The following is a 144179-nucleotide window of genomic DNA, read 5'->3' as shown; positions in this document are numbered from 1 at the left end:
ACATCAGAAAATTGGTTGGGTTCTCCCAAAGAACATGCCATTTAACCCAAGAGTGTATTTTAAATCATCGGAGTCAAACAGAGGGTTGCTCAGAAATTGGGGTAATAGAAACTCCATGTCAAATGCCTCTAATGGGGGGTTAGGAATTCTTCTTCATATCTGAAAGGCGGCAGCCTTTGAGAATAAATTCGGGGAATGATCTCTCATAGTGACAGAAAGGAATGAGAAGAATTTAGAGTGATTAGACATGTGATTCTCTTTCCAAAATCACAAATTAAAAGAAAGACCCAGCTTCGTGATGTGAGGAGCTTGATCAGTTAGGACTGAATTTTTCGTGATATAAAATTTAGGATGTCGGCTTGCACATAGTTGCGAAAGCCCTTTCTGGAAGTCTTGGAGAATGTCGGAGGGCTGCCTACCCTGTGAGATCCTGAAGTCTTAACGTTTTGCTCGTTGCAGCCAGAGGAAAACTCAGTGACCCGCCAAAGTCACCTCCAGCTAGCAGACGCTGGAAAGCGGTGAACTACATGGGTCAGAGACGGTCAAATCCATTGCCTTCATCCAGCCTTTAAAGCTCGGACTGCAGGGTGTCCTACTTACGCCAGTCCCTCAGCCTGTTTTGATTCACTTTTCCGTTAGCTAATCAAACTAGTATTTCATGTCTCTCTGTGATTTATGCCCCATATTGTGAGAAATGCTGTTTTAAAATTTATTTTTAAAACTATAAAGGAAAAAGAATACTTTTCCAAGACACACAAAGATCAAGAGGGCAGGTTCTATAAATCTGCAATAAATAACAATTCACTCTAAAAAAAAAAATCCACGACACTTTAACAGTGCAGACAAGTCCAAGTTCATCACTCTGGAACTCTTATGCCCCCCAGAAAATCACAGGGTGTTTCTACACCAGAGTATGCACATTCTTAGGATTCCTTCTGTTATATGATATACTCATGGCCTCAGGGGACAAACATGGGACACTCTAAGAGACTACAGCTGTCTTACTGTCACAATCCCATTGAGAACTATTTTGGCCCTGCCACAGCTGCTGGGAGGGTCCAGATGGGTGTAACCACACACGAGGAGCGTAGTGATACGGACAAGACAGCTGAACTGACAAGATGCCATCATGACATCAAGGTGACAGCCCTCAGTAGTGCTTTTGAAAATTTTAAATATATGTATATGTTAAAAAAACAGATACATGCCCATGGTTGCATCTGTATAAAATATAAAAGCATAAAGAAGATTGATTTTCTTTTCTTTCCCCCCAGCTTTATGGAGATAGAGTTGAGAGACAACATAGTGTAAGTGTAAGGTGTACAACATGACGATCTGATGCAAGTACAGATTGTGAAATGTTTACCACAGTTAGGTTTGTTAGCACATCCTTCATCTCATGCAATTACCTTTTTTGTGGTTGTTATGATGAGAACATGTAAGTTCAACTCTCTTAGCAACTTCCAAGTATATAATAGAGTGTTGCTAACTGTAGTTACCATGCTGTACATTAGATTGCCAGAACTTACCTTATAACCAAAAGTTTGTGCCCTTTGACCAACAGGGCCCCATCTCCGCCACCCCCTGGCAACCACGATTCTGCCCTCTGTTTCTATAAGTTTGGTTTTTTTTTTCAGATTCCACATCTAAGTGAGAACATACAGTATTTGTCTTTCTCTGTCTGACTTATTTCACTCAGCATAATGCCCTCTAGGTCCATCCATGTTGTCATGAAGGGCAGGGTATCCTTCCTCTTTAAGGCAAAATAATATTCTCTTGTGTTATATATGCCATATTTTCTTTATCCATTCATCTATCAGCGGACACTTAGATAGTTTCTATGTCTTGGCTATTGTAAAAAATACTGCAAAGAACATGGGCAGATATCATTTTGAGTTGGTGCTTTCATTCCCCTTGAATAAATACCCAGAAGTGGAATTGCTAGATCACATGGCAGTTCTATTTTTAAAGTTTTGAGGAATTTCCATACTGTTTTTTTATACTGACCGCATCAATTCACATTCATATCAACAGTGCACAAGGTTTGCCTTTTCTCCACATCTTCGCCAACACTTGTTATTTCTTGTTTTTTTTTTTTTTTTTTTGGTGCTAACCATTCTAACAGGTGGGGGGTGATCTCTCATTGTGATTTGAATTTGCATTTCCCTGATGACGAATGACATTGGTTATCTTTTTGGGTACATTTTGGCCACCTGTCTGTCTTCTTTGGAAAAATGTCTATTCAGATCCTCTGCCCATTTCTAAATCAGACTGCTTTTTTTTTTGGCTATTGAATTGTAGGAGTTCTTCATTATTTGGATATTAACTCCCCATCAGATATATAATTTGCAAATATTTTCTCCCATTCCATTGGTTGCCTTTTCATTTTGTTGACAGTTTTTTCCTATGCAGAAGCTTTTTAGATTGATGTAGTCCCCTTTGTTTATTTTCACCTTTGCTTCCTTTGCAAGAGAATTAATTTTGAATGTAATGTCCCACCCTCTAGATATAAACACTACTCACACTTCTGCAACATTTTTTTTCAGACGTGTTCCCGTGTGTTTGTGGGGGGCGGTGGGGAGAGAGAGTGGGAGAAAGAGAAGAAGGGAGGGAGGCCGGGAGGGAGGGAAGGAGAAAGACATTTTTTCTTTTTTCCCCTCACTAGCTGTCCTATTTATTTTGAAACAGTTTCAAGCTTACAGAAAATTTGCAAAAGTAGTATCAAGAATTCCAGGATACTCTTCACCCAGATTCCCTAAATATTAACATTTTATCATATTTGCCTTCTATCTGCCCCCCCCATATGTGTTATATTTTTCTGAGCCATCTGATAGAAAATTGCAAACTGTTCCCTGGCTTCTAAATAATTATGTGTGTATTTCCTAAAAACAAGACCAGTCTTATACATACCCACACGGACTCAACAAAATTGGAAAATTAACAGCGATACCACCGTATTATATAATCTACAGAATTTCACCACGGAATTTCACCTATTGTTCATTGTTCTTTTAGCAGAAAGAAAAAAAAAATCTGGCCCCGGGGCCAGTCCCACATCATTTAACAGAATTTAGTCTCTTTTGGGGTCTAATGTGGGCGGTTCTTTAGCCTTTCTTGCTGGCTCTTGAAGATTTTCTTGCTGGACATTTTTGAAGAGTACAAGCCAGTTACCTTGTAAGAGAGTTTGAAGTTTGTTGCTGTTTCCTCCTAATAGATCCACATATATGCATCTTCAGCAGGAGTGGCACAGAAGCAAGGCCATTTCGTTCTCGGGGCATCAGATCGGGCCACATGCTGGGGTGTTGACGTGTTACTGGTGACGTCAAGTTTGATCAGTCGGTTCAGTCCGTTAAGGTGGGGTCTGCCAACATGTTCTACTGTAAGTGATACTATTTTACCCTTTGTAATAAAAAACTATCTTGTGGGGAGAACTTAATACTATGTAAATATCCTATGACTCTTGCATTGCTTTTACCTACTATTTTTACCATCCTGGCTGATTTTGGCCTGAATCAATCACCATTATGGTGACTATAAATGTTGATAATTCTCTAATTCCATCATTCCTCATTTACTAGCTTACATTATCTGGTGAGGAAATGCTTTCCCTCCTCCTCATTTATTTATTCACTTATTTATTCAATATCAGTACCCACAGATTCTCATTTTAGTCTCTATTTATTCTGAGGCTCACATTGGTTCAGACTTGGTCAGCGGGCACCCCTTCAATCTGGCTCCAATGTCTTTTTGAGATATGCCCAACATCCTTTGTCAACGTCCTTACTTATCTGCACAGTAAGAAGTTCTCACCCTGGAATCAGCCAGTCCTCCAAGTACTCTAGGTCCTTTTCTTGGAGAATGACATTTAAAAACCAGATGTGGGCCCTAAACGCGTTCATCGCTCCTGGGGTGGCCATTGTTATAGACGGTCTCAGCAAACAGATCCAAGAATATGTTTGTGTCCTGAGATTCATGTTCATTTCTGAATCTATATATTTCATAACTGTATTTACACTAACACCTCCAATTCCAATACAGCCCCACAGGGTATATTCTAGGCTTCTCCTTTCGTGTATTTGTAATTTTATTCTCTGATAGTGAAAAACCTGGATCCCATTATTTGCTCAATCTAAGAGTCTCCATAACATAGTTTCAGAATTGCTAACATATACCACTGCGGGGGAGGGGGGAGCCCAACCCCCACTAACTACAATAATTTCAATAGTTTTTGTCTTTAGCCTGAGGGCATAAAATCAAGTTACTGTGTTCAAAAATTCCTTAATTGGTTCCCTATGCACCCTTTCTGTATGGTTGTCGTTTGTCTTAAATACCATTAGGATTATTTGTTTCTGTTCCTGTTCTATTTGCAGCTTTTATCCCACATCCCAATGGATTCTATTTACTAATGTGTTTGTTTATTTATTTATTCTTTCAGGGTGTGAAGAATACACATGTTTCTAAAAATCGAAACTATACAAAAAGCTTACTCAAGAAAAAGCGTGACTTCCCTCACCCATTCTACCTCCCTGAACGTGACCAGTCTCATTTATTTCTGGTCTATCCTTCCTATCATTCTTTTGACACAAATAAACAGACATGTAAATATTTTCTTATTTCCCATTTCTTTGTTACACAAAAGGTAGTAAAACATAGAGACTCCTTTGCACACAGCTTTTTCATGTAACAGTGCATCTTGAAAATTATTCTGTATCAGTCCACTGGGAGATGTTCATTCTTCTTTTATAGCTGCAGAGTACTCCATTGTGTGGATCATGGTTTCTTCAACCCCTCTTGTATACAGCCCTTGGGCTGTTTCCAATATTTTAAACCATGCTACAGGGCATAACCTGGTGCATATGTATTTTCATTTTGCTGGAGTTTATCTGCAGGATAAATTCTTAAGAGTGTAATTGCTGGGTCAAAATGTAGTGTTTTTTTGGTTGTCAGTTTTTTAAAGATTTAGGTATTTGAGAGAGAGAGAGAGCGCGCGCATGAGCGCATGAGCAGGGGGAGGGGCAGAGGGAGAGAAACTCAAGCCGACTCTCCACTGAATGGGGAGCCTGCCCGGGGCTTCATCACAACCCCGAGATCACAACCTGACCTGAGACCAAGAGTCAGGTGCTTAACCGACTGAGCCACCCAGGTACACCCAAAAGGTAGTTTTAATTAGATAATGGGGTTATTACATATTGCCAGAATCCCCTTCAAGGCACTGTACCGGTTTCCATTCTCACCAACAATGTTCAAATTGAGTATATTGTCATACTTTTTAATTTTCACCAATCCGATAGGTGAGAATTGGCATTTCAGTGAAGTTGTAATTTGTATTTCCCTAATTACGGATGGGGTTAAACTTTTTCTTTCGGGGGGAGTGAATATTTTTCACATATTTAGGCTATTTTTGGATCTTTTTTGTGTGTGATCTTTTATCTTTTTTTTTTTCTATGCAGTCTTGGTCTTCTTTCCCTTAATTTTAAACAGTTCTTAATACATTGGGGACATTATCCCTTAATCTGTGATAAATGTTGCAACTATCTCCTCGCAGTTTATCAGGTATATTTTGTTTTGTTCATTTTTTTGGCAAAAGATTTTATTTTATTTATTTTTTTAAAGATTTTATTTATTTATTTGAGAGAGAGAATGAGAGACAGAGAGCATGAGAGGGAGGAGGGTGAGAAGGAGAAGCAGACTCTCTGCTGAGCAGGGAGCCCGATGTGGGACTCGATCCCGGGACTCCGGGATCATGACCTGAGCCGAAGGCAGTCACTTAACCAACTGAGCCACCCAGGCGCCCAAAAGATTTTATTTTAATCAAAAGATTTTTACCATCTTTTTACTTTTTTTGTTTTGTTTTGTTGTTGCCTCTGGCCTTTGAGTCTTAGAAAACCTTTCCTCACATACATGTAATAATAGATTTACCTCCTGCTTTCTTCTAGTACTTCTTATGATTTTATTCTTTAAAAATTCAGATGATGGGTTTTGTACCCCTTTTTACAAAGTTTATATTATATGTGAAGACTTTCTTGTCTTTCTTGATAAAAATTTCTTGTCTTGATAAAAATTATCTGAAGAGGGGCGCCTGGGTGGCTCAGTCATTAAGCGTCTGCCTTCAGCTCAGGTCATGATCCCAGCGTCCTGGGATCGAGCCCCACATCGGGCTCCCTGCTCAGTGGGGAGCCTGCTTCTCCCTCTCCCACGCCCCCTGCTTGTGTTCCTGCTCTCGCTGTCCTCTCTGTCGAATACATAAATAAAATCTTTAAAAAAAAAATTTTATCTGAAGATACGGTTTTTAAATGCTCCATTTTCTTTGAGTGGGATTGATGATAATTGCTTGATTTATCTGTTATTGTTGGACATATCGGTAGCTTCTACTTTTTTGATAATCTAAGTAACACTGTAATATATATGTATTAGGATATATAAGGATATATATACATATACGTAAATCTTTTAACAAGTCTATGATTGTTTCCTTAGAATAAATGTCTAGAAAAGTAAAATGGACAATTTTATGCCAATAGGCAGGCGAATCCATCCACTAGTGATGGTACATCCATACCATGGAATACTACTCAGCAATGAAAAGGAAAAATCAGATGCATGCAACAACATGGATAAATCTCACAATCATTATGTTAGGTGAAAAAAATAGAGACCAAAAGAAAAAAAAAAGGATGAAATGTATTATGTAATTTATATAAAAATCTTAAAGATGTAAATTAATCTATAGCGACAGCAAGTACAGTGGTGGTTTCTTGCGGATGGAGGTGAAAAGAGCACTAGATTATAAAGGAATAGATTATAATAGATTATAAAGGGAATGGATGTTATATAGAAACATTTGGGGGACATTTTCTTGATTGATGATAGTTTCATGGGTGTGTGTGTATGTCAAACTTATCAAATCGTGCCCTTTAAATATGTGCAGTTTACTGCATGCCCATTATACTTCTTTAAAATTGTAAAAAAAAAAAAGATATCAGGCCAAGTGGACCGGGAGAAAACAGATAACAGGCATTTCAAAAGCCCTTAATACTTATGGCCAATTCCTGGCCATCTTACACTTTATGGAGTAGATGTGTATAACCACTTCTCCACAATTATTAGCAGCAATTTGGCATCTTTAAAAATCTTTGTTTTTACCAACAAATATCAAAACAATCTAAGATTGTTCTAAGGGGAATTTCATTAATAATGCAGTCCAATATTTTCATATATATGTGTGACTTATATTTTGTCTTCTGTGAATTATATAGGTTGACCATTTTGCTAAATTTTCATTGATTTTTAAGATTTCTTTTTATAATATACCATACCTTCATTCCTGTATGTTGCAAATATTTCTTTAAATTTGTCTTTTGCAAAAAAAATTAATAATAAAATAGCAAATTTGTCTCTGCTTTCTTATGTTGTCTATGACATTTTTAGATGGACAGAACTTTTTTTTTTAAAGATTTTATTTATTTATTTGACAAGGGGGGATCACAAGTAGGCAGAGCGGCAGGCAGAGGGAGAGGGAGATGCAAGCTCCCTGCTGAGCAGGGAGCCCGATGCGGGGCTCGATCCCAGGACCCTGGGATCATGACCAGAGCCAAAGACAGACGCCTAACTGACTGAGCCACCCAGGCGCCCCAGATGGACAGAACTTTTAAAAGATGCATACAATCAAATGTGGTGATTTCCTTCATGGCTTTTGTTAGAAAATTCAAACACATTCTGAAAGCAATTCATTTTATTTTCCTAATGTTTGTTTAATTTCAATTTTTATACTTAATCTCCTTATTCCCCCCCTGGAATTTACTCAGGTGTATGCTAAGAAAAAAAAAATCTAACTTTTTTTCCCCCACACGTAGTAAAACCTATTTCTGAGGATCATTTTGGTGATATTTCTTTTTTTTTATTGTTATGTTAATCCCCATACATTGCATCATTAGTTCTTGATGTAGTGTTCCAGGATTCATTGTTTGCGTATAACACCCAGTGCTCCACGCAGAACATGCCCTCCTTAATACCCGTCACCAGGCTAACCCATCCCCCCACCCCCTCCCCTCTAGAACCGTCAGTTTGTTTCTCAGAGTCCATCGTCTCTCATGGTTCGTCTCCCCCTCCGATTTACTCCCCTTCCATTTTGGTGATATTTCTAAAGAATAAACGGCCATTAAAAAAAAAAAAAAAAACCCAGGGATTTGTAGTTCTATTGTCCTAGTCGTTCTATGTGTAAAGTATAGTAATTTCCACCCCATCACTGTGTCGCACATAGGAAACATTAGCTTACGCCAAACTGAGCTGGCTCCTGCTTACACTCATGATAAGCATTTTGAGAAAAGGATGTGATCCCCTGATGCCCTGAATTAATGCACCAACAAGGGCTTGAATCAATTACATCTGTAGCCTATCCAGAGCTAAAATGAAGCACTTTGGCAGAAACATGCTCACTGATGACATTCTCAATGTTATCCCTAAGCCTCTTGTTTTTCTCTTTTTCCAAACCCTCGATGGACAATTCATCAGACATAAGGGTGGTAAATCAGATCAACTGCAAGACAAGGTGAGGGAAAGAGGAATGGATAGTAAAATTCACCAGCTTAAAAGAGAATCTACAATTAATTTCACCTGCATGAATTTGACTCCAGAGTTTTCCCTCTATATGCTATCCCTATATTTATTCCTTAAACACCAATGTTTGTTTAAGAAAAAAATGTGATGTACTGACTCTCACCTTTACAGACTTTTTAAGTATTGCAGATATAACTCCTAGCACCTAATATGTGAAACCTCAAATCTATATAAAATATAAATTAGAGGGTCTGTTTGCTGCTACAAAATTAGCAACTTTACGAATCCTTTTAAAGAGTTAGCTGTCCCAGTGCACTTAAACTCTGACTGAACTGACAAAATACAATGTTCACAGGTGGAGAAAATTAAGCTCATGCCACTTCTGTTTGGCTTTTAGTCTATATATAGCTGAATTTCTACCCAGGAAACACTGGAATCATCTTTTTGACCTTCATCTAGAAAGTATTTTGTAAGTGGTCTCACCATTTTAATAATATAGGAACCTTTATAACATTTTATGATCACAGGCTTGGATAAACCATTGGTTACATTATGCACTTATAAAACAGTCACTAAATAAGAACATTGCATCCTTAGCAAAGATTCTGCCAAACATGGTCAGCTTTATTAGCATTTGCAGCCTTGTGGACATTGGTTCTTTTCTTCTCTCCCAGGAAAACCTATGCAAACATTTGGAAGAATCTCTGCAGAGCCTAACAGTGCTAATATGATTGGTGAACCCTTCTTCTTGAAGCGCTTGTATTTTGGTGGTCTGTCCCCCCAGGGGTGGGGTCATGCTCCTCGTGTGTCTACTGGTATACCTAACCCTGTTGGATTTGCTATACCAAAACACCATAGACGGGAACCTTAGGAGTCCAAGATCAAGGTGCTGGTAGATTCCTTGCCTGGTGAAGGCCTGCTTCCTGGTCCATAGATGGCCATCCTGCTGAGCCTTCCCATGGCCAAGGGGCAAGGGAGCTCTCTGAGGTCTCTTTTATAAGGGCACTGATCCCAGACATGAGGCTCTACCCTCATGACCTAATCACCTCCCGAAGACCCCACCACCTAACACCATCACAGTGGGGGTTAGGTTTCAACATAAGAATTTTGGGGGGCCACAGACATTCAGTCTGTAGTGGGGCCTCAGAACAGTTTTAATGCTATGGATTCCTTTTTAGTTTGAGGCCAATTCTTAGCCACCTGCGGGGTGGGGGCCTCTCTTTGGAGAGGTGGAACCTTAGCTTTTTTAGTGCGTGGAGAAAGTTTGGGGAGGAGATAGAAGAGAAGTGGCATTGGGAGAATTCTGTCTCAGAGAGTGGCAGGGAAAGAATTCACGGCTTTTGCCAGATGCTGAAAGAGGAGGCGTGGCGACTCAGACATCTACCTAGTAAGGCTTCAAGGATTCTAGGGACTGATTGCAAATCCTGCCTTGTGGGCCTATCTTCCTCCCTCCTCCCTCTTCCCTCCTCCCCTCCCCACTTCCCTACCTTTCAGCAGGAGTACACAGTCTGATGGAGACAGCTCAGGGTCCCTAGGCACCCCCTGCCTCCAGCATTTATAATACAAGGGTTCTCTGAAGGTGCGACCCGGGCAACACGTGGGATACCCAGACTGAATCAGAAAGTCTTGGGGTGGAGCCCAGCCGTCTAGGGTCTAAGAAGGCCATCGGGTGATTCTGAGCATGCTGAATTTTAAGAATCGTTGCTGTTAGGTAATTGTGTGTTAACTTGTCTCTCCTCTCAAGACCGTGTCTTAAGGGCAGAGACCAGTGTTTTACTCAACGCCTTCAAAGTACAGAATAGCAAAACCGTTTGGGGAATGAATGAACGAAGCCCACGAATTCCTGCCCAGTCTTAACTGTTTAATAAATGCTCGGTAAATACTTTTGACAGCATCAGACTCAAGGTGAATCTCTAAGGACCAGAGCCAATGAGTCGCTGAGAAAAATCCTTCCCCTACCCTGGAAATAAAAGACATCTAGCTGTGAAAACAAACATTTCTCCAGAATCCATTTAGGACTCATTTAAGTAAATGTTTTGTTTTGTTTTTCCTGATGGGAAATGGAACTGGTTTCATTGTAAAACAATTAGAAAAATGCAAAGAAAGTATAAAAATGAAAATTAAAATGGATCTCTTACTCTACCACCTTCTGAGTCTTGTCTATGTACTTTTATATATGTCCCTCCATTGTGATGTTAAAAATAAAAAATAAATCTTTTCTTTATACTGAAATGCAACACCTGCTCAGAAAGTTTGGAAAATACGGGACAGCGTCACAGGGAAAATAACATCACCGATAATTTCATCACTCAGAAATGTTAATGCCTGAGGAATCTCCCTCCAGACTCCGTGTATGCCTTTGTATGTTTTTTTAAAACCTGGATAGGCTCGTAACCTCCTCCTCTGTGATTCTACTCCCCAGCTCCAGCATTTCATACGTGATTTCTTCCTGCGCTGTGTAATATACAAGGCATACTCACAATGAACTTGCAGGAAAGCCTGTGTTCTGGATATGGCCCAAAGACCCAAAGCTTGAATCTACTCTCCGATTTTCCTTAGCACTACCCTGACTTCTTAAAGGATGAGTTACTTTAATGGGCAAAATGCTGGGAACTTCTTAAGTCTTGGGCTCTCACTGAATAAGAAGCCTGTTCTATTCCAAGGAAAAGTATGAAGATTACTGGGCTTTCCGTGGAGGATGAGCTGGGCTGACATCAGTCTGCTCTTTTCTGGCCCTTGGCTGATGCGTAGGATTTCAAGCACAAGCAGTCATCCATAGATGCTCATCTTGCTGTGTTTCTTCCTATTGTCTTCAAGGTAATCATTTGAAAATAGATAGGATATTGCCCCCACCCACCCATCCTGGAACTCTCCACTGAACCTGTCTACATGGACTATGACGTTTGTAATCCTCACCAGCAGAACTGAATTCTGTGGCTTTGATTTTCTCGTTTTCAGTGTATCTGTGGGGAGAAAGGGATAGTGGTGATGAATGGGGAGACAAGGCAATCTCAGATAAGGGTGGGACAGTCATCGGCTTTTTGTAATGATATTGTAATTTCAAGGTAAAGCTTATGGTAGGTGATTTGGAAAGCAGAGTAAAGTGTAAAGAAGGAGGGAAAGTAATCACCTGTCCTCCCAAATCTAAAGTAATCCCCATTAGCATTTTGTTTTTCAGCTTTTTGTCTGTGCATTTATCTTCATAAGCATTGAAAAAATACTGTATATAAAACTTGCAACCCAATTTTTTCACTGAAAATTGTAGGAAAAATTTTGTATATTATTATAAAACATTCAGAAGCATAATTTAAATGTCATTTCCCATCATATACTTTCCTGAATCCTTTCCCTATTTTTGCTTTAAATTTTTTTATAAAGATTTTTATTTATTCACTTGAAAGAGAGAGAGAGCATGAGGGGGAGCAGGGGAAGAGGGACAACCAGACTCCCCACTGAGCGAGAAGCCTGATGCGGGGCTCGATCCCAGGACCCTGAGATCGTGACCTGAGCTGAAGTCAGACCCTCAACTGACTGAGCCACCCAGGTGCCCTGCTTTAAATCATTTTCTAAGTTTTTATTTTAATCCCCTGGTGCTCATCACACAAGTGCACTCCTTAATCCCCATTTCATCCATCCCCTCACCCACCTCTGGTAGCCATCAGTTTGTTCTCTATGGTTGAAAGTCTCTTTCTTGATTTGTCCCTCTATTTTTCCCTTTGCTCATTTGTTTTGTTTTTTGAATTCCACATATGAGTGAAATCATTTGGTATTTGTCTTTCTCTGACTTATTTCACTTAGCATTATACTCTAACTCTATCCATATCATTACAAATGACAAGATTTCATTCCTTTTTATGCCTGAATAATATTCCATTGTATATATATATATGTAGCGTATCTTCTTTATCCATTCATCAGTTAATGGACACTTGGGCTGATTCTTGGCTATTGTAATTAATGCTGCTATAAGCATAGGGGTGCATATATCCCTTTGAATTAGTGTTTTTGTATTCCTTGGGTAAATACCCAGTAGTGTGCTTGTTGGATCACAGGGTGGTATATTTGTTTAAAGATTTTATTTTTTATTTATTTTAGAGAGAGGGAGAATGCACGTATGTATGAGTGGGTTGGGGGTGGGGAGGGCAGAGGGGGAGGGAGGAGAGGGAGAGATTCTCAAGCAGACCCTGTGCTGAGCGCAGAGCCTCATTGGGACTTGATCCCATGACCCTGAGATCATGACCTGAGACAAAACCAAGAGCTGGACACTAAACCAACTGAGCCACCCAGGTGCCCCATAGGGTAGCAATATTTTAACTTTCTGAAGAACCTCCATATTGTTTTCCACAGTGGTTACACCAGTTTGCATTCCCACGAACAGTGCACCGGTGTTCCTTTTTCTCCACATCTTCACCAACATCTGTTGTTTCTTGTGTTTTTGATTTTAGCCATTCTGAGAGGTGTGAGGTAATATCTCATTGTAGTTTTGATTTGCATTTCCCTGATGATCAATGATGCTGAGCATCTTTTCACGTGTCTGTTGGCCATCTGCAAATCTCCTTGGGGAAATATCTATTCATGTCTTCTGCCCATTTTTAAATCAGATTATTTGGTTTCTGACTGTTGAGTTTTATAAGTTCTTTATGTATTTGGATACTAACCCTTTATCTGATATGTCATTTGCAAGTATCTTCTCTCATTCAGTAGGTTGCCTATTAGTTTTGTTGATTGTTCATTTGCTGTGCGGAAGCTTTTTATTTTGGTGGCGTCTCAACAGTTTATTTTTGCTTTTGTTTCCCTTGCCTCAGGAGATATATCTAGAAAGAAGTTGCTATGGCCAATGTCAGAGAAGTTACTGCCTGTGTTCCCTTCTAGGATTTTGATGGTTTCAGGTCTCACATTTAGGTGTTTGTTCCATTTTGAATTTATTTTTGTATATGGTGTATGAAAGTGGTCCAGTTTCATTCTTCTGCATGTTGCTGTCTAGTTTTTCCAACACCATTTGTTGAAGAGACTGTCTTTTTCTCCGTTGGATAATCTTTCCTGCTTTGTCAAAGATTAACTGACCATATAATTGTGGGTTTATTTATGGATTTTCTATTCTGTTCTATTGATCTATGTATCTATTTTTGTGCCAGTACCATACTGTGTTGATCACTACAGCTTTGTAATATAACTTGAAGTCTGGAATTGTGATGCTTCCAGCTTTGCTTTCCTTTTCAAGATTGCTTTGGCTATTCAGGGTCTTTGATGGTTCCACACAAATTTTAGAATTGTTCTAGCTCTGTGAAAAATGCTGTTGGTACTTTGATAGGGATTGCATTAAATCTGTAAATTGCTTTGGATAATATAGACATCTTAACAACATTTTTTCTTCCAATCCATGAACATGGAATGTCTTTCCATCTCGTTGTGTCATCTTCAATTTCTTCCATCAGTGTTTTATAGTTTTCAGAGTAGAGGTCTTTCATCTTTCACCTCTTTGGTTAGATTTATTCCTAGATATCTCATTATTTTGGGGCAATTGTAAATGGGATTATTTTCTTAATTTCTCTTCTTGCTGCCTCATTATTGGTGTATAGAAATGCAACAGATTTCCCGTAGATTGATTTTGTATCTTGCGATTTTACTGAATTTGTTTATCAGTTCCAGAAGTTTTTTGGTGGAGTCTTGGGTTTTCTGGATATAGTATCATGTAATCTGCAAACAGTGAAAGTTTTACTTCTTCCTTACAGATGTGGATGCCTTTTGCTTTAAGTTTTTGCTAAATATTCTTACCTACATAGCTTTGACCATATTTCTGCAAAGCTGGGGTAGACTCCTCAGAGTGGAATAAAATTTGGATACATTGATGTCTTTGGTAGCTATTCCTAATTGCTTTCCAGAATGGTCCAACTTCCACTGCCATGACCTCAGCGTATGAGTGCAAAAGAAGCAAACGTGAAAGGTGCACTGTTTGGGAACCTTCACAGCACTAGATGGCCCAAGATGTCAAAACTCAGGTGGGTTTACTGACATGATCCCTCTTAGCATCTATATTCTACAATCCTAAAAATGCAGCACAAGTCTCTTTTAGATTCCATCTGGGGAGTTTGGCCTCAGAAATGGCTCCTATTATGGTCTGGTCAGCCCATGTTTCGAAAACATGGGTTTCAAGCACAGCATTCTAGACGTGTCCCGGGTGTAAATATTTCTAAAGAATCTAGATTTACTGTTTTCCTTTAACTGTGTTGAATTTTTACAAGACATCACCCTTGCACAGAAAATGTACCACTCATCCAACCTCTCTACTTAAAAACTTGAACATTTAGTTCTTTTCACTTGAGTTTAAAAATAACACCATGATAAAATCCTTGAAGGCCAGTGACCACATGCTTTGGTTCATTAGCTACTAGACTCTGCTACTGAGGAGACATGAGTCTGAGAGGCTGGTTCCTTCATGCCATGTATGGGTAAGAAGAAAAGTGTCACAGCCCAACCAAATCCCATTACCTTAAGCCACCGTGTGACCGATGCAGAGTTAGTCACAAGGAGAACCAGGCCAGAACATGTGTGTGGTTCAGGTCAGTTAGAAAAATGACCTTAATGTTGATGAGTCAGCTCTAGTACTTTTGTAGATGTGGGACAACAGTCTAATGAACTCTCATAGATGTGATGCAAATTGTGCAAAGGACCCTGAGCACTTATTGAGTACACAGATAAGCAGTTAAGAAGTCAGAGACATACCCAAGATCCCATGGCTTGTTAGTGGCTCTCTGGGTCTTTAACTAGGTCTTCCTATCATAAGCTAAGTGCACTTTCTAGTACTACATTCAGTGCCTCTCTGGCCCATGTCCACGGAGTCTTGGCAATGTCAGCTGAGCTTGGCAGAACGGGTTGAGAAAGAAGCCTGGACTCGTGAGAGGACCTCCCTTATTATTTATGTTGCTGTCACCTGCAAATAGTGGAATTTTCTGGTGCAGCCCTGAAGCTGACAGTCATCCACTTAACTTCATATGTGTCTCTCAGGAAGAAATAAAATGCACTTAAGAATTCAGTTCTCTCTCCCCTTATTTATAGCAAACCCCCTCTACAGGAAAGGATAGATTCAAATCAAGATTCCTTTCCAATGAGATGCAACCCGATCTGCAGTGAAACATGTAGTCAGGCGACTGTAATTTCCTGCCCTCAACATCATTAAACCTCAGCAAGGCCATCCCATTAGCTTGTTGTCATGTAATTGTATAAACACAGGTTTGCCGGTTCAAAGCACTTGGAAGTATTTCATTTGCCTTCTTCATAGCTAGGAAATACTGACCACATGCTGAGGCTAAAAAAAATAACTAGCTCGTCCCAGCTAGTGAAGATTTGGATTTGTGGGAAGGCAGCTGGACAAGTCTTCAGATATGTGCCACCATTTTGTGGCCATCTGCTTGGGTGTGGAAACTGGGAATAAGAGAAAGGTGTGAATGTCCTCCTTGCTTTCTCCCTCCCTTGTTCCTCATAGGCTGAATTTAATTCAGTTGAACCAACACGCATTGAAGGGATCCCGGGTGGAAGGTTCAGTGATAGGCGGGAGGAGGAATCAGGCCCATTTTCTATTCTCAAGGAGTTCAAGTTCCTGAAGATGAGATAGGCATATAAACAACTCTAACTCAAGGCGGAACAGCAGGGATGTCGTGATGGCTATGGAAGCGCTATGTAGCACCACAAAGAGGGAAATTAATTTTGCTTGAGAGATTCTGGAAGGCTACAGGGAAAAGTGTAGCATTTAGCAGGTGAAGGGAATTCTCTGAAGAGGAACCACTGTGGACAGTATGAGTCAAAGGCACACGGCCAGGGGAGTGCAAGTGGGGCTAAGGAATTCAGTGGGAGTAATGAACATCATCATCTCTGACCACAAGAAGATCGGGTGTATGCAGAGGCCTGGTGGTGTGCCTCCTCTAGTGCTGAATCCCCAGTGGGGCCAAACAGCACTTAGCGTGTCATGAGTGCCCGGTAACGGAGTGAAGGAATTCCTGGGAAAGAGGTCCTGCTCCAGCCGGGTATTTTTGGTGCATATGCAGAGATCCGTTCAAGTTACTTCTAGCAATGGGTGGTTCCTTTTAATAATATATTTGACTGGAACAATGGAGGCAACTCTAAGGACCCCCAACTCTAGGGACCACAGCAGGTGTGGTCTCTGGAATGCTTTTTGGCACTGGTCAGCTCTCCTCTCTTACAGCCAGCTTCCTCTGCTTCAGCCAGGTCTGGGTATGGAAGTGGTTCCAATCGCCACTCCGACTCCGCTCTCCATGTCACAGCAGTCCCCCTGCTCCTACTGTTGTTTGGCTCAGGCTCTTCCATGTCTAATGCTAGGAGCAGGACACTTGCTGGCCTGGATGATTTTTGCATACCAGGCCACAAGATGCCCCTGCCTACTTCAACCAGCACTGCCAGGCTGGCAGAGGGCCAGCAAGACCTGCGGGCAAATGTGTCTCCCTTAGAATTGGGGTACGGTTGCCTTGAGAGTCTCAAGTACACCTGCAGAGGAAATAGAGTTCAGTTAGGTTTATGCCAGTTGACCAAGGAATCTGAACAGTGTTCAGTAGGCACAGTGTTGTCAAAGGCTTTTATGAGCAGAGCCTGCTGGCTCCATATCCTTTTGAATCCTCAGACTCTATCATGCTGCACGCCAGCAGTCTAACAACTCATTGCCCTATAATATTTTCCTTTATTTCAGTATTGTGTCTTCACTTGCAAACCTTATCACTCCATTCCCAATTTGGCTCCATCACTCCCTTTGTTCTCTGAGTCTTTCTCATAGAATCCTGTGCCCTCGGCAGATGGCGCCCCATGAGTGGGCCTCGTCTAACCAGTTGAAGGCCTGAACAGGACAAAAGGCTGACCCTCCCCTGAGTAAGAGAATTCTCCTGCCAGATGGCCTTCAAACTGAGATCAGCTCTACAGATTTTGGACTTGCCAGCCTCCATAATTGCGTAGGCCAATGCTTTCATTAATCTCTTTCCAATATATGTTATTGATTCTGTTTCTCTGGTGTACCCTGACTACCACACTGCCCTAAAAGAAACCCAGGACTCCGTTAGTCGTCATTCCCTACCTCTCCTCCCTCCAATCCCAACCAACCACTACACAGGCCTATACTGGATTATTTCAAACAAACGGAATCCTACAATGTGGGGTCTTCTGGAACTAGCTTCTTGTACCTAGCATTATATTTTTAAGGTTTCTCCAAGTGATAGCATGTATCAGTACTTAGTTTCCTTTTATTGCCAGATAATGTTTCAGTTGTATGGATATACCACATTTTAGTTTTCCATTCATCAGTAGGTGTCTGTTTGGATGGTTTGTACTTTTTGGCTATAATGAATTGTAGCCATAAACACTTGCTGACAAGTTTTTGGATAGATGTGTGCTTTTTATTTCTCCTGGGTATAAATTTGGAGTGGGGGGAATGGAATTGCCCAGTCATAGGTAACTATGGTTGACATTTTGAAGAAGTGCCAAACCATTTGCCAAAGTGTCTTCACCATTTTACCAATGATGTATGGTCCCAATTTCTCCACATCCTTGTCAACACTTACTGTCTATCTTCTTTTGGTAGCCATCATAGTGGGTGTGAAGTGGTATCTCATCAAGCTTTTGCTTTTCATTTCCCTCAGAGCTAATGGTTTTGAGTATCTTTTTATGTGCTTATTGACCACTTGTATATATTCTTTGGCGAAATGTCTATTCAAATCCTCTGCCCATTTTTAAATTGTGTTATCTTTTTCTTACTGAGTTTTAATCGCTCATAAATGTTCTGAAGAAGAGTGCTCTTCTATTTTGGGAAGAATTTGAGAAAGATTATTATCAGTACTTTTAAGATTTGGTATACTTCACCATGGAAACCATCTGATCCTAGTCTTTGTGAGAAGTTTTAAAATTACCAATTCAATCTCTTTTCTTGGTATAGGTCTGGTCAGATTTTCTACTTCTTCTTGAGTCAGTTTTGCTACTTTTTATCTATAGGAATTTGTCCATTTTGCCTAAGTTATCAGAGTTATTTCCTTTTTTTAAAGGAGGGGAGGGGCAGAAGGCGAGGGAGAGAGAGAGGAGGCTCTTCTGCCCAGTGCCGAGCCTGACCTGGGGTTCTATCTCACAATCCTGAGGTCACGACCTGAGCGGAAATCAAGAGTCAAGACACTCAACTGACTGAGCCACCCAGGTACCCCTAGGTTAACAGAGTTATTGATTTGAGATTATCTTTTTAGAGGCATGCCTTTATGCAGATTGCCTTAGCTATGTCCTACAAGTTTTGGTATGTTGTGTTTTCATTTTTATTCATCTCAAAGTATTTTCTAATTTCCCTTGTGTTTTCTTCTTTGACCCATTGGTTACTGACTCCTGTGTTGTTATATTTTTATTCATGTCCCAAATTTCCTTTCCTTCCTGATGGATTGACTCTTTTTCACCATGAAATGTCCCTTGTGGTCTCTAGTAACATTTTTATATGTGGGTGTGCTTTAATGTCGATTTTGTCTGATATTGGCATAGCCGCCGCAGCTTTACCATGGCTGTTTTTCGCCTGGCATATTTTTTTCCATCCTATTATTCTCCACCTATTTGTATCTTTATATTAAAATCTGCCTCTTGTGCAGAACATAATTTTTTAATCCAAAGAGGCAATCTTTGTCTTTTAATTAAGTTGCTTAATCTCACTGGGGCGCCTGGGTAGCTCAGTTGGTTAAGCAGCCGACTCTTGATTTTGACTCAGGTCATGATCCCAGAGTCCTGGGATCAAGCCCTGCATCAGGCTCTGTGCTCTGCAGGGAATCTGCTCGAGCATTCTCTCCCTCTCCCTCTGCCCCTCCACCATGCTCACTCAATCTCTCTCTCTCATAAATAAATAAATCTTTTAAAAAAAATCTCCTGATATGAATGGTATGGTTATTAATGATATGGTTAGATTCACATCTGCCATATTGATTTTTGTCCTCTGTATATCTCACTCTTTATTCCTCTATTCCTCCTTTACTGTCTACTTTTGCATTAAGTGGATATTTTCTAGTGTAACATTTTAATTCCATTAGCTTCTTAAATGTATTTTTTTAAAAGATTTTATTTATTTATTTGACAGAGAGAGAGACAGCGAGAGAGAGAACACAAGCAGGGGGAGCGGGAGAGGGAGAAGCAGGCTTCCCGCCGAGCGGGGAGCCCGATGCAGGGCTCGATCCCAGGACCCTGAGATCATGACCTGAGCCGAAGGCAGACGCTTAACGACTGAGCCACCCAGGTGCCCCTTAAATGTATTTTTGAATTATTTTCTTAAGGGGTGTTCTAAATCTTACAACATACATCTTCACTTACCAGAATCCACTTCAGATTCATACTAGCTTTGTTCCAAGGAAATACAGAAACTTTATTCCTACATAACTCCATTTTCTCCCATGCTTTTCTGTGCTGTTATTGTTAATTTACATTACATCCACATCTTACAAAAAACAATCCCTTGTTGTAATTATTGTTTTATATAACATCTTTTAAAGATGCTGAGAGAAGGAGAAGAGGAAGTATATACTGTAACATTTGTTATAATAGTTTTAATTATTTACCCTTTTGGCTCATTCATTTCCTCCTTTGGATTTCAATTACCATCTGGTGTCATTTCCTTACTCCATTGCTTCCTTTGTGCTCATGTTGTCAAATATATATTATGTTTGTGTATATTCTGTTATATATGGATTATTTTGTCTGATTGTTTTAAATCAGTTGAGAGAAGAAAGAAGACACGTGCAATCATACAATTTTTATCTTCTCCTCCGTAGTCTCCTTTGTTGGGGCTCTTTGATGTCCCTGCTCAGATTTCCCTCCTGATTTTTATCTTTTAGCCCCACAACCTAGGGGTTGCCCCTGGTTCTGTGTAAGTCACTTACCGGCCAAAAGTTGTGCTTAAGCCAGCAGTTAGATCTTTGCCCTAGGCTGCACCCATTCAGGAGTAATCAGAACAGGACATGGGGCAGACTTCAAAGCATCCCCAAGCCATGCCCAGGCCCATCATCACAGGGCAGAAGCCTCCCTGACTTTGCCCTCTACTTGTTGGATGCCTGTGTAGCTTGTAGGTTGCTATCACGTTTCAGGGAATTACACTTTTCGGTTCCACATTCAGCCAGAGACTAGTAGCATGGAGTTCCTCTCTGATTACTCCTGAGAGAGCTCAGTTTTGGACACGCACAATCTTCTAGGCTCCCAGGAATGAGTGTGATTTTCATTGCAAAGCTGCTTCCTAGGAGTAGCCCCTTAGTGGGAGTAGCTTACTGTTCGGTCAGTATTTGCTCAGAGGTTATGTTTGAGCTCCTTGTGTCAGGGAGGCTTCTGCCCTGTGATGATGGGCCTGGGCGTGGCTTGGGGATGCTTTGAAGTCTGCCCCGTGTCCTGCTCTGATTACTCCTGAGTGGGTGCAGCCTAGAACACCCCCCCAGAATTGATTGTGATCCCAGGAGTTCTCTTCTTGGCTCTTTCCTTGGTTCTATTAAACGTCTGGCTGCTCTGCTGCTTTATGTGTATCATGGAGCCCCCCAGCCTCCTTTACTCTCCACCAAGCTATCCACTGGTTTTGACAACATCCTTAGGCATGCCATTCTCCAGGCTCTGTTCCAAATAAAGTCAGTCTTCTCGGACAGAGCTGTGGTGATATTCATCCTTATGGTCTGCCTTTCCTCTGGAGCAGACCCCTGTGCCTCTGCACCGGAAGCGAGGGTGGGGATCTGCTTTTTCTGATAGTGACACCCCTGCTCCACAAGTGGGTACAGCAGGAGGAGGAAGTGGTCTTCCTGGCTCACCTCTCCCGGGGTGGGGAGGGGCAGGGATGATTCTGTCCCACCCTGACTGCCCTAGAGCTCCGCCTGCAAGCAGGAGGCCCGGGTCCTCTCAGCTACTCTTGCCTGGAACAGAGCTTCTGCCACAAAGGGCTGGGGAGGATGAGAAATGCAAGCAGGCTGCCTCTCCCAAAATGCAACTGCAGCCCCGACAAGGAGTCAGGGAGAGAGAGAATCTCCATCTTCTTGGCCACGTCTGTTCAAAGTCGAGGGCCCAGGGTACCACTTCTGGAACACAGAGCTATGGGGGAGGAGGGATCAGGAAGGCCATATCTCAAGTCACAGACCCTGGTCGATTTTGTATTTAGTAGGTTTTCTTGAATGAATACTTGTCCATTTGCTCTATGTCCTTAGGACAATTTCTGAAGATTTGAAATGACCGTGGCTGTGTGTGCGTGTGTGTGTGTGTGTGTGTGTGTGTTTTCTAAAGACTTTATTTATTTGAGAGACAGTGAGAGCGAGAGAGACCACAGAAGGAGAGGGAGAGGAAGAACAGACTCCCCAATGAGCAGGGCTCAGGGCTCCATCCCAGGACCGTGAGATCATGACCTAAGACAAATGCAGATGCTTAACCAACTGAGCCACCCAGGAGCACCTGTGTGTGTTTTTAAAAACACTTTCTCCTATTTGAGAGAGAATTTACCCTGAGCTCCTTACTCTGTCGCTCTGGAAGCCCGCTCATCTGCCACCTTGGCATACTATCTGGAGTAGGAAAGAAAAGAATGAACGTATCGCTGGTTTGCGGGGCATTTCATCCACCCCTTGACACACACCGGGCCTGTGGCCTGTACCCAGCTTCATTTCATGCCATGATTTCTCTAGTACTGAGTGACTATAAAGCCGGGAGACAAATCGGTTAGTGAGATTCTGTTTTTATTTCTGATGAGTGAGAACAGGAGTTACTTTTTCAGTCTGGCTTCAGTAAAATATTCAGAGAAAAACTTTTTTATCTATAAGCGTCTTCTAGGAAAACATTAAAGTTTGCACAAAATCAATTTTCCCATTCAATTTCAGTTGTGTTTATATGAAAAGTTTTTGGCTGCACTGAACCATTTAAGATGTAGTGAAATCTCTTTTAAATTTCAAATTTAAAAAATACTAATTTTCTAATAATAGTTCTTTGTTAATCTTTCAGTAAATTTTTCTGGTGGAAAATTTAAAACTGTGGGAGTGTCTTTAAAAGCTTTGGGGTCTTCTGGGGCACCTGGGTGACTCAGTCGGTTAAGCATCGACTCTTGGTTTCGGCTCAGGTGTGATCTCAGGGTCGCGAGATCAAGCCCTGCGTCGGGCTCCACGCTCACCGAGGAGTCTGCTTTAGGTTCTTTCTCTCCCTCTCCCCCTGCCCATCCCCCTGCTCATGCGCTTTCTCTCTCTCTCTAAAATAAGTAATAATAATAATAAATAAATAAAAAAGCTCTGGGGTCTTCTAGACTCACAGAGCAATTTCCTGGTCCTTCCATGGGTTGTATTAGATTGTGTCCCTCCATTACAGTACCCAGACATTCACATACCATTTTCATAGTTTTCTGCCATATATTCACTCTTTGTATGCCACCTGCATTTACTCACTCAATATTTTTCTTTCTAATATATTTTAAAGTATTTCTTTCTAAATGCATTCATTTTTATTTTTATTTATTTTTTTTTTTAAAGATTTTATGTATTTATTTGACAGAGAGAGACACAGCGAGAGAGGGAACACAAGCAGGGGGAGTGGGAGAGGGAGAAGCAGGCTTCCCGCCGAGCAGGGATCCCGATGTGGGGCTCGATCCCAGGACCCAGGGACCATGACCTGAGCCGAAGGCAGACGCTTAACAAATGAGCCACCCAGGTGCCCCAAAATGCATTCATTTTTAAAGCAAACATTTTATCACTAGGGCAAATAACCAATTAGTAAATATGATAAAACCAAAAATTATTAAAAATTCTAGGTAGGTACTCTTCCTTCCTTCTCTCTCTCCCACCCTCCCTCCTTCTCTCCCTTCCTTCCTCCTTCCCTTCTTCCTTTCCTTTTCTTCCTTCCTTCCTTCCTTCCTTCTTTCCTTCCTTCCTTCCTTCCTTCCATCCAACCAGACTCAGGCTTGACGCCTGCTTTCTTGTTAAAAAGGGGCACCATGCAAACAAAGAGAATGAGCTTAGCTGCGTTTGATCAGTGCTCACCAGGGCTGGGCACTGTCATAAGCCCTTTATGCGCAGAACTTCATTTGACATTTATTAACAACTGTATGAGGTAGGCTGGTCCCCCCACTCTGCACATGAGGAGCATAGAGAGCAGGGCCAGGATTCAAGCGGAGGCGGTCTGGAGTGAGCGCTCTTCATCACTCCTGCTGATATAAAAGGCCCCCAGAGAAGTGATCATCGCCTGATGCTATGTCCACCTGGCCCACAAGGGGCAGCCCCAGACCCTGGAAAACCTGCTCTCGGAGGGGATCCACAGCTGACCAGGGAAAGGCTTCCTTCCACACTCATACATGGAGAAATGCTGCACGGAGGGCCCTTCCCCTCTGCCCTCTCCCCGCTCGCAATCTATATCCGCGCTTCTCAGAGGCCTGCGGCAACAACTGGTTCTTTAATGCAGCATTTCCCAAACCTATTTGATCTTGGCACTCCTCTGCAGAGGAATATGCATTAGTATCTCAGGAGACAACGAATGTCTCATGGAGCAGGTTGAGAAACCTCAATTAGTCTCAGTGTTTAGAACGAAATCATTTCATCCAAAGACATTTCTTGCATGTAAAGATGAAAAAGACGCTTCTTACTTGAGCTTAAGTCTTCACATGGGGTTTCTGCTGCCAGGTGGATTTTCTCACACCTTCAAACCCAGGCAATGTCCAAGGATCAGCTGCTTAATAAAACCTCTCCCAGTAACTCTGCGTCCCGGCTCTAGGAGTCAGTGCAAGAGCACCTAGTTCTAGCGGGCGAGGGCCTTCCTCATTCCCACCACCACTGGGTGCCGGGCGCCCGGAGGAGGGAACCCCTGGGCTTTTGAACTCAACGCCTGAGCGGCCCCCACTTCTGGAGCACTGTATATTCAAAGCAAACCCAGAATCAACTTCAAAAAGTTCACAGTGAGGTAGGAGAATCAGACTGGAGAGGGAACGACGGGTGCTAAATCATTCAGCGTAGCTGTCGCCACCAGTACCTGCGTATCCAGGGCATGCTCAGCAAGTTCGAAGAACTCCGAGTTTCTTGGTTTAAAAACAACGAAACCAAAACAACGAGGCCTCAAATGATGAGTCATGTTCCCTGTACTACTCTCTTCAGCGGGAAGGGCAGCAGCAGGGTGGAGGACTCTCCTGCCCCCCAGAAAAGGCTGCAGGGGCCCCCTCGCCAAGATTTTTTATTTATTTATTTGACAGAGAGAGAGAGAGAGAGAGATCACAAGCAGGCAGAAAGGCAGGCAGAGGGAGAGGGAGAAGCAGGCCCCCTGCTCAGCAGAGAGCCCGATCGGACTGGATCGCAGGACCCTGGGACCAAGACCTGAGCAGAAGGCAGACGCCCAGCCTCCGGAGCCACCCAGGCGCCCCGCCTTTGAAAATTCTGATGGCCACACCCAGGTGTCAGCTTTCAGGCTGGTAGAGGTGGTAGAGGTGCATCTGGATCAGAGGCCCCCAGAGGCTTCACCTACCTTCTCGGCAGGCCCACGCTGAAGGGGTCAGGTTGAGGGGCCAAGGGTGGGCTTTTCTGCCCTCAGTCCCTCCCTGGAGGCCGCAGCTCCTGCAGAAGCTGACATTTTCTTTCCCTTGTCTCTGACCCAGTACCTGCAGGTCCGGTGAATACAGACCCCTCCCCACGCCCGGGGCAATATGCACAGGGCGGTGGCCCAGCCTTCTGCTAAGAAAGGACATTAGGAGTAGGAAGGGAAAAATGAAGGGGGGTACATCGGAGGAGGAGATGAACCATGAGAGACTATGGAATCTGAGAAACAAACTGAGGGTTCTAGAAGGGAGGAGGTGGGGGGATGGGTTAGCCTGGTGATGGGTATTAAGGAGGGCACGTACTGCATGGAGCACTGGGTGTTAAACGCAAACAATGAATCATGGAACACTACATCAAAAACTAATGATGTACTGTATGGTGACAAACGTAACATAAAAAAAAAAGGGAACTTGCAAACGTGTAGTCTATGCCTAAGTTTGACAGAAGAGTGTAGTGGAGCAGCACCGATAAAGGGTCTGATTGAAGAGAGAGCCCATATTCAAGCGCTGAATCTGCGTCTGAAAAGAGGCATGGTTTTAAACAGGGGCCCTTCAGTTTTCCTTCTGGGGACTCAACCCCCCAATAGCGCGGCCACCATCCATCTCCCATTAGCTCAAAAGCGACTCAAATACATAAAGTTATTCCTAGAACTGAAATGAAAGAAACCAAAAAACAAAAATAACTAAACTCTGCAAATATAATTGCTTCATCATTTCTTTGTATTTTTATTGAACTTTTTTGACTTTTTTAAATTTCTGCTCAGTCAAGACAATTCAAGGGGAAACCACAATTACAATTTACAAACTGTGGCATGAAAAAGAACACACACACACCCCATCAGGAATTATACCAAACCCTTTCCTTTTTATTCATTCAAAAGAGTCCGATGCACAAATGTCAAATATGAGCACTGTCATTTTTTTTTTTTTCTCAGAAGGGGGAAAAACATTTTATCCTGGCAGCACTGTTAAATTCCAGGAAGTGGTTTTGATACCACAGGTTGCAGGAATAGAAACCATAACAAACTTGAAGGGCGTTTGTTTGCGAGGCAAGGGACCACTGCGTCTCAAAAGACTCCCCTTGTGCTTTAGTGACCTGCCCGTCAGCCTCGGCAGGCTGAGTCTTCCCACGTATGCAACCGCCTGCATTGACACTGAACATTCCAGTAGAGCAGAGTGTTTTCTGTATCTCCAACCCTCCCCCAACCCTGAAGCAAGGTCTCGAGCTTTTCTGGAGCTTCTGCTGGTCACGTGACCCTTGGTCACAATGACCATTTTGCTAAAACACACGTGACACCAAGATTTCTTCTTACACTGCTTCTCTAGGGTTCAGATGACAGCACAAAACATCACTTGTCAAATAATAGCAGATATTAAGAATGTGGGCATTTATGTTCATAAGAATAACAAACATTTTGCAGGGTATGTCACCCAAAGGAGCCTTTTTTTTTTTTTTCATTTAATATGGTCCCCTGGGGAGTTAGCCTGAAGTCGCATCCTTCAGTGTCCTTGCAAAAGACTGGTCAAGTCAGTTAATCTGACAGTTTAGGAACCGTCTCGTGCCAATTACAAAAGTCCTATGCCCAACAATTCAATGGTCCATAAAGCAATTAAATGTTACCATTTGGCTCACACGCACACAGATGCACGCACGCACATGCTCGCACAAGAACTGTGACCAAAGGATTAAGCAGGTGATCTTGTGACTGTGTTCTAAAAGGAAATGAAATTTCAAAATTGAGGTGTCATATTCAAATATCCAAAAATGCAGAAATAGTCTGATCCCATTTGATTTTATGGCCGTGAGAAATCATATTCGTTTAACTGAGGTTCTGGAGTCTCAACTCCTGGGGCACAAAATCTACGAAAATCAACTTGGGATTGTTCACAATGCAACCGCTTGCTAGTTTGTTATTCCTTTTAAAAATACGTCAAGACTTTGTATACTGGCATTGCGAGAGTCAATACTTTATAAAAGAAGGAAAAGAATAATACCAGCTGACTCACTTTTCATGCCTTACACTGGTGAGAAACAGTTTGTTTTACACATTTTTCCATCAACACGCAGAGGAGGCAGCCGTAAACAGAGTCCTTTCCATTCTTCAAAGAATGTGTTACTATTGCAGCAGATACGTTTGGCCCCGATTCGGAGTGGATGAGAGAGCAATCTGCTTTGCTTTTCATGTTCCACTCTGTGGAGACTGAACAACAATGGTTTTACTAGTTCTTGGCAGGTGACCATCCTATCAAGGCTCTGCATTTGTAAATAACCAATGTGGGATTATGCTCTCCAGTGAGGCAACTCACTATCTTAAGGTCTGACAGCCAGATGTGGAGGGCTGTCAGAGTGCTCTGCTAAATTTCACAGACTCTGTTGTAGAGAGAGAGAAAAAAAGGACTCGTTAGCAAAGCTCTTTGCACCATTCACAACTGACTCCTGATTATCTTGAGCTATTGAAAGACTCAGGTTTTCCATGGACTCAATGACCCCTCTCTGTCCCTGTCCCCTGAAGAATCCCAACACCAGGCCTCCATCAGTACATCAGCCAGTGACAACTCACTGTCGACACAAAACCCATCCTGGAGCAAGGACCACTTGGCTCGGTGCCAGCGGACAGGCGGGCAGAGCGACACAGGAATCCCACCAGCCCGCCCAACAGACAGGCTTACAGGCGGGGGATCTTTATTTAAAAGAAGGGCAGGAGACTGCCTGCCGTACACGTTTAAGGTTCTTGTTGATTATCGGCAGCCTCTATGACCCCAGCACTTAATCCGTGGGCAGAGAGATTTTTTTTTTTAAATCTCAGACGGATTAAAGAATAAAGAATGAACAAAAAGGTCTTACGCTAAAATAAGAAATTAGCCCCATCTCGGCACAGTTCTCATGCAGAATATTGCACCCAGTGTGAACTAACGCTAGAAGCATTAAACTGTATAAATTTAAATGTATTTGCATATTATAAAAATAAAGATAAACATATACATATTTTACACTAGTTACGGAACAGCAATGAACAGTCGATCCCTCTTTCACATTTAACAGAACTGAAATCTGAGTGCTCAAAACACGGCCACCTATACTGGAACTATGGCTTTAATGTGCACAGAAAACAAAATCCCTGAGAAGCCATTCGACTTTTTTTTTTTTTTTTTCTTTTCTTCAAGTAGCGCTCTCCTCGGAGGATCACAGTTCTGAGGTTCGGGTTGTAAAACATTTGCTCCATGTTCTCCCCCAGCCTCCCCCTGCCCCTCCCCACTTCCTCTACAGGCCAGGTGTACGCCCTGCTCTGTAAGCACCCCGAACGTCTATTCGCTCAAGTTCACGGAACACGCGCGGGAGCATGGAGAGGGTTTGCCAGGTATGAAAGATGGTCCAGGTGAGTTCGGATGCTCTCTTTTCTCCACGGAAATTCCATAGCCATAGAAGTCATTGGTTTCTGTGCTTTTCACCAACGTTCTTCCTATATGGGTAGATGAGAAGAAAGCAATGACAAAAGGTGACAGGGATGAGATTCTCAATGATAAGAACCAGGAGCGATCTTAGGAATCGGTGTTTCTTTGTAGATTTTAATTTCTACTTCTGGAATTCCTTATAAAAATGTAAATGTCAGGCAACTCATGATCCTTCAAAGGAAAGTGTCTTTTCACTAGAAAGCTGGGCAAATGCTTCTGTTCATGACACGAAGCTCAGACATAAAGAGGAACTATACTAATTAGCAATAACCACCTAATCCATTGTAATTTCACAGCTGAACTAGATTTCTAATCAAGAACCCCAAACTCTAACCATAGCCCTGGGTCCTCTCAAGAAATATCCACGGACGGGGACACACACACACACACACACACACACACACACACACACACACACACACAAGCAAGCTAAATAACCCTCTACAGGTAGGAATCCATACTGAAAAGTGAGAACTCTCAGTTTAGGATGTCTACCTGGCCTAAAGCATTAAAGGCAAGACTGTCAAACTAAAAGCCAGAGTCAGATGAATAGAAAATGAAGAAACTCCTGCATCGCCACCTAATTAAGCAGAGTGGCATTCAATTCAGACAAAGTGGTTAGAAGAAAAAAATGTCAGAGGTCCCCATCCCTTATATCGGCTTTCCTATAATGACACGCAGACCCTCCACCCTCCATCTCTATCAGTGCTGCTTGATTTTAAGGAGACTGAGCATAATATTAGCTACTTTACCAAAAAACTGCACCTTCCATTTACTAGCTACTCACTACGCGCCAGGAATCACACCACTCACTGCAGTGCATTATTTAAGCCTCAATTCGTCACGTGCCCATGAAGTAAGCCCATCCTACTCTGCATTCACCAAGAAGGAAATTAAGGTTCCAAGAGGGTAAAGAACTTGCCTGTGGGGGGACACACCAGTGCGCAGAAGGGCCAGCCTTTAATGAGGGTTATTTGACTCCCAAGCACGCTGGACAGCTAAAAGCAAGGTTGGGACGTTCAGGGCCCTAGGGATGGTTTCGTGTTTCTCTGGCACTCAGCCCTGAGGACTTTTTGAAGGCCTATTATTATAGTAAACTTCCCAGTAGAGAAAGTTTTGAAAACTGCCTCAAATTCAAGTAATAATATAATAAATCTAACAGTGAAGAGGATGGCAGTGTGACAGCTCACGCCTCCACCAAGCAGTTACCTTTGGCGGTTTGAGCTCTGGGTCTGGGAGGGGGGGTGTGCTGGGCAAATGTCTTTCTCACCGACTCCAACGAGCCTTTGGAAACACAGACAGTTGTGTCTGGCTGTCTGTTCCCCTGAGCCACACGTAGGACAGAAACACAAGAATGTCTACGCAAGGGCACCCAGAGGGAATCGTCCACTGTTTAAGAGAGAAAAAAGGAAAACCAGTTTGAGTATATTTCCACATTGATACCACTTTTCGTGTTTAGGCTCTTCAGGAAAGGGAAGAGCCATCACATCACCAGCCTTCCCCACCCCACACTGCTTCTCCATCCCAAGAGATCCACCTCAAATGCCACTTCCTAGAACTTTTCTTGATCCTTCCTGGTAGAGTTCTTTCCTCTCGGTGCCTCCAGGGCTTTGTTGATATACCCACTGCAGCAGGGATCACATTTTAATTGTAATTAGACTCTCACAAGTTTGTTTGGTTGAGTCTCTGATTCCCATTCTCCCCAAAGAGACTCTTAAGATTCATGAGGGCAGGGTCTATCCGCCAATTTCTGCAGCCTCAGCACCTGGCACGATGCCTGGAGGGTAAAACCTCAACAAAGCCCTGCTTAATGAATAATGAATAAGATGCGATGAGAAAGTCACAGGTGAAAAACAGCCAAGATACTACGAGACCATTACTGTCATGGAGGTGTGTAAGAAGCGAGGCAAAGGGTGATTACAGGTAGAAGGGTTGAAGATGGCGTCTCAGGGGAGCTGACACGTGACCTTGGCCTTAGGGACAACGGGCCTTCACCGAGTAGGAGAGGAGGGGTGGCAGCTCGCCATGGGCTGAGAGCCAGCCAGGCGTGCCCTCCCTCCCACAGTAAGGGAGTGTCGCACATGTCAGCAGGGTGGCTGGGGGCTGTGAGTCATGCCCAGGGGTTTAAACTCGAGTCTATAATCATCAGGAAGCCATTTAAGGCTTTTAAATAGAGCAGTGGCAGGGTCCAACGTTGAAAGATAACATTGGTTTGAAGGAAAAAAAGATTAGAGAGACGGAGGCCAGTTGAGACTCAAACACAGGTAGCTTGGTAGGGACGGGGGCATCTAGGGGAAAGCACGGCGGGCCAAAGAGAAAGTTGTCTGGCCCAAGGTACTCATGTCGAGGCACCCTGAAAAGACGGGAGAAGAGGCCTCAGCAGAAGGCTGGGGCGGGGGGGAGGCCTCAGCGGAAGGCTGCGTGGGGGGATGCCGGAGAGGGCGGCCTTGCAGCTGACAGACTCCTAGTTTGGCAGTGGGTGCAAACCAGTGGCGGCAGGCACAGACTGATGGAGAACATGGAGGGGGAAGACCCTAATTCACACCTACAAAGCCTACGGGATCTCCCAGGGAGATGCAGTGGGACGCTGGCAAGAGAGGTCAGCACGGAGGCTCAGACCCACAGTCCTCTCGGGTTATTGAACCTGCTCTTCCTGGAACACAGCACAGTTCTTCAAGGCAGTTAGCAGCTTAGGCTGAAACTGAAGCTATCCCATGTTGTACTAACCAGGTCTTTTATTCTCTGTTTTCTGATGCTTTGATATCTGGGCCCTGGCTGCCCCTGGCGGGACTGCCCTCCCAGCGTTAGGCAGTTCCCAGAGATAGCACACAACTCCAGTATGAGTGTGCCTCTCAATACAGACCAACTCTGCAGAGCGCACACCCTGCGGGCCACCTTCTTTATCAGGCTCCAACAGCTCAGGCCGCTCTCTATCTGCTCTCCTCACTCCAGGGCCATGTACCCGACAGCCACCGACTGCCCCCACGCCCCACAGCCCGCTGAAACTACTCAGACTGGCCATGCCCGGCCAGCACCTTCCCCCGGAAAGCACAGTACAGGTTCCTGCCCGGTTCCTCCCTCTCTGCCTCATGCCCGAGCCCTGACCTGCTGGCCTTACTATACCTCCAACGTTCTGTTATTACACTACATTCTAAAACAAACGTGTAAGTAAGAACTTGGTGCGAAAACGGCGCTGAACCTGGGAGCTATGACGTAGGTTTGAGGCCCAGCTGCGCCGCTTGGTACCTGCGGCTGTCAGAACGTGGCTTGGTCTGGAGCCCAGAGCTCCCTGCCCTGTGTGACCTACGGGGTTGGTGGAGCATATGAGTTAGGGGGCTTTGCTCTGACGGGTTCAGCAAGCACCAAAGGCATTTGTGATCATGATATGAAAGAAATGATACCACTCATCTCCTCTTTCTCCCATGAAGATGGGGTTAGGACACTGCAGGGGGCCTTAGACACAGATCCTCCGGGGTGAAGGGGAAGGTAAGCCAACATTCTTCCCTACCTACCCGGCACACACGTTTACCTTCCTTGGGCAGGCACCTCAGTTAAGAAACTAAACGTTGCTAGGCAAGTCAGTGAGCACATTTCATTCTAGGATCTAGATTATCTAGATTTGCATTTTGAAATTTTGTCTTTTAGGATTACCTTGATAGGCCACCCACAGTGCACACCACTACCATTCCTGGTAGAAAAAGCAGCAACTGAGTTTGTTGAGCGCTGTGCACTCTGTAAGGCATCGTGCCAACCATTCCCCTCACAACGGTCTCTCTAAATGCTCACAACAACCCCACAAGACAACCGCTTCTGGAACCTGCATCTGCCAGAGGTCTATAGTCACAGCACCAACAAGTTGCAAAGATTCGAACTCAGGCAGTTTAACTCTGGAGCCCAAACTGCCTTGAGAAAATAAATGCAAACACTACTTTTAAAAAGCTATTTGCTGTGTGGATCCACTTGAGATTTTCCCCCGATTATGACAGCCGTGCATAATACATTTTTTTAAATGACTTCTTTTTTCCCAGCAAGGAACTAAGATGACTAATGCATGCAATATCATAGTTTTAGGCAAAAGAATCAGGCAGTTTCCTTATTCTTAATCCCCAAAGGCTTCTTGATTGGGGATAAGCAAAGGATTTGTAATTTTGAAATGCACTGCTGTATAGGATCTCTTCATCCCAAACCCCACCCCAACCCGTTTTCCCTCTAAACTCTTGAGGCCTTAGGAAGCCCTTATCTATTTAAGAAACCCTCTCTGCTTCCCAGAGACTTACCCTTAAAAATTGGTGCTCCTAAAGTCACAGATTGGGTACAGAAAAATGATGACATAGGGGAAAGAAGCACTATCTTTTCCACTTAATTTTCCAAGAAAGTATGGAGATACCTAAGCAGAGAGGAACAAATTCTAATATCAGTGTGGCTGACGGGGCACTAAATAATCCAACAGACACTATTTCTCCTGGCCCTTGAAAGCAGCAAGGCAATGAGCTGTCTCACTCCTTACAAAAAACACAGCAAATCAACGTGATACACTCCCTAGGCCACCTCCACATTGAGCTCCCTTTCTTCCGAAATACCATCCCCACTCATCGTGCTTTACAACTCTGCGGTCAGTAGAAGATTCTCCCATCGTTATAAAGCCAAATTCATGTTGCTCCATTGATTTCATAAAAAAAAAAAAAAAAAAAGAAAGAAAGAAAATGATCAAGTCCATACTAACTAATCTGAGTGCAGTCTAATGTATTTTGCTTGTTTATCTGATGAGATAAAGGGCATAGAGTCTCCATCCTACTTTTTATAAAAGGGCTGTTTCCATGGGTCTTAAATATCCTTATGTCATAACAATGGAACTGCCAAAATTCCTATGCGAGGTCTTCACTAGATCTTTGGGACTACTTATAAACAGTAAGAAGCTGGAATTTACCAGGGTCTTGCTTGAATGGGAATGCTACAGTATGTACACAATGACCCCACTTTAAAAGGTAGTTCTGAAACGCAGTGTCTCGGCCCGGCCTTTCATCCTTAGTTGTACTTTCTGGAAAAGGAGAAAGCTTATTAGCTCAACAATTTTCAAACCAGCCCGTGTTTTCCAATTCGGTGACACACGAATTGCCCCGATCCAGACTGACTTCTATGGTCGTGTCCACCACTCCACGTGCAGTGCACACAGGCGTGGGGTCACCGCCGGAAAAATGGGCAGCTGGTAAGAGATAAAAATGCTACAGTCCCATTTCCTGTACGTCCAAGGGTAAGTCCATTAAGAAACTGCACGGAAGAATGTGGATTGCATTTCAGTATGCCTTAAGGTAAAACATTTTTAGATGCTAACCTATTAGATTCTGTCTCCTAGATGAAAATCAGGAGATAACCTGGGTCATCTGGCAGAGCCTATACATTACTTGGTATAGGCAGGGTTGTTCTAAACCTCTCTGGAAACGAGAGAGAGGAATGTTCTACAGGTACCTAAAAATAAAAAGCAAACAGTGAGCTGCCCCTTGCCTAAAGAAGTTCACACTTCCCTTCTGAACTGGAATTTTAAGTGTCTCGATGTGCGGGGCAGGCTGGATAGAGGCAGGAATTCACAAACAAAATTTTTAAAAATAAACTTAAAAGGAATCTACTTTCTCCTTCCTTTCCCCACTGAAAGGATATTTTTGCCTCTTGTGACTTGTAACGTCCAAGACTCAGTATCCCTTTCATGTCTAGGCATCAGGTAGGCAGACCATTCAGAATTTCTGAAGGATGAGTATGTGAGGTGTTGGATGGGGTGACTCACTAGATGGCGAGAACCCGTTCACAATGTACCATATATCAAATCACCACGATGAACGTTTCAAATATCTTACAATTTTATTTGTCAATTAAACTTCACTAAAGCTGAGAAAAAAAAAAGATCACTGGTTGCCAGGGGTTGAGGAGGGAGGGAAGAATGATACAGATGGAGCGCAGAGGACTTTTAGGGCATTGGAAATATCGGTTTTGATACGATAATGGTGGATACACAAACCCATGGAACGGACAGCACCAAGCATGGACCCCGATGTAAACCGTGGACTTTGGATGACAAAGACGTGTCAGTGTGGGCTCATCCACTGTGACAAATGTGCCGCTCTGCTGGGGGGGACGTCGATGTGGGGGAAGCCGTGGTGTGTGGGGGTGCAGGGGACACGGGATCTCCCTGTACCTTCTGCTCAGTTCTCTTGTGAACCTCAAACTGCTCTACAAAATAAAGTTTATGTTTTTAAAAAATGCTACCTATACTAAAAAAGGGAAATGGTCTGAAGGAGGCTACTCTCCCTGCAAGCAGCTCTACTTCACCCCTGCTGTCCAACGGTGGGCTGGCAGCAGGGTGGGGGCACGTGATTCACTGCCTTTGGACTGATTCAGGCCAACAAGAACACTTTATAAGAATTGCTTTGAAACTCACAAATCTGCTTAATACCAACACACCAGGTTGCAAAGCCATTCCTGAAAGTGACACGAAAAAATTTCTTGACTGCACGGAATGAGGTGTTGCGTTAGACAGAAGCCGCTGCAAATGGGCACACATTTCCTTTAGGAGTGATGAAAACGTTCTACAATTAGACCGTGGTGATGGCTGTGTACCACACAGTAATATGTCAATAATCACCGCATTATTTAAAAAACGTACCAGACAGAACCCACATACCCTTAAGGAGGTCAGAATTTTTCAGAGCAACCTAGCAAATGTGCTACGAGGTGAAGTTTCACCTCATCTCAAAAGCAAATATCCTTGAAAATCAGCCCAGGAGAGCCAAAGTCTGAAGATGACTCATATTTCTATCTGGTAGTCAGCAAAGAGGACAAGAAGCCACTCAGCTCCTCAGTTATCCCCTTGGAGGGTGAGGCAGAGGGGAGGCATCTCATTCATATGACCGCTTCCCAATGGAAAGTTGGTGGCGACCCGAATCGCCAATCGCCAAAACAAATGATGAAAGGAAGTCGTCTTTTTTTAAAAAATCACTACCTACTCTTTATTCTCTGTCTCTCCCCATAGGGAAATAAAACATAGAAAATTTTTAAAATGAGAAATAGAGAAGCTTGGAATTGATATGGGAGATCCAATCAAATAACAGTCGTTGATGGTTTTTCTTTATAAAGCACATGGCAGCATCATTATTTTATACATGGTCAGAGGCAGGCTTCAAGTTAAATGACAAGTCTCTGATTTGACCTGTAAAGGAGAGGAGTAAGCTGGTTAAAGAGCTTGGATTGTCTTTTCAAAAACCACTATGAGATCTAGATCAATGACATAGGAGTGGAGGGTGATGATTCTGATAGGTCTGGGAAGAGTTTTCTGGCTGAGGCCTGTTGTCCTGGCATAATTAAGAGTGCTCCTGTCACCCTCAACCCTTTCCTGATTTGAGCAATAAAATCCTGATCCACGTAGCATGGATCAGCGTTGCCTTGGTGCTGACGACTGGTTACTGACCCGAGAGAGGCTCTGTAGCCAAGGATAAAGCCTACTGGCGAGGGAGCCCACCCTTCGAGTCAGGGATGGGGACCCCAGTGATCAGAAAGGCCAGCACGCACACATTAGAATCAGCACGGGGACGACTGTTTTGCAGACTAGCACCTGGCCCTTCCCCCTGGAAATTCTGATATACATGCCTGATTCAGAAAGACGGATCTCCACCATCCACCCGCATTTTATGGGATGACCAAGAAATAAGAAATCACTCGGCCACGACTTGCTGAAGTTAACTTGGCTGGAGTTGCAAAGCCAGTGCAGTAATAGCCCAAGACTCCCAAGTTCTCCTGCCTGCTGGCAGCCCCAAGTCTGATTGTCAGGGTCAGACCCAAGTTGTGACCCCATGACAACCACTTCTCATGACAGTGTTCCTCCTCAGTCCCCGGAATTTCCTACTTGTAATACCCTGTCATTGGCGTGTCAATCACCCCTCCGCTGGGCAGGGCCAGACCTGCATGTATATGTTTGCTTTCACGGATATTCCTTCATTTAGAACTGAGACTTCACTCCAAACCTGCTGTCCATTGTATGAGACTTAAAAAAAAAAAAAAAAAAAAAAAATCCATTTTGAAATAAGACTACTCACATAACTAGGTCAAAAACAGTTTGTTCCCTAAAGGTATTCTCTCCAGCATCTAGACGTTGGGAGGTTTTACGGCTCTGATTACCCAAGACCTTAAAGCTGCCTATTCAGGTAGGTAGAATAAAGTGTGAGAGACAGAGGGGCTGACAGCATTTTCTCCAGGCTGGTGTAAATGTCCTTCTGTGGCAGTACAGGGAGAAGCCCATGGGAAAACACGGATAAAGCTGGCTCAGTGCCATGGTCGTTTCTCGTACAAAGGGATATGTTAACTTCTACCTCTATCTCGCCTCTGAAATGCCACGTGGCTATGGCAAAACAAGAGGTTAACGTCTCTGCTGGCTCAGGAAAATCTACACCAGTGCAAAGCGTATTGCAAACTGTTGCCCTCCATGTCACAAGCCTGCGACTTCTGTAAATCCCCTCAGGCTCTTCCTACGTGTGTCTGAAAGAAAGGGACCCATGTATGCCAAAGGACAATCACATTGCTGTCGTTTGATATGTTTGGGACAGGGGATGCTCAGGTTAATAGGTTACTATGTAATCCTAAGAAGAGCTTCGTGATTTCACAATGTCTTAGGGGCACATTAGTGATGAATTAGACCATGTGCAGCAGGTTTGCTAAAACAGCATTCTGCTTATATAGCCTGAGCTAAGAGTTTCCCTTGGGCATTCAGTGATATTTTCCAGCAAAGATGACGAATTAACGATGTTCTAATGAGTCACCCGCTTTGGACAAAGGGGCGGCCCTCTTCCGCAGCTGCTAAGGAATGAGCGCCCACTGAACCCCTCGCTCTGCAGACAACACACCAAAGTCAGGAAAACGGACACTTCAGGGCAGAGGCACGAGCTCCATTCGGCACAGGGCTCTCTGGAACGTAGCCTCACGGCAAGTTTCTCAACATGAGGAGGACGGGTCACCATTTTCAAATGCAAACTTCAGAAGCGCCCTATAAAAAGCTTATATATATGGAAAAAAAATTCTATGTGGTCAACTAGAAAGAAAAATGAAAGTCTGCTGTCTGAACACTGCTGTACAAATCACGTCACCATCCCCCAGATAACGAGATCGGCTCCCAGAAGACTGCGGCTGCCACTTTTCAAGATTTGAGGTGAAAAGGTATTTCATCTCAGTTTAGGAGTGGCCTGTTTGGTTCCTAATACTACAAAAAGAGACAAACAAAAACCCAACCCAGGATGAGTCTGATGTATAATACTACTGTAGCTAAGTTAGCTCACGCACGTACATTCTCTGGGGGAAGGTGGGAGTTTCCTTCCGCACAGCCGCTGATTACTAAGGACTGAGAATCAGAGACCTACAAAGAAAAATAATCTACAGATTTTCTGTAGGCTTTTCTCATTTAATGGGCCCTCACTGTTCTCACTATCCACAAAAAAAAAAAAAATGCTCTTTTTGGATGCATATACCTGCAAATATACTAAAAGTCAATTAATTACATACTTTAAATGAGTGAACTGTATTGTATGTGAATGATAGATGGCTCAATAAAGCTGCTAAACATTCCTTTATCAGCAAAGCAAAAAAAAAAAAAAAATCACAAACAAGAAAAAAAATTCCTAGTTTGCTACATAAGCCATGGGCGTCTATGTCACCTAGGTATCTAGGTCTGCCCTGAGAGAGTCTTCGAGGTTTGCCAAAAGGTACTTTAACCTGGCTTTTTGTTGTCACAACTACTGAGGCAGGATGAGGAGTGAGGGGCAGTGGTACCACGTCTGGAACTCACTTAGAACAGGGGCTGATCACAGTCGGTGTAGGTGGGTAAACCAAGGCAACATTCACTCGCTCGCTGCCGTTCTTAGGGCAAATGATTTCTGCCACTCCTTCTGGTCTGGGCTGACTCAGCAACTCCCCTGCAGGAAGAGAGAGAAAATGCATTCATGAGATGTACCTTACGAATGGGACCATTTCACAGAGTAATACAGCGCTCGGGGGTGGGGGAAGCAGGGGGGAGGGCAGGTAGTGAGGAAGTAAAGGGTCTCCAGGCAATGGAGTCAGAGAACAAATACGCACCCAGAATCACAAGACTGGCCCCGCTCCCACTCCACTGCCTAAATTCTCATCTGCGTCACCATGGAGAACATTCTCGTGGTTATGGCAAAAAGGCCATCATTCCAGACAAAGACAGCCTCCACTAGCATTTTCCTCACCTTCCTTTTCACAGACTGACTCTGGAGATCTTTATCTAGATGTCGCAGCGAATTGAGCGAGGATCCCTAGAGCCCAGAGAAGCAAGGGCTGCCAAGGTGTCCGTAATTAGCATTCGGGGGCAGATGGGATTCGGGCAGACTGTAGCAGCCTTTCAACAAAGCCCTGCAGAAATGATCTCGAAATGCAGCCGACTAAAGGTGTTACCAGCTTCACCCTGGCAAGAGGATGTCCTAGGTAGGTATGTGTGAGGATTTGAAAGCACCAGCATAATACTATGTTATGAGTAATGGGGGCTAGTAAAAACAGACAATTAACTTAATGGATTACCACAATACCCAAGGGAAATCTGCATGCTCTGCACAGCCCGGATATAATCGCTCTCCAACTAGATCATTAAATCCCTAAGAGCAGTGATGACTTCCATTCTTTCGTCTCCCCTCCGCCTCGTCTACTTATGGGCAGTGGCCTGCCCTCTCTCTCTTCTCATGGCTAGCACGGTGCTCTCGCTCAGAGAAAATGCAATAACTAGCTGCTAGCTGAGGATGGTACCTGTTATTGCCTAAATCCCCTTACTTTAAACCTAGAAGTTAAATAGACCAAACCAAGGACACGAAATGGATACCAACTAGAAAGAGCTGCTACTGAAAATAAAACATCAACTCTTTGGCAGCCATCACTGGTATAATGGATCTGAGATTCTAGTGATCCTGAAGTTAAGCCAACAAAGGATAATAAAAAAATCCTTTGCCTCAAAATACCCTATTTCTAAAGGCCTCATCTTCAGCAGAACTCACAGTGATAAAGCATGGCCACGTGCCGGCCCTTGAACCAAGAGCTTTAAATGTACATCTCATTTCATCTGTGCGATGTCTCTGTGAGGGTTACCCTCATTTTACAAATGAGGAGGCTAACGGTCAGGGACGTTATGTGGCGTACCCTGAGTCAAGGGCTAGCAAGTGGCAGACTCGGCATGTGACCTTGGGAAGTCATCTCTGGGGAGCTTACTCTTTGCCACCACCCTCCGAGACCTCCCAGAGTGGGAACTGCTTCTTTATGCCAGAACACATCTCCTTAGAAGAGAAATTTTAAAACACTATTTTTAAATAATAAACTAAGCATTGACATATTTGTACTTTTATGATAGGCATGCATTTCCTGCTTTGAGCATTTTTATATGACTTTGGACAATATGAACTGAAGATAATTTGAAGTTCCTTAACCAAATTGCTGTCAACACCCAATTACTGCAAAGTTAATTTAGCATGACTAGCTTATACCACAGATACATGGGTATCAGAGCTACACTGTGACACCAGCTAGGAAAATATTCCAAAATATAAAAATGCAAGTTAAAAATGTAAACACTGAATGCTATCAAAGCAATAAAATGAACCAAAGTAATAATAGCACGTTAGAGCTGGATGAATAGTTGGAAGTCATCCGGCCCAAACACCACGTTCTAAGTCAGAAACTCTCTGAGTTTAACGGATTTGCTCCAAGTCCCACAGAGCTGTGCATCTTTGACCCAACCCAGCCACCACGTGACTAGGACTGCAAGAGGGTGCTCTGAACACCGCAGGCCTGGTAACACCCTGGTCCTGGACTGCTCTCCCCTGGTTCCTTACGGGATATTTTCCAATTTGCACTTTCTGTCCCAAGATTACCCCCAAGGCCTGAACACAGACTCAGCTTCTCCGGTTTCCCTTGAGAACGCTCTCCTGGTTGGAAGTTCACACGGGCCTCTCTCAGCTGCCCAAGTGCCCGGGGATCCAGCTGCAGATGCCAAGCCCCGACTCGGGCGCCCACCCCCAGCACAGGGGCTCTCTTGCTGGCTCTGCTGCAGGTTTCCAGAAGCAGCCAGAGCTGAAATAATCTGTAGTAGACTAGTAAGCATCTGTTATCAATTTTTATTAAACCAACAGCTGTAGTACAACCGGCCCCCCTCCCCCGATTCCTAGTATCCTACAGAACCAGGTAACCGGCTTTGTTTGGGTCCTCCTCCCAGCAGCGTGGCCAGCCGCAGAGGCAGCATGAAAGCTGGAGGTACCAAGAGGGCTCACGCATCCGAAAAATTCACTTGATGCTCCAGAAAACGGAGCACCGGGCTGCACGGTTCACAATCTGCAGCATGTCCATGCACTCCCACAGGCCACCGCGTGCTGTCGGGATTCCTCGGATGGAAGATTTGGCTAAGGTTTCTGAGAGAATAAGGAAAGTAGCTGCTGCTTCTCAAAAAAGGTACCACAAATACAAAAAGTGGTTCGTAACTAGTGTTGTCTACTAAAATAGAAGCTCATAGTCTCAAATTTCTTTAACACAAACTTGATTTTCAAACTAAAGGGCTCCATGCCTTCGGCTCAGGTCATGATCTCCAGGGCTGGGATGGAGCCCCACATCGGACTGCTGGCTCAGCTGGGAGTGTGCTTCTCCCTCTCCCTCAGCTGCTCCTCCCTGCTCATGCTTTCTCTGTCTCAGATGAATAAACAAAATCTTAAAAAAAAAAAAAAAAGCTAAACTAAAATACAGCCATTCGCCGAGTATCTAAATAGGGAGATCTTACTGCATGTATAAGGGGATGCAGGCGATACAGGAGTCTAAGGCAAGGCCTCTGATATGAAGGGTCCCAACATCAGAGAAAGTCAAATGTGCATAAAAAGAACTACAGTCCTGTGTGATAGGGGCCCCCAAGCAAAGTTACAAAATGTTAGAGGAGCAATGAGAAGGACAGACTACTGTTGATTTGCAGGACTGGAAAAGACCTCAAAGAGTGGAGGACACGATCTCAGAAGACACAGTAATATTCGTTACCATGCGCTCTACCTCATCATCATCCTGTTATATACATCAAAGTGAAGGACACACATTAACCCCAGAAGAGAAAACGATGATCACAGTAGCAGCTAACATTTATCGAGCATTTATTATGTGCTTATGCTATAAATGTATTATGTCACTTAGTTCTCATGACAACCCTATGAAGTAGGTATAGCTTTTATCCTCAGGAGAGTTAGGCTCAGGGTTAAGTACTCACCAACATTCATAAGGAAGGAGTGGCAGGGCCAAAATTTGGACCCAGGACTATGTGACTCCACTCTTTTTTTTTAATTAACATATAATGTATTATTTGTTTCAGGAGTGGAGGTCTGTGATTCATCAGTCTTACACAATACGCAGCGCTCACCATAGCACATACCCTCCCCAATGTCCATCACCCAGCCACCCCATCCCTCCCACCCCCCATCACTCCAGCAACACTCTGTTTCCTGAGATTAAGAGTCTCTTATGGTTTGTCTCCCTCTCTGGTTTCGTCTTGTTTCATTTTTCCCTCCCTTCCCATATGATCCTCTGTCTTGTTTCTCAAATTCCTCACATCAGTGAGATCATATGATAATTGTCTTTCTCTGATTGACTTATTTCACTTAGCATAATACCCTCTAGTTCCATCCATGTCTTGCAAATGGCAAGATTTCATCTTTTTGATGGCTGCATAATAGTCTGTTTATCTGACTCCACTCTTAACTGACAGGACACACTACTGTACTGTCCTGGGCAGGGATATCATGACGATTAAATGAGATAACATAAGAAGTACTAAACGTTGTATCTGGCATCTAGTAAATTCCTGACACTATTACTATAATGATGAAATTTTTTTGAAAAGCTTACTTTTCCAACTATATAAAAAATTCATTTACAAATATATGATTAGTAACCAGATTTTCTATAGCAAAGCAATACGCAAGGATTAGACCATACAGTATCTGCCTGCAAAACACCACGTCACCAGAGATTTGAAAACTTCAAATGAAAAAAAAATTAGATTTATTACACATCCGTTGTCACTAGCAAAAGCAAATAAGAAATAAATCCCAAAGTTGGTGGGAGTTGTAAAAAAAAAAAAAAAGCTACATTTACAGAAAATATGTTAGCAGTAAAGTGAGGACAGATATACATGTAACCTGGTATATTTCCATTTTCAGGAACTTGCCTCAAGGCCTTTCTCTCTGACAAAAATTATACAATGATTGCTCATAGCCACACTATTTACAAAACAGTGAAAACTTTGGTAACCCTCTCAAATGTCCGACAATGGGGAGACAATGAAAAACTATGACACACTAAGGAGGCGGGATCCTCTGCAGTCATTAAAAATTATGAGACTGACATTTCTGGGTGGCAGAGTCAACTTAAAAGTACATTCTAATTAGAAAGAGCAACTGACAAAGAACACAAATGAGTTTAGAGTGAAATGGGCCATTCAAGATGAAATGGTCCTGAGGTTATTTATTTATTATTATGTTTGAGTCAATAGTAAAACAAGACGAAAGCATGTTTCACAACTGAAGGGAAAGGCCAGCCGTAAATGCTAATGCTTTCTCTTCTCTCAGATTTTCTATTCGTGTGCAATAAGTGCCATCCGTCTTCCTGAAGAAGCAGAAATTTAGCCTCATGCACAGAACACTGCAATCACTAAGGTTGTATTAGGCTTTATCATGAAAAATTATTGAAAATTATGAAAATTATTGAAAATTATGAAAAACTTTTCTTAATTACTCCGGCTCGAGATTTCTGGCATTAAAAAGCTACCACATCAACTGTTTTCCCCCCCTCTGTGGAAGAACAGAACACTAAGTTTTATTATGATTTAAAAAAAAAAAAATCAACAGAAGATAAGTGGAAGGAACTCTTTTTCACCTTTTTCTACTAAGTATCAAATTCTCAAATATTGGGCACATTACTCAAAATACTACAAACTGATCATAGTAATGACTCAAACAACAATATTAAACGCCCCAAACACTTCTTTTCAGTGTAAATGAAACCCACTTCCTGATCCGGGATAAAGACCTAAGTTATGAACATCCCTCAAAACAAGCAGAGTGGTCTTAGGTATTAAAACAAACAGTGATATAGGTTCTGTTAAGTAAATTATCCGGATGTCTTCGGGGTGCCTTCAGCTCTACTATTCTAAAATTCACACCCCTCGCCCCTCCAAGTCCACTGCTGTATTTTAATGAAGTGCGACCAGAGTAGCAGCCATGAGATACACGAATGCATGGTTCCCACGTCTCCTCAGGGTAAAGGCAGCATCGTCTGAAACCAGTGAGCAGGAAGGTCCCCCACTTGGCAAGCCCACCAAGTTATCAGAGACAGCAAAGACCAGAGAACTCCACGGTCACTTTATATGGAAGAGGAGAGCCAGAAGGAGGTAAGAGGACACCTTGTCTTAAGACGAAATAAAGCCCAGAGAGTATATACACAGGAGAAGTAAACATTCAACATTAAAATGTTCAATTTAAAAACATGCCATCATGCACACTTACGAGTGTGAGAAGAGGCAGACGAGATCCCCCAATACCTGCTGGTTCCACATAACCAGCCATTTGTAGACTTGGCTGCCATTTCAGAGGAGGGTCCCCCTACGCCTGCACCCCCTCCCACCACGGTGCCTCCCTCAGGGCCACGGCTGGGCGCCTCCTGATTGGCCGTGGCTCAGAAGAAATAAAATAAATACACCAGGTTGTGTGTTTTGGTAGTCTTTAAAAGAAATTCCATTTTGTTAAGCAGCTTTGGTCTCAGCCCTTTGATTATGAATTCTTTTGGCGGGGTGGGGAGGGGGCATGAGAAAGTGACGTGCAGGAAGGAGCGTAGCAAGTCCTTGTAAAGAGCAGAAACATGCGGGTCTTCCATTTCGGAGCCCAGAACCGTGCCCATCTCTGGCAGTCGTCTATCTCGTAGTCCTCTTCTTCAGGACAGGGTATGGTGCCGGCCCCTGGAACCATAGGCCAGACGAAGCCGGCAGGCTGGCACCTATCCTCTGGGTGCTGACAAAATTCCCTGGGAAGCTGTGTGGGGGTGGGGGGAGCATGCTGTCAAGCTCACTCAGAGGCTGGCGGGGGGGGGGGGGGGCACTGGCTGGAGTCCTTGGAAAGCTCCCTCTGTGGGTGCCGCTGAATTCATGGGAAAGCCGGCTGGGACACCCCCCAAAACTCCCCAGAAGGTGCCCACTGAGCTTGCCCGGAAACCGGCTGGGGTACCCAGAGGTTCAGCAGGAATCTTCCTGCTGGGTCACTGGAAGTCAGCTGCAATACCTGCAGACATTGTCCAGCACTTGGCTACATGTACTTCTTGAGAGTTCTGGGACTCCGAAAAGGCTCCCCAAAGCCACAGGGATGCTGCATTCTTCCTGTGAGCAGAGTCTGCTTTTGGCTCAATTAGTTCCTCTTGGAAATGAGTCAATGAGAGGACCACTTAATAACTGGATACATCTTAAGGTATGAATTCCAAAGGCAACTGCAAAAACTCACACCACCAGAAATTATGAACTTCTCATAAAACTGTGTTTTCATTTTCACCATATAGCCCTGCGATTCTTCAAAATGTAGGAATCTACTGAGTTCTGGGCAATTTAACAATGTGAAGACATTTCTGTCTCCAGCCATTTGTTGAATTCTCAAGACGAGTTTTGATTCTGAAAGCTGGGATTTCTTTTTTAAAAAAATATTCAAATGGCCTCCTATGCCTTGATGCTTTGGGGACAATTTGCGAAGTCTTATCAGTAAGAGTACACTCTACAAGCCAAACAGAAGCAGGTCAACTGGGGTTCTTGGACATGCCCTTGAACTAAAGGTGCAACTCAGTTCCTAAATTCAGCGAGTTTTCAGGACCTGCTCATCAGACTGCACTAAACAAACTAAATTTCAACACGTTGCTTCAACTTCTCCCCAACATCCTCCAAGGTGGTGGTGGTGGTGACAGTTACATGCAGAAGAAGAAACAGAGATCACACTCTTGATTACTTCTGTGACTCACACAATGATTCTAACCTGTGAAGTCCTTAAACTCTCCTAAGGAATAACAGAAGCCAAGCCAAGCAGGAACCCCACACTGGGCACAAATGACTGATACCTTTAATTTTTCCTTTTATGAAAGGTGCTCCGTCTGGAGTGGGCAAACTCAGCTTTTCCTTGTTTGGCCCAATTCCCAAGAGATGAGTGTCCTAATAGTAATGTCTGCTTACTAATTACATAAAGCTTTGTTTGTTTGTTTGTTTGAAGGACAGAAGGAGTGACTAGTATCTCGGGCATGCTTCGCCAAGAGGGGCTGCATTCAGCCCCTCCCTGATGGAGAAGTATTCCGCTCTCTTCTGGATCAAGAGTTGTGACCTAAGATCACAGTACCCCTTCCAAAGCATTTGACCAGAGTTCAACCAGAAGGAAAAAAAACCTGCTAACGCGATTTCTTTTCAAACCTCCGCCTGAATTTTGTCACTTCCTTCACATTACAAGCTCACACTTCCTTGTCCTCAAGTCTGTTTTCCTTTTTTGTTTTTTTATTCACATACATCCAATCCTCTGTAGCCTTCTTTCCTACCACTTCCTCATGCTTGGCTTGCTGCAATCGCCTTGCCTACAGCCCCCTCTTTCTATCACCTAGAGCGGATTTAGAGCCCCATACTCCCCTCCTCCAGGCTGCTGTTGTGCCTAGACTCCGCACCTGCTGAAAAGCGTCAGGGTCTCTGAATCTACAGAGTCTCCTTCCCCCAGTATTTGTCACCGCACTGGGACAAGACACCAGGCAGAAGTTTCATGAGGATTCCACTTTAAAGTGTGAGGTTCCAGCAGACACAAGATAAATATTCCTGGGGGCCAGAATAAACATCCAGGACAGCAGGTGAACCTGGCTGTGGTGGTATTTATTACACGGAGGAGAAATGACTCCAGGGAAGTTGCAGAAGTTCAGGAGCCTACTAGAAAGGGTTTTGCCTTTGGATCTAAAAGAGTGAACCCAGCAAAATAAAAGATTATATATCAAAGTTCTTTACACTTTCTGGTCTGGGAGTCTTTATCAGGCCCAGATTAGCCCAGATAATATACAAAGTGCAATAACACAAAAACAAGATATCCTATCTTTATTTAGATTATATACAAGATTTCTCTAGAATGTCTAAAAATGAAGCCCCATGCATCCTAGAAGGGCAGAACCATGAGGCACCACTGTTAACTTAGATGAGGTGGTTTTCTGACAGGAAAGCATTCGGACCATGGCAAGCACATTTTAAAAAACTCACTACCCACAGGAAGTGCCAAGGGCAGGTCCAGAAAGTGTTGACAAATGCATGCAGGTAAATCAACAATGGACACACTGTGAAAAAGTAAAGCTTCCAGAGTTGAAGTTACAGAGGACAGCTAAGGCCCGCTACAGCACTGTTCTCTTAGTAGCAACAACAAACATGAAGTGAATGAATCCATTCCATACACACACAAATCCCACCGGAGTTGTGATCTGAAGGTAACCCGTCGGCTGCTGGCTCAGCCAAGCTGTCGGTGATGGCCCCACGTATACATGTGTCCCTCAGAAAATGCCCACGAGGACTTACACCGCCCTGTCCTCACTGACCCTCAGAAGGTCTGCCAGGGTCTGACCCAAATCAAAGCCGGTCCGGGCCTCTTCCACCACTGACTCAACTTGCCTCTCCTCAGACGCAGGTGCCTGCCACTTGGCTCCATTTTCATTGCTAAGGGTTTATATAAATACAAATCCACCCAAGAAAGGAAAAATATTTCCCTTTTTCCTGCTCTGGATAAAGTTCCAACAGACTTGGCTAAGGATTAGACATGCTTCACAGATCAAAGACTGTGTGGGGGAAGGTGGGGGGGGGAAGCAGAGCCCAAACCCAACTCGGCCCTCCCTCTCTCAAAAGGCAAGTGAGGATTATAAAAAGCCCACAATGCTGGCCTGAAGTGCCTTCAAAAGGTTACCCTTTATTTGGATAGCCTGTCACCCACTTCTTAGTGGAAACGGTTCCAGGCTCAGAGAAGTGAACGCAGACAGCATGAAAGCATTCCTACTACAACTGTCTCTCTCCAACCGTAGCTTTCCTTTCAACTGTAAATGGGAGGAACTTTTCTGATTTGAACTGAAATTTGAAACACTGGCCCAACAGCCTTATCAAAATCGACCTGATTCAGAAGTGCTAGGATGATCAGAAGCCATAGATTTGCTTGTCTCCTAACAGGGAAGATGACAAGATTTCTACATGTTCATTTTTCTTGGGAGGAAAAAGGAGTGAATGTCAGCCTCGGTCGGGCAAGCCAAGGAGGGGCCTGGGAGACCAGAGAAACCCACAAACTTAAGTCTGGAAGGTGCCCTGAGATGGTCCAGCTTGCTTATTTTGCATATGGCTGATCTCTCCCAGACGCATAAACAAACCCTACAGGAGAACCTACAGCGGGGGGGGGGGTCCTCCCCCAACATGAGCTTCCCTTTACTTACCCCCCCTTGCCCGAGTCTCATTCCCAGAAGATCCAGACTGGACTTGGGGCCATTATAAACAACCAAGAAGCATCCATGATGATCTGAAAAGTATTAAATTGCATGAACGGTGGAAACCCAGAACTCCCTGGCCTCTCTAACCTCTTACAAGTTGCAATTACAAATAAGAAAGAATTCTTTATATTTCAGTGGCACCTCATCTTGAAGCAGACACAGCTGGCTTCCAGACTGAAAGCTAAATACAGATAGAGAAAGAAAAGAACATGATCGTGAAAGCATTAAGACCAATTACAACGTACGGGATCACCCAAACGGGCTTAGCTTCACGTGGGGCAAGGGCAGTACCGAGGAGGAGCCAGTTCTCCGAGCAGTTTGGTCTATGTGGAACCCGCCGCTCAACTAGGCCATCTGCCTTGCCTGGGTCTCCATTCACCTTGCCTCGAGCTTCTCACTGAGTATCGGACCAAGATCCAACTACCTACTAAGCATGGTCACTTGGATACTGACACGTCCAAAATCAAACTCTTGGTTCCACCGGCCCTACCTCCCCAAAGTTACTCCTCTCCAAGTCCTCCCCACGTCCGTAAGTGTCCACTCCGTTCTTCCAGCTACTTTGGACAGAAAACGTAGAGCGGCCCTGACCCTCCTTTTCCCGCACGCCCACACCCACATCCCCCAGCATCAGCACATCCTGCTGCTCTATTTCAATCCCACCCAACCTATCTGACCCCTTGATCAGCTCCCTTGCCCACCCCACCATCAACCTGGACTACCGTGGTGCCCTTCTAGCCCACCTCTGGCCTCCACGGTCCATTTCCCCACTAAAGCCAGAGGGGTTCTTTTAGAATGCAGATCAGGTCATGTCACTCTACTCAGAACCCTCACTGGGAACAAAGTTCTACAAGGTCCCATGTGATCTGCTCCCGTCTACTTCCTGCCCTTGTGCTTTCATCCTGCTCCCTGTTCTGACCACTCTGCTCCCCACCCTCCCCTCGTCCCCCATACATGCTTCATTCAGGTCTCTGCTCCACTATCACCAACTCAAAAAAAAATCTCCCTGACCACCTGGTATGAAATGGCATCCCCACCTCCCCGTCCCTCCACATTCCATTTCCTGATTTATTTTTCTCCGTAAGATTTCTGTCCACCTGACACAGATGGTGTGTCTCTTGTTAGACCATGTAAGCTCCACAAGGGTGGAGATTTTCCTTCCTCACTGTTGGATCCCAAGCATCCAGAACAGTGCCTGGTGCACAGGAGGCCCTCGGGACATGGTGAAAACCTGAATCAATCAATGGCGGAATCCACAGATTGAGGGCACATACAAGGCAGCCTCTCAAGTTCCCTCAGGTCTCTGGTTCCAAATCTGACACTGGTCAGTGCACAGTCAAGCCCTTAAGGCCGAAGTCTACAGCCTCTCCTTCCAAAGGGTATACAAATGCCCAGCCAGGGCCGGTTGCCAAACATCCCCCCACACGCGCACCACGGCCAGGGGCAACAACCAAGAAGGGCCCTGGGAAATCACCCTGCTTTTCTGTCTTACTTGATTCTGCTATCTTTTTCAAACTGAAAAGCCATGACAAAGTCAAAATCCACTTGGGGAGATTCTAATGCCAAAATCTTAAAATATTTTCTAAATGTTAAGGATGACACTGTTCAGAGACACTTTAGGGAAACCTGTAAGTGTAGCTAAAAACGCCCTCTTCTGAACTGCAGCTGAAAATGGGTTATTTTGAGAGTAGTAGGGATGAGCGGGGGAGACAGGAGGGAGCAGAGGTACCACAAATTATTTAGTGCTCTGGATGTGGGGTAGGGGAGACTCCAGCTGAAATAAGCTCTTAGCGCCCCGCTTCTTTTCCCAGTCATATGGTTTCCTCTCATACAGGCTCTGAGCAGCACCCTGCTGGGTTTTCCAGGGGACGCTGCTCCGCAGATCTCTGGAGTTCCTTCTCTTCCCCAGGCTTCTGTCCTGCTAACTCTAAAGCTCTAGTTCCCTTGGGCTCCTTCACTCAGGGAGCCGGCCAGGATGCCTTGGTGTACTCCCCACCCCGCAGCCGAGGGTGCTAAGCTGGGGCAGTTACGAGGCCCACTTCCTTTGTTCCCCATCGCTCAGGATCACTGTCCTTTGTTGCCTGATGCTCGGGGTCTTGAAAATCATCATTTTATACATGTTGCTGGTTTGTTTTGTTTTTTTCAGGTGCGACGGTAAATACAGTCTCTGTTGCTCTATCCTAGCTGAAAGTGAAGTGTGGCTACTGGATCTGAAGTACTTCCTGTACTGTGAGTGAAATCGTACCTTTCTAAATGGTTAACCTGTCATCAAGGTTAAAACCTTCAATGCTTCTAAAGACACTGAATCAAAAGACAAGTCACAGATGGGGAGAAAGTATTTGCAAAGGATGTAACTAATTTAAAGGACTTGTATCGAGAATATATAAAGAACAAAACTCAAAACTCAAAAAGAAAATAAAGAAACCCAGTTTTTAAAATGGGCAATAAATAAATAAATTAAATAGGGGCACCTGGGTGGCTCAGTTGGGTATGCATTTGCCTTCGGCTCGGGTCATGATCCCAGGGCCCTGGGATAGAGTCCCGCGTCAGGCTCAGGGGGGAGCCTGCTTCTCCCTCTCCCTCTGCCTGCCTCTCCCCCCTGCTTGTTTTCTCTTGCTCTTTCACTCTCAAATAAATAAAATATTTTAAAACAACAACAACAACATACCATCTAATACCTGATAATAATTGGTAGGTGACGCTACCCACCAACGGCTATAAAATTAGCAGGTCAAAGTAGTTAGAGATAATTGATGGTCGTAAACTTCTGAGGAGGACCAATAATACGGGACAACCAATGAGGGCTCCTACAGGACAAACATGCAAGAGCTGACACATAAGAGAAGTCAAGGGGTCAGACGCCCACGTGCCTCTAATCACCTAGAGACATGGAAGCTTGGCTTCTTTCTCCTCTCTTCCTCTTCCACTTCAGGAAACTGCTCTCTGCCTATTACAAGGTTAGGAGTATTATCACACAGAAGTGAGACTTATGCTTTCGTTCATCCAACGCTATTCCACCAAACTTCTAGGAGACAAGGCTAAGGGTAAAGACATTGGCTCCCGTTCAGTCTGGAAGCCCAGAGGAACCCAGTGGCTGGCTCACAAAAGCAGCTCAAAAGAGCACCCACTGTCTCTCCACTTGGACTGGAAATTATACCAGAAAAAGCACCCATAATGCCCTCCAGCATCTATGAGAAAATTTGTCCTGCTTTTCATGGGAGGAGAAAGCTCCTTTATTTCTGGAGCTGAGAAAGTATGCCAAATTATATCCAAACTCTAACTGAAGCCAAATTTGCATCAGCGGTTACCAGTCTAATAAAGCCATTTGAAACAAAAAAGGATAGGCAATTCCCAACCTACGAACATTTGACTTTCAAAAATAATCAGTGGCCTCATTCCTCTTAGCGGTGATGCCTTAATTTAATGATTCCAAAAAGCAAGCCTTCTCTTGCCCTGTCTCCTTGGTCCCAGCCCCAGCCTCACCGTAACCAGCCCAGCCCTCAGATGGGGGAGCTCTGGCCTTTCGTATCTTCATCCTCACTGTGGCCTCTGAGCCCTTATCTGATCCCTATGTCCTCACCCACACATTCCCCTAGGGACTGACAGTGCCAAGATATATGGCCATGAATACTCTTTCAGAATTTTGTAGGTTATATGGGTTTTGTGGTTCAGCCTGGAAGCCAAACCAGCACTCAGAGCACCGTCACTTCAGGACTGTGTCTTCCCCTTTAGAGTCAGTAGACGAAAAGGAATTTTGGAACACAGGCCTTTGTAGGGTACGGACAATCCACACAACCCAACAACAAACTCTGTCCTTCCACCCCACAGACCCATGAAAAGGGATTTCTGAGGAACAAGCAACATCACACATCTATAGGTCAACCGTAGGTGACGTTGGTCTTCTATAACTAGCTCATTGCTCCAGTGCATCCCCAGATTTTCTACAACACAAGAGCTACAGAGATTTCTAAATTTCCAAGAGACAGGGAAGGAGAATCAATGTGAGCATGAGTGCACTGACAAAGTCTGAGAAGTGGCCGTGCCACTTACCCACTGTGTGGCCTTGGGGAAGTTACCTAGCCTCTCTGAGCCTCCCTGCTCTCATCTGTGAAGTGTGGATAAGAAATGCCAAACATATACCTCATAGGAGTGCTAGAAGATGAAAGTGACCTAACCCTTTGCCTGGCACATGGTAGCAGCTCACTAAATGTTCATTTCTTCTTCATATCCTTGTTCATCTGAAACCAAAGTTCATGCAAAAGTAACTTCTGGAAAGAGATGGGCCTATCAGAGGAGCAATTGAAAAGGCCCGACTCTCCTATCACCTTCCCCCAAATCCCTGTTGCTACCATTATAGTATAGCCCACCTCCCAGGCAGCAGGCGCCCGCTAAAGAATATCTAGCACTTTTGTGCATTTCTGGAGGAAGAGTCAATGTGGACCCCTTCTTTGGAGAGAAATTTGGCATTCCACTTTGACGTATTTATTCTACAGCTATACCCACAAATGTCAAAGGATATAGTCCCAAGTATGTCTTCGGTATGGTTTCTAAAGTAAAAGACTGAAAACAACTCAAATGCTCATTGATAGAAGCCTGGTTAAATAAAAACAGCTTAGATAATGGAATATCATACAATCAATAAAAAAAAGAACCAGACAGCTCTATATGTGTCTGTATGTCCAGAGTGTATTTTTAACTTTAAAAAAAGGCCCAAAGCAGTGTTTTCCTTCTGCTACAATTTTGGAGGGTGGGGGGTGGAAACCTCTCTCTTCCCCTATTTATACATGCAAATATATATTTGTAAAAACACAGAGCATCTCTGAAAGGACGCCCAGGAATCCTGGCTGCCTCCAGCGGGGGGCAGGGAATGGATGGCCATGGACAAGAGAGAAGACTTTCTTTTCCCCATAGAGCCTTTTGTGCCTTTTGAAAGATACCCACCACTTACAGAGACGGCCTATTAAACATAAAACTTAAGTCGAGCCCTGGCGGACTCAGTCAGTAGAGTGTGTAACTCTTGATCTCGGGGTTGTGAGTTTGGGCCGCATGTCAGGCATAGAGATTACTTAAAAAAAAAAAGAAAAGAATATTTAAAACCAAAAAAAAAAAAAGATAAAACTTAAACTAATCTATCCCAGTGTAACTTTTTTCCTTTTTTCTCTTTAGAATAGCTTTCTTGTTTAAAGGCTTATTTATATTTATTATTTTAATTATAAAAAAGTTAACACGTGCTGGTTTTAACAAGTAATTAACACAAAACGTGTAAAGGAAAGCTGAGAATCCCTTTCCTCCCTTTTTCCCTCCCCAAGTATCCAGGTCCCCTTCCTTTTTTTTAGATTTTATTTATTTATTTATTTATTTAAGAGAGAGAAACAGCACGAGAGGGGAGGGGGTCAGAGGGAGAAGCAGGCTCCCTGCTGAGCCAGGAGCCCGATGCGGAACTCGATCCCGGGACTCCGGGACCATGACCTGAGCCGAAGGCAGTCGCTTAACCGACTGAGCCACCCAGGCGCCCCCCCAGGTCCCCTTCCTTGCCTCTGTCCTTGCTCAGCTCAGACATACTGAATGCTTATCTTACACACCAGGGATTTTCTTGGTTGATTTCTTTTCCATCAGGCAGAAGCATAAGTGCAACATTCTTTTCTTTCCTCTGACTGCATATTACCTGACAGAGGTGTCAGAGTGACAACTACATTTGTTCGCCATTTCTTCATTCATCTGATGTTAGTATCTTTCTCTTCCCTGGCCCTCATTCCCCTGCCCACACTCACACAATTTTACATAAATAGACTCATGTCACACAACCGTTTTTTAATGGGGCCCTTTTGTTTGGTTGCTTTTTGCCACCACCCTCCCCCCCCCCCCATTTCCTGAGCAATCTCATGTGCCCTTGGAGGGTGAATTTGCCGCCCACAGCCCTGCCCTGTGGTCCTCCTCAGGGAGCCCTCCCTGCCCCCTACCCATGCCCGCAACCTGCCCGCAACCTTCCCGCAACCTTCCCGCCGGGGGCGGGCGGACTCCTGCGCTGGTGGCGTCTCAGAGTCAGGGGTGCCCCGGGGCAAACTGCAGCCAGCGGGCCAGGCAGTGAAGCAAGGGGCTCTGGCCAAGTACTAAGCGTGATTCCAGACTCAGTGGACATGCCATTTGCGTCGTGGAATGAAACGATCTAAAAGGAGAAGCCACTGGAAGTTTTTCACAAACCCAGATCACACATCTAAGAAAAAATAGCACAAGTGACAGAGAAAAGCTCCTCCAGCAAGCAGAGGCTTCTACTTTCCGCATCCTTCCCTACCCCTCTTCCTTTACAAGCCAACAGAGATGAGAGAGCACGTGAGTCAGAAGGGGAAGGTATCTGGGTCTGGGTTACACAGCCGGTCTGAGCAGCTCCCTGCCTGGCCTCGGGGTGAGAGGGGGCAGCTGCCGGATGGAGCCAGAACGAAAGGCTGGGGGATTAGCGGCTTCTGTGCCCGGTTTACTGTGCCTCCGAGGCCACTGCAGCAGGTCAAAGAACGATGAGGAGGGAGTGGAAATGGAAGGTCACTTACTACTAAGCCCATTTCCACACTCCACTTCTCGGTTCTTGGATTTCATCGCAGCAAATTTCACGGAATGCAAGGAAATATGTAACCATCTTTGCTCAGCAAGGAAGGTGGTGTGCAAATGATCACCTCCCTCCCAAATACGCTTACAGGTGTTCTGTCCATGTAAGATGTTTACTGGTGCCAGGGGCTACGAAAATATAAACCAATCTCCACTGATTAAAAATATGATTTATGCCAGAGCTTTGCATTTTCTTTAAAAGAGGTGGGGGGGGGGCGCTTTTTAAAATCCTGACAACCAGCTCGTGATGTTGAAATCTCACTATGGCATTTCTACAAGGACTTGACCTAGATCAAAGAAATCCTCCTCGGGCCCCAAGCATGTGAAGATGTTAGTAGATATCACACAGGGTCTCAAGCCAGGTTTTCATAAAATCCTACTGATCTCAAGTCTACAGACAGCCCAGGGGCCTTAACAGTAACTTCAAAACGCATGCAAAAGACAGTTGGGTCTACCTAGCATCAGAGCACGGTGACTTCTCGGGATTGCACGGATTCACTTCACAAGAGCCCAGCATGAGGAGGAGGAGGGTGCAGTGCTGACCTCAGGGGCTGGCTCCCAGCTGCACCACCTCCCGGCAGTGGGGCCCTGAGCAAACGGCTTTAAGGACACTAAGCCGAGGTGTCCACGCCCACCTGAGAGAAGACACGGCATGCCTCGTAGGCCCGCCGTGAGGACTGAATGAGATCATACACACAGGGTCTAGCTGGAGGCTGGCTGCCTTTCCCAGGGCTCCTGAGGCCCCCCAGGGTCCCTGGCCTCTGCCCAGGGCCGGCCACAACCACCCCGTTCTGAAGAGTGGCAGCAACTCGCAGCCTGGTGAGAAAAGGTGAAGTAGGCGGATCAGATGGCTCCATGGGGAACTGGGAATTGGGGTGAGAGACAGAATTAGTGAGTGAAGCAGAGAGAGGTTGGGGCGGTCACCTGCATCACATGTCAGCTGCAGAGGAAGCTGGTCTGAGGGGAGAAAAAAATGGGGGCAAGTCCTTAGGGAGGGACAGGAGTTGGGAGGGAAACCAAGCTGGGGGACAGGGGACTGAAGGTGGGAGCAGGGGATCAAATCAGGGGACTGGAGATGGGAGTCAAGGTGACCGACAAGTTGAATGACAGGACCTGAGGGCTTATTAGACAGGGGATGTGGGACGGGGGACTCAGAGAGAGACTGGTACAGAGGGACAGAGCGACACACACCAGTCCCAAGTTCCAAGTCACATAAGGAAAGCTTGGACTTGTTTCCTCTCCTTAGATTCTGAGGATCGCTCTAACTCTTGACATAATCCTGCTTTTCATCCCTTAAATTAATTTGCAAGCGCTGACTGGAACATAATAATTAATAAACAGCTTTTATTGAGTATAACCATTTCTTTCATTAACTACAAAGTATTATTTTCAACTAATTACAAAGCTCTCATGAGTTATTATAAAAACAACTTTTGAAGATTTGGCTTTATGAGTAACAAGGTATTTCTCTATATCTAGGAAGATGCTTTGCGAAAGCCCAGTGAGCATCACTACGGGAAAGGAGAGAGCAAGCATGACACTGAGACCTGGGTTCTACTCCCAGGGTGGCACTGACTCCTGCAAGTTCCTGGCAAACCCTGACTCTTCTGGGCCCCAGTCCTTCAGTTGCAAAAGGAAGAAGCTGAACTGGTTTATCTTCAGGGTCTGTTCAGCTTAAAATAGTCTGTTCCAGCTTAAAATACTGTGAAAATGTATTTTCTACTAAATCTTCTAGGTTTCTCAAGTTAGACTCCTCGCAAATTCAGCATGAAGTAGAACAATCTCTTAAATAGGCCAAACAAACATGGCCTGGGCTCTCCCCAGCCACCCTCTCATTGCTTCCCTACTTTACCCCCCTCGTGCTTTGATGCAAGGGACCGCATCCCACTGGTACCCAGAAGGATGGTATGTGTGGCTCTGTCTCACACTCAGCACACAGAACAGTCAGGGCCCCAAGAAAAGATATGATATGGCCAGTAAGGCCTTCTTCTCAGATATTCATCTGTCTCCCTAGGCTTCAAAGAACTCAGCCACCCTATATATATAGGAGTTTGAGTGCTCACAGAAAAGGCCTGTTACTCTTCTCTATCATGGCAAAGTTCCCTAGAGTGAAAAAAAAAAATCATAAACCATACAAAAAGAGCAAGATTTAATTTTCTATATAAATAAAAGTGCTTTTCATTCCCCACTTAGTAAAAACCAGTAGCTTCCAGGAGCTCACAGTTGCGTGCATTTAGCCAGACCTAAGTATTTCCATCTGTGCAGCTCTGTGCTCACCGGCCTGTCCACAAGGTAGACCTGCTGACCAACGAGGTGGCCCCATCCCACCCAGGCTACACACTTCCTGAGAAGAGACTGGTGAGCAGACAGGCAAACCTCACAGATGAGGCTTCCCTCTCCAGGGGCTCTGCAGGGATGGGAATGCCGTGAGGTCAACCTCTGCTCACCTTCATTCAATTGACATCTGTTGGAAATGCAGGCCTGGCTCCCTCCTAACCCAGCACATGGGTGACCCTGCAGTCACTGTCCACTGGGACAGGGAAAATGCCTCCCCTCCCAATTGGCCCCCCAAAAATTCAAGTCTCCCTTAAAGAAGGACCACTGCAGGCCATTTCAGAGTCCTTTGGTCCTGGCGGAGGCCAAGGCCCTGGCTCAGGCAGAGTGCTAAGCTGGAGGTGTGCAGACCCCAAAAGCTGAAACTTCAAGGACAAGGGTTCTCTCTCTCTCTCTCTCTCACACACACACACACCCCTTCCTGCTCCATCAGAAGTGGAATATAATTCTTGCCAGTATGTATTTTAAGGCAACTCATATAATACAGGATCCCAACCACTCAGGTTCAGATCATCTGTAAGAGACAAAATTGTTTGTGATCAAGATGGATTTAGCCATCAGAGGCCAGAATGAGGGAGAGCATCCGTCGGTCCTAGAGTTCAAGGAAAGAAAATGGATCAGAGACCAGGCAAGCAAGCTGGAGGCAGGGCTCCAAGGAACCCGGGAATGAGGCATTCACAGCAAGGAGACCCTTTAGAAAGCCCTGTCAGAGATCTGTCCCAGCCCACATTGAGTATTTCCAGGTTCCCAGCCTAGTCACCCTGGGGACCAGCTTTCACCTGGGAAAAGAAGACGGGAGTAGCCAAGCCAAGGGCAATCTCGACTATCCTGAGATTCTGTAAAACAAGGAACTATCCCCACCAAAGTTTAAAGGGATAGAAGAATGTTATTTGTTTGCTAGGGCTGCCATAATAAAATGTCACAGACTGGGCAGCTTAAAGAACAGGAAGTGGTTTTCTCACAATGCTGGAGGCTAGAAGTCTGAGATGGAAGTGTCAACAGGGATGGTTTCTCCCTGAAGCTTCGGTCCTGGGCTCATAGATGGCCATCTTGTTCTCTCCCTGCTCTCCCTGTGCCCTCATGTGGTCTTCCTTCTGTTTGTGTCTGGGTCCTAAGCTCATCTTTTTTTTTTTTTTTTTTTTTTTACGATTTTGTTTATTTATTTGAGAGAGAGCAAGAGAGAGCGTGCATGAGCAGGGGGGTGGGGGGGGCAAAGGGAGAGGGAGAAGCAGACTCCCTGCTGAGTGGGGAACCCGATGCGGGGCTCGATCCCAGGACCCCGGGATCATGACCTAAGCCGAAGGCAGACGCTTAACTGACTGAGCCACCCAGGCGCCCCTAATTTCATCTTCTTATGAGGACACCAGTCATATTGGGTTAGGGCCTTCCCTCATGACCTCATTTAATTTTAATCTCCTTTTTAAAGACCCTATCTCTGGGATGCCTGGATGGCTCAGTCAATTAAGCGACCAACTCCTGATTTCCGCTCAGGTCGTGATCTCAAGGTGGTGAGATCGAGCCCCGCAATGGGCTCCACGTTCAGTCTAAATTAAAAATAAATAAATAAATAAAAGGAAAATCTTAAAAAAGATCCTATCTCCATATAGAGTCACATTCTGGGGTGCTGGAGGCTAGGACTTCAACATATGAATTTTTGGGGGGGAGTCACATTCAGCCCATAACGAAGACTAAATAAGAACGTCTTCAAAATGCTAGGTTTCTTTTGTGACCAAAGAGGCTGACTCTTAATCCTCTTCTTTGGTTCCTGGAGAATGTATAAATTATAGCTTGTATAATTGGAGGAGGCTCAGACCCAGAAGGAGTCTAAGATACCAACTGGCTGGACAGCTGTACCCAAGGGGTTCTGATAATGCACTGATGTCAACTTCCTATCAACTTCCTTCCTTTACATTTAACACATATTCATTGTTTAAAAATAAATAAATAAATTCCGGGCCTTGCCCCTGGCCCAGGCACCTGCTGGGGGCACCCGCAGCTCGAGCACCCCAGCCTAGAAGGAAGCCAGAAGCAGCGGAAGTGTGCAGGGTTTGTAACGCTGGTGCCAGCCAGCCCCCAGCCCAGCTGTCGGAGGAGCCCGTGGGAGCCCCTGCCATGCAGCCCATCCCGGTGGCGGACGAGGAGGACACAGGGCTGGAGGACCCTGAGGAGAGGATCCGGGGCAGCTCCTGCCCCCTCCCGGCCTGCCCGGCTCGGCGCTGTCAGCCGCCAGCCTGGGCAGCCTCCTGCTCACCCTCCGCTGCTTGCGCATCCAAGTCCCCTGCCGGGGGTCTTTCAAAAGGACGCCCACCTGGGGCCCCTCTGCCCTGCCCCTCCATCAGACCCATGCTCATGAGGAAGGGCTTAGGTCCCTTCTTTATGGGAACCATTTCATACTAATGTCAGGTACGGAATAAACTCAAGGAAACCTCCCCCCCCAACCCCCAAAACAAATCTCACTGGGAATTAACAATATAAAGTGAAAAATAAATGTCCCTCTTTCTCCTGACTGCTGGTCGGTTCCACAGAGGTAACTACAGATGATCCAGAACTTACAATGGTGCGAAAGCCATATGCATCTGGTGGAAACCACACTTCGAATTTTGAATCTGGATCTTTCCCCAGGCTGGCGACCTGCGGTGTGATCTGCTCTCGGGAGGCTAGGCCCTGGCAGTGAGCTGTAGCTCCCAGTCAGCCACGTGATCACGAGGGTAAACAACCCACACACCCGAACAACCGCTCTGTACCCACACACGCAATCTGCTTTCCACCTTTAATAGTCAATCAGTTACACGAGGTATCTAACTTTCTTATAAATTAGGAATTGTGTTAGATGATTCTGCCCAACTGTAGGCTAATGTGAGAGTTCGGAGCATGTTTCAGGTCGGCTGGGCTAAGCTATGATGTTCGGGAGGTTAGGTGTACTGAATGCATTTTCAACTTACGATAAGGTTTATCAGGACATATGACGGATTTATGAGGACATAACCCCACTGTAAGTCGAGGAAGATCGTACTGTTATCCAGTTCTCAAGTACCTTCCAGAAATATCGTATGCAAACTCAGATTGTGTGTGTATGTGTGTATGTGAGAGAGAAAGAGAGAAAGAGAGAGTGCCACACTTCTAGCTGCCTGCCTAATATTCCTTCTCCTCTTCTTCCATAATCACAGAACCCTTCATTACATGTGAGGAAAAAAACATGTGCCTAATTAAAATTCTTACCTTCGCAGATTCCCTTAAAGATCTAGAGAGCCGTGGAATAGTTCTAACCAACAAAACGTAAGCAGAAGTCTGCTGAGGATTTCTGGAAACATTCTGACTTTTATGATACAGATGTCTTCCCTTTCTCCTACTTTTCTCCTTATGTCTTTTTCCCACCTGGAAATCCAGATATGGGGCTTGGTAGAGCAAAGCCATCTTGCTGTGATGAAGGGAAAAAAATATGAGGGCAGAGGCCCACACAATTAGGGACAAAGAAATGAAAGAGCGTGTGTGAGGCACAGATGGCATACTTGGGGCCCTGCACCAACCCTGCACTGCCAACATATGCAGATTTCCTATGGCATAAGATAAATACACCCACTCAGGCTTTTTATTATTTGTAGCTAATACCTTCCTGACCGATATACATCTTTTTTAATAAAACACATGATATCAGATTAGACACACGGATTTGATTTTTCATTGAATATCTTGACTCAATCAGGATACTGAGAATTGCAATTTTTTTAATATTTTTAAGTAATCTCTACACCCAACATGGGGCTCAAACCTACAACCCTGAGATCAAGAGTTGCATGCTCCACCGACTGAGTCAGGCAGGCGCCCCAGAGAATTACAACATTTTAAATCATCACAGCATTCCACTGTGTACTACTGACATGATTTGCTTTCATTTTTTCCCCTTACAAACACTATTACAACAAATATCTATGTAGCTATTTTTGCATAGTTGCTGGAAAACATTTACAGGGTCAGTGGAATTCCTGAGTCTGAGGATAATGACCTTTTAAATTCTGATAGACATTGTACAAATGACCTTCAAAAACACTCATCAACTATTTATGTCTGCCTATTTCCTTGCATCATCTATAATAATGGGTATTACCAAACTTAATCATGGTCGTCTCATAGGTAGAAAAGTGAGATCTCATTGTTTTAAACTGAACTTCTAAACAGAGTAAAGATTAGGATGTTTTAATATGCTTATTTCTGTTAATATCAGTTCAACCTCCTCATTGTCCATCTTTTTCTTATTGATTTTTAAGAATTCTTTCTGTATGAAAAGAATTGACCCTCTAACATACATACTGCAATCATTTTTCCAAATACATTCTTTGCCATTTGACTTCATTTATGGAATTTTTGCCAAACAGAACCTTTTAATTTTCATATGAAATGTCCCTTTTTGGAAAGGGACATTTCTTTTCCTTTATAGCGTCCACGTTCTGGGACATGTTTGGGGGGAAAAAAGTCTTCTGTCTTCACTCCAAGATGTATTTAAAATTTACTCATGTTTCTTCTAATAGTCTTTATGACTTCGTTATTAAAGTTTAAATCTTAGAGCCATTTGTAATTTATTTTTACATATTTTATCTTAAGAATGAGGACAGACTCCAGTTTTCTCTTTTTCCAACAGGTATCCAGCTGTCCTAAACACCATGCAGTAAATGAATTTGCTTTCCCCACTGATTAGAAATGCCACAATGTTCACACCAAAAGGCACAGTGCAAAGCCAGAGACATCTGGCAGGACTCAGATTCAGGTCCTATCCTCACAGGCATCTCAACGATGCTGGTGAAAATATACAAGGGAGCTCATAAATCATTCAGTTAGCTTATAACCAAGAGAATGAATTAACATTGAACAATGAAACCAGAGACTAAAAAAAACCAAAAACAAAACTCAAAAGCCTGGAGCAACAGGAAACGTGTAAGATAATGTCTAAAAGGAATATAGTTAAAGCCTACAGTTAGATGCAGTGAAATTAACAGCATCCAATACAGAATGGGAAGTAACATGGAAACAAAGGTATGTCAAGTGTTCTTTGGAATTCTGTGAGTAGCTTTGATGTATGGTTGTTAAAAAGTTACAGTGATGACTTGGTACATACATGACCTTCAATGAAGCAGGTCTGTATCTTAGGCCATTTTAATAGAAAGGAGGTACTACACTGCTCAGGTATTCTACATTATCTGAAGTACTTAATTCTGTTCTGGACACCACCCTTCAAGGAGAATATTAATTAGATCATTTCCGTGAGGAAGAAAGCCAACGATAAAGGAGTTAAAACAATATCACATGAAAAAATTTAAAAAAATAAAATGACAAAAAAAATTTAAAAAATAAAACAGTATCACCTGAAGAAGAAACAACTTGAGATGTCCCCTGCCCCACTAAACAGTGAAATTCTGGGGTGGGGGGCAAGGTCCAGGCCTTCTTTATTTATACATCCGCCAACCAGAGCAAAGTCTCTAGAAAGAACTGGTCTGTAATAACCAGGTATTGAACAAACGTGAAGAATGTAGGGGAAAGGATTCGTTCTTTGGTTTTCTGAGGCAGACCCATCATGGCCCCCAGAGGCCAAGCCCTAGCTGCTCACCCCCAGTTCCATCCTTCATCATCTTTCCTTTGGACTGTCGACGACAGGCTGGGAGTGCTCCCTGCCTCCGCCCTCAGATTCCTTTGGCATTGTGCAGCTAGCACTTACCTTCCTAAAATACAAATCTATCTCCCCCAGTGTCCTAGATTAAATAAAGTTAACGCCTTGGGCACTGCATGGATGGGCCCTTTGTGATGTGCCACTGTCACGTCCCCGGCGTAAGCAATATCAAACTTCTCCAGGTCCCCCAGCACCTGACATCTCTCTGTGGCCTCTGCAAAGCTCCGCTCTCTGTCTGAAATATCCCCCCTCTGTCCCTCTCTGGAACCCCTTCCCCGTGTCTAGCACACTCCTACTCCACCCTTTACCTGGAGGCCTTGCCCAACACCCTGATTCTGACAGAATCAGCCACTCCCTCCTTCGTGCTTCCTCAGCATGCTCGCCATGATCTTCACGGAGGTTATCACATGGTACCACAGGCCATTCATGGACATTCCTGTATCTAAACTAGATGGAGTTCTTCGAAAAATCAGACTGTCTTATTTATCTCTGTGTTCTCCATGCCTGGCACATTGGCAGCACTGAAAGATGCCTGCGAGTTACACTACAAGGTATAGGAACATGGATTTCAAATCAATTTAAAAAAAAAGGAACATAAACAGAACTATCCACAAATGGAACAGACTGTCTCTGTGGGGATACCCTCAGAGATGTCTAGAGGCCAGATGGTCTGGTGGGAAGGCCAAGGAGAAGATACTTACTGTCCAACTTGAACAGTGCTTCTCAGCCTTTAATACACAGACCTGTGAATGCCTGATTTGCTAGGTTTTGGGGTGTGGCCTGAAATTCTGCATTTCTAATGAGTTCCCAGGTGATACCAAAGCCGCTGGTCCAAGGAACACTTTGACGACCGGGGGAGCTAGATGACCTCTGCTTTTCTCCAGTTCGGAGATTTATCCACGGACCCTGATATGAGAGGTAGCCAGTCCCACAGCCTCTGGCCTGTGGAGCCATTAACTAAGTTAATAACTTAAGAGTTCTGTGTTGAAACACCAAGCTAGAATTTAGGCCAAAGGAAGGAAAAACTATAAAAGCTCCTAAAAGAAAGAGTCCAGTTGTGCATCAAGATTTCCTAAAGCATTTCCACTAAAAGGGTACAAAGTTATTATTAAGTGTCAGTCATTGTTTTCATTAAACTCTTTGGTTTTCAGTACTGTTTTTGCTTGGCTAGTTTAAAACTTGAATCACAGCATAGTGTACAAATTAAAGAGAAAATTGTTTATGAGCCATATAAAATTACAAGTTAGTAAGACTCAAATGGGACATTGGTGAGCACTATTCTAGAGTCCTCTAGACCCATCTTCTCATTTCACGGGCAAGGAAACGGAGGTCAAAGGTCATTGAGGCTGACACTGAAGCAATATCACTTGTCCTTTATGCTCAGTATACTTCCTCTGCCTTTAAAGGCAGTTTAATGTCCAAGTTTGAAAAGAAATATGCTTATTTCAGTTTTCAGAGGTACAGTTACTGAATAATGCATTTGGAAAAAAATAGCTGTATAAAAGAAATCAAATGTAAAAATACATCCTTCTCCATCATACCACCTGATTTCAAAATTGATCATAAAGCTACAATGGTCAATACAATGTGAACAGACGGACAGACCAATGGGACAGAACAGAGTTCAGAAATAGACAAACATATCCATGGTCAATCAATTTTTGACAAAAGGTCTAGTTAACTCAGAAGGGAAAGCAGTTTTTTCAACAAATGGTACCAAAAGAACTGTATATCTGGATGGGGAAAAAACCTCAACCCTGATCTCATGACATACACAAAAAATAACTTGAAATGGAACCTATACCTAAATGTAAAAGTCAACACTGTAACATTAAAACATGATATTTCCTTCTAGAGGAAAATCTAGGGAAAATTTTCTTAACCTTGAGAGAGCAAAAACAAACAAATAAAAAGTACTAACCAGAAAAAAACCTGATAAGGTGAAATTTTAAACTATTGCTCTTCAAAGGACACTAGGTTAAGGAAATGAAAAAGCAAGCCACCAACTGGGGAAAAATCTTTTTATACATACATCTGGCAAAAGTCTTGCATTCAAAGTATATAAAAACTCTTATAACTCAATAGTAAGATAAGCAACCCAATTAAAAAATGGGCAAAAGATTTGAACAGACACTTCACACACACACACACACAGAAGCAAATAAGCATATGCAAAGATGCTCAACATTATTCATCAGGGAATCACAAATTGAAACCATACTAAGATATACAATATACCCAGTAGTAGAACAGCTAAAATTTTAAAGGCTGACAATACCAAGTATTGGAGAGAACTGAAGCAACTAGAATTTTCGTACACTTTTGGTAGGAGTATAATGGTATGATCACTTCAGAAAAGTTTGTCAGTTTCTTATAAAGTCAGACATGGGTCATTATATGAGCTAATAATTCTAATCTTAGAGAAATGAGAATATACGGCCTACACAAGGACTTCCACATGAATGCTTATGTGGCCTTTTCATAATAGCCAAAAAATGGGAACAACCCAAATGCCCTTCATCCAGTGAATGGATATACTATGATATTTCTGAAAATGGAATAGTACTCAGAAGAAAGGAAAAAAAGAAAAAAAAAGGAATGAACTACTAACACATCGAAAAACATGAGAGAATCCCAGAAACATGATGCCGAGTATAAGAAGCTAGATCTGTAGTTCCCAAACTGTGCACTAAAGTCAACCCAGGGCACCATAGTGGACTCAAAGGTATACCACAGAATATTTCAAATTTATGAGGGAAACAGCAACGTCAAGTACCATGCAAAGTACTTCAACTGAGTTCTCTGGACCTAATGAAACCATTAGGTACCGCTTTTGGCTTACCATGAAAAAAAATACTGATTCTTTAAGGGTATTACGAACCAAAAAAGTTTAGTAATCCCTGAGCCAGATACAAGAGAGTATATACTATACGATTCCATTCATATGAATTCTAGAACAGGCAACCCTAATCTACAGTGACGGAAAGCAGATCAATGGTTGTCTGGGGTTTGGTGAGGGAGAAGGGTGATGCACCTTTAGGAAGATGGAAATGTTCCCTATCTTGATGGAGATGGTGGTGGCATGTCAAAACTCATGGAATTTGTCATACACTTTAAAAAGTTACAGTTGTACTGTATGCAAATTAGACCTCAAAAAAGTTCATTTTCAAGGAAAATGCCCTCCAAAAGTTAAAAACACACATTTACAAAAATACTCTCTCTCAAGGGCCTTGATTATCTTTCCAAGATAGTAAGTGCCTCAGAGCAGGAACTGTTTGACAGCCATCCTGGTAGCCCTCAGAGCCTGGTCAAGCATCACTTCCCACTCGGGAAAACATTTGTTCATTAATTTCCTAATTTTCCTCACAATGAAGATGTTTCCACAAGGAAATGAAAGCAAAACTGAATTCCAAACTTGCTATATAATTATCTTTTTATGAGAACCAATTTTTATTTCAGCAACTTAGTTTTTATTATTTATAAATATTTATAAAGCTTTTCTCTCTTACTCCCTCTAGATTTGAGTCACCAAATAAAAGTTCAAATTAAAATTTTAAAAAATCGGGGCGCCTGGGTGGCTCAGTTGTTAAGCGTCTGCCTTCGGCTCAGGTCATGATCCCGGGGTCCTGGGATCGAGCCCCACATCGGGCTCCCTGCTCAGCGGGAGGCCTGCTTCTCCCTCTTCCACTCCCCCGGCTGTGTTCCCTCTCTCGCTGTGTCTCTCTCTGTCAAATAAATAAATAAAATCTTTAAAATTTAAAAAAAAAATCACTTAACCTTCTGAGAACTTCTGAGGCCCCAATAATACCATGTGGAAGGGTCAACATTTATAGACAGCTCTCATTAACCATGTGTTGAGATTAAACTTTGCACGGCCCCCTGAGAGAACAGGTTTCAGCAAAGTAAGGCCTGCTGCCTGCTCTTATAAATAAAGTTTTATTGCCAGTCCTTCACATATTATCCATGGCTTCTTTCCAAGATGGTAAAACCCTGCTTTCAACTCTGCTACAACAGCAGAGGTGGGTAGTTGCCAGAGACTGTATGGCCTACAAAATTAAAAATATTCTATCTACCCTTTACATAAAAGTTTGCTGAGCCCTGATCTGGGAGATAGCTGACTTAAAACATTATATGCAAGACAGGAGAAAACCAAACACCGAAATGAAAGATGACATGCAGGTTGTGACTGAGAAGAGAAGTTTGTTATTTAAAATGCAAATTTCAGACTCTTAAACTTTTTAGAAAAAGTACCCAGCTTTCCATTTTAAACACTTCCTGGGCGATGGATCCATATGTCCATGAACTCAAGGTCTTATGCGCAATATTATTTCAGGAGAGAACAATGAAGTGGAGATAGCTTTCTTTTGTCCTCCTTCAACTTACATGGGTCTGAAAAATCTGATTCTTTTTTCCCTCTTTGAATTTCATCATTTTTTCTGTAAGTGAACCAACCTTTCTTCTTTCCTCTTTTCTGTCCACAGTAATAGTTACCTTGTTGTTCATTTAAACTGGCTCTTTACATGTGTATGAATCCTATTTTATCTCTTAATATAGGGACTAAAACATAGTTCCATATAAAAACATTTTAGGTAAAAAAACAAAAACAAACAAAAAACTTTAGGTATTTTTATAAAAGTTGAACTGTGTTAGGGAAAGCAATGGGGGAATAGCGACCCTGTGACTTTGACAAAACATAACTATGTTCCATGTCTAAAAATATTCATTTAGCATTTGAAATATGAACTATTATCATATGTAATCAGCAACTAGATGTTCATATCACTGTAGTTTTTAAATGATGATACAAATATTCTGCTAAGGTGGACAAGCTCTTCTTAATACAGATGGCCAAGTAAGTTATCCTGCTAGGCTTTGAGGACAAAAGATTTTTAAAAGCAATGAGGCAATGCTTGATTTTCTGCAAAGAAGATATATAAATAGCCAATAAGCACATGAAAAGATATGCAAGTCAAAACCACAATGAGATACCACTTCATACCCACTGGGATGGCTACTATAAACCAAACCAAACCCAGAAAATAACAAGTGTTGAGGAGGACATAGAGAAAACGGAAGCCTTGTGCACTGTCGGTGGAAATGTGTGATAGGGCAGGTGCTGTGAAAAACAGTATGGCTGTCCCTTAAAAAATTAAAAACAGAATTACTATATAATCCAGCAATACACCCAAAATGCCCAAAAGAATTGAAAGCAGGGTAGGGCTCCTGGGTGGCTCAGTCGGTTAAGCATCTGCCTTTGACTCAGGTCATGATCCCAGGGTCCTGGGATCAAGTCCTGCATTGGGCTCCCTGCTCAGCAGGGAGTCTGCTTCTCCCTCTGCCCCTTGTGCGCACACTTGCACACACTCTCTCTCTTTAGCAAAAATAAAATCTTTTTTTTTTTAAGATTTTATATTTTTATTGGCAGAGAGAGACAGCGAGAGAGGGAACACAAGCAAGGGGAGTGGGAGAGGGAGAAGCAGGTTCCCCGCAGAGCAGGGAGCCTGATGTGGGGCTCGATCCCAGGACCCGGGGATCATGACCTGAGCCAAAGGCAGACACTTAATGACTGAGCCACCCAGGAGCCCCGCAAAAATAAAATCTTAAAAAAAAAAAAAAAAGAATTGAAAGCAGGGTCTCAAAATGATACTGCTATACCCACATTCATAGCAGCATATTCACATTGGCTAAAACATGGAAGCAACCCAAGTGTCCACTAACAGTGAATGGATAAATAAAATGTGGTGTACACACACAATGGAACAGTATTCAGCCTTAAAAAGAAAGGAAAATCTGACACATGCTACATCGTGCATGAACCTTGAGGACATTATACTAAGTGAAATAAACCAGGTAAATACTGTATGATTCCCTTTATATGAGGGACCTGGAAAAGTCAAATACACAGAGACAGAAAGTAGAATGGTCGTTCCCAGGGGCTGGGAAGCAGGAAGAATGGGGAGTTATTTAATGTGTATAGAGTTTCAGTTTTGCAAGATGAAGTTCTAGAGATGGATGGTGGTGATGGTTGCACAATAATATAAATGTCCTTAATACCACTGAACTGAATACTTAAAAATGGCTAAATTTATAAATATTAATGTTATATGTATTTTACCACAATAAAAAAAAGGGGGGGAGTAATGCAAGAAAGGACTTGCATCCATAATTTATAAAGAACCCTTAGAATTCAATAAGAACACAGACTACCCAATAGAATATATGCATAAGGTTTTAATGGAAACTTCACAGAAGAGGACATATGAATAGCCAATATACATGAAAAGATGCTCAACATCATTAGTTAAGAAAATGCAAATTAAAATCACATATCCACTGGAATGGCTTAAAATAAAGACAATACCCTAACGTACCTAGCACACTCATACAGTACTAGTGGGAAAATAAAATTATGTAATCCTTTTGGAAAAAAGTTTGACAGTTTCTTATAATAAGTTAAATATATACTTACAATGTGACCTAGAGATTCCACTCCTAGAGAGGTTTACCCAAGAGAAGTGAAAACATATGTCTGACGCACACAGATTTGTGCATGAATGCTCATAACAACTTTATTCATAATAACCCAAACCTGAGAAAAGCCTAAATGTCTATCAGCAGATGAATGAATAAACACACTATGGTATAGTCCTAAATGAAATGCACTCAGCAAGAAAAAGGACCAACTACTGATATATGCAACAACACGGATGAATCTCACAAACATTACACTAAGTAAAAAAGCCAGACAAAAGATAATCCTTTATGATTCCCTTTATATGAAACTCTAGAAAACGCAAACCTAATTTATAGTAACAAAAAGCACACTGGTGGTCAGTGAGACTGGAACAAGAAAGAATTGACTGGAAAGGGGGAATGTTTAGGAGTCTATATAATCTTGAGTGTAGCAGTGATGATACACGTGTATAAATTTGCCACAACTCATCGAACAGTAAATTTAAAATGGTGCATTTTATTTCATGTAAATTACACATCAATAATTTTTTTTTTTAGTTATTCTGTTGGGCTTTCATTTTTTTTATTTTTTATTGTTATGTTAATCACCATATATTACATCATTAGTTTTTGGTGCAGTGTTCCATGATTCATTGTTTGTTCATAACACCCAGTGCTCCATACAGAACGTGCCCTCCTCAATACCCATCACCAGGTTAACCCATCCCCCTCCCCCCCTCCCCTCTAGAACCCTCAGTTTGTTTTTCAGAGTCCATCATCTCTCATGGTTCGTCTCCCCCTCTGACATACTCCCCTTTTCTTCCTCTCCTGCTATCTTCTTCTTTTTTTTTCTTAAAATATGTTGCGTTGTTTCAGAAGTACAGATCTGTGATTCAACAGTCTTGCACAATTCACAGCACTCACCGTAGCACATACCCTCCCCACTGTCTATCACCCAGCCACCCCATCCCTCCCACCCGCAACCACTCCAGTTAACACTCAGTTTCTTTCCTGAGATTAAGAATTCCTCATATCAGTGAGGTCATGTGATACATGTCTTTCTCTGATTGACTTATTTCACTCAGCATAACACCCTCTAGTTCCATCCACGTCGTTGCAAATGGCAAGATCTCATTCCTTTTGATGGCTGCATAATATTCCATTGTGTATATATACCACTTCTTCTTTATCCATTCATCTGTCGATGGGCATCTTGGCTCTTTCCACAGTTTGGCTATGGTGGACATTGCTGCTATAAACATTGGGGTACACGTACCCCTTCGGGTCCCTACATTTGTATCTTTGTGGTAAATACCCAGTAGTGCAATTGCTGGATCGAACGGTAGCTCTAATTTCAACTGTTTGAGGAACCTCCATACTGTTTTCCAGAGGGGTTGCACCAGCTTGCATTCCCACCAACAGTGTAGGAGGGTTCCCCTTTCTCCACATCCCCGCCAACATCTGTCGTTCCCTGACTTGTTAATTTTAGCCATTCTGACGGGTGTGAGGTGGTATCTCATTGAGGTTTTGATTTGGATTTCCCTGATGCCGAGCGATGTTGAGCACTTTTTCATGTGCCTGTTGGCCATTTGGATGTCTTCTTTGGAGAAATGTCTGTTCATGTCTTCTGCCCATTTCTTGATTGGATTATTTGTTCTTTGGGTGTTGAGTTTGATAAGTTCTTTATAGATTTTGGATACTAGCCCTTTATCTGATATGTCATTTGCAAATATTTTCTCCCATTCTGTCGGCTGTCTTTTGGTTTTGTGGACTGTTTCTTTTGCTGTGCAAAAGCTTTTTAGCTTGATGAAATCCCAATAGTTCATTTTTGCCCTGGCTTCCCGTGCCTTTGGCGATGTTTCTAGGAAGAAGTTGCTGCAGCTAAGGTCGAAAAGGTTGCTACCTGTGTTCTCCTTTAGGATTTTGATGGACTCCTGTCTCACGTTTAGGTCTTTCAACCATTTGGAGTCTATTTTTGTGTGTGGTGTAAGGAAATGGTCCAGTTTCATTCTTCTGCATGTGGCTGTCCAATTTTCCCAACACCATTTGTTGAAGAGACTGTCTTTTTGCCATTGGACATTCTTTCCTGCTTTGTCAAAAATAAGTTGACCATAGAGTTGAGGGTCCATTTCTGGGCTCTCGATTCTGTTCCTCTGTTGGGCTTTCAAATCAAAACAATTTTAAAAGCAAAGCAAAAGGCCTGTCCGTCTTCCCTCCATACCCTAGTCTTTCTAAGAAACCTCATACACAAAATCCACACGATATCCTCAACCTTCTCTTTTCCTCTCCTGAGTATCCATCATGTCGTTATTTTAGAGGACTTTCTCTTTGTCTAACACAATGAAAATTAAGCAAAGGAATACATGATAATACACACAGGACTTGTCTGATACTTAACTCTATGCATGTTAAAGAGAGACTTTAACTTCAGTCACAAGTTGCTGCTTTAAAAGATAAATGCTATTAAGAAATGAGAATAATATCGACAAACTAGAGCACTAGATTTTATGAGATCAATAAGCACATTTCCTACAGGAACTATTTGTTTTGGATAGTAATTACTGTTACAACTTTTCTTTTCAAGAAAATCATGACTGGGGGGACCTGGGTGGCTCAGATGGTTGAGCGTCTGCCTTCGGCTCAGGTCATGATCCCAGAGTCCTGGGATCGAGTCCCGCATCAGGCTCCCTGCTCCTTGGGAGCCTGCTTCTCCCTCTGCTTCTCTGTCTGTCATGAATAAATAAATAAAATCTTTAAAAAAAAAAAGAAAAGAAAATCATGCCTGGGGAAAGAGAGAATAAAAAGAAATAAGAATTTTAAATTTAGAAGATTTTATGCAAAAATTAACTGAAAAAGAGAAAATGAAATAAAACTGGTTCTTCTCAAGCCTCAACGGACATTAAGTAATTTAAAGATAACATTATTGTTCAACTTGTGAAGAAAAGGTGATATCTATGTAAAAGCCTTGTCAAACCGTAAAGTGCTACACCTTTGAAAGCTACCATCATAAATGAGCCAGATGGTCCCCTTTAATATGGTGTAGTAGTCAGGTTCTCCAGAGAAACAGGACCAATAATGAGAGGGGAGGAAGATTATATATTAAAAAAAATAAAAACAAAAAATACATGTGTGTGTGTATGTGTATATACATATATATATATAGGGTCCCCATCTTGCAGACAGCATGAGAATTCCCATGCTGTCTGCAAGATGGGGGCCCTGGAAAGCCAGTGGTGCAGTTCAAAGGCCTGAGAACCCAGAGCCAATGGTGTAGATTCTAGTCCACGTCTGAAGGCCTGAGAATGAGGAGTACCCAGGGCAGGAGAAGACTGATGTCCCAGACAGAGAGCAAACTGCCCCTTCCTCCACCTCTTTGTTTTATTTTCGAGGTAAAATGAAAGGATTATATGCCCATCCACATTAGGGAGGGCCATTTGCTTTACCCATTCACCAATTCAAATGCTAATCTCTTTAAGAAACACCCTCATGAATACACCAAGAAGTTATGTTGAATCTGGTTATCTGGGCATCCCCTGGCCTGGTCAAGTGGACACATAAAATTAACCATCACACATGGTATCAGAGAGAACACTGAACTAAAAATTAGATATCCTAGGTCTGGTCCCAACTCTACAGATTATGAGCTAAGTGACCTTGGGCAAATAACTACTTGCCTTTAGCCACAGTTTTCTTATGCAGACCCAATCTATAACACTCCTCATGTAACAAGATTGCTCTGCAAACCTGATGACTACATATGAACAAACTCTTAAGACCATCAAGACTCTCAATCAAAGGCAATATTATTTATTCTTATCAGTTTGGTTCAGACAATTTAACACATTTTTTTAAAGATTTTATTTATTTATTTGTCAGAGAGAGAGTACAAGCAGGGGGAGCGGTAACTGAGGGAAAAGTAAGCTCCCCACTGAGCAAGGAGGCTGAGGTGGGGCTCGAGCCCAGGACCCTAGGATCATGACCTGAGCCGAAGGCAGACGCCTAACAACTGAGCCACCCAGGCAACCCAATTAAACACATTATTGATTACACATATCAATGGAATATTCTCATGATACACTTGGAACATGAGCCCAAGGAATAACAATCACCTGGTTGAATCCAACTGTTTCAAGAAATAAAAATCATCTAAATTCATTTAAAATGATGGTAGAAGATCCAGTATCCTCAATGTCTGGACCTGATCTGTCCCAGATGAGTATTTCCAGAGTTTTGATATCAGCTCAAAATGAGCACAATCATTGAAGGGAAAAGCCCCATTAGTGTCTGGATGCATTCTAGTATAGGATTAGTTCTAGTATACAGAAAAAAGAACTTGCATATTTGCAAGTATTTGCACTGTATCTGAATGCTTTTAAAGGACTGTTACTCATCAAAACATATATCTAAGCCCCAACTGTCCCCAGTCCCCTGTTATCAGGGAGGCTCCAAGGATGTAACAAGATGGCTCATTACCATCTGCACTGCCCTGCCCAAATCTCAAGGGATGGGCAGCCATGAAATCACTAGTCACAAGACCACCACCGAACATACCATACTACACATGAGAGCAAAGTGTCCTCCACGTGTTTTAAGGCACAATCTTTTTGAATGGATGATCATTTCTTAAACTTTCCTGTAGGGACGATTCCATTATAGCTGGATGCTACGGACACTTAGAATCCCTGCTCCCCAAATCCCACATCACTGCACGTCTACTGTAATTCTATCTGTCTGGAAGTCTAATTTAGTGATTTGCTTTGCTTTGTGTTATAAGTGTGCTCCCAAAATGATGGTATGGAAGGGAACACTTAAAAAATTCTTAAAGGAACTTACCAATAATACATATTGTATCTATTATAAATCCTTTTGTAAACCAATCCACTTCTTATACAAAAGTATATTCTACCATTGGGTTGGTTTTAAGCAAGGTAACATTGTGTGTAAACCTAGGCATTAAAAGCTTACTTGTATGTAATATTTTAAATATCTTCCTTTAACCCTAAATAACTAAAGAAAATAATAAAATGAAGAACAATTACAAAGCAAAGCTCCCTAATAAAAATCATCAACCTACCTATGCAACATCTCCTTAAGGATACTTGCAAAGGGGCACCTGGGTGGCTCAGTCAGTTAAGCGTCCGACTCTTGATTTCAGCTCAGGTCACAATTTCAGGGTTGTGGGATCGAATACCACGGCGGGCTCCATGCCCAGAGCAGAGTCTGCTTAAGATTCTCTTTTGCTCTGCCTCTTCCCTCCCCCCAGTTGTGTGCACATGCACGCGCACACACACACACACACACACACACACCCTCTCCCTCTCTCAATAAATAAAATCTTTTTTTTTAAAAAAAGGATACTTGCTAAAAATACTGATGGCAGACTAGACAAAGATACTTTTTTGTTGTCTAATGGGAATGAAACCAGCACACACAAAACACTAGCTAGCTCCCTGTAAGCAAGCACACTTAATGCAAGAGGCAATATGAGTTCGCCAAGACCTTTTCAATAGTCAAGTAGAGGATCCTTATTTTAGAAATGACAACACTAAGGCCCATAGAGTCTTACAGAGCTCACTCTAGGTTACAGAGACGGATCAGGAATAAGAAGCCCACTATCCCACTGCTCCACAAAGTCCCCCCCACCCCAGGGGCACTACACCACCCTGTATTTGTTATGTGTTGATCATACAAAAGCCTTGATCAACTACTCCAATCCCAGAATATGTCACCCCTTATGTTGCTGCATAATTTTGGGAAATATGCCATCCTATTTTGGCAACTTGATGTAAGATTTTCTGAATTTAAAGAAAGAGGGGTATGTGTTCTGTCTTGGTACTAGAAATAAAAATGCCTCCTCAGTCTCAGCAAGGCATGCTGTCAAAAAATAATCAGGGTCTGATTCCACAGTGAAAGAAAGCAATGTGAGAGGTGGAGAGTAAACAGGCTTTTCCTTTTTAATAACCTGATCTAAGTCATCGACTTCCTGATGTAGATTTTAAAGGGAAGCCCAGGAAGAAGCACATCCACTCCTCCACATGTTTTTTGAGAGACTGTAATTTCAGATGACTAATTTAGACACTAACACTACCTCAGTACACAGCCTATCACTCAACTTTTAAATGATTTGCATGGAACGTATAAACCCTGCTAAGAAGTCCATCCCTGACAGCATGCTGACAAGTGTGGTCTGGTCCAGCAGCACCAGCAACACCTGGGGGCTGGTTAGGAATGCAGAACCTCCAGCCTTGCCCCAGACCTTCTGGATCACTATCATCCATTTGAAAGAGATGCCCAGGTGACTTGTGTGCATGTTCAAGTTTGAGAAGCACTGCCTTAATCCTGGCAACCACCTGCACTGTCCCAAGGAAATCCCAGGATGCTACCTCGAGTTTCTTCCCAACAGGCACTTTAAGACCTAAGGATGCTCATGGCATTCCATATTACCTCTTAGTTTTCTATCTTATGTTCGGGCAATTTTGATTTGCAAACTGGTCTGGCTTTAGCGAATATGAAAACAAGAAAGTAGGCCACCTGGTTTGCATGCAAGAAAATGAGAAAGAGAGGGATCTGTGAGAGAGAGAAAGAAAGAGAGCGAAAGGCAGATAGGTTCAGGGTGGATGCCGAGGCCAGGAACAGAAGAGGAGAGAAGGGAGGGCACAAGTGTGATTATTTCTGCCCTGCACTTCAACTTGGGGCCCCCTCCCCACAAGCACTAGGAAGTTCAGCCACATCTTACAGGCTAAAAACAAAAGACTGGCATTAATCTTAAATTTAGCTTTTACCCTAATGTCAGTGATAATGAATCAAAAATGGAAAGATAGAAACTGAGAATTATCTCTCTTTTTATCATTATCTGGGGTAGAATTACCTGCCTAAAAGGACAAATTATAAATAGCAGAAAACTATTTTATGTATGATCGTAGGATCAATTTAATAGAATTAAAAATCTGCTCTTCTCTGGGACTCTGATTGTATGGGTGTCATGCTGAAAGACATGGAGACACAAATTCTAATCACTTTGAAGCGTGTGACAGATGGAGAGGAGGACAGCCCTGCCTGCAGTCTAGCCCTTTCACTCACGAGGGGGAGAGCCTCGGGCAGAGGGTCCATCTGCCATCAGCTTAGTCATTCCAAGAAATGGGAGAAATCAAACTAGACAGTCCCCAAAAGTTCTTCCCTTTCAGCCCTAATACTGTTAAGATTCTAAGTCATATAATCATGGTCCCAACATTACTACGTCTCGTAAAAATGGGGAAAACAACCCACAGATGTTCTCACCAGATGCAGGCTTCAAATGTGTTATTTGTTCACTTTGGAAAACAGTAAAGCCTTCTTCAAAATATGACGCTATTCACACTTATGCAGGTTTCTTTACAAAAATACAAATAAAATATGCACGGGCACATACATCAATCCTGTCATTGTTTAAAATTAGCATGACTCTTGCACTAATTTCTTATCTGAGAAGATCTCAAACTACACAGTTAAGATGCTTGACGTTTTTGTTTTTTTTAAAGATTTTATTTCTTTATTTGACAGAGAGCGAACACAAGCAGGGGGAAGGGCAGAGGGAGAGGGAAAAGCAGGCTCCCCCGAGCAGGGAGCCTGACACGGGGCTCAATCCCAGGACCCTGGGATCATGACCTGAGCTGAAGGTAGATGCTTAACTGACTGAGCCACCTGGGTGCCCCAAGATGCTTGAGTTTTGAAGAGGCAAGCTGGCTTCCATCCCCCAGCTGACCATTAAGCCAGGAGGCCATGCAAGGTTAGATCTTGATTTCAGATGCTCCCTTCTCAGATCATCCCATGCACTGCCATCACTCTCTATGCCCTGGCTCTCTGTATATATACTACAAAGTCACATATTTGCATACTGGACTACTTGCTCCCCCACCCCCAATTAGATTGCAACTCCTGGTTGCAGGGGTACTGGCTGTCACTGCTGCATCCCTGGGCATCAAACAGTGCCTAGCACATAGGGGTGATGCATGAACACTGCTAAATCAGCACATTAAGGTTCTCATACTGGGCACTTAGTCTGTTGCTTTATTTTTTAAAGAAGGCCCAAATATTGTCAGCATCACAAAGCAACTCTTGAATGAAGTTACGAACAACAACAAAAGATGAAAAAGGAAGAAAATGAAAACTCATTTCAGTTGCAATAAGAGGAGGAATAAGAGGACATTCAAAAGGGACTAAGCTGGGGTGCCTGGGTGGCTTAGTTGGTTGAGCGACTGCCTTCAGCTCAGGTCATGATCCCAGGGTCCTGGGATCAAGCCCCGCATCGGGCTGCCTGCTCGGCAAGAAGCCTGCTTCTCCCTCTCCCACTCTGCCTGCTTGTGTTCTCTCTCTTTCTCTCTCTGTCAAATAAAGAAATAAAATCTTTAAAAAAAATAAATAAGTAAATGCAGTTATGTTCTTTTTCCCTTAAAGCTAGGGACAGAGATTTAAACTGGCCTGCTTTCATCCATGTACAAAGACAATAAAGTAGATTTTTTTTTTTACACTCTACTCAATATTGTGATTCTTTGTCAGGTGTAATCAGCTAAACAAATAATGGAGTTTTCTAGGTTACTAGGTTAGTTTGCATAAAAATCAGAAATAGTACTGAAAGGAAGGAAGGGAGGGAGGGAGGAAGAGAGGAAAGAGCAGAGCTATTTTATTTTATTTTTATTCTTTTTTTAAAGATTTTATTTATTTATTTGACAGAGAGAGATAATGAGAGCAGGAACAGAAGCAGGGGTAGTGGGAGAGGGAGAAGCAGGCTTCCCGCCGAGCAGGGAGCCCGATGCGGGGCTCGATCCCAGGACCCTCGGATCAGGACCTGAGCCAAAGGCAGATGCTTAACCGACTGAGCCACCCAGGCCCCAGAGCAGAGCTATTTTAACAGTGAAAACCAATACTGGCAAGATTGCAACTGATCCATCTATGATGTATAAGAAAATCCATATTCCTTTTTAGTAGTATTAGCCGCATCACACAGCACATTGGGTAGCGAAGTCCAAACCTGGTGCACACCCAGTTAGAGCCAGACATAGGAACACTTTTCCTTCTGGAAAAAGGTTCTCAATTAGAAGCCTACAGTTTAATTAAATTGCTTTTTATAAGACTCTCTTGCTGGGTCTCGTATCATGCTCCTGCGGGTGCTTTCTCCTAACTGGCCTTTTCTGATCTTTATCCTAAATTTTTCTCTCCTTGATCCAGCGTTTACATAGCTTAAGCTTAGCGCTGCCCTGAGATTTATTAATAAAAGCACACTTATGCCTATGGAAAAGCATTGGGAAGCTTAAATGAGCCAATAGTAGCTTTTAATAACTATCATAATAAAAAAACTAAATAGGTTCCACACTCAACTTTTTATTTTTTCCCCTCAGAAATTCCTCTTCTCCCTGTCTTTCCCACTTGATAAACAGCAACTCCATCATTCTGGTTTCTCAGGCCAAAAACCTTTGTCTCTCTTGACTGCTTTCCTCTCATAAGCCAAAGCCAAACCATCAACAAACCCTTTCGCTCTACCTTCCAAACAGAGCTGAATATGACTACATTTTACCAGCTCCTCAGTTGGTATATAGACCAAGGCACCACATTTCCTGCCTGGACTACTAGAAGAGTCCTACCTCACCTCCCTCATTTACCCTTGCCTATCCCCATAAAACCTCTGGGGTTTTTAAAAAACATTTAATTTAAAATTTTCTTAGCTCAAAACCCACCATTGGCCTCTCAACTCTCATGGAGTTGGTGAGACTGCAAGCATCTTTTATTTTCTCCTTCCTGCTTTAATGCATGGACAATAAACATATTTTATTGTCCCTAGAAGGTACAGCCACAAGATTTTTAGTTTCTGCTTCCAATAAACTAGTTAGAAAAGTCTTGAGAGATGAAGATTCTCAGAAGTAGAAAGGATTTACTTAAAATGTAGAAATATGAAATAGAATATAAATTCGTTGTTGATAAGAAAGCAAGCAGTTATATACTAAGAAATAAAAACAACCCATATTTAAAATCGTCATGTATTAACTACCTAAATGAAGACAATTTTGCAGTAAATTCCCTGCACATCCCAGACCTTCAGAAAACATGAATTTTTTGTTTCAGATAAAATTCTGCCTTTATCATAGTGGTGAAAGGAATATTTCCATTCTCAACCACTTCAAATAGCAGTCATGTAAAGTCAGATTGTTCTGCTTAGTATAACCGATACTTGGTACAGCCCATATGGCTGAACAACCTCCATTTCCCACCACATTCATGCTTAAGAAAAAAAAAATCTGCAGACAATGTGAGGGGGAGCATATTTGGTATCTCATAAGCAGGCACAAACAGGTACACAAATACCCCCTCCGATTTTGGCCTGTCTTCCTCCCTGCTGGGATAAGAGGTGAGAAAAGACAAAGCACCAGCTAGACACCAAGGGAACTGCACTGCGTGGAAACTCACCCAGGTCTGCTGTGCCCCACACAGGCTGCCCGGGTGGCAATGGCTAATCCATTCGCCTCTCAGTCTTTGCACGGGACGCAGAGGGTGTCCTGCCTGACAGCAAAGGGCTTGGGACGGCCACTTGCGTCCCACCGTACTCCTCATCTTTAATGATTTCCAGCACATTTATCATAATAGCATTCCTCCTAGTCTTCAAAGAGGATTATAATCCCAATTTACACACAGCTGAACATGTTAGCCATTTTGAGGGAGTGACTCTCCTGTCATTTTCTGAAGAGCCAGTCAAGCTTAAAAATAAGAGTCATCCAATTTCACTTCCTTCTCCATCCCGAGCAAAGGATAAAAGGGAACACTGTTAATATAAAGAGACACAAATATATCAGCAAACAGAACTCATGGGGAACTCAAAATCCCCTCATCATTAAACTTGAAACTGAAATATTAAAATACTTCATGAGGTCAAGGCCAGCCATCTACTAGCAGCAGAGCTGGATAATCATTTTTAAACAGTAAGTAAAACATTCAGAAGAAAACTGAAAAGGCTTTCTGTCCTTACATTAGGACTTTTTTTTTTTTTAGGTTAAAAAAAAAAAAACAACCCACCACCACCAACGAAACCCCAAACAACTGAAAAACACAGACTACTATAGCAAGCCACTAGCCCACAGGCTACTTAACACAAAGAATTAAATGTCCACACAGCTCCTTTTATCAAACACAGTGTGATGTCACCTTCCACACACAAGACTGGTTTGGAAAAAAGTGGTTAAATCAAACAACTTCTTTTTTTTCCCTGAAGGTGGGAAGGAGGTTTACCTCTGATTCCAAACATCCATTAAACCTACTTTCCTCTTAAATTGCTTATTACACTTACCATTTCGCCCCACACATCATGGGTAAAAGTACATAGTAAAGTAGAAACACTCTGAAGCAATTCTGAAAGTGCACAGGTCACAGACTTTCATTCCCTCACCTACCCAGCCATGTATGTATGTGCATAGGTATGTATCTATTCATACAGATATGTGGATATGTTCTATGTTGGTAATATATCCTACTATAATGACAAAGTAATAGAGGGGCGCCCGGGTGGCTCAGATGGTAAAGCATCTGCCTTCGGCTCAGGTCATGATCTCCAGGTCCTGGATGGAGTCCCACGTCTGGCTCCCTCTGCCTCTGCCTCTCCCTCTCAAATAGCGCCTGGGTGGCTCAGTTGGTTGGGCGACTGCCTTCAGCTCAGGTCATGATCCTGGAGTCCCGGGATGGAGTCCCACATGGGGCTCCCTGCTCAGCAGGGGTCTGCTTCTCCCTCTGACCCTCTTCCCTCTCGTGCTCTCTGTCTCTCATTCTCTCTCTCTCAAATAAATAAATAAGGGGTGCCTGGGTGGCTCAGTCATTAAGCGTCTGCCTTCGGCTCAGGTCATGGTCCCAGGGTCCTGGGATCGAGTCCCGCATCGGGCTCCTTGCTCAGTGGGAAGCCTGCTTCTCCCTCTCCCACTGCCTCTGCTTGTGTTCTCTCTCTCGCTGTGTCTCTGTCAAATAAATAAATAAAATCTTTAAAAAAAAATTAATTAAATAAATAAATACAATCTTTAAAAAAAATCTTAAAAAATAAATCACAAAGTAATATAAAAATAGTAAGATACATTACTAAATAGCAATATAATATATAGTAACACATATAACTACATATTAACATCATATACATTGTATATATTATTGTATATTAGCAATATACATACTGTGTATATGTGTGTTAATATGTATATTATGTGTACATATATATGTATATGTTATACACACACACACACACACACACACACACAAATACTATGTCAGCGAGAAGAACATGGGGTTACCATAAAGGTATTTACTCAGTTGCACATTTGTACCTTCCCTCAGAACTCAGCCCGGAGTCTGGCACCAAAAGAGCCTCCTGGGGCCTGAAAATACATTGTGTCTCCTGGACACGAAATGAGCAACCTAAGTAGCTGCTTTACTGTGGTCAAGGGACCTACGCTTTTGTATAAATATACACTCGTCCTTTCTTTAAACTGCAAATAGGTAGAGATAGATAAGCTTCACTTTCTAGCAAGAGCAAAAGTTATCTCCTTTCCCTTTCTCTCAAAGGGAACCAAACCCTGGGAGATAATTTATGGCTCAGAGCCCTAGTTGCCTGGTATGACCCAGGGAAAATTCCACTTTGAGAAAATGTACTTTCCTTAAATACTCTGAGACAGAAAGCAGTCAGGTCTCTGTCGAAGCAACTAGACTTTCTCAGGATTAGGTAGAAACTTTTAGAAAATCAAGGAAAATTAAAATACGTAAAGCTATCACTCTGAAATCTTTACCCTGAGCAACAATGAAGGCTAATACTATGCCTGTTCTAATAAGATAATTTTATATGAATCATCCACTTCTGACCAATTTTGAGGCTATAGAAATGAAAAATCAAATTGTAAACTTTTCAATCCAGTGGCAACTGCTTTCTATTAAACTAGTTTGCCCTTATAAACTATCAACTCTCAGCTACACCCCTTGGTAAATGTTAATAGTCACTTAAAGTTCTCTTTCATTAACTGAAACACAAACAACTTTAACATGGGTTTGACAACACACACTAATAATTTCCCAATTTTATAAAATGTTATAGCAAAAGTAACTTTTATAAAATGTTAATAGCAAAAGTAACTCTCACTGAGACCGAACCTGAAAATGCTTGCCATATTAGAGACTTTGGCACTGATATTTTCCTGACAGTGTATTTCCAAATGATAGCAGAATTTTAAACCGGAAGAGACTTCAGGGGTTACTTAATCCAGCACCTCATATTAAAGATTAGCCGGTAGGACCAGAGCACTGAAATGTCCAAAGTCACAGAGTTAATAAGCAGAAATAATATCTGAGGACCCTGAATTCCCAGACCACCACACTATCCATCAACCCACCTAACCCTTTACCACTAGTGTAATCTCAACAGAACTTTTCTTTTTTATTATTATTTTTTAAAGATTTATTCATTCATTTGAGAGCGAGAGAGAGCAAGCATGAGCGGGAAGGGCAGAGGGAGACAGAATTGCAAGCAGACTTCCCCACTGAGTACGGAGCCCAACACAGCGCAGGGCTCAATCTCATGACCCTGAGATCATGACCTGAGTTGAAATCAAAGTCAGGTGATTAACCGACTGCACCACCCAGGCGCCCCTCAGCAGAACTTTTCTTTGCCCCCATCTCCCACACAGCCACTCCCTCTTCTAGCAAGTCCCAGATACACTCCAACAGCTCCGGTTTTACTGCTCTGGGAACTCATCGCCTACAGCCCATTGGCTTCTCCTTAAAGTAAACCTCCTCTGCTTCATAATCCAGAATGTTACCCAAGGGCTATGAATGGAAATTTGCCTCAAGGGCTTAGAAGAAAATTCCAGAGCCAGGTGAATTACAAAAATTAACAGTCCAAAGTTTGTTTTCCCTTCTTATTAAGCTTTGCTTGTTTTCAGGATTCCCCACTCTCTCAAAAAGAAGCTGCCCTTTGCATTTGTGCTATGATTTAGATTTGGGTGTCTGATTCCTAGGAACTGGATTTACTGTCGGATCCCAAATACTGATGCTTAGTATCCTTAATATTTCCGGTCCTTAATATTTGCAAAGTTTCTGTCATTTGAATGAGAAGTACACTGGCAAGTGAGGAGGACATTGGGCCTCAGACAGACACACGATGAATAGTTAGCAAAACTCCTGCTCCATGAATTCACAGATCAGTGCAGACCACTCTTAGAAGTAAGGTCTGGAGGGGCGCCTGGGTGGCTCAGTCCGTTGAGCGGCTGCCTTCAGCTCAGGTCATGATCCCAGAGTCCTGGGATCGAGCCCCACATCGGGCTCCCTGCTCAGTGGATAGCCCGCTTCTCCCTCTCCCTCTGCCCGCCTCTCTGCCTACTTGTGCTCTCTCTCTGTCAAATAAATAAATAAAATCTTAAAAAAAAAAAAAAAGAAGTAAGGTCTGGATGCCACAAAACAGGCTCTCAAACTCTGCTTGTGGAGTTGCAGTCTAGACAAGGTGATGGATTTGCTTGGCCGTTTAACCAAATTCAATACACCATGTAGTACTATAAAATGGAGTTTCAGTGTCTTGTTCAACAACCAGGGAATAACAATTTTAAAGTACTTATCTACTGTTGCAAAACGGGACTAGAAACAAAACTCTATTCTTCCATATTATACCCCTTCCCCTTGCTTTATTTTTCTCCTTCCATTCACCAAGTAACACTTCAACTAAAGAATGGACTTAAAATAAAAACAAACACGGGAAGTTAATCTGAGCAAAACATTAGCAATAATGTTAAACTAAGGTACGTGGAAAATAGGAAGTTTCGATGCCTCCCGTGAACAAGGTTTTCTGGCACTGGCAACTTCAAGAACAATCACCGTGTCCTCCATTCTCAGTAAGACCACGGAGACAGAGAACAAATATTTTCTCTGGGCACGGTTGAAGCTGGAATGTAAATTCCCGGCCACCAAGTGCATCCTTACAAAGGACTGAATGCTCCTCAGAAACCCTCCTGAGGGGCACAGAAAGTGGGGGTGGGACGCCAGCTTCCTCTCAAGGGAGTCAGCTCCAGCACCATGCAAGCCACCCCCCTACCAGAGATTCTCTTCCAGAGAGCTGAGGTGGCCGGAGTGCCTGGCACGTACACATGTGATTAGCATGACTACCGAAAACATACTACGCAAGGGTTTCTATCTAGTGTCTGCTGCTTTCAGTGGCTTCAGAACCAACGGGAGCATTTTGTTTCTTTGTGAATTCTGTGTTTTCAGAACACCAGCACACCCTCATTAAGGCTGAGATTCCAACTTCCGTGGCCATTTGCCTCTGATGCTCTTAATGACCATACATTGATTTGGTTCTCAAGTCTAGAGAAAAAAGCTTTCTATTTTTGCTTTCCCTAATCTAGTACAGACGACAGAACACACCCCACCACGCAAAGCTCTAATTTGGCTGACGTCCGAACAAAGTCTGCTAAACGGTTTCTTATATTAGGCTACAATTGTTTTTAGCCCTACTGAGTCAAATTTATATTCTGGGAGAAGGGCATGAGTCCTCACTTCCAAATACTTAAGGTCAGGACTGTTTATGTTTCCACAAAAACATTTATACCCAGACCTATTCCAGAGTCTTACTTTGTGGATGGGAAGATGGCCTAAAAAACCAATATTACCCAAAGGAGCCAGGAGCTCCTGATTCTATTCTCAGCAGCAACCACTGCCTTGAATCAGTCTGTGTCTCTGCTCTGAAGCCCCTAATTTCATCCCTACATGCTCTACTTTCTCCTACCAGGAAGACGGGGAGATCACTCATGCTTATGCAGTTATACTCTGTATATACACTGACCCACACATACATACTCACACACCCCGCAAAAATCTGGAGATTTAAAATACCTAGCATTGTCATACCCTGCTCTGATCTCCTCTAGCTCAACAGATGACAATCTCCATTCCTGCCTGTCCCTGCTCACCTCTCAGGAAGGAAGCAGGGTGCTGGAGAGCTGCAATGAGAGGAACAGAAAAGGAGAAAGGGTGAAGGGGGCCAGTACCTGACTCAACCACAGTTCCATAATCCCAGACAACTATTTCATTTGGCAATATGCATGATTTCCCAAGATGGAGGCTCAGGAACATAAAAAACTTGGATTAGAAGTGCCTGGCTCACGGAAGGCAAGGAACACTAGCAAATCCATTAATTCAGGTCCTCGATACATTATTTCTATAATCAAGGCTGTCTAGTTGTTGCAGGTGAAATGGTCCATCTTCACTAATACTACTTGTGAAGGAGGGTAATTACTCTTATTTGCAATTTCCATCCTACAGTTCATGGACGAGAGCAAGCCCCCTACCTAAACACTTTGATTTGCCTTAGCTGTGGTCGTTGTAGAATTATACCATTTTCGTTCAAAAAAATAGTTTCTAAGTAATGGACATTATAGAGGATTGCCAGATGTAGCAAATACAAATACAGGATTACCAATTAAATCTGAATATGGCATGGGACATACTTATCTGAAAAAATTATTTGTTGTTTATATAAAACTCAAGTTTATCAATATATATATATATTGGACATACCTAGAAGAAAACTAGTTGTTGTTTATCTGAAATTCAAATTTAACTGAGCATCTGTATTCTATCTGGCAGCCCTAACATTGCACTAGGCCCTGGAGAACAAAGATGAGTAAGATATGGTCTCTGTCCCCCAGGAGCTCACTGTCTGGTGAGAACCAGACCTGAACAAGAACAATACAGGTGACAGTGGAGGATTACAGGCACTTACCAGGTACTTTGAAAAACACAGGCAAAGGAGCCACTAAATCCTAATTTCGCATACCAATAAATTCTCTACCTTTTGTAATAAAAAGAAATATTATGGAATTTTTTATTCTAGAATTCTCTATATTCTGCAGATTCTATAATCCTGATTCATGAACTTGCTTAAGCGTTCCAAGTGTTCTTCCCCACCAGTGGGACGTCACCCATCATTCCTCCTTCAGGAGTATTGTCTACAGTGTTAAGAAGTAATCCCCAAGCTGGCTGAAGTTTCAGAAACTTCCAGGGATTGCTTAACTCAGAGAGCTGTTGTTGATAACTTCAAAGGAACCCACATGAAAGCACAGGGCAATGTGGCTTGCATACAGCAGGTGCTCAGTAAAGGTCAACTGGATAACAAAATTGAACTCTACCAATGCCACACCATCTTCATGTGTAAACCAAAAACCTCAACCGTTGTGAAGAACATTCATTATGCTTTCTGCCATTCCTTGCCTCTGAAGCAGGTTAGTGTTGAGCTAATCTAAAAGGAGTTCGAGAATACTGGCCATAAAACAGATTTTAAAAAGACAGATGAGCAAATAAACCGAGTTATTTACAATGCCAAATAATCTTGATGACTTGTGTGCTTTGAGAGTTAGCATGGTTTGAGAGTTTGCCTCTTTCAGATACAACTTAGAGGACAGTCTTCACCATCTCTGTTGAAATGAGGGATTCCCCACATACTACTCATGTACACAGCTCTGAAAGTAAGATTTTGGGCCCACATTTGGAAAACTAACTCTCTCTTTTGTATCCTGAGGTCTTTTTTTGTGTGTGTGCCAGCAGCCAAGGGAATTGGGCAAGGCACAGAGTGGACGGGTCAGGTAGGGGTCAAGCAAGGACAGTGCTGGAGCGATCTGCCCCAGTCCCACGTGATTCTCTCTTGATGGCGCTAGGCTCTCTGGCAGGTGTCATCTGCCCAGCCTGGCACAGATATACCTCCAGCCTACAAGTCACCTGAACCTTCTTATGAAGGGCTACTTCACTTCCCCCTTGATATCCAGATCACAGGAGAAAAAGCAAAAGGAAGGTAAAAAGAAAAAGCAAAAAAGCTAAGAAATAGGTGGTTATGTACCTATTTCCTGCTGGAATTGCCTTAGACTATGGTAAAGAGCACATGAGGGCTGTCAGGTGCATTAAGTAAGGCTTTGGGGTCCACTGGTGGAAAACCCAGAACATATCAAAGACAATAGTTCAAAGACTTAAAATTGGGAAATTAGCTTAACATTATTTTACTTACAAGGTCTCATGTCTTGGTGTTTGTTTTTTTTTTTAAGATTTTATTTATTTATTTGAGAGAGAGAGAATGAGAGATAGAGAGCACGAGAGGGAAGAGGGTCGGAGGGAGAAGCAGACTCCCTGCTGAGCAGGGAGCCCGATGTGGGACTCGATCCCGGGACACCAGGATCATGACCTGAGCCGAAGGCAGTCGCCTAACCAACTGAGCCACCCAGGCGCCCCTCATGTCTCGGTGTTTTAAAAATAAAATTCCCTTTTATTCCCAGCCCATTCATCTGTGCATCCCCAGCACTTAGCAGTGTCATGGCACATAGCACATATGCCATGATGTCTGATAAACTGATGAGTTCATGGATGGTACCCGTGAGGTTTCAACCCTAGCAGCCAGGGTCCCTATCATGGGCACTCACTGGGTACTGCACACAGGAAATGCTGCAGCTCCATGGTTCTGCTGATACGCTTTCCTAACAGCCTGCATCATTCTCTAGGTGACGAAGAGAAATAAGTATATTCAAGTTCTCATCTTTCAAGGCCCGAAATTAGAACTTACTCAAAACCAGACACATTTACAAGTCAGAAAAGTAAAAACACGATTTCATAATGCATCAAAAAAAAAGAAAGTCAACCTGTTTGTAATTCTGTTTTGGAGGCAGTACAGAAGGAAACATTTTGGAAAGCACTGCCAAAATCTTAAAAAAAAAAAAATTGTAAAAAGCCAAAAACAAATTCAGGCCATTAAACAAAAAGGAGGGGGGGGACTGCATTAATTCAAGGCAATAAAGATTTAAACAGAAAGTTTGTGAAAGATTTAATTCCAGATGTGGCCCCACTAGTTAACTATTAAACAGGCAACTTAACTTTTATTGGTTAGGACAGGTTGGCTTCTAATTTAATATCCCTTTCAGATCTCTGACTCCATAATGAGATTCCGTGCAAGCCAAAATATGCCAACTTTTTCTGACTTGAAATAAACACATGAACTTTCTGGGCTTAGGTACTTTCTTCTTCCTTTTATTTAGCTACAAATAATCTAGTCATCTCAGCCACATTCAATAAGCAATGTACAAATAAAAACATACACATATTTGCATATAATATATACACATAAGTAGTATATATATAACATAATATACATATAAATTAAAAACAAAAGTGAGTACAAATAACTGACAAATGAAATTAATTAAAATAATGAAATTAATTTTAAGGATAATTTTAATTAAAAATGAGCTCAGGGGGCGCTTGGGTGCTCAGTCATTAAGCGTCTGTCTGCCTTTGGCTCAGGTCATGATCCCAGGGTCCTGGGATCAGCCCCACATTGGGCTCCCTGCTCAGCAGGAAGCCTGCTTCTCCCTCTCCCACTCCCCCTGCTTGTGTTCCCTCTCTCACTCACTGTCTCTGTCAAATAAATAAATAAAACTTTAAAAAAACATGAGTTCAGGGGCACCTGGGTGGCTCAGTTGGTGGAGCATGTGACTCTGGATCTCGGGGTTGTAGGTTCGAGTCCCAAATGAGGTGCAGAGATTATTTAAAAATAAAATCTTTAAAAAAAATGAATTCAAAATTAATCAGTCTTCTGTTTTGTGAACTCGATCAATATATATGACTTTTAACTCTCTGTTAACCTAACAAAAGGTGACATTTATTGGGCGCCTGGGTGGCTCAGTTGGTTAAGCAACTGCCTTCGGCTCAGGTCATGATCCTGAAGTCCCGGGATCGTCCTGCATCGGGCTCCCTGCTTGGCAGGGAGTCTGCTTCTCCTTCTGACCCTCCCCCCTCTCATGTGCTCTCTCTCTTTCTCTCAAATAAATAAATAAATAAATCTTTTTTTTTTTAAAAAAAGGTGACATTTACAAACTAATTTTAAAAGTTGCCTAAAACCTAAAGCAACTTTTACTCTCAAGTTAGCCAGTACCATCTGCTCATCTGCCCCACTTATTGATATGTACCCAAAGTTACCAATAATCTATCAACACCAACTTTTGGTAAAACATTCTTTAAACAGAACTGAGAAAAACTAAGATGATTCAAATACCTGAGCTGCACCAAGCAAAATGCTCTAATACTATGACCAGTGTATACTACTCTTGGTCAATCCCTCCCTCCAAGTCCGACAACCTTTGATCCGACCCACAGTGATAGCCATCTGTCTAATACCTGGACACAAACTGGAAGGGGGTCAGGGGGTGACTAAGGAACCAGGAAGGAAAAGAAGGAAATGGTTTAGTAAGTGCCTACAATGTGCCAGGCATTGTTATGCACTTTTACACACATTCTCTTACTTATTCTTTACAACAGCTCTATGAAAGAGATGTAGCTTGTGTATACTGAAGGAAACAGACTCAGATGTCTCCACGTCATTAAAACATAAATAAATCAAAGTGCTTTTGTTCACCCTCTTTTTATTACCTTTTGATATGTAAGAAAATTCTAAATGGCCCATCCATTTAGAAAGATTCAATATTGAACTGTTTATTGGGACCTAGAGCTACAAACTAGGTCTATACTACTTAAAATGATTATGGGGGCGCCTGGGTGGCTTAGTCTGCCTTCGGCTCAGGTCATGATCCCAGGGTGCTGGGATCGAGCCCCTCATCGGGCTCCCTGCTCAGCAGGGAGCCTGCTTCTCCCTCTCCCACTCCCCCTGCTTGTGTTCCCTCTCTCGCTGTGTTTCTCTGTCAAATAAATAAATAAATAAATAAATAAATAAATAAAATCTTTAAAAAAGAGATTATGTGATACCACAATTACTATATTAAAATGATTACGCCTTTTGGGGTGATAAATATGTTCATTATCTTGATTGTGGTTGGGCGCCTGGGTGGCTCAGTTGGTTAAGCGACTGCCTTCGGCTCAGGTCATGATCCTGGACTCCCGGGATCGAGTCCCAGGATCGAGTCCCAGGATCGAGTCCCGCATCGGGCTCCCTGCTCAGCAGGGAGTCTGCTTCTCCCTCTGACCCTCTTCCCTCTCGTGCTATCTCTCACTCTCTCTCTTTCTCAAATAAATAAAATCTTATCTTGATTATGGTGATGGTTTCATGGGTATATACATACATCTAGGTCAACTGCACTTCAATTAAACTATAAAAAAAGTTTATGCCATGGATCAGAGGTAAATAGATGTATGGAAAGTGAAAATATCCATAAGTGATAAGGTATTTTGAGTCAAAAAAGCTATACAATGAATACAAGCAAGATTTCTCTATCAGCATTTCTCAAAGTATATCCTATATAACACCAACTCTAAGGGATGTTAACAAGTATTACACACATGTGCATTTGCACACGTGCGCATGCACACACACACACACACACACACACAGGTTCTGGGGTCACCTGAGTTTGAGAAATGCTTGGCTAAACAAGGCTCACCATGTTTCTTAACTGTGGAACTTCTCAGAGGCTTTCTCCTATGCTGAGATACTTATTGCTTTTCAAAAACAGCTCTATAAAAATGTAGCTTTTCTGAAACTAATTTGACCAGAAACCTTTTTTTTTTTTTTTCCCAGAAGATCTCCTGGGATTGCTAATCCACACAATGCACTTTGGGAAGTGCTGCTCGAATTCACAGGCTCATGGGATCTGGACTGGCTGAGAGTTTCGAGAGCAGTGAGGCTGGGCTTCTCCAATCTCAGCCCCAAGTGTAACTGCAGCTGTCGCTCGCTCACGAGTCCCCTCCTCCTTCACAACAACGGGGGACAGTGAGCACAACTCAGGCAATAGAGAACAAGGAGGGTGTGAGCAGAGATCCCTAAGTCAGGTCCTGCTGCAGAAGTCCTCCTGATCCCTTCTAAATTCGTGTACTAGGGCTGCTATAACAAAGTACCACACATTTAAATAGGAATGTACCGTCTGACCATTCTGGAAGCCAGAAGCCCCAAATCCAAGTGTGTGCAAGGCTGGTTCCTTCTGAGGGCTGTCAGGGCAAACCTTGTCCCAAGCCTCTCTCTCTCTCTCCTTGGCTCGTAGATGGCTGTGTTCTCCCTGTGTGCTTGTCTGTCTCCAGGTTCCCACTCTTTATGAGGACACCAGCCATGGTGGACTGAGCCCCTCTAATGAATTCATTTGAACTGGATTACCTCTTTTCAAGATTGTCTCCAAATAAGGTCATATTCTGAGGTACCAGGATTTAGGACTTCAACATAGGAATCTAAGGGGACACAATGCAAGCCATACCACCCTTCATTATAGTGCTCAACTGGCAAGACATTCGTGAGACTTCCAGTTTACAGATATACCCTACCTATGGAAGTTGTAACCTGCCAGATTTTGTTATCTATCTGAATATCCTTCTGTACTCTCTGACGCTTTCATTGATACTCTGGTTTGGTAAGCTATCTTTATTGTTATAGAAATAGACTATAAAAAAATGTTTCCTTCCTCTGATATCTACATATGGGTAGCTTTTACCCTGGTTTCTGTTAATGATCTACTGAGCCCACCCTATGTCGGGCACATTATTCATCAACCTCACGTCCCATTAAAGTCAGTATTTAAAGAGAAGGGGGTGATCGGGTAACTTTCCTGAAGTCACGCCACTAGTAAGAAGCCAAATGTTGGGATGTGTATCCAAGTCTGGCTCCGGAGTACCCCCCCTTCCTCCCCACCACACTCCAGTCCTAAATCCGGGATGGCTGCATTACCCCCACATTTTTACTGAGGTTTAATTCACTCAGCAGGGAAAGAAGTAGTCTTGAGTGGGGGGGGGATCAAGAGCTCTATTTTAGACATGAGATGCCTATTAGATATTCAAATGGAGGTATAAAATAGGAAGCTAAACATGCTAGCCTGAAATTCAAGGGGTAGTTGGAGCTGGAGATCCAAGCTTCTCGTTCATCTGCTTCTGTATGGTATATGAAGACCAAGGAGTGGATGACATCGCTTCCTGATACTGGGCACTTGTCCGCAAACTATGTGCAAACAAGCCGCCTCTTCTTTTGTATGATCTGTGAGCTCAGAGACGTTTAGACATTTTTGAAATGGTTCGAAAAATGAAAAATGTTTCAACACATAAAAACTGTCTGAAATTAAAATATCAGAGTCCGTAATAGTCTCCCCGGAACACAGCTACACCCCCTCAAATTTATGGAACACCAACAGCTGCTTTTGTGCTACAGCGTCCGAGTTGAGTCGCTGCAACCACACAAGATGGTCCGCAAAGCCCAAAAGATTTATTATGGGGCCCTTCACAGCAAAGTTTGATTTCCCCAGAGAGAGAAGAGAAGCCTAAGGCGAGACATATCCCTGGTGGCCTGCAACACGAGGAAGCACGCCCAGCAAAGGCGACTGGGCAAAGCAGGTAGTGAGGCGGAAGACCACCGCGCCTAGGATGATCCCCAAAGCAGCAAAGAAACAGGAAGCCAGGGCAAGGCAGTGTCTCCAGAAGCATGGAGGGAACGACAGTGGGGTCCAGTGCGAGGAGGACGAAGCCGCTACCACACGGGCATCACTGAAGACCAAGACAAGAGCAGCTCTGGAGAAATGGTGGGGACAAAGTCTGACTGAAAGAGCTTCAGAGGGGGGACGCCTGGGTGGCTCAGTCGTTAGGCGTCTGCCTTCGGCTCAGGTCATCAACCAGGGGTCCTGGGATGGAGCCCCGCATCGGGCTCCCTGCTCCGCGAGGAGCCTGCTTCTCCCTCTGCCTCTGCCGCTTCCCTTGCTTGTGCGCTATCACTCGCGTGTGCAACTCTCCCTCTCAAATAAATAAATAAAATCCTTTTTTTTGTTTCGAAAAAGGGGGAGGGTTCAGAGAAAGAATGGGAAGCGAGGAAGTAAATACGGAGGATGAACAATGTTTCTGAGGAACTTTACTATAAACAGGGTGGAGACAGCAAGAGAGGACCATCAGGTAAAAAACATGCTTTGGTTGTTCAAGAAAGGAGATATTACAGGCGCACAGGAATGATCAGGTCGAGGGGAAAGGGAAGCGCAGGAGAGCGGGGAGCACTCACCGTAAGGACTGAACGCTTCAGAGGAGACAAGCGTAGAGGGCGTCCCTGAGTAGGTGGCTGGGACACAGGTGGCTTGTCTATGGGACGGGCAAGCCCGAGACGGGGTATGGGGACAGATACACTAAGCTGGCAGCCGTAGTGTCAGGAGGGTGAGGAAGTGCTCATCCTCCTCCTTTTTTCCTGGTAAAATAAGAAACAAAGACATCAGCGGACAGGGGGACAAAGGCTGCTGGACACTCACGGAGAAGAGAAATAAGAAACTGTCACCCCAGAGAGGGAGAAGGCAAACCGACGAGGGTGGGGTAGCAGGGCTGTCTCACATTCTCAGGGGACGCCTGAGAGAGGTGATGTTGCACATTCACGGGGAAACCGTGCGGCGGGGTTGCCGACCTTCAGCTATGTTCCAATACTGAACAGCAAAAAGATCGTGTGACAAGGAAGCAGGGCGGAGGGAACTGAGGCGAACAGGTGGGGTGAGGAAGTGGAAGACAGCGTCAAGGCGGTCAGGTCCACCCACCCTGCAAGTCCCGGGGCGGGGGGGGGGGGGGGGGGGCGGGATCAAAGAATGTTTAAGTAGATTACGCAAATAATTAACTCAATATGCCCTATACATGTAGGTCTTCAAATATTACGGTTTTTTTTAAAACCCCAAAGCAGAGTCTTGCCTAGAACTCAAGCTGGGATCTGGTGGCAGTTTTCTCGAACAAAAATATGATATCTTAAGAAGCAGTCACCCCTAAGCACCTACCAATCAATCTTTTTCTCCGGTCAGGGGAGAGGACTCTACGAAGGTCCAATATCATTCACTCCACATCTTCTCTGTCAGGCCATGAGTGATGAGATACGTGTGAGCAAAGCAAAGTGGGAGGAAGGGAGCAGGCTCTGGGGAGGAAGCAGATGCGGCCCACATGGGAGAGAAAGGAGAATCCGGAGGAGAAAGGGAGGGAGGGAGATGAGGTGAGAAAGAAAGAAGGGAGGAGATGGTGACAGTAATGATTAAAGCCACTTAAAAAAAGGGGGGGGTAGGAATAAAAGAAGTGATGAGTTCTACACACAGTGGTATCAGCAGCGAGAACCATCCACAGGTCATAGACAGAGAAGTCATCAGCACCGGGGCTCCAAACTCATCAAACACCAGCTGCCCCTTCTTCCAACACACTGTCATTTTTAAACATCATTTTCATTAAAGACAGTGTGTTAGTTTCCCAAGGCGGCCATACAAAATACCACAAACTGGGTGGCTTACACAACACAACACAACACAAATGTATCGTCTCATTTCTGGGGGCTGGAAGGCTGACACCTAGCTGCTGGCAGGGTGGTCCCAACTCTGAGGGCTGACCCGGGTCCCCTCAAGCTTCTGGTGGTTGCTGGCAATCCCAGGTGTGCCCTGGCTTCTGCTGCCCCACCCTGACTGATACCCACCTTCGTATCCACTCAGCGTTCTCCCTGTGCACGTGTCTGAGTCTACATCGCCCCCGTTTCTAAGGACACGAGTCACAGTGATTAGGACCGACCATAACGTTCTCATTTTGACTGATTTCCCTCTGTAATGACCCTATCTCCAGTACCTCCACATTCTGAGGTGCTGGGGGTTAACGTCAACATATCTTGGCCGGGGGGGGGGGGGGGGGTGTCACAATTTAAGCCATAACAGACAGCAAGCTTAGTTAGAATGCAGATAACCTAAGGGCAGATATCCGTTTTCAAAGAATTACCTCCAAAGATGGAGGGATTTTATACACAAAGTACATATTTTACAAATTTGGTAGGGACTGATGTGAAATGTGGAACAAAACACAGTTTTGTTAAATTTCATGTCATTGTATGATTACATTAGAAAGAATCTCTCAAAGCAAAGGAAGTAGTTTTAGAATTAGACTTTCTGCATTCTGGGGCCTCTAACGCGCAAGAATATGTAAGTGATACTATCCTGAGAAAGGAGGAAAGGGAGAAGAAAAAAAAAAGAAAAAATTCCGTATCGCACCCCCCCACGCTCCTGCCACAGCCTAGAAAAGTAATTCCTAACATATAGATGTCTTTTTTTATCATAAGCTAAAGATTTTCCTAAATTTGGGGTGATATAAAATATAAATTAAGCATAATTTGTACCCCAAGGCCCTTTTCAAGAAGAAGCTTTGGGACAGAGGGAGGGCATGATTATAAAAGGGTAGCAGGAGAAGTTTTCTGGGGAGTAATGGAATTTTTCTGTATCTTGCCAGTGGTGGTGATTTTATGAATCTATACATGAGTTACAATGCATAGAACTGTATACCCAGAAGAGTTAATTTTACCGTATGATCATTTTAAAAAGAATATTTAATGAGGTACTTGGGTGGTACAGTTGGTTGTGTAGACAACTCTTGGTTTCAGCTCAGGTCATGATCTCAGGGTTTTGAGATTGAGCCCAGGGTGCAGCTCCGTGCTCAGCATGGAGTCTGCTTAGGACTCTCTCTCTCCCTCTCCCTCCATCCATCCCCCTGCTCAAGCACTCTCTCTCCCCCTCTCTCTCTCAGATAAATAAATCTTAAAAAAAATAAAAAGAATATTAGCACTTGGTGTCTATTTTTCAATAATTTTAAGTGACATCTGATATTAATCCCATTTTTTCAGATAAGAAAAATGGCAGCTTAAAATTAAATAACTTGCTCAGAATTAAAACACCTTACATGGAGGATGCAGGATTTGAAACCATATTTGGCTGGCTCCAAAGCCTGTACTCTCTTCTCCTGTTCCACAATACCACCAAAAAAACCACTGAAGTACTTCATTTGGATATGCCTGCCCCTTCTCGTAGCTGCAAATCCTTGATCAAAAGGCTATTGTCAGAGGGAACACACACACACACCACACACAGACCTGAGATTCCATAAAGAGAGCACAGAACAAAACATGGAAACCCATCCCACTTCCATAACATCGTTTCTTGGGTACACTCTCTTCTGTGGCAGATGTCCAAAAACAACAGCCTATGTGCTAGGTGTCAACAATCTCATCTCAGTTGCTAGGATAACTCCATTCCACATAAGAAGAAGAACCACCTGCTCTCCCCGTCCTCTGCACTCAATTATTAGAAAGATGAGAAAACATACCATAGTTAGGAAACATAAAGCATACATTCCGCTCTTCTCTTCCATTTTGCTTGAATGGGTCTCCACTTAGAAACCTAAGAAAACAGGGCATCGAGGTGACCAGACACTGGTCACTGTTGAGTATCGAGTTCTCTAGAATATGTCTTTTGGAGTTTCCTAGGGTTCTTCATGGATGCTGAGTGTGGCCCCTGTCACCATCTTAGCAAACAATGAAGTTTAGTCATAGAATGAAGTGACAGCCACTTGTCCAACATCTTCTGCACTCCAAATGAAAGACTACGAAGACACCCAGAAGCAAATCTCCTTAAGCACTCATCATCTCACTTAAGACAATGGCTCAATACATTCAACCAATAACTAATGAGTCAGTAGGAGGTCATCCACTAAGGAAGGGCAAACTATACCGATTCCTCTTGAAAACGGTTAAGGGAAGCTTGCTCGTGAAAGAATGCTCTAGTTTTCAAGCAAACCGAATTGCTGGTCTTGTTTCCATTTTTTTCTTCATGTTCATATGTATATATGTTTACGTATACAAGTTCACAACCCCTTATTTCTTCAGTAAGAAAACCCAAATACCTTTTTATAATTGCTACAGCGGAGACAATGACAACCAAGAGCTGTATTTTAGTCTCTTGTCTGTGACTATAACAAAGTCCACACCTGACTTTTAATTTCTTCACCTAAATTCCTTTGGGCAGGAGCAACAAATTCATCTGTATATCCACCCACTGTAATTCCGAGGTCAAAGCCCTCAAAGTGGCAGAGATATATAAAGTTTCTATTGAACTGAATTAAAGCACAATGAGGTAAAATAAAAATGCATAACTTAGAATGAAAAACTGAGGCTTGTCTTACAAAACCCTTGGAATTTAACCACTGCAACATAGTCTTAAGCTGTAGCCATTGCCAAAAGTCTTTCTAATGAATCAGAAAGGAAACAAAATGTTTCCTATTAGTTGAACCGTAAGAAATTGCTGCTTTTTTGTAGGTCAAAAACACTAGATATCAAAAATTTCTTGTGGTTCAACCCAATAAAGTATAATCAACCACACAAGTTAAGGTAGAAAATCTGGATATATCTTCAGTAACATGTTTCACTTACCAAAATATTCACATATAAAGGATATGATCACAAGGCATATAACTGCGTTCATGTGAAAAAAGAGTGTTGTTTCTGGAGATCTAAGGAAATCATTTTAATCAGAACTTACTTTTTTAAGTTAAAGCTTTAATGAGGTCTAATTTCCATAAAATAAAATTCATTGATTTTTAAGTGTAGAATTTGATGTGTTTTGACAAATGTGTCCACTCTTGTGGTTACCACAATCATGGTGTGGAATATTTCTATCACCCAACAAAGGTTCCCTTGTAGCACATCCCCTCCCCACACCACTAGCTTCCTGTCAGTGTAGCATTCTGCCTTTTCTACGATTTCCTATAAACGGACTCATACAATATACGCTTTTCTTTTTTAAGATTTTATTTATTTGACAGAGAGTGCACACATGACGGGGGGGGGGGGGGGGGCATTGCAGAGGGAGAGAGAGAATCTCAAGCAAACTCCCTGCTGAGCATGGAGCCCTACCCCATGACCCTGAGATCATGACTCCAGCTGAAACCAAGCGTTAGACGCATAACTGACTGAGCCAGCCACGCACCCCCAGTATGTGATCTTTTGTGTTTGGCTCCCTTCACTTAGCACAAAGCTTTTGAGATTCATCTACATTGTTTTACTAGTAGTTCCATTTCCTTTTATTGCTAAGTAATACCCCACAATTTGTTTATTCACTCACCAAACAAGCTGATTCCAGTATTGGGCCCTAATGAAAAAAAGCTGTTGTGAACATTTGCATATAAATCTTTTTTAAATTTTTTTAATTCTTTTTTAAAGATTTTATTTATTTATCTGATGGAGAGAGACACAGCGAGAGAGTGAACACAAGCAGGGGGAGTGGAAGAGGGAGAAGCAGGCTTCCCGTTGAGCAGGGAGCCTGATACAGGGCTCGATCCCAGGATCCCGGGATCATGACCTGAGCCAAAGGCAGATGCTTAAGGACTGAGCCACCCAGGCGCCCCTAAATCTTTTTTTAAACATAGGTTTTCATTTCCCTTAGAGTGAATACACAGGTATGTAACTGCTGTATTGTATGGGTAAATAGTTTTTTAAGAAACAACCACAGTTTCACAAAGTGATTATACCATTTTGCCTTCCCAACAGCAGTACAGGAGAGCCTGACCTATTACACATCCTCACCAACACTTGGTATAGTCCGTCTTTTTAATCTCAGCCATTCTAGGGGGGTATATAGCGGTATCTCCTAGTGGTTTTAATTTTATTTCCCTAATGACTAATAATATTGCTATCTTTTAATCTGCTTATTTGCCATTCATATATCCTATTTTGGAGAGTGTCTATTCAAATCCTTTGCCCAGTTTTCTACTGGATTTTATTACTGTTATTGAGTTGTAAGAGTTTTGTTTTGAATCAGATATATGTTTTGCAAATATTTTCTCCTGAACTATGGATTGCCTCTTCATTTTCTTAACAGTTCTTCTGAAGACCAAAAGTCTTTCATTTTAAGTCTGATACATCAAAATTTTTCTTATATAGTTTTTGTGCTAAAAAAAAAAATTTTAGCCTATCCAAAAGTTACAAAGAGTTTCTCCTATGTTTTCCTTGTAAGATTTTATAGTTTTGGCCCTTACATTTAGATCCATGATTTATTTCAAGTTAATTTGCGTATATGGTGTGAGGTATGGGTCAAGGTTCATTTTTATGAATATAAATGTCTAATTGTTTCAGCACCATTTGTCGAAAATATACCCTTCCCTCTCTTTGTACTTTTGCCAATCAAAAATCAATTAACCATATACGTCGGTCTACTGTGTTGCATAGATTTGTCTATCCTTACACGAATACCACACTGACTTGATTACTAGCTTCAAAGGAAGTATTTAAATCAGGTAGTATAAGTCCTTCAACTTAAAACACCTATTTTTAAATAATTTAATAACTTGTGACTGATTTCCCCTAGGACAGTTCACTCCCAATGGACATATCCTAAGACCTCTAACTGATGCTACTGCTCTTCCCATTACCACCACCACCCCTGTTTCTTTAAATTAACAGTGGCTCCTTCCATTCATATCAGTGGGACTTCAAAGCCCTTCATCTACTTCTTACTTAGATGGGGCATAATGAATTCCTACCCAGTTGACCTTACCAAGAATGGGCTTCACCTATACTGTTATTGCTGAAGCTCTTTCCTTGCTCCACCAACCATGAGCTCCTGGACTCTTGGTTTCTACTCCTTAGATTTTGACAGACCACATTACCAAAAAGTTCCTAACCTCTATCTTGATCATCTGATTCCTACACCTTTGGCCTGTCTCAGAGACTCATTTCCCTGGGTGCTGGTCCTAAATGTGGACTGTGACCTGGTTCAGTGTGAATTTAGACTTTACTTTTAACCAGCCATAACTACAGATGAGTAAATCAATGAACAGTCCTTCCATTTGTATTCCCAATGAGCCTGCTGCTAATGGCCCTGAGGAGTGTTCACTGCCCAACTCCAGGTGCACGGTTTCCACTGATGCAATGGAATTGTGCAACAAAATGGCCCTGACCCCACTCCGCCACCTCTGCTCCCCTCCCCCACTGGTAGATACAATGTCTTCATATTAAAAACTGCAAAGTGAAAATATATTTAATGTTCCTTGGGCCAAATTCATACCCTAAATACTCTCATGTTAACTTTGATGCGTTTTGGGCAGGTCAAAATGCAGAACCATTCAAATAACTGGTCTGGTAAAATCACTTTCAAATCTCTTCTTCCTAAAATACTCAAATATATATTTACATTATCTCATAAGAACCACAATAAGCATGAAATTAGCTATTCCTTTCCTGTGATTTATACCAGCTCTCTACCAGATGGTTTCAAAATTTATTTTCTTTATCATGTAAAATGAATTTTCCCAGCTGCATCCCAGGATAAAACCCATAGGATCTGGAGTCACTTGGCAGTCATTTTACCTTTAAATTCACCTATGTGCTCTAGGTACTGCTTAAAAGAAGAAAGACGGGCAGGAAGACAGACACAATGAAGGAAAGGAGGAAAAGAAAGAGAAAAGTAGGAAGTGAGATATAAAGTTACATAACATAGCACTGAAGTTTTCTCATCCTAAAGATTACTTGAGATTTCTTTTGGCTTATGTATCAATCACAGATTAGCTACTAAAAAAGGATATCTAGTTTCCAAACTCATCAATGAGGGTTCCACCTAAGGTTAAAAAAAAAAAGTTTCACCCTCAAAATTAGAAGATTAGAGGCTGTTTCCTCATAAAGACCTAACACCATTTGTTTAACAAAACTCAAAAGGCAAATGCTGGAAAGCTCCTGGGTATATTGGTTAATGACGGGTGGGGAGACAGAGAGGGAGATTATGAGTTAGCCAAACTCAGGCTCAGGCGGCATACTAACTCACCAGAGCCAGCCCAGGAAAACCCTGTGCGGTTGGCGGGGGGGGGGGGGGGGGGGGGGGGGGGTGTCACACTGAAAAACAGCACAAGACACGACATTCATTCCTCTCTGGATGACTTCTCTTCATTTCAGAACGTGGCTGATGAGTACAATTTTGTAGCATTCAACTGTCAAATCTTAGGCTACTCGGAGTAAGCAGCCTAGAACTTCTCTGGAATTGCTAGTAATTGTTATAAAAATCGATCTGCCAATATTAAACCATACAGCCCCTTAGCCCCACTACTTTTTGGTCCCAAGTTGGACATTCAGTATCTCAGAAGCATGTAATTTCCAGAGTCCAGAAAGGTCAGAAGCCTGGCGTGTATAAAGCAGTTGGGTGTCCTATTACTTCACTTGGGAAGACAGAACAACTAAGACAGGAGTGCTTCCTACGACAGACTAGAGGTCCTCCGTCTACACCGTTCCTCGCTCACTTTGCTCAGGATGCTCTCCTGATAATGCAGGCGCACAAAAGCACCAAACCAATCTCAAAAGGAGGTGATGACAAAGAGGCTCCAAGGCTGGTTCTCTTGGGACTTGGCTGGACAATTTTGGGAAAGCTTACCCACTGAGTACCAGCCTCTTTACCTGCACTTACCTGCGCTTACCTAGCCACTTTACCTGCCCCAAGTGCTCTCCCTAACTGAACACTGTTTTTGCAGAAGATAAAACTCCAATGTTTAAATGGAGATTTAGAAAGGAATCTATGTATGGTTACCTAGTAGAGATCACTCTTAGAGCTGGTAAGAAGGATCGGTGATACAAAGGGGCCACTGATTCTCTTCTCCAATCTCCTACATGGTCTCACACATAATAACTGCTTCATTTGTTTTCTGCAGAAAACAGAACTGCCTGAACGTGATGGAAAATGTTCATGTTACTACTTGGATCTCTCTGGTCTTGTGAACTACCCTACTTAAGCAACTACCTCGGGGAAGCCTAAAATAAAATCATGATATGAAATTTGATAATAATTTACTTGCGTAATTAGCCTTCTGTAGAGAATGGGGAGGTATTTATCTGACACCAGACAATTTTAAAACTATAATCCCATCATTTGCAAATAACTAAAAATTTAGAAGGTGACACCAAGCCAAAGGGGAGAGAGGACTCTTCTTAGCATACAGTTAAGCTACACATCATATAGTCACACTATGTTCTATATTGCTAAGATACATTAGTATAACAGAGAAGGGGAAACAAAACAGGTCTTCAGATTGAAGGAAACAAGATAATAAAGCAGATGGATGGAACTCTAAAAGCCAGTACTAGCAGCAAATGCAATTAAACAAAGGCTATGGTTTTATTAAAATCACAATGGTTAATAATGTAGATAGACCCCCTGAATTCTTCACCATATAAACTTTGTTACATTTTTAAGGCACAAATTAAAAATTAATCTCACACTACTGAAAGTATGCCTTTAGCTGTTCCTAAGATAGCAAAAAACAAACAAAACCCCAGAGATTCCCAAAATGTCATAAAAAATAAAAGGAGGTACATACGTACCTTACATGTATCACATAGAAAAAAATGTTTAGAAAACCAATGTTTCTCCTCTTTTATTATTAGTTTAACCCCAGGATTTTAAAAGCAATGCCAACTATGATTACATGAGAATGAGCTAACAGTCATTCAAAAATTATGAAGTGAAGCCCAGGGATCTGATGTTCTCTCTAGAAGAAAAAAAGACCACTGACAACTTCCTTATTCACAGCATACCTTTCTCTCCCCTAAGTGGAATTCTAGTTTCTCCATGACCCACTCAGCTGGAAGGAGTCTCTTTCTCCTCTGGATTCCCATGGCACTTTGTCTAGATTCACTCCCTGATCTACTGCAGTTAGTTGTACACAAGCCTCATCTCCCTTTCCAGACCAAGGTCCTGAAGGACGTCTCTTATTGGGATTCCTGCCAGATCTTCCCGGTGCCCCTACGTTGCTGGAAGGCCACAGTGAATCTCTGCTGAGTGAATGTGGGGTGAAGTGAACAAATATCCTGACAAATGCCTACCTATATGTTAACTCTAGATGTTATGTCATTTCTCTATATTGCATGAGCACGGTGTTGTAGCTTTTGGTTAATAATGTGGACGAAGAGGTTAAATGATTTTTCTTGGAGGGGCGCCTGGGTGGCTCAGTCGGTTAAGTGTCTGCCTTCAGCTTGGGTCATGATCCTGGGTTCCTGGGATCAAGCCCCACATTGGGCTCCCTGCTCAGAGGGGAGCATGCTTCTTCTCCCTCTCCCTCTGCCTGCTGCCCCTCCCCCCACCACTCATGTGTGTGTGTGTGTGTGTGTGTGTGTGTGTGTGTGTGTGTATACACACACTCTCTCTCTCTCTCTCTGTCAAACAAATAAATAAAATCTTTTTTAAAAAATGACTTTTCTTGGAAAGATTTTCTTTTAATTTAGTATGAGCTAAAACCATAATTAACCATGGAGATGACCAGCCTCAACCTTTTTCAACTGACAGTAAATTGGAACTGACTAATACATCGGAACCAGCCCTCAGTAGACGTGAACTTCACAAGGTGACCACAGGCCTCAGGCGTGCTTTGATGTGGAGCCACTCCCAATGATTCAGACCTTTGCCTCGGATCATCCCCACGAGTGATCATCTTAGGGAAGAGGAGACAGCTCACCAACCCACAGTGAAATACAAGGGTAGGTAGGCCCTTTCTAATTCCAGGTGAGCCAGGTGTGACACCTGTGTCCGAGAGGTTCCACCCTCATAAAGTAGAGAGCCGCTTTCCCTACAGAAAGAAGTTATGAAGGACTAAAACAAGCAATGTTAAAACGGGCTTCTGCTTTTAGTCATCAGCACTTCATGTGTGAGATTTAAACAGTACCTTTGATATCTTTCTCCAATCCTGAAGAAATCTTTGCTAGGGGAGGGGGAGGGGGGAGAAAAGGCACAATCTAATTCTCTGCTGTGTTTCATGGTGTTTAATCCTCTCTAATCACAAGAGTCTGCAGAAAATTAGTGGGAGAACAGATCATGGGCGTGTTCTTAATAATTTGTTCCATTTTATTTTATTTATTATTAGGTTCAAAAGTAGTTAGGGCCCAACCTGCTCTTACACAGAGCATAAAGATCTTGGTGGAACTCACTGCCCTGATGAATTTAAAGGGGACACAGCGAGGAGGAAGAAGGGGGGCAAGAGGGCAACCACTTTAGAAGCGCAGGGAGAGGTGTGCCTGCGCCATGCTCTGAGGCCTTTAGCCCGACCTACAGCTGTCAGCAGCGGGGGCTTCTCCTCCCACTCTCCCCACATCCCACCCTACTACAGACCCGGCCCCAGGAAGAATAAACAAAGCACAAACAAAAGCAACTAAGAGAAGAGGATGGCAAAAGGCAATCAGCCTGCACCAAACAGATCTCCCTAATGCGTTTGCTTTGACCTCCTCTTTTGCAAGCACCACCACTGAAAATAAGCTAGAACAAAAGATGATTCGTTATGCGCGGCCATAAGGAACTCCAGGGCATGCTGCATACATAATTCATGATGCAAAGCAAGCTGCCATCAGCATCATTTGTCCTCTCAATATTTTAAAGTGGTGAAAGGTTACTAGCTATTTATAAAGTCTCTTATTTCTACAAGACCCTTCCAAATTCATCAACAAATGGGGAACTTTATTTTTTCTGCAAATGCCATTACTTAAGAACCAAAGACTATAAATTCTTCTAGGATTCACTTGGTATCCAACACAGGAGGGTGGGTAAACAACCCTAATAAACCAATTAAGTCAGCAAGCAACACGTATCAGTCCTGTTGAAATTCATCTTCTCAAATCACTTCAGCTCTCTGTTTCACAAACACATCAGCGTGGTTCCAGTTCATCCCAACCCATTCACCCAAATCAAAGGGAAATGCTATATACCTCACAGATAGGAAACACAAGCCCAGGAAGGTTACCTGACATACCTGAGCCCTCAGGGCCAGGCAGAGAGGCCTAGGACTCAACCTCATTAACATCCTGGACAGTTCCCGAGGCTCCCCAAGACCTGCCTCACTTACTGTGGGATTTACCTCAGAGCACCCCCTCCCACTGACTGCGTTCTTACTCCATTCAAGCCCATTTCCATGCTACCCGGAGTGGTCTTACAAAAGGGGGCTGTGACCCTTCCCCATTTGGCCCTTCAATATTTCCCTCTCACCCTGGGGGGAGGAGAGGGGAATAATCAAATAAATCAAAATATTTTAGCTTTAGGGGCGCCTGGGTGGCTCAGTCGGTTAAGCGTCTGCCTTCGGCTCAGGTCATGATCTCAGGGTCTTGAAATCGAGCCCCGCATCGGGCTCCCAGCTCCGCAGGAAGCCTGCTTCTCCCTCTCCCACTCCCCCTGCTTGTGTTCTCTCTCTCCCTGTCAAATAAATAAAATATTAAAAAATATATTTTAGCTTTATATTGAGCTGCCAAGAATTCTGCCAAGAATCTTAGCTAATCAGGTAGACAGGCATGTGCACTACGCAGTGAAAGAACTGACCCCCAATAATCTGTCCCACCTTCTTCCCCCCACCCCGACTCTAGGACACCTCCGTGGACCTGGTGGTTGGCAGAAAGTGCCCTAGCACCACCTCTGCTCAGCTGGAGACCAGTCCTCAGGCATCCAACCCCACCCACCTGGCTCCTGACGGGTCCCCTCCTCAGCCCCCTCCTGGCCCCAGGAGATGTGTTCATCTCGGCCCTTACCACACAGAACCTACATTGTACGTTCACTGCTTGCTTTGCCCACCTGGACTGCAGCTTCCTGGGATCAGGGCCTTCTTCACCTCGGACTCCCCATCACCTGCCCGATGCCTCACCATTGCAGATGGCCAGCTCATGTTTCTGGGCCAGCACCATAGGGTTGAACGCTCATGCTTTTCCCACACATTATTCCATGTTCCATTCAACCAACCACCCACATTTGACAGGTGGAAAGCTAGCATCTTCCTGAAAGGCAGTTCAGGGTGGTGACAGAGGGCATATGCTCTGGAGGAGGGGAGCCTGGGCCCTGGCACCTACTGCGTACACCTGGCTAAGTTACTCAGCCAACCTACACCTCAGTGTTCCTCACCCAGAAACAGGGATCATGAGCCAACATGTATTAAGCACTTACTGTATGGTAAAAAAACTTCTCTGGATAGTTGGCATCCATTAATTCATTTAATCCTCATGACATCTAAGGAGGCTGTGAGTGCAGGAACAAGTGCTCAGGAAAGGTTAGAATGATTTCTCCTCATGTACCCATGAAGAAACTGAAGCTCAGGGCAGCTCCCCAGAGGTGCAGGCTTCTTTACTCCTTAATCCACTGGCTTTGAAAGATAAAAGATATGAGGTCTCTCTCTCTCTCTCTCTCTCTCTCTCTGATGTTGCCTTAGCATAATGCAAGAAAGCTTCATGGCAGTATTCATCTCTAGCTAGAGTTAATGGGACACTTGTCCTATGTCACCCTCCAGAGGACACTACGTAGACTCCTTGGGGTAAAGACCTGTCCCACTACGGAAACAAGCTGTGTTGCGGGGGGAGGGGGGAAGAGGTGAGGAGCTATTCATACTTTAAGTAGCAAGCACCGAGATTCCAAGCATTATAATATCATCTGCGTGATGCATGTGCCTGCCTCCTTGCAAGGCCAGAGAGCATGTATTTTCTGGATGTGAACAAAGCCATCAGCACACCACCAGATTCTTCAAAAGCAAATATTTGTCTACAATCGCAGAACCAAGATTCTTTTCTAACAAAGAACAATGTGCGCCATTCTAATTCCTGATTCTTGCCCCTAGTTTACAGTGGGCTCTGATTTCAATGGAAATCCCCCCATGAATAAACGTGGCTCAAATCACAAAGGGCACAATAAATCAGAAGGTTTACAGACCGTGAATAGGGATAGCCTGAGTATTCCAATCTGCAGTGGACTACCTGGGGCCAGGTATCCAGCAGTGCATCTAGATTGGCAACAGTCACCTGGTTGTTTTATTTGTTTGTTCATTTGGCTCGGTGAGAGAATTTTAATAGCTCTGGTCATCAACAAGCTACAGTCCTCCCTGCTATTTGGGTAAGCTTGTAATGCTGCACCAAGTCACACAGACAAGGCTCAGAGGCATGAACAGTTTTCAAGAAGTAGCTGAGAGGTTAACAGATGTGATAAGCTCTGTCCGCCTGCAGTAAAGCCTGGCCCCACAGCCTCCAAGGCAAATTCCTGAAATGACCAAGCAGAAAACAAGTGAATTTTCCTTTTCTCTATGCCAAGGAAAAAGAGATGGAAACAATGTAGTAATCAGAGAGAATGCACATTATGTTACATAGTAACCAGAGGGCATGCCTATGTTTTTCTTGAGGAAGGGAAAAATCATACATAGTCGAAGAGGCTTAATAAAAGAAATAAACTCAAAAGAACACCTGCCCTAATCTGGAGAGGGTTGGGCCACTCACCAGCCAGCTGGGGGTGAGCAATATCAGCAACAGGGACAGATGCATCCTACAAGGGCTTTGCATCCCATTTGTTGTTACTGTGGCCTGGGCACAAAATAGCCCAGCTCTCAGCAGACCAGTGAGCTGTTTAAGCATTGGAGTGATCTTCTGGAAAATTCGTATCTCTCTTTTCAGTTCTTCCCTATGCAATTCATGAGCAACAAGCCCCGCTAATGAAAAGTACCACAGCAATGCCAGGCCAATGTGCAGCCAAGGTAAATCAGGAGCAACCCAATGAATATATATATTTAGTAACATGTTCAGAAAATGTGGCATACTCTTTCCCTCATACTGCCTGCATTGATTTGGACCTTTAACGTGGGATGGAAAATTTTAAAGACCAAACCTTTCAAGGAGCCCTGTTAAAAAATCTTTCTCTAAGAAATGGAGATTCTGGGGCGCCTGGGTGGCTCAGTTGGTTAAGCGACTGCCTTCGGCTCAGGTCATGATCCTGGAGTCCTGGGATCGAGTCCCGCATCGGGCTCCCTGCTCAGCGGGGAGTCTGCTTCTCCCTCTGACCCTCTTCCCTCTCGTGCTCTCTATCTCTCATTCTCTCTCTCTCAAATAAATAAATAAAATCTTTAAAAAAAAAAAAAGAAAAAAAGAAAATGGAGATTCTGTTAGCATTAAACAAAATATACAATTAAGTACCTCTTAAACACACCAGGTGCCTGGATGGCTCAGTCGGTTAAGCCTCTGACTCTTGACTTCAGCTCAGGTCATGATCTCAGGGTCCTGAGATTAAGCCCCTCATCCAGTTCTGTGCTCAGTGGGGAACCTGCTGGAGATTCTTTCTCCCTCTGCCCCTCCCCCCCTAACATAAATAAATAAATCTTTAAAAAATAATAATAAACACAAAAGCAACTCTAAAAGGATTGAATTCTTTACTGTTTTTACAGGTCAAACATTTAAGTATGCTGGGCTGGACCCATTCTTTATTCATTACACACACTGAAGAGCAAACAGTTCAGATTATCTCTTAAATTCTGAACCCCTACTGGTAACCAGAATAAAACATCCAGGAAAATCTCCTGTGCATAACAACCAAGCTGAGGTCTAGAAAATACGTTACAGAACTCTAGGATGAGGTGACAGGACAGAAATGAAAATTGTCCCACTGGCACAGGCAGACTTTTCTTTAGGTGACAATTGGGGTAAAAGGAGAAGCAATGTTTTGGATTAATGAGATACAGTTCATAATCCATTTTTTTAAATTCCTCACATGGACACAGCATTATTCTTGTTGCCAATACCTTACTTTGATCCGTGGCATATTTATTTGTGGACATGGAAGGTTTGTCAGTATTGCTGTCTCAACATGACATCACATTAAAATGGATGAATTAGGGGCACCTGGCTGGCCCAGTTGGTAGAGCACGTGACTCTTGATCTTGCAGTTGTAAGTTCGAGCCCCGCGTTACATGGAGAGATTACTTAAAAAATAAAATCTTAAAAAAATAATAAAACGGATGAATTAGGCTGTGAAATGCATAATCCTGCTGACTGCCTATTCCAGTAGGCATCACAAAGCCAATTTAAAAGATTATCCTTATTTTAAATCACAAAGTTAAATTTTTATAACTCCCAGGCCCCTTTGCAAGTCCCACCATTTTGACTCAGATATTTGTCTTTTTCTAATTGCATCTCAACAGTGTTCTAAGCACAAACCTGGATTACTAACCCTGAAGGAAATAAAATTGAGTATCTCTCGGGGCAGCTGAGGGGCTCGGTCAGTTGAGCGTTGGACTCATGGTTTCAGCTCAGGTCGTGATCTCAAAGTCCTGGGATCGAGCCCTGCATTGGGCTCTGAGCTCAGTGGGGAGTCTGCTTGAGGATTCTCTTTCTCCTTCTCCCTCTGCCCCTCCCCTGCTCTCTCTCAAATAAATAAATCTTTTTTAAAAAATTGAGTATTTCTCAAAATTCTGGAAACTGGGAGAATTTACTTAGTGTAAAATTTATAAAACAACCTTGAGAGAATCAAAGGTTTTTCAGTATACGACCAACCAAACAGGGCAGCCACTGGTAGAATAGAATTGATATACAGACATACATCTGTAACGACTCATATGAGAGCATCTCCAAAGTATATTTTTTTAAGTGGCCAAATGCAAGGTGCAAAACAATGAGTGTAGCATTATCTCTTTCAGTTTAAAATATATGCAAATATATGCTTTCTTTTCCTTGAAAGAAATCACAAGAAACATTTTATAGAGGAGAAAGAAACCCAGGGTGAGGGGTTATGAGAGATGGGATTTTGCTTTTGAACATACCATCCACATACAGATACTACTTTTTTGTTATCGGTAGAGGTTGTATGGGTGGAGAGATTATGGTTCCCTGTGAGTCCTTCGGTTACTTCTCTGTATTTAGAAAAATAATAATGGTATTTCATTTGATCATGAGGAAATGATCAACATGTTGTATTGGATAAAATTTAAAACATCAAAACATCAAACGTCTTTTAACCCTGAAAGGGGAAGTACACTAGAAAATAAACACCTTATGTGCAAGAGACAAAAGGTTATTATCTTGAACACTGGCAGAGAGTTAGTATAAACTGAAGTCTGTGGTTGCAAGAAATAAGAAGTCACTGTGATTAAAAACAGAAAAAGAAAAGTACCACAAAGATGATGCCAAAAGATATTAAGCAATTCACAAAAGAAACAACAAAATTAGGCAACATTCATAGAGGAAAACACGTTTCATTAATTGAAAGTTTTAACCATCAGTGAGATATTGTTTTCCATCAAATGTTAGTGCATTTTTTGAGATGATACCCAATAGTGAGGAAGTACAGTGAAATCAATCTGGTGTCCTCAGCAGGTACGAATATGAATTGTGACCCGTCATGGAAAGCGGTGGAGACATGTAGTGGGCCTTAGACATTCCTTGCCTTTGACTCAATGATTCCACTTTGGGGATTACTGCCCAAATAAGAAAGAGCTTTTGTGAAGAAATACCATCGTCAGAGAATTATACATAACAACAAAAAACTCAAAACAACTTAAGAGTCCAATGGTTAAATAAAGGTAAAAATCCCCTTGATGTATTGTTATGCAAGCATTTATAATTGCTGTGTAGATAACAATAACATGAAACCATATTCATGATAACTTACTTAGGTTAAAAAAAAAACTATTTAGTGACGCCTGGGTGGCTCAGTCAGTTAAGCGGCTGCCTTCAGCTCAGGTCATGATCCCAGAGCCCTGGGATCGAACCCTGCATCGGGCTCCCTGCTCCATGGGGAGCCTGCTTCTCCCTCTCCCCTCGGCCTGCCACTTCCCTACTTGCATTCTCTTTCTCTGTCAAATAAATAAATCTTAAAAAAAAAACTATTTAAATTATTTATTCAATGGGATTGTCCCTACCTACCTGTTTTAATAAATTTAAGATTAAGGGGGAAAAAAACTGAAAAAAAAAAAGAGTAACTTGGGTTAAGTAATAACATTAGACATCAGTCATGAGTAATTTTTTTCCTTTTACCCTTTAAATTTGTGTGTGTTTTAATAAAGGGGAAAAAGGCACTTTCAAAAGAGCATCGGGTATTTATGACTAGGAATCACACTGTACTTACACTCCTTCCACAAAAATAAGAGGGGTTTTATCCATAAGCTTATCAGATTTTCAAATATACGTTTAGACTTGTGCTTTCTGGAATAACTATAGTTAAGAGCTGCGGCAGCTAACATCTACTGAGCTCCTGCAATACCTCAAGCATTGTTCTAAGCAGTTTACACGTATGAACCCGAGCCTCGGGACCACCCTATGACATGGAAACTATTATGATGCCCCATCACACCGCTAACCAAGCGGGGGGAATGGGGAATCCAACCCAGCCCTCCACTCAAGAGTCCCTGCATCTAACCACCCTATTATAATGCTTTTAAAATGCCACACGAGGGGCGCCTGGGTGGCTCAGTTGTTAAGCAGCTGCCTTCAGCTCAGGTCATGATCCCAGGGTCCTGGGATTGAGTCCCGCATCGGGCTCCTTGCTCAGCAGGGAGCCTGCTTCTCCCTCTGCCTGCCGCTCCCCCTGCTTGTGCTCTCACTCACTCTCCCTCGCCTATGCTCTCTCTCTCTAGCAAATAAATAAATAAAATCTTTAAAAAAAAAATAAAATAAAAGGCCACACGAAATTCCAAGTGTTTCAACTCAAAATAGAAAGTAAATACAAACAAAATACAAAGTAAACATTTAAAATATCTTGCGCTTCCTAGGATTTCAAGGAAAATGTAACAGTATATTTTGATCAAGTAAGAGGCAAGGAAAGACAAAGTAGAATGCTACAACTAACAACCTGAGAAACTCTGTCAGAGTGTGGGAAGTGATGTCCAAACAAATGAGATGCATGAAATATGATATTCCATTACTGCAAAATTAAAAAACAAAAAACAAAAAACATAGTATTTTCAGTCAGTGGTGTCACAAAAAAGCACAAAGATAAGACGCTGAAATTTAGTCCACAATCAAATGCTAATTGTGTCAGGGCCAAATTGGCCTCTATTGCAAGATCTGTTATGGTAAGATTTAGAGGAAGGAAAATCGATGTTCTCGGATACATTCCCAGGGATTACGGAGGCATGCAGCCATCTGGCTGTTAGAATAACCAACTCTCCTTTTCTCCCCATTCTCAGAACTGGAGAAAGTGGCCAGCCGCAGGCTCAGAGCAGGATCTACAGGTCAGGTGTTCTGTCGGCCCGGCAACAACTTGATTATAAGTCTGAGCAAAACACTGGAAACTGCCCTCCCATTCTCCCAGCCATAAATCTCTTCCATGGTCTCAACACAGCACTGTCTGATGGAACAGGAACGGGCTAGGATGATGCTTCCAACTCTAGGGTATGGGCCGGCGGCAGTCCCTGGCAAACTTGTATCAGTTCCTAAGTGTAACTTGAATGAAGAAGCCTCTTCCTTCATACGATTGCTAAATGCTTTCATGCACACGCCCACCCCCAGGCATGGAACACTGAACCATATGTATCAGCCTCCAACCCCTGACTTTTTAAATCCCATTCTAATTTGAAATACCCTCCCCACCTCCTTCATGCGGTTAACTGGAAATCACTCTTTAATGCTCAGCTGCATTGTGGTCCTTCCAGGAACCTCTCTGAGACTCCATTTCTCCCCAGCACCTGACTGTGACCCCGCTGATCTCCACATGGGCGGGTCCCATGCATTAGCAGACCCCACAGGCCCAGCACTCAGTGCTGCAGAATGGACGTGGAGCAAAGAGGAGCGAAGAGGAGAGGTGGTACGTGCAGGAAGCAGTGGGCAGCCTAGCCCTGAGGGGCAGAGCAGGACAGTGGGTAGAAGCAGAGGGGCAGGGCTGATATCCCAGGGCACTGTCACTCTGGGGGCAGTCCCGTAACTTTCTAAAGCTCAATTTCTCCACCTGCACATGAGGACAACGATAATACCTACCCCCCAAGCTGCTGGCGGGATTAAACAAGATCCTCCATAAGAAGCACTTAGCACACTGTCTCTCCACCATGGTGGGAACGCAACAGTGTCCCTGACTCCCACAGTCTTCCCAAGCTGACACCCTCAGAAAGCCTGGCGTGATGATTAGTACAATAACAGCCTTTATGGCATGAAAAATAAAAATCTTACTGAAACAACAAAAAAGTTGCTAAGTCAAACAACAGTCCCTGGGAAAATATCATTTTTTTCTGATTTTATTATTTTCTCCCTCCAATACTTTTTTTTTAAAAACCTTCTTTTCAAAAAAAGGAAGGAAAAAAAAAAGAAAGTAAGTAAAAAAAAAGAGGCTTGTTTCATGACTACTGTAGCGCAGTACTAATACAAACACTTCATTTTCAGGGTGGGAGGATCTAAGAAAATTAACTCTTTAATTCTCTCAACATTTAACATGCTGAGAACAGAAAGCCACCTCCACAAAGCTGCCTTCAACAAAGACACCTGTAAGTAGCCGCCATATATTTTTATTATAACAGTATCCTATTTAATTTGTACCGTCTTTGGAGGCAGTGTTCATAAAAATCTTTGGTGTCAGAAATGACTGATCACTTCAATCCCTCTCAAAAGGAAGCAAATCCATAAATGGTTCTGAGAAATGTGAAGGCTCCTGAACAGAACGCACTCAGAAAAGCAGATTTGTTTTCAAAGTGTTTAGAAAGCCTCACCTACAATGCATTTTCTTCAAGATCTCTCTCCAAGATCTGCCTGAGATTTCTTGCAAATGATCCAAACTGAAAATCAACAGAAGAGAATGGCTTGGGCATCACTTTCCACCTACTTCTCTATGTCAAGCAAATTCAAAGCGGTAGCTGACTTTTCTCAGTACAATCACATTTTTTTTTTCCAGGAAAAATCAAAAGCCAGGTTTTCTTTTTCAGTAATTAGTCAAACCTGCAAATGAATTTCTCCGTATGTAGTCAAATTCCATATATACAAGAATCAAAAATTAAATCAACCAAAATCCCAACTCAGCTCCCTAGGCCATATGTTTATTTTATTTTATTCTCCTCCAACTCCTAGTTCAGTACAGACTTCTGTATACAGCAGGCATTCAAGTGATTAATGACAGAATCCGGCTAATAAACTTATGGTACACTTGTCTGTCTAATCTGGTAATAACCTAATTTTGCTTCAATGCAAGTCCATCCCCTTGACTCTCCTGCCTATGGTCTTGCCAATCATTTCAGAGCTCTACCCAAAATTTCTGTAGAAAAACAGCATTGTGGGGCGCGCCTGGGTGGCTCAGTTGGTTAAGCACCTGCCTTCAGCTCAGTCATGTTCCCAGGATCTGGGATAGAGCCCCGCATCAGGCTTCCTGCTCAGCAGCGAGTCGGCTTCCCCCTCGCCCTCGGCCCTCCCCCCCCCACTCATGCTCTCTCTCAAACAAATAAAATCTTAAGAAAAAAAAAAAAACAGCACTGCACAGAAGACGACAAGTGATTACACAATACTTATATGTGCTTCTCTTCTATGTATTCTTTACTGTCAGCCCTCCATTAAATCACAAATGCCACAGAAAAGACCAGAGGCCCATGAGCTACTTTCTATCCTCTCATCAACACCAAGTAAAAGGATTCTCTCTGCAGCCATATTAAAAAATGTTCATCGGGGTGACTGGGTGGCTCAGTCATTAGGCGTCTGCCTTCGGCTCGGGTCATGATCTCAGGGTCCTGGGATCGAGCCCCGCACTGGGCTCCCTGCTCAGCAGGAAGCCTGCTTCTCCCTCTCCCACTCCCCCTGCTTCTGTTCCCTCTCTCGGTGTGCCTCTGTTAATAAATAAATAAAATCTTTAAAATAAATAAAAAAATAAAAGATGTTCATCAACAAGGCATCTCAAGGCCCAGCGTAAAAAAAAAGCCCTACTCTTCTCAAGTCTCGCCTCAAAAGGAAAGTTGCTACAAAGAGCCTGGTGAGAGAATTTTCCAGTCCATTTGCCCCAGAAAGGAAGCCACCAGCCTCCCCTGCTCCTTGCCTCCAGAAGCACTTGACTTAAGGTGTGAGGGCCACGACAATGTGAATGCACTAAATTCCATGGAATTGTTTACTTAGGGGCGCTGGGTGGCTCAGTCAGTTAAGCATCTGCCTTCAGCTCAGGTCATGATCCCAGGGTCCTGGGATCTAGTCCCACGTCGGGCTCCCTGCTCAGCGGGGAGTCTGCTTCTCCCTCTCCCTCTGCTGTTCCCCTGCTTATGCTGGGTCTACCTCTCTCTCTCTGGCAAATAAATAAATAAAAAAAATATTTTTAAAAATAATAATAAATAAATAGATGATAAAAAGATTAATTTCATGTTATGTGGATTTTGATTAAGGAAAAAAAAAGGAGGCGGCGGTAGAGGAGGAGAAAGAAGGGGCACGAAGCCACTCCACTCTGTCACAAGACAGAAAGACCCACACGAAACAGGAACCTCCGAAGAGCAGTCTGAACAACCCCAGCTTTCTCCCCCTTGTGCTTCTCCCAAGTGCCCTTGTGCACAGAGCTGCAAGAGTTACGGAAAGAGGCGGAACAGCCCGGGTGCCCGGGGCTGCTGTCTAGAGCAAGAAGTTCCTTCCTGAAGGGAGTGAAACAGCCTCCGGGCTCCCAATGCCCTCTGGAAGCCACGGCCAGTGCCCCGCAGTGCCCCACAACCTCCGGCCTGCTCGTTGCCCCCCCCCCCCACTTTCCTTCTCCGTTCGTGTTCTTTGCCTTCTGCAAATTACAAGGCTAAAGAGGAAAAAAGGTCTGCTGCCAGTTTTTCACTAATTTACTCTTTAAGAAACCAAGCACCAGAATTGTCAGCTAAGAGATTATGTTGAGAAAGGAAAAGGGAGAAAATGTTTTCAAGCTTCCAGTGCCAAAAATAAAAATAACTACGAAGCGTTCCTCCTCCCTCTCTACAAATAAGTCAGGCCTGCTGGCCCTGGTGCTTGCGAGCTGTCATCCATCCATTGCCCAGCGCGCACACGGGAACACGTCTGCATTCGGGACAGCCCGCGACTCTTCCAGGCTCCCGGGAACTCCAACCTGCAACCCCAACTCCGTGCAGAGCTTCCAGGAAGCAACAGCACGCGGAAGAAGGCGAACAGCTGGTACAAACCATGGAAAACCTCTTCCCTGGACCCCCACCACCACACCTGCACTCTCCCCACCTACACTCTGCCCGTCTAGGGGACAAAGTCAAGGGAGGGTTGGGGATGAGTTAGAAGGAGCAGGCTATGGAACAGTAGGGGGGGCCCAGGGGGCGGTGGCAGAGCTCACTGACCGACTCGAGGAGAGCAAATGTGAGATGGGGTGGGGAGGGCTTTCTGAACCCAGCTCCTGCACTTCATTCATCTCGACTTCCCAGGGAGCCCCTCCTTTGCCCACCCTTCCGCCATTTCTGTCCGAGCTCCAAGATGTCTGTATATAGGAAGTGGGAATAAAGGCACCAGAAAAATCACACGGGGAAATCATATACGTTTACGCTTGAAGGTAAAGAACATCATAAACAACCCAAACAAAGCACTTTGCCAAGGAATCAATTAAGAAACACTAGAATTTCTTGAGTTCTTTAAAAATAACCAATCTCTACGGAACCCCCCCCGCCCCCACTTCAATCTTCTCAGCCCTGCGCCGGGCACTGTCCAGGAGTGCTGGGCCATCACAGGGAACATCGGAACTCGGAGGAAAGGATGTAACCACAGAGTCATATGGCCATACCTTACATGGGAAAGAGTCTGCGGAAAATGTCATCATACGTGTTCTGGGGCTGTCTGGCATGCCTGCCAATCACTCTGGGTTCTACGGGCTGTGCAGACCTGAGAAGCCAATCAGGGATCAGAGCTTCTTTAATGCTAGAGCAGAACTGGGGAATGCAGGCCAAAATGGGGCCTCGTCCTCCCAAGCTACTAAAGCGAAGGTAGCCAGCCCCCAGAGGAATGTCAGCCTGACAGCCACCCAGCCACTGGTTTTGCCATCCGAGGGGCTGAACCAGGGACAGCGGAAAGCCGGCTGGGCCAGCCACCAGCAGACCCTACCCGGGGTCTAGAACCACAAAGCAACTCTCCACCCCAGGGCACAGGAGTGTAAAGATGCAGGAGCCAAGGGAGGGCAAGAGAGGAGGTCAGCACCTACCCCGGCTTTTTTTTTTTTTTTTTTTGTGAAAAGCACCCTAATGGTTGGATGACCAGGTCCTTAATCAAAACAGGCTCCCATGGAGAGAAGCAAGTTAATGGGTGAAGGGAGAAAGCAACCAGAAATGTTCACAACAATACCAGCCTGCACCCCCTCTCCTGTATTATAGAGCAGAAGCCCCACCCCCCTCTCTTCTTCAGAGACGCAGAAAACAACTTTTCCTCAACACATCTTCTCACTTAATCCCTCAAACAACATTTTAGGTGGTAAAATGAAGTAAATGATTAAGAACAGAAACAAGTGAGGTTTACTGGGGAGTAGATGAGCAGGCAGCAGAGCATGACATAAAACATCTGCTAACAAATAAGAAATACTTTCTCTGAGGATAATGCTAAACTACTTGTACAGAGATGGGCTTGAGATTCTAGAGTTTAAAGAAGAGGCACCTAATACTTAAAATAATTTAAATACTCCAAAGGCCTTTCAAGTCTTTGAATTCTATTATGCATGGTATTTCTTTCTCCCACTGCATGATTAAGGTTTTGATTTTTATATGAAACAAAGCCCGCGAGAGTTCAAAGAGGGCTGTTCACAAAATAAAAGCCAAGAGGCATCAATGTTAATAAAGCTAAACTAAAAAAGATATTTAATAACCTTTGTGAAATTAAAAACAATGACTAATTCAATCCAAACAACTAGGTCATGCTCAAATTCCAGTAACTCTAAAACTGAGCCATAATAAGGCAAGAATTCTCCTTTGCTTCAGTGGTCAAAATGAAGGGCCCATTCAAGGGAAAGACCAGTAATACAAACACCATGGAAACACCAGAGGGACATTTGCGGCGTGGAGGAGGGAAGCTGGGACACAGGACAAAGCAAGATGATCACTGTCGGGCCACCTGGGAATGTGACAGAGTATGTGAATAACAAAGGAAAAAATAGGTATTTCTCACAAAAAACCAAACAATCATTCAGCCAACATCTGAGCTCTTACAAAAGCCACAAAGCCTCAGGCGGGTCTCCTGCTCAGACGAAGCGAGTGAACAACCTAACCAAAGAGATAGTATGACATCCAGAAACACCAACAGAGCGAGGCAGAATATGCTGAATGCCTCAGAGGTACACACTGTACAAGAAATGGAACAAGGGCAAAAGGCACTCAGGAGACAGAGAAAGGCATCGAGTCACCGAGTGAACGAAAGAGACCAAATATAACGGCGACCATATGCTAATTCTCTGTCTACTGCTTTGGGTTGCTTCCTAATTATTCCTAAAAAAACCACCTTTAATGATTTGGAGAGTAGGATATTTAATGAAAAATCACATGCAAGCCAAGTTCAACTCACTAAGACCCACTCTTTCAATTTAAAAACACACCTCCCTCATTCCATCCCTTGAATGTAATTATTGAAGGACTGGCGTCTTGCTCGGACCTATATCCAAGCTTCCGCATCTGACTCAATATGCCACAACATTATCCAACCTCAGGAGTGTTCAGCTCCTCTGGTCTAGATGCCCTATTGGTAGAAAAGAACAAAAGCATAAATAAATATTCCACCAGAAGAAAGTTACTCTAGGACAAGAACATCCCAAATAAGGAGGATGCTGCCTGGCTGGCAGAAACTGGCAGGAGGTCAGTACCTGGAGAAAGCAGGCAAACACACACCTGACACTCAGGCTCTGTCTAACCTCTTCTGAGTTTCCAAAAGCATCTCTTTGTCACACAACCTTTTCGGCTTAAATCTGATAAATAGATAATCTAACAACATGAGGGGATCTTTTTTAACTAGAATTTTTTTTTAAGATTTTTATTTATTTAACTGAGAGAGAGAGAACAGGAGCAGGGGGGAGGGACAGAGGGAGAGAAAGAAGCAGACTCCCCGCTGAGCAGGTAGCCCAAGGTGGGGCTCTCGATCCCAGGGTCCTGGGATCATGACGTGAGCCGAAGGCAGATGCTTAACCGACTGAGCCACCCAGGCACCCTCACTAGAACTGTTAAAACCAAGTGGTCACACTCCTTTGGGAAACCAAAATCAAAAAAGAGAAATCCAGCATTATATCTCTCTAGGCCAACTGCATGAGTGCAACTCAGGCCAGAAAACGCAGTGTCCTTTTTACATTGAACAGGACCAATCAGGCTCCTCACCCCCCCTACCCCACAAAACATCTTTAAAGATAGTAATGCAACTTTACATTTCTTCTGTATAAAATCAAGGGACATAGTAATTTGATAATTATTCTTATTTTAATGTCCTAAAGTTGAAAAAATTAAAAACCCACTTTTTCACCACTGAAAAAAATAAATGAATATTTTCCCCCCAGTAAACTTTATTTTAATGGGTCTCAAATTTCTCTGACAGCTTTTTGCTCAAGTCATTTTTATTAAAAAGTACCAATTTGGGGGCACCTGGGTGGCTCAGTGAGCTAAGCATCTGCCTTCAGCTCAGGTCATAATCTCAGGATCCTGGGATCAAGCCCCACATCAGATCCCTGCTCAGCAGGGAATCTGCCTCTCCCTCTGCCCCTCCCCCACTGGTGCGCACTCTCTCCCTCAAACAAATAAAATCTTTAAAAAAAATAGTTTGCGGGGCGCCTGGGTGGCTCAGTTGGTTAAGCGACTGCCTTCGGCTCAGGTCATGATCCTGGAGTCCCGGGATCGAGTCCCGCATCGGGCTCCCTGCTTGGCAGGGAGTCTGCTTCTCCCTCTGACCCTCCCCTCTCTCATGTGCTCTCTCTCTCTCTCTCATTCTCTCAAATAAATAAAATCTTTAAAAAAAATAAAATAAAATAAAAAAATAGTTTGCGAGGGAACTTGATGCTTTACTTTTTTTTTAAGATTTTATTTATTTTTTTGTCAGAGAGAGAGAGCACAAGCAGGGGGAGCGGCAGGCAGAGCAGGTAAAGGGCGAAGCAGGCTCTCCGCCAAGTAAGGAGCCCGATGTGGGACTCGATCCCAGGATTCTGGGATCATGACCTGAGCCGAAGGCAGACGCTTAACCTTACCGGACTGAGCCACCCAGGTGTCCCGGGAACTTGATACTTTAATTGAATGTAAAACTAAGTAACGAATTGTTTCAATGTCTCTAAAATACAAAATGACCTCTTAAAAAGGCTACCAAAAGATTCAAAGGCTTCTGCTGGCTGAAAATACATTTTAATAACCTAGGGACTCAGGGGCACCTGGGTGGCTCAGTCGGTTAAGTGCCTGCCTTTGGCTCAGGTCATGGTCCCAGGGTCCTGGGATCGAGCCCCACATCGGGCTCCCTGCTCAGCACAGGGCCTGCTTCTCCCTCTCCCTCTGCTGTTCCCCTTGCTTGTGCTCTCTCTCTCTCTCTCTCTCTCTCTCTGTCAAATAAAAAAATATTAAAAAAATAATCACCTAGGGACTCAAACATATTTTTAAATGTATGCCCTAACTAACGGAACATTCAACATTGTAATTCTGTTCCTACACTGCCTTCTAGTTATTTACTATTTTAGTTCTTCCAAATCTTTCAGAATTGTGATAAATATTATCAAATGATGGCTGTTACAGAAACATCTGAAAGAGGAAAATGTGTTTTTTCCCATTTTCTGTTACTTATTTTTTTTACTGAGATGTATTAACATATATCAGTTTCAGATAAATAACATAAGGATTCAATATCTGTGTACACTGCAAAATGATTGTGATGCTAAATTTAGTTAACATCTGTCACCATCCAGTTACTTCCCTGTCTTCTTAATGTCACGAATGTACCTCAATCATCTTTTTTCCACTACTCTGTGCCCTTTGCTACTTTTCAAAGAAATATAATCCTAAATGAAGCAAAAAAGATAAATTAGTTCTCTGACCATAAATAAGACAAAAATGCACAATCTCTGTTACAAAAACAACTAATGACTCATTCCTACTCGATATATATGATAATTTGACAATTTTCAACCATTTATCTGTTTTTTACACTGAGAAAATCATCTTTTCCTTACAGCCTAGATTGCAAACCAGGTGTGCCTCCTTTGAAAGACAAACAGGCAAAACAATAGCAAGAGAATGGGCTCTCAGTGTCTATAGCATGGCACATGCTTGTTGGTGGAATTCACGACTGTTAAAAATAAAAAGTAAAGAGCTGAGGTTAGAAAAAAAAATTCCGGCCTTGTGGTTTACTCCTCAAAGTTTTTGGAATTCCCCTACACAGATCTCTACTTGTCCAATAATCTGGGTCTTTCCCTTTGTCGATAATAACAGATGTATTAATGCTCCATCTTTAGATTATGAATCAGCTGTAGGTAGCTCCTTCACTAAGTGACTCTGTGACTATGTAACTCTTAACCACTTTATTCAATCTAGTAACATAATAAAGAAGTATTTGCTTTCATGAATAAGGTACAAAGGCAAATATAAAACAAACTAGAGTCTACCAAGTCACAGACAATGACAACACACCAGATAATCACTCACAATGGACAGCTCAATTGACTGGTAACTGAATATGGCGGCTTTTTTCAAGCTGGAGAATTAAACTCAGTCTAGATCTAGGGCAACAGGAAGATGTTACCCGTGGAAATACTGGTGTCCAGTTGCTTCCTGATACTATTATGAGCTGCATTCAGACTAGGACAAAGATCAGAGTGGCCTGCAGTCTTTCATTTCAGCACCGCTCAATGCACCCTGGGGGTGGGGACCGAGGGGAAAAACTGGCCATGATGCTATCACTGGGCCTTGTCCTCAGGTCACTTGGAATATTGTTAACCATGCCTGCACCCCCAAAATCAGAGTTCTTTAAAGAATGCTCCAGGGTGAGAAATGGACATATTCCCAACTAAAGACTTAGGATATCAATTAACCTAGCTCAGAAAATGCCAGACTACTAGTCCTGGAATTCACCCACTCAACTATAATGGTTTAAAAAAGTGAAAAAGAAAAAAGTCTGTTGCAAAACATTCCCCAAAAGAGAAAAAGGAAAACACACACACAAAACTCTTGTCAGCTTTTTGTCCCTTCTATCTCCTACAAAATATTACCAAAAAGCTCCACTCTCTAACACTTAGCAAAAAGCAAACCTTTAGACCTCTATAAAGCATGAAATTAGCAGGAAATACCCAGGAAACTCCCCTGAGAGATTTCAGTAAACCATTCCTCCCTGCCTTCCAGTGTGCTGGGTAACTGTGATCCCAGCACTTAGTCATGCATTTCAGATTGAAATTTTTGTCCTTACTAATCCATCATTCACCCTGATTACAAAACATTCTTCTCTAGAATTTCCTAAGAAAATTGAGCAATAATGTTTACATTATGATTACACTGAATTCAAACAAAAGATGGTGACAATGACATCCCAAGCTGAGAGCACCCCTCGGAGATGTGTCTAAGATGCGCCAATAACCCAGTGCTCAGCGCGAGGCTCATGTCAGATGCGACCCATCTTCTGTTCAACCGGCTGAAATTCCTTCCATGAAAGGTAGGCTCAGCTGGAAAAGGGAAAGGAGATCCAAAATCCAAAAGTGGGACTGGAAACCACGTTTGAAGTCTAGGTCTTTTTATTAGGAGACTATGATACTGGGGACCATTTCATTTTGCTCATGTATTTACTGTCTCTTTTGCTTATCCCCCCACCTGCCTTGTATTTACCCTGGAAAACTTTCCTGGGGAACCTGTGAGGTTAAGCAAATAATCAAATAAATGAAAAACAAGTATCTTCAAAAAATGCATCATAAACCATTGCCACAGAAGAGCCACATCCCTCTCCCCACTTACCTGGGAAAGCGTGTGGATTGGGCGACCCTCTCTTAAGGCACTTAGAACAGAGAATGTGCACGGTGTAGTGCAGTCCAGGCCATTCCTGAAGTAGGACATTCAGTTCCTCTACTAAGGGGGTTATGGCTTGCCATGCCGTCCATATATTTGGTAAGGATGCGTGGCTGGCAATGGACAGAGTGTCTGGCTGCAGGACGCCCTTGGCAGGTCTGTAACTGACCACCACGGGAACCTTCCCTCGATATGCAAAGATCTGAAGTTTCCCATCCGACCTGTGCACCACGTGGCTGTTGATCTGGACACTGTAGCGTGCAAACAGACCAGGTGGAAAGGTAAAGGGGAAACTATATTCAATCTGCAACTGCTCAGCCACAAAAGACTGCCCGGCCAGGTTGGTCCCATTAATCCAGGCCTCTGCATGGGGCACCTCGTTCTGCACATAGCACGGGAATTTGTACCAAGCCGTGGACCCATTCAAGGGCTTGCCCTTCGGTTTATTGAGGCAGTAACAGAGTCCCATCTTCTCCAGCAGCTCCAGCAACAGCTGCAAGTCCTGCGGGGCCTGGACGTGAGGCTTCAGCAGCAACCGAATGACATGGGCTGGCAAGAGCCCGTGAAGCAGAAAGCCCTCCACGTAATGATGGAGCTGGGTGGCCCGGAGCAGTTCCTGGCCCGGGGTGGGCGTCGTCATCGCTGGGGCGCTTTCACCCTCGCCCTCGCCCTCACCGCTGGTCCCCAGGAGCAACTTGTGCAGCAGCAAGGAAGGATCCCTCTGGAAAAAGACATTGAGGATGTCGATGAGGCGGGTGAGGTTGTGGAAGACGTGCTCCTTGAGGGCGGGGCTGTCCTCAAAGTAGAGCAGCTTGCCGCTTTCATGCAGGTAAGAAAGGGCACTCTGCAGCCGGTCCTCGGTCAGACCCGCCTGCAGGCCCAGACGGGCCGAGTCCCACCAGCTGAGCCACAGTCGCTGTGCCTGAGGCGGCTGGAAGTGCAGTTCCTCCAGCACCTGCCAGGACCGAGGCAGTACTCTGTGTAAATTGGGGAAGATCTCCCTGTGCTCTGCTACTGAGAGCAGTTTGTCCCGAAGCCGCTGTAACTGCCGAGGGTCCCTACAGCTAACAGGCAACACCGGGGAGAGGATCTGCAGCCGGTGGTTGAGCAGGTACTGAAAATGGGCCTTGCGCCGCCGAAGGTTCTTGTCTGAAACCCCACAGTAGGCTGCATGGGGGCTGGCGGAGCGCAGCTCAAAGTCCCGGGCCAGTGCCTCGTCCACCACCTGGGCCAACCGGCTCAGCCCCTCTGCATCATGCTTCTCCTGCAGGGCAATCTGGCGGTGAATGTCCAGGCACTTCTCCTCCAGCTCCCGCTCCCCACACAGGTCTGCGTGCGTGCCCACGATGCACACCACGGCATGCGGCACGCGAGCCCCCACCCGATGCAAGAAGGAGCCCACGGTGGTGGGAAAGCGGGGTGGCTCATAGGTGGCCAGGTTCACCACCAGCATGTAGAGGGCTCCTGGGGAGAGGAAGAAGGGCTGGATCACCTCGTAACTCTCATCACCAGCTAAATCATACACGATGAACCGCAGTCCCCGGGAAGCATCAGCCGTCCAGCTGGTCACCTCGATGCCTTTGCTCACAGGAGGAGCGGAAGGGGGGTAGCTCTCTTCCTTGTCCCCTCCTCCTTGGTGTCCCTCCACTCTCTCCTCAGTGAGGCAGTGACGGAGCAAGGTCTTCCCCGCAGCCTTGTGGCCCATCAGGAGCAGCTTGAGGCGGGGCTGCACCGCGGGCTGGGAATGGGCCAACTCCTTCTGGTAGGCGGCAATGTAGGGGATCCCCTTCATGCAGACCTCGTAGGGGGGCTGGATCAGCGGATTGTCCTTGATCTTCCACAGGCCCACCCTGGAGAGCTGGCCAAAGTTGTCGGGCAGCACGGCGATCTGGTTCCCTTGCAGCACCAGCTCCTCCAGGCCGGTCAGCTCCACGATGGAGTCGGGCAGATAGCGGATCCGGTTGTTATCCAGCCAGAGGGTGAGCAGCCGGCCCAGGCCCGAGATAAGGGATGGCACCGATGTGAGCTGGTTGCGACTAAGGTAGAGCTCCTCCAGACCAGCCAGGGGCAGCAGCGCGGCAGGGAACTCCTCGAACAGGTTGGAGGAGAGGTTGAGCATTTTCAGTCGCTGCAGGCGGCTGAACTGGGCGGGCAGCGCCTGCAGCCCGTTGTTGTCTAGCATGAGGCTCTCGAGGCTGGCCAGCTCGCAGAAGCCACTGGGCAGGGTGCCAAGCTCGGCGCCACTCAGCCAGAGGATCTTGAGGGCGCGCAGGGCACTGATATCCTCAGGCAGGCCCCGCAGCCGGTTGCCGGACACGTCCAACTCCTCCAGGGCCGCCAGCTGCAGCAGCTGCCGGGGGAAAGCAGTGAGCCGGTTGTGGTCCACGTCGAGCGTGCGCAGGCGGAAGAGGCAGGAGAGGGAGTCGGGCAGGTGTGCCAGCCGGTTAAAGCTGACATCCAGCTCCTCCAGGTGGGCCAGGGCACCCAGCTGGGCGGGCAGGGCGGGCAGCTGGTTGTGGCTGAGGTTGAGCTTGCGCAGCTCCCGCAGGGCACTCACCACCTCCGCGCCCAGGGCGGTCAGCCGGTTGTGGCTCACGTCCAGCTCGGTGAGGTGGTGGCCCAACTCGGCCACGGCCGGGGGCAGCCGGGCGAAGCGGTTCCTGCGCAGGACCAGGACGCGCAGGCTGCCCAGCGCCGAGCCCAGCCCGTCGGGCACCTCCTCCAGGCCGTTGTTCCCCAGGTTCAGCACCTCAATGTCGCCGATGTTGGCCGGCAGCACGAGCTGGGGGGCGTCGGGGCAGTCGAGCTGCTCGGCGCCCGCCCCCGGGCAGCCCCCGGCAGCGCTGAGCGTGAGCTGGCGCAGGTTGCTCCGCAGCTTCCTGGCGCGCAGGGCGGCGTCCCGCCACAGCCTCACCGTCTTCAGGTGCCCACTGTCCTTCCCAGCCATGGCGGGGCCCCGGGCCGACACCCACACGCGGGCGCCCGCAGCTACATGCCGCGCTGCGCCCGCGCGGGCGCCAGTCTCCCGGGCCCTCTCGCTCCTGCCTTCCCACCAGCCCTCGGCGACCGGCGGCCGAGGCTCCTAGCGCAGCCAGCGGCCGGGCGCCCGCAGCTGGGGGGCGGCGGCGACGCGAGCAGCTCCGGGGGGCGCCGAGAGCGCGGCGCGGGGGGAGGCGGCGGCGGCGGCAGCCGGCGGGCAGTGCAGCTCGCATTCTCCTTGCTCCCGGGCCATGGGCGCGCCGGGGCAGCAGGGCCGCCGCCCGCCGCGCCGCGGAGGATGCCTGCTGCTCCTCCTCCCGCTCTGCCCGCCTCGCGGCGGCGCCTCGGTGCCCACTCCGGCCCTGCTACCCCCGCCGCCGCGGCCGAGCGGCCGGCAGCGTCGTCGCCTCCGTGAGCCCCTGGAGGAGGGCGGCGCGCGGCTCGGCCGCCGGCATGTTGCGGGCGCAGGGCCGGGGGCGCAGCCGGGAGGAGTGGGGGTGGGGGGCGGGCGGCGGCGGCGGCGGCGCCTCCTTGTCTCCGCTTCCCCGGGCTCGGGCGGGAGCGCGAGCGCCGCGTCCCCGGCACTGGGAGGGCGCGATCGGGAAGCGGCAGCGCCGCCCGGCTGAGCAGCCCCCACGTGACCGGCGGAGGCGCCGCGTGTTCCCGGCACCGCCCCGGGGGCGGGAGCCGCTGGCGAGCGCCGGCTGCGGGGCTGAGGGCGCCCGGGGCGGGTGCGTGCCCGGACCGTGCCCTGCGCTTGGCGGGACGCGCGCGGGGAGCCCGGCGCCGGTTACGCAGCGGAGCTTCGGCGTTGTCCCGCTGGGGTGCGCCTGCTTCTGGCTCTTTGTTGGCCCTCCGCCTCTAAGGATTTCTTTCTCTTCCCTCTTGTGTCGGATCCGCTGGCTTCCCTTACTCATTCTTTACAGCCCTTCTCGTCCCACTGACCCTACGTCCACGCCGGAATGGAACGGGCAGAATTCAGGGGCCTGGGTTTCATTGTAGGAGCTTAGAACGAGAGTGTGACTAAACAAAAGAAGGACTAGAGCAGGCAACCATTCATTCATTTGGTAAATATTTACTGAGGCTCTATTTTGTGCCAGACCGACTGAGACAGACGTCCTCAGCTCCCCTGGGAAAGGCTTTGAGCAGGCTTCTTGCCGGCTTCGCTGTGGGGGTTGGGGCTGGGGGGCACGCAATGCCAGGGCTTTTGATGTGGGGTAGCCCATTTATCCTCACAACAACGCCCTGAAACAAATCCCATATCCCCATTGTACAGTTCTTTTGCTGTTCAAGAAAATGATGCTCAACTTTAAGGTTTATTTTTCCTCTGTGAGGACGTTTCCTTCAGATCACATCTACACTAAATAAATAATTTCTTCAGAACTTACCAGAACCTGGAAACCTATTAGGTGTCTGGATGTCGCTTCCATCACTGCTTCTAAACTGGTTAATGCTGAAGCAAATAGTTTTCAGAGACGCAAGACTAAATGTGATTGGTTAACTGCACCACCGAGCGCACTGTTGCTTTCCCTTCACGTGAGCTTGTTGTCATTCGGGGACCCATATTTGGTGCGGTTATTTCAGTAGTAATAGTTTGTCTCTTCAGAGAGAGCTGCCGGACATCTCCGTCTGGGAGTCTGCCCCAGGGATGGTTATCCAGCCTTGGTCCCACACCTTGTAACTGGAGGATGCTCCTGGGGCCAGGCTGGTCCCAGAAGCTCCCACGCCACAGGTGAAATGTGGGTAGTGAACAAGGAGAGCTGAGCTGGGTCCTGAAGGAAATTCTTGGGAGATCAAATTGCTCAAGGATTCCTCCAGCCTCCCACACCCATTCACACCAGGCCCTGCAAAAGGTAGGGATGGCCCCACACGCTAGGGTTTTCCTAAAAGCAAAGGGCAAATCATCTCAGTCTGGAGTAGAGGGATTCTGATCATTCAAAATTTTCTTGCCTTCAGTGTTTAATGTCATGGACCTAATCTATAAACTTTCCAAATCTTTTCATTGACCTATTTTTCTTACTCTGAAGTTGTTTTCATTTTGGGGGCTGCCATGATTATAATAACATTCCATGCAGATGGGCTTCCTCCCAGAGCGCAGACTCTGCTTGGGCACCAGTCCTTTCAGTCATTTTGGGGAATGGGAGAGCACACTTGAGGAGGCTGGGTCTTAAGCAAGGCCTTAAAGAGGTGGCTTGCTAGAGGAGAGGATTCTGGGCACTCAAGCAAGAGTCTTCTACTTAAATGTCTGTCAGTAATCCTCTAAATGGCCCTGGGGGCAGTGGTACCCCTCGCTTCCCCCCTGCTAAGCCTAGCAACTAGCTAAGCTCCAAGTAAGCTCTGGTTTCTTTCACTGTGTTTTCAACAAACTCAACTTTCCTCCATTTTTTTTTTTAAGATTTTATTTATTTATTTGACAGAGACACAGCGAGAGAGGGAACACAAGCAGGGGGAGAGGGAGAGGGAGAAGCAGGCTTCCCGCTGAGCAGGGAGCCCGATGCCGGGGCTCGATCCCAGGACCCTGGGACCATGACCTGAGCCAAAGGCAGACGCTTAAAGACTGAGCCACCCAGGAGCCCCTCCTCCAGCTTGACGGATTTTTCTCTTGACCTTGCTAACCCCCTAGCTATTGTCTCACTGCTTTACTTCTTTGCCCTGTCAAGTATCTTACATAAGTGGTCTGAAGCCAGTGGTCAGGCTCCTCTCCACTGGTTCCCTCCTTGGGCCCCATAATCTGGCTTGCATCCCCACCGCACCAACAGCATTGCTTCCTAAAGGTGAACTTAACCCTTTCTCCTTCCTGACCTCCCATTGTGAAAAAAACGGTAAGCAACTCCCTTAGGAAACTTTCTGCCTTCTTGGCCCATAGGATATTTGGTGTCACGTTAAGTTTAGGGTTTTCAAAAAGAGCCTTATAAAGGCTAATTATTTCCTGGTAGGAATCAAGTTTGCAATTAGAGTTAGGTGCTATAAAATGACCCACTATGACAAGTACTTGGACAAACCTGCTAGGACTTGCTAGGATATACGGATATCTATAAGCTATACGGATAGCTTCTTATGAAAATATTTAGTCATTATGCTCTTCCTGTTTGTATTTATATGATTCTATTTATATTAAAAATGCTTAATTTGGAAAATCATCTAAGTACCCTTTTGCACTGAATTTTAGTTTTATCAACCACAGCTTAATCAAGTATTTTGGGGTAACCAAATGTCCCAGTGTGCCCAAGCCTGAGGGGGTTTCCCAGGGTAGGAGACATTCTACACCTAAATCCAGGGCAATCCTAAGAAGCCAGCACAATTACTTAATCTACTTGGTCTTTCAAAAGAGCCCTTTTTCTTGCTTTCTTTTTACCTTTCAGGAGTTCAAAAAGCACAGCTTCCCAGAAATGCCGCATTTTCCTTGCTTCAGCTGCTTTAGATTCTCAAAATAGTTCTGATTTACTTAGTAAATAAATGCTTATTGACTTATCAGAGAGGACAGTCATGAGCTTGAGGTTCTAACTAACTTTGGAAACTACCCGTCTAGTCTTAATAGGTAATTTGGCTATCCCTTAAGCCTTCAGCGCAAATGAGACCTAGAGAAGTGGGTTACACCATTTACTCAGTTCTCTCCCTGAAGTCTGGAGAGGCCAGTGTATGCTGCCTTTATCATGAAAAGAGGGAAGGGCTTCCCACATTCTCCTTTCTTATAATTTTAGATCCAGCTAATGTTTGACTTTAAAAAACCAGTAACAGCAAAAATGCTCCTTTGTGCCTGGATAAAGGTAAGTAAGAGAAAAATCTCACCTTCACGATTTTAATCAAGCCATATTCTTCTTTGCTTGATTTTGTTGGAGATAGAAGTGGAGGAAATCAAGGGAAGAACAGAAAGAGGCAAAGTAGGTTATAGCCTTGTCCTGAAGAAGAGGATTAGAAATAAACCTTGAGGGGCGCCTGGGTGGCTCATTTGGTTAAGCGTCTGCCTTCGGCTCAGGTCATGATCCCAGGATCCTGGGATAGAGCCCCTCATCGGGCTCCCTGCTCAGCGGGGAGCCTGCTTCTCCCCCTCCCTCTGCTTCTCCCCTTGCTCATGTTCTCTCTCTCTCAGTATCTCTGTATCTCTGTGTCTTGAATGAATAAATAAAAAAAGAAAGAAAGAAAGAAAGAAAGCAAGAAAGCAAGAAAGCAAGCAAGCAAGCAAGAAAGAAAGAAAGAAAGAAAAGAAACCTTGAGAATTGACATAGGAGAGTTTAGCCACAAAGGATCTTGGAAGTCATGTCATCTCTTTGCTATGGGGCATGACTACAAAGATATCAAAGAATAATCACCCGTATCAGTAGCTAATGTGTATTAAAGGTTGTCTATGTGCTCAGGCACTGTGCCATAAGCTTTTCATGCAGGCTTTCATTTGATCTTCACAATAGCCTTGAACTGTGGGTTCCATTTTTCTCCTCGTTTTACAGACGGAGAAAAATGAAGACAGAACTATTGAGTGGTGCAATCCAGACTCCAAGGAAGGCAGAGTCCAAAGCTCATGTTTTAATCACTGTGCTATTTCTTGGGAGGGGAATGGGTCTTGTTCACTGTCAGCAGACTGTGTATTTTAAGCTATAGAGAAGTGGTACCAGCTGGAGAAATTGAACTTTGCTCTTACAATATTGAAGAATGTCATATTGGACAACCGAACGCTTGAAACAAACAGTATCTCCAAACTACAAGAAATGGGTTTAACATCTGTTGTTAAACGTTATAGCAGGAAACAGAATTTCTCTGCCATTTGTAGATAAGTTGTGTTTGATTTGTTTGTCTGTTTGGAGAGAAAGGATTTAATACAAGTGTCCATAAAAACCTATACTTCAAACAGAAGGCATTTCAGAGTCTGTCTTTTGGGAAGAGCATTAAGCAAAAAAAAAAAAAGGTAAAAAACTAAATTGTCAAGCTAAGATTAGGTACAAAGAATCTGACATCCTTTGTCTTTTGTTTAGGGGGGAAAAAAACCCCAAAAATTGAAGTTTTCCTTATCCACTTTAGACTCACCATCTGATTTGAATGCAAGCCAGTTTATATCAGCATTGGCTAAGAAGGCTGAGTGGTCACTTAACTACCAACAGAGCATAAAAAATGTGTTCAAGACCCTGACTCCCCCAGAGAGCAAAGGCAAAATTGTACCAATATGTCTGTTGTTTTTTCTTTCCCCTGTGCTACAGAAAACAAATTTATCTTGGAATGGGCAGCATTCAATTTAACATTGGCTCTCTTTGTGTTTCCAGGTCAAGCGGGAACACATATGCTCCCTACTGAGGAAAATAAACTGCAATGTATTTTTAGCATCCGTTGGAAGTACTTTCAGCTGAAGAGATTCTGCAGGATCCAGACAATTTCACTGAAGGCCAAAGGATTGGCCACAGTGTCACCTAGAATTCTAGAACTTGCCCTGGGGGTCTATAAGTAGCAGTACCCCTGAACCCCTCACTCCACCCCCCATCATTCTCGATGCCAATTCTGGTGCAAACATCCTCTTTCAGAGAAAAAGAAGGAAAATCATTCTAGAAAAAGATAAATGGAAAACATCTGTGAAATAGTCATGACAAATGGCGCTGACTGTAGCACACTTGGCCCTTTGAGATGAAGCATGTCCAGGAGGAGGGAATAGGGAGCTTGCAGAGCAGAGAGGATGTCTCCCACCCCTTTTGTGCCTAACGCTGAAGGTTAGCTATGAACAGGGAGCTGCTATATGGTGCATCTCTGTGAAAGGTGCCTCTGGGTGCCTCTGTGAATGGTAGAACAAGGCACCACTCCCACAGACCTAGCAGCTCCCTGGCGTGCTGAATGACAGATGGTTTCAGCTTCTGGGCCCTCCCTCCCAGGGTGGTGCGTGCAGCCTTGGCAGCGGAGTTTCAGTTACTAGGCTGAAATGCAAGAAGTTTCTTCATGGGATTTGGCGACAGTGAGACAAATGGTTTGAGACTTTGCCTCTGTCTGCATAGTTTTGAAAAATATTTTTCATATTTAAAAGCAAATTTAATTGGGGTGCCTGGGTGGCTCAGTCGGTTAAGTGTCTGCCTTCGGCTCAGGTCATGATCCCAGGGTCCTGGGATCGAGCCCCTGCTTGACAGGAGCCTGCTTCTCCCTCTCTCCCCATTCATGCTCTCTTCTTGCTATCTCTGTCACTATCTCTGTCTCTCTCTCTCAAATAAATAAATAAATAAAATTTTAAAATAAAAAAATTTAGTTAACTCCTAGCTTTTCAATAGATGACACGGGAATATTGCATCCTCCTTGTGAAACATTCTATTTCTAAAATAAATACAGTCCACGGTGACATCTACAATGACACAGTAGAACACGTATCATAAAGTACAGCATACCATCAAAAATGGGAAGTCTTTCCAAAGAACTATAGTTCTGATTATTATTATTATAAAGCCATGTGTTTATTAAAAAACAGGGAAGCCGAAGTTACCATTTATGTTCTTCCTGAAATTTTATTACTCCTGTAGCAAAAAGGAGTTTCTGTTTCCTCTTCCAAAATACAGAACAATAAAACCTGATTCCCTACCTACCCTACCTCATCCTATGAAATGGTGAAATGTCTTGGAATAATGCCATGTAAATATAAGGAACTACGGTGTGTTGAAATATAAGCAGTTGGTTGTGGCTTCGTTATTCACCCAACAAATATTTCTGTAAGGCTCTGTGCAGGGTGCCTGAATACCAGATAACCTAAAAAGACTTCTGTCTCTCTTGTCTTCATCAGGATGGACAAATAAAGTATTGTCTACTGTTGATTAAGACAGTCTTCAAAAGTGTGGTCTTCTGAGAAGTGAAAAAGCTAGTGTCCTTTTCAAAACTCTCAGAGCATATTTGAGGGAAGTCTAGAGGACTCCTAAGTTTTGTTCCTTTGTTCCCAAACTGCAGTGGCTCTTCAGATGTTAAAGAACAATTTGAGGAAGCTTTTCCCTTCCTCTGTAAGATAATACTGTTCCATGGTCTTTGTGGTTCTTGAGTACAATTATATTGACATTTAATTTACGTTTTCAAAACTAAGAGTATGAAGTTCATGTGTCAGGAGTTTGGGCTTTGTTCTAGTACAGAATATTAAATTTATTATTTTTTTTACATTGGCTTTCTAAAATAAGCCTTTTAAAAACAAGTTTAACGTGATGTACAAATTAAATAAAAATATGCCTCAAGATTAACTAGAAAAATTAGAGGAGCTTTATCATAGGAGTTTAAGTTTGTAAGGGAGGAAGAATAATTTTCCCTGTAACTTTTTGAGTTTTTGGCTGAGGTCTCTGTAATAAAAGACAGATTGACAAGAGAAAAACTAACAGAAGTTTATTAACATGTATATATAAATGGGAGCTACCCAGGGGAAAACAAGTAACTCAAAGGGGTGGCTTAGAACTATGGCTTATATAGCATCTTCAGCTGAAGACAAAGAAAGAGGTGGGGGAAGGCCAGTGAGGGGAAGCTGGATTGATAATGCACATTTAAATCAGTGCCTTCTCTATTGATGAGGGTCTAAAGTTGTCCTCAGGGATTAACTTTATCCTGTCTGGTAGAGAGGGAGACCTTTGTAAATATATGTCTTGCTTTTTAGGCAAATGGGGGAAGATACAAGCTTTTCTTGTATCTCCTTCTCAGTTGCCTTCAGCTCAAAATAATTCTTGTGCTGAAGTGGCATATTCTGCTCCCCTTCAGGACTGAGAGTAAGAAAGTCAGTCTTTTTATGGGCCCAGATGTTAAACTGGAAACCATGAGCAGCTATCCCTAGACTATCGGAGGGACTTGGGAGGAGAAGAAAGCCAGTCCACCAAGAAAGAAAAAGGCTGATGTGAAATGATAGCAGATATAAGACAGAACATAAAATTTCTTGAATTTCCAACATTTTGGTTTCTTGCCTGGTATTCATGAGTCTTAGCTACATTCCCTGCCCTAAAGGCTTATAATAAATCCCCTGCTTTTGCTAGAGCACCTTGAATTGGTTTCTCTTTGAAACCAACAGAATCCTAGCCTAGAAATTTGTATCTGGAAGTGAGTTGACAAGTTACAGACCACTGAAGGAAATAGTCTTGTCAAAGCAGAAGGGGTGAGAAGTGAATGGTCCTGGAAACAAAGGAGACTATGTTAAAGTGTGTTCAGTTCTTGCAGCCTTTCAAGGAAGTGCAATGAGAGCAAGAAGGAGATAGGCTTTGGGCCAGGGCTGCCTGGAGAAAAGCAGAGGAAGAATACAATTGTGAACCAGAAGGCCTTCTGACTGTAGCCAGCCACCTCAGACTGCTCAGTCAGTCTGAACAGCATTTACAAAGACAACGTATGGATCAGTACAACTGGATTCTGTGCTAGGACTGCTTTTGAAACTTTAAAATTGGGGAGCGCCTGGGTGGCTCAGTCGTTAAGCGTCTGCCTTCGGCTTACACTGAAGGGTCCTGGGATGGAGCCCTGGATCGGGCTCCCTGCTCAGCGGGGAGCCTGCTTCTCCCTCTCCCACTCCCCCTGCTTGTGTTGCCTCTCTCTCTGTGTCTCTCTCTGTCAAATAAATAAATAAAATCTTTAAAAAAATAAACTAAAATTGGTGGGTTGATCGAGAAAATGTATAATCTCAGCAATTAGAATGGAAATATCCATGAGAAACCAGAGGTGCTGAAGACTTCCAAAACTTTAGCTGTAACTCCCCCAAACACTCCATGTGTCCCCTCCATTCATTCTCTCAGATAAATACAATGAGGGCTCTCCCCACTGTAAAGTAGTTCAGCTCAAATAAATCTGCAGATATGAGTGCCATTTCATGACACATTAGAGGAAAAAAGTGCCATCATAAGCTAAAGAAAATGAAATACGGGAAATATTTTCAATACATATAACAGGGTTTATAATCAAGATATATAGGGAATTCCTATAAATCTACAAATCAGTTTGCAAATGATGAATATCATAATAAAAAGTGCAAAGAAAACAGCTTATAATAGAAGAAACACAAATAGATATCCAATATATGGAAAATGGTTTAATTTTGATTATAATCAAAATTACAGCATGACCTGTATCTTCATATAAAGCATGACCTGACTTTGATGTAAACAGATAGATACATACCTGTATGTATATGTACATTATGTACGTGTGTGTGTAAATACACATTAATAGAAAAAGGCCTGAAAATATATGCCTCAAATTGTCAGTAACTGTTATCTCTGCCTGCTGGAATTACAACAATTTTATTTTCTTCCTTTTTCTGTTTTCCAAATTTTCTCTAATAGGTATTATCTGTAGCATTAGATTAAGTTATATTTTATTTTATTTTTTTAAAGATTTTATTTATTTATTTGACACAGACAACGAGAGAGGGAACACAAGCGGGGGGGAGGTGGAGAGGGAGAAGCAGGCTCCCCTCTGTGCAGGGAGCCTGATGTCAGGCTCAATCCCAGGACCCTGGGATCATGACCTGAGCCGAGGCAGACACTTAATGACTGAGACACCCAGGCGCCCCAATTAAGTTATATTTTAAAAGAAAGTCATGCAGGGGCGCCTGGGTGGCTCAGTCAGTTAGGCATCTGACTTTGGCTCAGGTCATGATCTCAGGGTCCTGGGATCAGCCTGGTGGACTCCTGGTTCAGACTCTGCTCCTCCCTACCCCCCACCCCATGCTCTCTCTCAAATAAATAAATAAAGTCTTTGAAAAAAAATAAAATAAAAAATAAAAATGAAAGAAATCACGCAAAAAAAGTACATATATTTTGTTCAAGCGATCAGAAAAGGCACTTGTTGGATTTATGTTATATTTCCACATTTCAATTTATGATTTGTTTGAGAGCAAAGATGTTCCTAAGGAAATCCCTCTCTGATCTGGAATATCAATCCAAGCTTCCTTCTTGGCCTTAACACAACCATGATCCAACATGTGCAGTTTCTCCAAGTTAATTGCATGAGACTCTTAGAACTGGGCATTTTTACATACTTTTCAACGGTATCAGGAATATGGTTGCCTAGTATTATAATACAGTACATGTCCAGAACTCTCACTTCCAGCTACAAAAAAATATCTGAAGCACATGAAGCTCTGAAAATGCTGCCTTTGCTTAGCTTTAATCCTGGTAAAGAGAGTTTTCTGCCTCACCCCCCTCTTCTGACACCACATTCTCTAGCCCCTCCTCCTTGTTCTACAGACAAGTGGGCAAATAAGTAACGGTGCAAGGTCAACAGCAGGTAAGGAAGTCAAGAGTCTCAAAGCATGAATTCATAATGAGAGAAAGAGAGTCTGGGCTAGTGACCCGTATCAGATTTGCCTTCAGCCCGCATTTGAACAGAGGACAGTGATGTCCAAGGTAATGTCCTAATGTCCAAGGTAATGCAAATATGCTACCTGAAGACCCCACATGTGAGAATTTGAGGCACTGTCAGAGGCTAGGTCGGGACATTTAGGCCAATGGGGCCTCTCCTATCAATTGCATAAGTTTAGATGAACTCTTGCTTAGACATTTCATAACCAAGTAATAGCAAAAATCGCTTTGTAACTAGAGTGAACTCTCTACCCTACCTCACTCTGTAGCTGTGGGTGGGCCACATAGCCACAGTTACTCTCAACTCCATTAACCGTAAAAGGAAGGAGTTGAATTACTAAGATGCTTAATAAGGCATCAGACAGTCTAGGAACATATGAAATTATAAGCAAAATTATATGCATTTTTTGAGAGAGAAGATGCATATTTTTTTCAGATTCTCAATTCATGAATCCAAAGCGATTACATAACCTTTAAATTCCATTTAACATTAATATTCTATGATACTCTATTTATGCATATTTTGGATAGCACTTTTACTTAGCGGTATTAGAGAACTAACTAGTGATTAGAGAACTGTATTTTATAATATGTTCAGTTTACTTGCACTTCAAGTTGGTGAATATTATTATGTCTTCCAACTATCATATTGGAATGTGAAGTAAAAACTATTATTTCCTCTCTCATGTACATGGAGTTTTGCTACAGGAGAGGTTTGTTTATGTACACAGAGTTACAAAATGCTAAAAACTTATTAAAATAGTTAACCAATTATATTTCATATCAATGATGGAAACTTTACAATTATGTGAAACTGGACACAATTTGCTAATTTAGTTTGACCAATTAAAATATTTTAAAATTAATATATATTAAGAGCAATTTTCCGTCATATTATCTCTATATAATCCTGATACTAACCTTAATATATTTTTAAACAATAGGTTGGAAAAAAGTTGCGAGAAGTCATAGAACTGTATTTCTAAGATCCTAAGCCCACCAATCTATAGTTAACTTTAATGAGTTCAGATCTTTAGATTTGCATTTCCTGCTTGACATCAATAATGCAAGATACCTATGCACATCGGTCTCCCTGACGTTCCCTATTCTTTCAAGAGCCCACACTGGAAGTGACTTGATGATGATGCAGGTACATGGCGTCTCGTTGCTCTGCAAGCCGACTTGCAGATATATTGGGAAATTCTGTCTGGGATTGAACACGGGCCGTGTCTTTGCCAGGGGTGCTGAATCAACATGCCAGGGCACAGTTCTCTTTCCTGACCCGCCAAGCTGGGCAGACAGAGCCAGCCTTGCTGGTTCTGTACTCTCTGCAATGATGTTTCAGCATGTGACAGATATCATACCCACCAAACAAAAAAGCAGCTGGCTTCATAAACTGTGGAGAGTGGTTTGTTTTTATTTTCAAAGTAGTTAACTTTGGATTGTCTGAACTCCTATGAAAGTCTTTAAAAAAAAAAGATTTTATTTATTTATTTGACAAAGGGAGAAAGAGAGCACAAGCAGGGGGAGTGGCAGGCAGAGGCAGAGGAGAAGCAGGCTTCCCCCCAAGCAGAGAGCCCAATGTGGGGCTCAATCCCAGGACCCCGAGACCATGACCTGAGCCAAAGGCAGACGCCCAACCCACTGAGCCACCCAGGTGCCCCTCCTATGAAGGTCTTATAAAGGTTTAAATTCTGTCATTTAATTCTTAGATTCCTTTTCTCTTTGGGTTTCGAAAAATATCACTACCACATGTTTTTTGTGCAGTGCTGTCCTTAGAGAATTTAGTGATTTTGCAAATAAAGACCGGAATAAAACAGTTAAGAAGAATTATGAGACAACTGAATACACAAAATGTGGCATATACATACAATGAAATATTGTTCAGCCTTTAAAAAGGAAGGAGATTCTTACACATGCTACAACATGGATGAAGCTTGAAGACATGCTAAGTGAAACAAGCCGATCACAAAAGACAGATATTGCCAGGTTCTACTTCTAGGAGGTGTCTAGAGTAGTTATATTCATAGAGACAGGAAGTAGAATGGGGGTTGTCATACTCCTGGGGAAGAACAGGGGGAGGAATTGGGAGTTATTGTTTAATGACTGTGAAATTTCCTTTTGGGAAAATGAGAAAGTTCTGGAGATGGTTGCACTACAATGTGAATGTGCCACTGAGCTGTCCACTTGAAAATAATTAACATGGTAAATTTTATGTTTTGTATATTTGAACCCTGACTGCATAAAGGAAGTATTGTTCTTTTTTTTAAAAGACAACCTTTTTTTTTTTTTTAAAGATTTTATTTATTTATTTGACAGAGAGAGACAAAATGAGAGAAAGAACACAACCAGGGGGAGTGGGAGAGGGAGAAGCAGGCTTCCCACCAAGCAGGGAGCCTGATATGGGGCTTGATCCCAGGACCCTGGGATCATGACCTGAGCCGAAGGCAGATGCTTAACAACTGAGCCACCCAGGCACCCCTAAAGACAACCTTTTAAAGATGTATAATAAAATATTTATAGATAAAATGGTATGACACCTGTCCTTTGGGCATAGATGAAACAATTTTGGCCATGCATTGATTAAATTTAAAAAGAGAGAGAGAAAAGAGCAAAACTATAAGCAGGTATTGCTGTTAACCTGCTAAATGAAATAAAAATATAGATTATATTTTTTACCAAAGTGTATTATCCACTATATTATTTTCTTTACTTTTTGGTTTGCTGTCCATATTTACTATTTTTAAAAACTTTCCTTCCTATTTTGATTGTGAATATCTTAATACGTTTTCCTTTTCCAATACTATAGTCTATAAGATATAAACTTCTAGAAAGAATTCACTGTGTTATTTTGAATGATCTTTCAGCGTAATCAATAAATCTAGTGATGTGTTTGAGAGCATAGAGAAAATACAAATTATTCCTTTGGAGTCTCATTCCAGTGTCATTACTTTTTAGGAGTCACTTTTTTATTTGCAACTTTACTAGGCTAAAAATAATTGATGTAGCGTCACCATAGAATCTGCCTAAACTCTAACGCAAACTTAGTATTAATGTAGTTGAGTTTGCTCATCCAAACTGAGAGTGAACCTATGTATATATTCTCAAAAATATATACTTCCAGAGAACAACATTTGCATGTTTTTAAAATCTAGAATATAATGGGTACTAATAAATATTTGACTAAGAATGCCCAAGGCTCCCTTTTTGGAAGTCCTATGCTGACCTATAAGCCAGCACCATCTACTTGGAACAGTAGTCACTTTGAGCTTATCTAGGTACTTTGGTCTTATGATGCATGGGTTAATATTAATATATTAATTTAAAATAATCCTCCTCACTCACTCTGACCTAGATACAATAGCCTTTGTATTATTCTTGAAGAGCCTGAGCACATTCCATTTATGGTTCCCTCTGTTTAGAAATCTCTCTCCTAGAAAGAAAGAAAGAAAGAAAGAGAGAGAGAGAGAGAGAGAGAGAGAAAGAGAGAAAGAGAGAAAGAGAGAAAGAGAGAAAGAAAGAAAGAAAAGAAAGAAAGAAAGAAAGAAAGAAAGAAAGAAAGAAAGAGAAAAGAAAAAGAAATCTCTCTCTTAAGATGTTTGCATGAACAACTTCTCCCCTTTTTCTTGTAGTCTTTCCTAGAGACCATCTATAACCACCCCCATTAAACTGGATCCCCTCTACCACTCTGCTTAACTCTCTATCCCTCTACATATCCCTCTTATCTGTTCCCTAAGCACTTATCACTACCTGGTATATGTTTGTTTGTGTGTGTTTGTTGTCTCTTTCCCATGCAAGAATATAATTTCATGAGGACAAGGAATTGTTTCTTACCACCTAGGTGGTGACACATAGTAAGTCACAATTGACTATTTGTTGAATCGATGAATGGACAAAGGGTTGAAAATGAACATATGGTTAAGGAGACTAACTTCTAGGTAGAACAATGAACTTCAGTCATATCTTCAGCAACGTCCATAGGGACTCTCATGGAATTTAATTACATGTATTTTTCACCTTCCACGTGCCTTATAAAGGATTAATTCTTTTAATTTCTCCATGAAATAGATGAGAATATACTCCATTTTACAGATGGGAAGACTAAAGCATGGAAAAACTAAATCCCTAAAGATCAATGCATGAGTCAATCTTAGAGCTAGATTTAGAGAATTTTGGATATTTCATCTTGAACAACTGACTCCCAACATCATTTAATTATAGCTTGTGCTTATTATAATTCATTTAAAAGCATTTACTATTCCTGAATTTGAAAGTCTCTCAGGTAAGAAACTGATTTGTTGTGACAGCAGATGACTCAGTTACTGTAAATGTTCTTCCAAGAACTTGTTCTTTAATCCATATCCAGTATTTCACAAAGTAAGTTGCTGTCTTAGCAGAAATATATGGTTTATAAGTAATTTACCAATTAGTTTCATTATGCTTGTCTCCCATTTAATTTAAAGTGAATTCTACCACCCCTGATCTATTGCAAACATGAGGGAAATACTTTATGTGTTATCAATAAAAGGTTTTCTCAAGTCTAATTTTACTTTTGATTCCTCAAACATTACCACAGATGATTTGACCCCAAAATTCAGTATGCCAGGAGGATCACACACTTTGTTTTTTATTGAGAAGTCCCTTTTTAAATAGGGACAGTGGTTCCCAAATTTGACTGCATTTTGAAATCACCTGAAAAATTTACAAATACTGATACCTGAATCCCACCCCCAGGGATACTGATTTGTTCGATCTGGGGTGTGGTCTGGGCATTACAATTCTTAAAAGCTTCTGAAGTGTAGCCAAGATGGAAACTTTTGTGGATTTCCTGACATGACCCAAGAATGAAATCCAGGAAAGAAGCAAAGCTAGAGGACCGTGGATATAATGGTTTCTAGATTTCTCTGTAATGCCAGATATTTTAAACTATTTCAGTATCTTTAGTATTTTATTGTGTTCTTCACTCTGGGGATATTTCTTGGAAGGATCTGGTTTTACTATCTAAGATATATATTTTTTAAGATTTATGTATTTTAGAGAGAGAGAGAGAGAGAGAGCACGAGTGGGAGGGGCTGAGGGAGGAGAGAGAATTTCAAGCAGACTCCACGCTGAGCACAGAGACGCACATGGGCCTCAGTCACACAACGCTGCGATCATGACCTGAGCCAAAATCAAGAGTCGGTCGCTTAACTGACTGCGCCACCCTGGCGCCCCCACAATCTAAGACTTAAGTTAAATTGGGCTAAGATGGAAAGGATGTCAAGATGACAACAACTGGGACAAAGTGTATCAAGAACACTCCTTCAAGTGCAGCAAGCTATGCAAATGTAGGAAACAATTAACGTTCCTCTAAATGCTGACACACTACACGAGCCATATAGAACCCAAAGGCCATTTGTATATTATAAATGTGTATATTACGAAGTGCCTTCAAAATAATTCTTAGTAATAAACAAAATCCACTCAAAATATGTCCACATTTATTTGGAAGACTTTGTACATTCATCATCAATTACTCTCTCTTGCAAGACAGTGAATTTAGTTTCTCGTGCCTGCCTGAAAGTTCTACCAATTCTAATACCTACAGCTTAAAGGAATATAGAACCCTATTGTAACCCACTAGTTTATAGTAACCAATTCAGATGCCTCTACAACAAAACCATTATAAAAAGTCAGACCTATATACGGTTTTTATTTGTTTTCTATCAAGTGCTCACACTTGGAACTTCTTTGGTTTGCTCGCTTGCTTAATTGTGAATGGTAATAAAGGTGACATAGAAAAATAGCAACAAATGCAAGAATTACTGAAAAAGGAATGCTTTTTTAAAAAAAAAAATCAGCAAGAGGGGTGCCTGGGCAGGTCAGCGGGTTAAGCGTCTGACTCTTGGTCTCAGCTCAGGTCTTTTTGATCTTAGGGTTGTGAGTTCAAGCCCCACCTTGGGCTCCAATGCTGGGTGTGGAGCCCACTTAAAAAAAAAAAAAGAAAAAAGGGCAAAAAATTCAGCAGGAAAAAGCTCATGAACTCAGCTATGTAAGAGCAAGAAGTAGACACCCTGCCTTGATCAGTGGCTCATCTTGTTGGGTGCTCCTAGAACCCAGTCCCCCTGAGTACCCTCCTCCCTTCACAGGCTGTGGGGCTTGGTGTTCTGTCACTTGATTACTTAAGCTCTTTGAAAGAGCTGTTTTTCCCTACTTTGCTCCAGGCTGTTGGGCTTGCATTTGGTGTAGGTTCTCTGAAGCAATGAAGCTGGTGTTATCATTCAGCACTCTGATTTAAACACTCTCTTAATTCCTCCTGTTTAGTCTGGCTCACTGGGTGTTGCCCATAAAAAGTTTGGCTTCTGTAATCACAATTAGAGCAGAGTGATGTGACTAATCAGTCTGTTCACTGCATCTCTATCTTCTGTGAAGTGAGTCAGTTTCAACATTAGCTTTGTGCTCACATGGCACTCCCTACTCTCTAATGTTCAAGTCTATATTTGTTCCAGACTCTAGATGTTTAAAAAAAAAAAAAGTCTGTTTGTTTTCATTCTTAAAACATGTTCTATACTCCCTCTCGGGAGTGGAACTAACCCCACAGGAATTTGGAGAAATTCCCAGAGTGCTAGCTCACGATAGAGAATTTCCAGGGCAGGGAAGCTGTTTGTTCCCTCATTTGGGGAAATTGTACTGATAAGACAACTAGTGCAGGTCAACATACACGTAATGAATGCTTACCATGTGCAGAGCACTTTTCACATATCGTTGTTTTAAAATAAGGTTTCTTTTAGAGCAGTTCTAGAAAAACTGCAGTTTGCAGAAAAATTATGGACAGCAAATTTCCATATATCCCATACCTAGTCTTCCCTATTTTTAGCATCTTACATAGGTATGATCTATTTGTTACAACTGATATAATAATATATTGATGATAGTGTATTAATGATTCATAAACTGATACATTATTATTAACTAATATTCATGCTTTATCCATATTTCCTTAGTTTTTACCTATTGCCCTTTTCCTGTTCCAAGATCCCAACCCAAAGGCAACATTACATTTAATGATCGTATCTTCTCAGGCTCTTCTCGACTATGAGAGATTCTCAAGTTTTGAGGAGTACTGGCCAGGTATTTTGCTGAACATCCCTTAATTGTGATTTGTCTCATCTTTTTCTCAACAGAATGGGGTTAAATGTTTTTGAGAGGAAGACCACAGAGGTAGAATGACATTTGCAAAACATGTCAAGGGTGTATACTATCAACGTGACTTCTATTGTTGATGCTAACTTTGATCAACTGGCCGAGGTAATATTGGTCAGATCTCTCTACCATACCTTTCAGGTAATTTTGTCCTCTTTTCCCGCTTTTTATTCTATATTCTTTGGAAGGAAGTCACTATGCACAGCTTATACTTAAAGAGTAGAAAGTTATGGTCCACCTCTTTGAGGGCAGAGTATCTGCATAAATTATTTGAACTTCCTATTAATTCAGTCATTTATTTATATCAGAATGGATTCAAGGATTTTTAAAATAATACTTTGAGTTATAATCCCCCAAATCCTTCTTTATTTATTTTCTTGCTCAAAATTTTCTGGCTTTGGCCATGGACAGCTCTTTTATTTGGCTCCTTGTCCCTTTAACATGCTCCTTCATTTGTGTGTGTGTGTGTGTGTGTGTGTGTGTGTGTGTGTGTGTCTTTTGAAACACTGCCTTAATTTCTCGGTCTACCAGATGTTCCAGGTTCATCTTGTATTTCATGTTCCAGTCCTAGAACCCCCTATTGATCTAAGGAACCTGGTTTCCTTTTATTGGAGAATGGTATTAGGAATCAGGATCTGGATGATAGATATGATCATTGTTACTGGAGTGTCTTTGCTTCTCAGCTGAAAGGGAAAGGGACTATATGTGCATATACTAAACCAGATATTTGCACATATGCATGAATATTTCTATATGTAACTATCTGTATCTATATTAAGCCAAACATGAGCTCATACTGATGTCTCCAACTTCAGTCCATTACCACATGGATCATTCTAGTCTCCTCCCCTTGCTCCAACAGTGAGATACTGGGCTCCTACCATCCCCCATCCATGTATTTAATTGTTCAATTTCAGTACACATGTATAACGGTACCCAAATTGTTGTTAACATGTACCCCTGTGGGAGGCAACTGTATCAACTACTTTTCCAGAGAGTCTGGAAGACATTTTTCTGGATGGCCATGGACCTGGTATCATACAACAATTCTGTTACCATGGAAGAACAGGAGAATCAATAAGGGAACACAGTTAATGGTCTCCACCACAGAATGCATTAAAGTGACAGGTCACAGAAGAGAAAAATCCAGTGGCCTTATTTTGAATTTTAGCTGAGTTTCTATGAG

The 144179-nt window shown here is 43.4% G+C and overlaps 1 protein-coding gene across 3 annotated transcripts; it reads right to left on the bottom strand.

Moving 5' to 3' along the window:
- Positions 1-25789: 25789 nt before the first annotated feature.
- Positions 25790-125661, bottom strand: MFHAS1 (malignant fibrous histiocytoma amplified sequence 1). 3 transcript variants are annotated; one of them, XR_003520771.2, is made up of 4 exons: positions 122517-125661; positions 38361-38487; positions 32818-32927; positions 25790-28548 (listed from the first exon to the last, which is right to left on the bottom strand). XR_003520771.2 is itself a non-coding variant. In XM_027598828.2 (3 exons), exons 1-3 carry the CDS (start codon positions 125512-125514, stop codon positions 28515-28517), a joined length of 3159 nt encoding a protein of 1052 aa, XP_027454629.2. In that variant the 5' UTR covers positions 125515-125659; the 3' UTR covers positions 25790-28514. The 3 variants fall into 3 exon arrangements, 2 of the variants coding, with proteins under 2 accessions (XP_027454629.2, XP_027454630.2); XM_027598828.2 differs by lacking the exon at positions 32818-32927 and having other exon boundaries at positions 122517-125659; XM_027598829.2 differs by lacking the exons at positions 25790-28548; positions 32818-32927 and adding an exon at positions 35583-35738.
- Positions 125662-144179: the final 18518 nt, after the last annotated feature.

Source organism: Zalophus californianus, chromosome 2 (genome assembly GCF_009762305.2).
Source record: "Zalophus californianus isolate mZalCal1 chromosome 2, mZalCal1.pri.v2, whole genome shotgun sequence".
Lineage (NCBI taxonomy): Eukaryota > Metazoa > Chordata > Mammalia > Carnivora > Otariidae > Zalophus > Zalophus californianus.
This window is presented reverse-complemented; position numbering and strand designations above follow the sequence as displayed.

Excerpts from the sequence above, each read along its gene's own strand:
- MFHAS1 (XM_027598828.2), bottom strand. The coding sequence starts at position 125,514 with ATGGCTGGGAAGGACAGTGGGCACCTGAAGACGGTGAGGCTGTGGCGG. Across the intron at positions 38,488-122,516 it reads CAATCCACACGCTTTCCCAG|GGGAGTTGCTGAGTCAGCCC; the intron begins GTAAGTGGGGAG and ends CTCTTCCTGCAG. Across the intron at positions 28,549-38,360 it reads GTGATCAGCCCCTGTTCTAA|GAAGAACGTTGGTGAAAAGC; the intron begins GTGAGTTCCAGA and ends CTACCCATATAG.